Source organism: Chenopodium album, chromosome 5, assembly GCF_948465745.1.
Source record: "Chenopodium album chromosome 5, dcCheAlbu1.1, whole genome shotgun sequence".
Taxonomy (NCBI): Eukaryota; Viridiplantae; Streptophyta; class Magnoliopsida; order Caryophyllales; family Amaranthaceae; genus Chenopodium; species Chenopodium album.
In genome coordinates this window covers 64,890,536-65,034,714 of record NC_137838.1, presented here as the reverse complement: position 1 = coordinate 65,034,714, position 144,179 = coordinate 64,890,536, and the positions used below count along the sequence as shown (strand labels likewise).

Here is a 144,179-nt window from a genome sequence, read left to right as displayed (position 1 = left end):
TGGGAAGCTTCGAGAGGAAATTAGGAGGGACTTTCTCTCTCTAGGACTTTTTTGAGAAAGTTTGATATTTCATGAGAAGTTACATAAAGGAAATTGTATATTCCATAATTACATCTTGAACTACTTTCTTAATTTTGTTAGGCAATAATGTCACTTCATCCAAACAAATTTGGAAAGTTTGCTTGACTAAAGTTGGTTAGGTACCTTGGGGTAAATAATTCCCACTTTCCCAACATGTTTCATAAATATTTCAATTCCTACAAGAGTTAACCAAACCAAACAACTACCTCATAAATACATTTCCCATGAATTTGTATTTTCTCATTATTGCAACTAAATAAGGCCTTAGTTTTTGCTCACTAAGACATTAACAAATTTTTTGCACTTCTATACCTAATTCTTAACACCCCCTCCCCCTCATTTTTTCCTCTCTTCCCCTGATTTTCCCATTCCCTTTCCTAAGCATCCAATACAACACCTAATTCCAATTTGAATTTTTGATTCACCTAATCCCAGCCACCACCCATTCCCATGTTTAGTAATGTAAAGTCAGGTCAAGCTAAATATCCATTTAAACCAAAACATATTAGACTTAAACCAAAGATAACAACAATGTAAATTCTAATAGTAATAGATTATCAGCTCAAGCTAAATATCCATTTAAACTCATCAATATCCAATAGACTAACAAGCATGACATATATTTTCATTCACGCCTAGCTTCAATAAATCTACTTCTCCAGTATTACAAATTACGCGGACTATCTGAAAGAATCAACATACATCTTATTCTCGATGGACCTAGGTTTTCAAAATTGTCGAACAAAATTAAATCTCTGTAGAACTACAAATGCTGAACTCAACGGTTGGCCTTGGCAACTCTTCCAATCTCATCCTTCTTGATTGCATAACTATAAAGACAAAAAACATCATAAGTATAAGTCACTGTAATGGGATGGAATAAAATTTAAGCCAATATAAAAAGTTAAAAGATAACAGACAATATCAAAGAAGCAAATGGAAAGCTTAAATATAAAGAAAGATTTAGCTATCCTGCCAATGACAAGTCTAAAAATCACAAAGAGTACCAACAAGTTGTCTTGTTCAAACCCATAAGAACAGAGTAGTGAAGTCATTGTGCAAGCATACCTGTTTGATGATCCCTTGGCACTAGGGATGGCAACGGGTCGGATCTGGACCAGGTTCGGATGGACCCGGATCCAGATCCGTTTTTTGTATATAGGATCCAGATCCGACCCGAATCCGTCAGGTCTAGAAAATGAAAACCCGGATCCGGATCTGTCGGGTCCAATGGATCCGGGTCCAAAACGGGTCCAATATATTTTGCCTAATTTTTTACAATAAATGTAATGTTCTGGTCAATAAAAATTTATTTCAAACTTACGTTGTTGGTTATTAAGTTCAACCCCAAATTAACCAACTTATACACTCATATTTTGAATTAAAATTATAAACAACAAAAAAAAATACGATGTTACATATGAGCTAGTGAAAAAACAACGATGATGTATATAATATGAGCATCCAAAATTCATCTCTTAAAAGGGTTAGTCTTTATCATTACTAACATTATCAACATTTTTAATTTAGAAACAAACAATTTTGGTTTTTTTTAATAGGAAAAATAAAAAAACGGGTCCACGGATCTGGATCCGGGTCTAGGGCACAGACCCAGATCCAGATCCGTTTTGTCAACAGGACCCGGATCCGACCCGGATCCATCGGGTCCAAAATTTGAAGACCCAGATCCGTGAAAAACGGATCTGGATCCACGGATCCGGGTCGGATCCAGATCCATTGCCATCCCTATTTGGCAGCATTAATAAGTTCATGTGCAAGGCACTCAGCAATAGTCTTAATGTTCCTGAAAGCACTCTCACGAGCTCCAGTTGTCAGGAGATATATTTCCTGATTCACCCGCCTCAATGGAGAGATATCAACAGTCTGTCGTCTAACAACACCAACTGATCCAATCCTAGTGGCATCTTCTCTTGGTCCACTGCATCAGAATGTATGTCAAACAAGAACACAGATAGATGCATGCAGAACTCCATAATATGACATTTCAATTTAATATAAATGTAAACACTTATACATTATAACTCATAACCCAATTGGTTATGTTTAATACCTGTTGATGAAAGCATCAACAATAACTTGAATGGGGTTCAAGTCAGTCAAGAATCGCCATAGCATGCTTCACAATACGAACAGCCATCAGCTTTTTTACTATTGTTACGCCCATGCATCATGAGAGAGTTGGTAAGCCTCTCAACAATGGGGCATTGAGCCTTTCTAAATCACTTCATTTGGTATCTACCAGAGGTGTGAGGCACAAAGGTCGCATGCTTAACTACAGATGCAGCAATGTAATCGGCAAGGGCAAGATCCGTGACCTAACAGAGGAAGAAAAAATGAACATTCTCAACACAGATCATAAACATTCAAATCAAAACACAAACTTAGACTACAAAAACAACGACAGAGCTCCATATCAACAAACCGATCACAATAATTTACAAATTGGCTGGCAACGAATGCTAATGGTTAGTAATCTTCGGGTCTCCCCACCATTTTGGGGTAGAATAATTGTTTTCCTCAATAAAAATCCTTTACAATCTGCTATCTTCCCCACCCCAACCTAAGTTAGCCTCATTGTAATCTACAATATACTTTTTTAATCACCTCCTTTCCATTCGACAATTCACTATCTCAAACCCTACCCTTTCCTCTGTTATAAAGATTCATGTGATACAAAATTTCACAGTAAATTATTATAAGATGTTCATATAAATATAATACACAGAGGTCCAATATTACATCTGTTGCACAACCAAACACTAAATCACTTTTCGAATTACAACAAAAAAATTCACTAATTGCAGAAAAATTAAAGCATACTACATAAAAAAAAATCAATGAAACTGAACAAAGATTTCTCTATGAGATTATAATTAACATTCTACAAATACCCACGAAACAAGAATTAAAACAACAACAACAACCAAAAAAAACTAATTAAATTTCTCCAAATTAAATCAACAAATTCGTTCAAACGTCAGACAAAAAAAAACAAAAAAAAAGCCACATTCCCTTCAATTTCACATCATTAAAAAAACAAATATCTAAAATTCGAAAAGATGATAAAAAAAACCTGGACATCTTCAAAACCGTAATTGCCAAAGAGCTTGACAATTTCGGTCGAAGCTGAAACTGGCCCCAAGGCTTCCACTTCCGCCATCTGAAAGAAGCAAAGATGATCAACGTTGAATTCGAGGAGAGAGAATGTGATGAATTGCATAGGAGAGAGAAAGAGAGAGAGATACCTTGAACTAGGGGAAGTGTGAGAGAGGACTTAGAGGAGGCGCTTTAAAAAAAAGTAAAATTGCAGAATAAAAAAATGCATAATTTGTTGAAGCTGCTGAGGGTTTAAGAAGAGTTCTATGATTTGGGCTGAGTTAGTTGATTGATGAATTGGGTATTGGAGGCTCGTGATTTTTGGTGATAATGTTTGGGTTTAAACTTTTAAGGGTTAGTTTGTGATGGAGGAAGTGTCAAAGTGAGGTGATGATGAGCCACATCTGATCGTGAACCATAAAGGCTCGACTCGGTCAAAGCTTGATTCATGGTGGCTCAGCTCAGATTTGAATTCGACACAATAGCTGAGTTATGTCAAGCTCGACTTGAAAAGTTCGTGAATAACCTCGATTAGTCTTTCCATATATTAAAAAAAATACTTATATAAACTTAAAAATATTTATCCTAAATATTATACAGTAATAAGTTAGTATTTTGATATTTTCTTTAATTAAAAATTTAATAATTAAAAAATAAAAAAAGACGAGGTAACTAATAATAATAAGTCAAGGTTGTTCGTGAACAATTCGAGTTTAGCTCCGTCAAAGCTCAACTCATTAAGTTTCAAGATCGGCTCAAGTTCGAACAAACTGAAACAAACATGAACCGAACTGACCATAGTTCGAGCTCAGCTCACTTGATTATCACCTCTGGTTATATACACTCGGATGCATGGTGATCTATGAGTATTTTGTTCTCATTTTGATGATTATTTTACATATAATAAACAAATGGAGAAAAAAAAATTAATGTTGGGTTAGTTGGATGCACAATGCACCCCGTATGTATATAAAAAAATCAGAGGGTCGGGAGTGAATAGAGTTAACAATAGTTGATCAGATTTTAACATGATGAAAGTGGGTGAAGTAAGAAGTGTGGTTGGTAGCTCCGAGGTTAATAGAACTGACAGAAGTTAATCTAATATTTCGATATGATAATGGAAGGTGAAGTAAGAAGTGTGGTAGCTTCGGGGTGAATAGATCGACAAAACCTGATAATTTAATACAATAATAGTGGGCTAGAGTGAGGAATGACCTATAAGCTTCTCAAGTCAAAGGTATACTTTATTTCTCTCAACTTAAGTGAGCTTTAACTGACACAAATTTGATATGCTCACAGCCTTAGGGTAGCCATTACGCTATTAGACTTACTCATAGTCATTACAAGTTGGAAGTGATTATATGATTTCATGATTGGTATGGATAAGTAGTTAGTACTCCCTCCGTTCCCTAATGTTTTTTACGTTTGGAATTATGCGCGGTTATTAAGAAATTGTGTAAAGTTGAGGTATATTGAAATATTTCGATGATTGAAAGTACAATTTTATTGAAAAATACAATGTTGAGCATGTGGGGTGAAGAAGTTAGAGGAGAGAGGAGAGAGAAAGTAATAATAAGTGTTGAAAAACTATTAAAATAGTACAAAAAGTACAATAGCACATGATAAAGTAAGGACTTTTGAGTAAAAAAAATTATAAAACAAGGGTAATTTTGTCCAAAATTTATGACTAAAATAGGAAAGATACTAAATATAAAGAATAAAAAGGAACACCTTAAATGGAAACGTAAAAAACATTTAGGAACGGAGGGAGTAGTGAATAATGAAGCTTAGAATATTTCAAAAGCTAAATGTGTAGCATTTTAAAAATGTGAATTAGTTGCGCAAATTTGTTTGAGTATCAATAATTTGGGCATTAATCTCCCAACCACCTAACCTTTTTTTTTTTTTGGTTAGGAGACTTTTCAATTAATCAAAATCGCTCTACTCAATCTGAGTGAGTCTAGGCGCATAGTTGTAGACACCCATTTGTGTCTCCCCAAAATCAAACCCGATGATGAATACCTTTCATGTCATTTGATTATCAAACGAATCAAAAGTGTGAAAAGTCTAGTGATGAGGATGTTTTTATTAAAATATCTCTTCTTTATGTTTGAAAATATTTATTTTCTTACCTTATTTATGAAAAACATGAATTCCAGTTTAGTTTGGTCCATGATAAGGGTCCAATAATAATGTAGTTGGATAGGGATTGAAAAGACCTTTCCAACGACATATTATAAGCCCTATTCCAATGAATAATGAGGAAGTTATAGCCAAAATACTAAACTGGGCTCGAACCGGATCTTACCTACGGCCCAATGATCATGTGGAGGGTCCAAAGGTCTAATCCCGTTTCTAAACTAATTAGGATTAATTAGAAGCTTCTATAAGTTTCTAAAAGATCTTAATTATGCTTTTTGAAAAGATAAGATTAAAGAATTTGTGTTAAATAAAAACTTTCCTTTTTTAAAACTTTCCTTTTCTTAAATCCTAATTCTATTCGAATTTAAAGATGTTCAAAGAAAATCAGATTTTATTTTTGTGCCTCATAATATTTATCCAAATCTTATATGGTTGGATAGATCTTGAAATTATCTTTCCAATGATATATTATAATATTAATTTCGAGCTATAACGAAAAAGATAAGAATGAGATACAAAACTATATCCAAAACTAACACCGTCCTACTATTTCGGCCATATATTTTTATATACAAAATATTTTAATCTGATTTTAATTGGGTTGAAAATTAGACTTCAAGAGCTTTCCAACGACATATTATATGCCTTATTTGGACTTATGGATCAAAAGATATGATAAAAACAAAATCCGCAAAAACTATTGTCCATCGAGTTTTATTTCGATTCGAATTCGGATTCTTTTCTTATTCTTCGACTCTCTTTTTTCTCTATAAATAGAGGTCATATCTCCCTTTTTTCAATCATCAACTATCATCAACTATCATAAATTCTCATCAATCCTTCTCATCAATTCTTCTCACCAATTCTCATCAAGAATCTCTTGATTACTCTCTCTTTCTCTCTTTTCTAAACTAGCCTTTTACAAACACAATTCCTCATATATTAGCACTAGACACACCTAGCATTGTTTGAAGTTGCCTTCGCCCTAGACGTGAAAGGTTTGATATTTCTAAGGGTTTGGTCCCAAATCTAGTCTAAACTTTCTTAATTCTTTATTTCAATTATTTAATTTAATTGTTTGATTATTATTTTCCTTGAAGTTACTAACGTGTGTATTTTGTTATTAGAAAGAGATAAGAGGCATCCAAGTAAGTGCTTTAATTGATTTTATTGATATTATGATATAGAAATCATGTCTAGGCTGTTATTATGATTCCTAGTGTCATGTTAGGATGTTTTTCTTAATTTGATGTTTAGAAGGACAACAATAAGTTCATAGTATCATGTTTAGGGTAAAGAATATAATGTCAATTATGATTTCTACGATGCCTTTTATTTTCTTCCTAATATTCATGTTAGTATCATGTTAGGTTTAAAGCTTTGATTTTTATTGTTTAGTGACATGATAGGGTTTGTTATTAATCTTGTTAGTATCATGCCTAGGATCTTGCTATTATTATGCTTTAACATGATTAATTTTATTATAATTGTTATAATTTATTATGATGATTATTATGATGTTGTTTGATTATTTATTATTGGTATTGCTTGATCACGCCTTTTATGCGTGTTTAAAGGGAATTTGTACTTGTAATCACGCTTAATAAGATAATTAATAATCTTGTTTAGGGTTAATTTGATTATAATTCAAGTAATCGCCAATAATAGATTTATTTGTTCATTAATATTCAACCAACATAGATAAACAGGTTTAGGGTTAATCCTATTGATTGCATGTTAGTCAGAAAGCGCACATGAATACGAGCAGAATAAAGTAGAGGCCTATTATTAGGGCAGGTTCAATCTCTTTTAGTTTGGATTTGTACATTCATCCCCGAACTACCAGTCATGGTTTCAGACCTATTGGAGTTGATGATCTCTTGGATCGTTAAAGGGTGTAACCTTCACCTCGTGAACGGTTTACAAGTTCCTAAAACTTGTTGGCGACTCTTTTGCTCTATCTTCTTTCCCTTTGGATGCCACCGTACTTTAGTGTATGATCACAGTGGGGTTCAAGTTTGGGGTAATGCTTGGAATATTCCCTACAATAGTGATAACTTGTTATTTGGTATAATTTTAGGGTACTTTTGAACCTTGTTTTCGTGATTATTCGACATCAAAGTTCATTATTTATCCTATTTTTATGCAAATTTTGTACCATCCATGCTTCACGGGTTGTTTGTGTTTTTTATGTAATGTAACTATTTTTAGCACTATATATGGAAGTGATTAAGCATGAGTGAACAAGGAGAAGGGAAAGATTGGTTGATAGAGCGATGGAGGAAGAAGGATGAGTGCCTTAAAGAGAAATGAAAAGCTTTCGGAAAGCCTTGAAGGGTTGTTTGCACAAGGGTCAACTTCCACTGATCATAACTTCTGTTCCAATTATCATTTTGAAGTTATTCAAATAGGAGATTAAACTTCGTCTCAAGAGCTTTCCAACGACTGGTCACAAAGACCATTTCGACAAGAGATGAAGAAGTTACAGCCTCTCGAAGTCAAGATATTCGTGCAGGGATTTCTGCACGGACGTGCAACAAAATGGCACGACCGTGCAAGGCTGAACTTCCGTACCAAACTCTGCACGTCCGTGCAGACCTTGGCAGTACCTTCTGCCTCATATTTACCTCTCTTGCATGTCCATGCCAACTTTGGCACGTCCGTGCAAGCTTGTTTTTGGGCTTTTTCTCGTTTTCTCCGTCCTTTCTATTTGGGGTAATATAAATACCTTCTTAGCTCCGATTGTAGAGGGGAGATCTTTTTAGTGTATTTTTAGCTTAGGTTAGGATTTTTAGAGAGAAAAACTCTCATTTTCTGGAGAGAAAAAGTGTGAAAAACTTGTTGAAAGCTTGGAATATGAAGAATTAAAGGAAGGAGACTTGAAGATTTGATTATTTCTTGCAATATCGATGAGAATTTCTTACTCTTTCTCCTATTTTATTGCTTTAATTGCTTATATTTTTCTTTTCTTGTTTTATTACTTGTTTATGTTAAATTAGTGTTTTATTTCATGTTCTTAGTTGTTAATTATTCCTTTAGTTTTACAATTTATTATGATTTGTGTGTAGTTCTTTTACTTGGGATGGTTGAAACCATTGATGAATTCACAAATACTTGTCTGCATGTGTTGATTTAGCTAATGTTGGATGTTAAATTAATTAGTTGAGTTTAAGTGGTTTCATTGTTAGTTCTTGTAAGTGGCCATTGCTAGAACTATTTATCTAAGATTTCTCAACGGAGGATCGAGAGATGAACTTGAGTTAGCTCCCTTATACTTAATTAACTTGAAATTCCATGAGAATATTAATTTCCAGTCAAGGGAATGTTTATGTCATTGTGATTATGCTTTAACACTTGTTTTATGCTTTGTAACCACGAGAGTAGGTTATATTCATGACTCAAATAATCCCTCTAACTTGAGAGAGAGTTGGGCGCCTTAGATGAATTCCCCTAATTTATCCTCAAATTGCTATTTTTTGTATGTTAAATTGTAGTTTGTGAATGACTTAATTGGTGGATACCTTACCAAGATCCTTTTTATTATTGTTTGTAGTTTTTCTTTATAACTCAAAACCCAAAAAGACTTGACTTAGCTTATCACAAATCGATATTTGTTAGTGCTCCCCTTAATCCTTGTGGGATCGACCCTTACTTGCTCTTTCTACCCATTAGAGAGACCAATTAAGGTTTTTATTTTTGGTAGGCTCGACAACGGCTTATCACATAGCGCCTATGGGCGAGCTATGTAAATAGGTGGGTAGTAATTTCCGCTGATTCAATTTTTGCTTCTAGAAAAAGCTGGTTCTCTAGTGGTACATTATAATGTATCATTATGTACCATTATGTATGTATAATGTGCCACTAAAGTATAAGTTGTCTGAATAGTACTTTTTGTGGACTATTACGAGCGTAGTGGTACTTTTTAACATCATATAAGTTTCAACTTCTGGAAAAAGCTGACTCTCTAGTGGTACATTATAATGTACCATTATATACCATTATGCATGTATAATGTACCACTAAAGTATAAGCTATCTAAATACACTAGTAGAAAAAATGTTATTTGTAACGCTGTATTAATAACTGGCGTATGTTGTACAAGTTACTAAAGCACCAATACTAACCGATTAAAATAATGTCAGTTACTAATTTTATGACATTAGTAACTGGCGTAGTAAATGTTAGTTACTAATATGTGGTTTATCTTTATTTGAAGTTTTATTAACAACTGACTATATAGTACTTTTTAATTGCAAAATTGTCATCTTATATGCGCTGAAATCAATAGATGCTATGCGCCGAGACTTAACCACTCAATCTTACCTTTTAAAGTGGGAAATGGCCAAGGATTTCTTTTTCCTAAAGTGGCATAGTGGGTTGTGATATACGAAATTTACTATCAGACGAGTAGTTGATAACTACTTTGTTACAATCTAGCCTAATTACCATGTCATACATACGTACAAAAAAACTATTTAAGATAATTTATGCATTTTTAACATCACTACTCCTTATGAAAGGCATTGTCTATGTAGGGGTATTACAATGTACATACAGGATATTACGTTCTACCCATACATCTAATAAGTTACAATAAATTCTATAGAAATCAAATTTCATCATTAAAATAATAGATGTATATAGTAGGAAAAAACATAAGAGTATTGCCATAGTAAAATACATATTTTAAACAATAAATATTAGGATCCAACCAATAAATATGTATTAAACTATAAAAATTGCATGAGGATCTAAAGAGAGTGGATGAATTGGTAGAGTCAACTAATATGTCAAAGTTCATATGTATCAACTTAATTATCAGCCTTCCCTTCCTTCTCTTTTAGGGATTCTGATTCGTTTCATCGATTTTCTTTGTTTCTAAAAATAAATTAGTGTGTAGCCCGGGTTGTTTGGGGTAATTTTACCCTGCCACGTGGTCCAACAAGAAAGTGACACGTGTTACCTTAGGGTTATTCCAAAATAGACCAACCCCTATTTGACACGTGTCATTCCAGAGAAATGGGAAAAGGCGGCCTTCATGGCCCAATTCCCGAGAAAGCCGCAATGCGGCGCAGCCCACCAATGATTAGGGCTTGATGACCTAATCAGGGGCACAATTCCCAAGGACCCTATAAATAGGGAGATTTCCTCCATTTGGAGGCACGTTTTTTACCATTTATTACGCATTTACTCTTTGAAAGAGACATCTTGAGCTTAGAATCCGAGCAGATACCCACCTAAATTTTCGCATCTTTTTACTCCTATTCAAGTTACTAACTTGATCGTCGGAGGCGGAGCTCCAACTACCCGGAGTCTCCGTTTGTTTTGCAGGTACAGCTCACGCCGGACCAGACTTTGTGACGTAACTCTCCCGAGGGACAAAAACACCCAAAACATTTGGCGTCGTCTGTGGGGAGAGTACCTCAAAGATGGTTCAAGAGTCTGTACCACCTCCTGAGTCAAACAATCCTCAACTAATTACCCGACTGGGTAACACAAGCATTTCTCAACCGATTACCCAACCGGGTAGTTCAAGCGTTCCTCCACCGGTACGTCAGCCGGAGGTCTTCACTGACCAAGAAGATGATGATGATGATGATGATGATGTGGAGTATTATGTGGCCAAAGATGGCTCATTCATCTCCAAATACACTCGTTCCAGAGATCAGCTGGAACGTGAAGCAGACCAGGCGGGTCGAGTCAGACCCACTAGGAGGCCAGAAGGGGAAACCCAGAAGGCCAGAGGATCAGCTCCGGTCACCCGGGACGAGCTCATGACTTTCATGAACTCCTTTAAGAGTGAAATCAAGGAGATGATCAACAAAAACAAGGCTGGTCCCAGCAAGGGTCAGCCAGCAAAGATGACACCTCCATTTGGGAGGAAGAAACCGGTCAAGGACAGGCAGCCTACTCCTCATCCCAAGGAGAAGGAGAAGGCAGCCGCAAGACTTGACTGGACCAAGATCCTTATGCCTAAGGGTCCTTGGAGGCACAACCGGCAAGAGCAGCCAGGGGCCACAAAGAAAACTGTTTCTAACGCTCGACAAATCATTAAGCGGAGGAGACACCAGCAGCTATCTGAGTCAGCCTCCACCTCGAGCTTTCCCGACAGCTTCAAACAAACCTTTATGAGGAACTCACTCTCCATACATGAGAGTGGGACAAGCGACAAGTCCGTCAACACCGATCCTCAAATGATGATAGGGTCTGTCCCGTTTGCACCTCAGGCGAAATACGGGCAATATGGTTTTCCATTTATGCAGCCGCTTCCTTGCGGAGGACAGGCGGCATTCAACAGCGTCCAACCTCTGGACTTGCAGCTCTGACTGCTCAAACTTGGTGAACAACCCTTTGCGTTCACCAGGAATATAACCGAGGCGGCACAGCCGGCCAAGGTTAAGAATGTGTTGGTAGGTACTTATGATGGTACCTCCAACCTAGAAAACCACCTGATGGCATACACCAACCTCATATGTCTACAAGGGTGGGACGACGCCACCTGGTGCAGATGCTTCCCGGCTACATTGAAGAGCATTGCCTAACAATGGTTTGGCAACCTGCCAGCCAGTTCTATTGATTGCTTCAAGAAGCTAGCTTAGCCTTCTTGTTTGCCACAAACTTCTTAATGAACATCCCCACTAAGAAAACGAGCCTTGATTTGAGCACCGTTAAGCAGGGCGAGAGAGAAGGGCTACGCTCATATGTCAGACGGTTTAACCTGGTCAGAATCCAGATCCAGAGGCTGTCTGACGAGGTAGCATTCACAGACTTCTTCAATAGTCTGAGAGACGGGTCGTACTTTAAGTTTGACCTCGTCAGAAAAGGGGCATTTACGCTGCAGGCGGCCCTGAGGGAAGCGGAATGTTATATTCAGGCTACCGACCTCTGCACGCCTGGAATCCAGTCAGACTCCAAGAAGTCTAACAAACAAAAAGAAAGCCGGACTGCTCAGCCGGCAAAAAAGAAAGAAGAGAGCAAAAAGAGAAAAGAAGTCTGGGCGATTAGGGATTCTGATCAGCCGTCTCAGAAGAAAAAGAGAGAGTTGAAATCGTACGTCCCCAGGTACGAGTTTAACAAGGATTCTAACTCCATCCTCATGGAGATAAAGGACCGGATGACCATTGAAAAGCCGAATCCAATGAAAAGTTCCATCCAGTCACGGAACAAGAACAAATTTTGTCAGTACCATGAGGAAGTTGGCCATGACACCAACAACTGTTTCAGCCTTCAGCGGGCGTTGGACCGTCTGGCTAAAAGGAGATGTTAAAGTCCTACATTTCTAAGTCTAAAGGGACTAAAAAGAAGAGTAAGGGGCAGTCGTCCAAGACTCCCCAGCCTACTAGTAGCTCAGACACCGATAAGGAGCCGGTCTACACCATAGCAGGTGGGTTCTCATGTGGTGGCCCTACCATCCGGGGCACCAAGAGCCATCTTCGAAAGATGGAGAAGGATGATGATGAGCAGGCGTCTGCCAGCTCCTCCTTCCCAGACGTTCTGATCACTGAGAAGGACAGGGGCAGCTTCCGCCGTCCGCATGACGACCTGGTCGTCATTGTATGTAAGGTCGCCAACCAGCTGGTTGGCCGAATCCTTATTGACACCGGCAGCTCATCGAACATCATCACCCTCCGATGCCTGCGGAAGCTGAAATACAAAACCAGTAGCATGCATCCGGTTACCTACCCCTTGGTTGGTTTTGGGGGTGGGATGGTTTACCTAATCGGTAGGATTAACTTACCTATCCGGCTGGGAGAAAAAGGAGAAGGACGACACCTAGTCGTCAAATTCTTGGTCGTTGAGGAGCTGACCGCCTATAACATCATCCTAGGCCGTCCAACTCTCAATAAAGCCAAGGCTTTAATTATCCCTTCTCTCATGCTCATCAAGTATGAGAAGGATGATGGCTTTGTTGGTTCCCTGAACGGGGATCAGAAGACGGCCCGGTCGTGCTATCTCTCAGCCGTCAAGGACACTATGGCCCCAGACGACCAAACGCAGGAACCAATAGACCTTGAAAATGTCAAGGATGCCAGCCCAGCCCCGCCAGCAGCAGGAAAGAAAAGAAAAGCTTCTCAGCTGGTGGAGGTGAAGAAAGAGAAAAAATAGCAATCACTGACCGGTGAATGGTCAGACGAGCTCTGTCCCCAACCATCTGGAGACCACATGGACCTCGTTTTGGATGACAGTCGTCCAGAGCGCACTGTTAAGGTGGGGCTGACTGCTCTTGCTAAGATGGGTGCAGACTTGCACCTTCTAATGAAAGAATTCAAAGACATTTTTGCCTTTGAAGTGGAAGAGATGCCAGGCGTCAACCCGGATCTTGCTGTCCACTAACTCGCCGTGGATCCTAAAAAGAAGCCCATCCGGCAAAAGAAAAGAGATCACAGCGAGGAAAGAAGTCAGCGGCAGCTGCCGAAGTAAAAAAAGCTGCTGGACGCTGGGTTCATTTGGCCATGTAATTTTCCCGATTGGGTGGCCATTGTTGTGCTTGTAAAGAAGCCGAACGGTACATGGCGTATGTGTGTTGATTACACAGACCTCAACAAGGCGTGTCCCAAGGACAGTTATCCGCTTCCAAAAATCGACAGTCTGGTTGACTCTACAGCCGGCCACGCCTTGATGAGCTTTATGGATGCCTATTCTGGCTTCCATCAGATACCCCTGTGGAAGAAAGATCAAGAGAAGATGGCCTTCGTCACTGATCAGAGGTTAATCTGTTATACTGTGATGTCGTTTGGCTTGAAAAATGCGTCTGCCACTTTCCAACGGATGATTAATACGGTCTTCATTAATCAAATCAGGATGAATGTGGAGGCGTACATTGATGACATGATAGTTAAATCCAAGCTATAGACGGATAATCTTGCTGATCTCCGAGAAACATTCACCACCCTCAGGAGGCATAAGGTCATGTTGAATCCTAAGAAATGCGTCTTTGGTGTTGAGTCTGGGAAGTTTCTCGGATTCTTGATTGATCAAAGGGGGATAGAGGCTAACCCCGAGAAGATACAGGCGGTAATTGACATGAAGTCACCCCATACCTTCAAAGAAGTTCAAAGATTAACCGGTTGTCTAGCGGCGTTGGGCAGATTCCTCAGCTGGTCAGGCGACAAATGCCTTTACTTCTTCCAAGCAATCAGGAAGAAGACCAGATTTGAATGGGGGATGATGCTGAGGCGGCCTTTCAAAAGCTAAAAGAGCACTTGCACTCCTTGTCGAGGCTCGTTAGTCCTTTGCCTAGAGAGACGTTGTACATGTACTTAACCGTCTCAGATCATGCCCTCAGTGTCGTTCTCCTTGATGAAAGAGATGGCGTCCATCTCCCGGTCTATTTCATTAGCCATGTACTCAACAATGCTGAACTCTGGTACCCCATGGTTGAAAATTTTGGTCTTGCTTTGTATATGACATTCAAGAAGTTGCAGCCTTATTTTCTGGCACATCCGGTGGTGATATACACCGACCAGCCACTCAAGCGGCCTATGTCCGCCTTGGAGTCATCCAGAAGAATGCTGAAATGGGCTATTGAAATGCAAAGTCTCGAAATCACTTATGAACCAAGAAAGGCAGTGAAAGGTCAGGCGTTTGCGGACTTCATTTTTGAAATGACTCGTCCGGTGGCTCCGGATGATCTTGACCAGGTTTGGAAAGTGTATGTAGACGGAAGCTCAATAAAGAACGGCTGTGGTGCAAGAGTAATCTATGAATCTCTGGAAGGATACAAATATGAGTGTGCACTACGGTTCAAATTTCAGGCCTCAAACAATGAGGCGGAGTACGAAGCACTACTAGCCAGAATCCGCATGTGTAAGGCAGCAGGGGCAACCAAAGTTGACGCCTATTCTGATTCTCAATTGGTCGTTAGCCAGTACGAAGGTACATATGAATCTACCCATCCGGCAATGATCAAATATCTTCAGGCGGTTAAGGAGGAGGCTGGGACACTCAAAGGGTTCACTTTGAGCCAAGTGCCCAGGTCCAGCAACAACCAGGCGGATGCCTTGTCCAAATTAGCATCCTCCGCCTGTTGTGATACGCCTTGGTCAGTCTTTTGGGAAGTTCTTGAAAAAAGAAGCATATATGAAGAGCCCATTGGAATTCTGGACCGAAGCTCCACCTGGATGGATGGCATACAGGCTTTCTTAACAGACGGCACGCTCCCTGAGCGGCAAACTTCAAGATGAGAAACGGAGAATTCTTCAAGGCGGGGTTTTTGAAGCCTCTTCTGAAGTGTGTTACCCCAAAAAAGGGGAAAGAAGTTCTCGAAGAGTTGCATGCGGGGTATTGCGCCTCCCATATAGCGGTAGATCCCTAGCCGTCAGAGCCAGGCAGCACTACTTTTGGCCTACCCTTGAGGTAGACGCCAAAGAGCTGGTGAAGAAATGTAACAAGTGTCAAAAATTTGGCAAACTTATTCACCGCCCCGCTACTGATCTGACGGCCATCCACAGCCCAATCCCGTTTGCAAAATGGGGCATGGACATGTTAAGGCCTTATACGCCTGCACCAGGCGAAAAACGCTACATTCTAGTGGCTGTGGATTACTTCACCAAATGGGTGGAGGCGGAGGCGGTCAGGAACATCAAGATAAAGGATGTCATCTCTTTCATTTGGAAGAACATCATCACCCGGTTTGGGGTTCCTATGTCTATGGTGTTTGATAATGGCCCTCAATTTGAGACGCCTCAGCTCAAGACTTGGTTGAGGGATCAAGGGATCGCAAACGGTTTTGCATCAGTCGACCGACCCCAAGCAAACGGCCAAGTTGAAGCATTCAACAAACTCATCTCAGACGACATAAAAAATAAGATTGAAAGGGTCGGTGGCTTATGGGCAGAAGAATTGATTCATATCCTATGGGCCATCCGGACAACAGCCAAAGGGACAACCGGTGAAACCCCATTTCTCATGGTTTACAGTGCTGAAGCCGTCTTGCCCATTGAAGATTACGAGCCTACTCTTAGAATCATGCTTTATGATGAAGAGGCAAACTGGGAGGCCATGCGGCTGGCATTGGACTCCCGCCCGGAACGCAGGGGCAATGCTGCCCTGCGTCATGAGATATACTGTCTGAGAATGACAAGAGCCTACAACAAGAAAGTGCACAAGCGCCCTTTGAAAGTTGGTGACTTCGTGTTACGAAAAATGGAGGCAACCGGTAGGGCCAACGAGCTTGGAAATCTGACTCCTAATTGGGAAGGCCCCTACCGGATCTATGAGGAAGTTAGAGACGGCACCTACCGCCTGGAAACCCCAGATGGTAGACGCCTGCCCAGGACTTGGAATGTAGACAATTTGAAAAATTACTACTTCTGAGTTGTAAAATTTTGTAAGAAAAGAGTCTATTAATGAGAAATCGCTTTTTGCTTTCAATCATGTTATTTCCTTTTTCAAGCTTTAAGGCCATCTGAGCAATTCACAGACGGCCCAATTGTTGAACTCTCTAAGTTTGAAACTTAGTAGACAATTCAACGTTCATTTTACACGAGGCCACTGGCCAGATAACTAAACTAGGCACAAAACCGCTTAATGGCTATACAATCGATCTCCACCTAGACCAGAGGCCAATGGCCGGATGGTTGTTTGTTTTATAATATCGTCTGTCCCAACATGGACAAAGGCGCTCGGCGACACCCCTCCGGGTGCAATCGTCGCAGAGAGCAGCCTACCTATTTGCTCTACGTACCTATGCAGACGGCAAAGATTGAACGACCAAATTGGTCAACTCATAGCCGTCTGACCAGAACAGTCTAAAGAACGATTAAGTATTCGAAATACCAGATGTCCGATCCCAAGGCATCAGTCGGTGACCGACCGAAGTTCTTAAGCTTTTCATTCCAAAGTTGCACAGACTCTCCCATTGGGGCAAAAAGGGTTGTGCAACGGCTACACAACCAACTTTAAAGGACATGAGGCCGATGGCCGGATGGTTATTCGAATTTCGCCTGCTGAGTAATAAGGCGACCAGTAACACCCCTCCGGGTGCAATCATCACAAGCACTACCAAAAAGTGCATCTACACATACAGGCAGCATGGTTCAACTCATTGCCGCCTGACCTGGGTAATCTGGATTATCCTCCGAAATTATACACGTCTTCCCAATGGGGTACAGGACTGGAATGTATAATTAGATTGCAAACCCCCCAAGTGGCTCTTCGCCTTTTGTCAGTTTCTCGAACGGCCTTTTTTCCGTCTGATGGTGTCCTTCGAACAAGTGTATTATTCTGATAGCGGGTTCAGAATTATTAGAAAGCTAATATATTCAGCAAGGTCAAGTGATCGGAATGCCTGGTGGAGGCCGCTTCCGATCAGTAATATTAATATAATTAATATTACAGCTTAATCTTGACTGAACCCTTCGGGTCACACCCAAGCAAATATATGCGAACCAACTCGACGAATTAATTCGGAAGAAATTAATTCGTCGCCCGAGTGTTAAATAATTAGACATCGGTAATTCGAGCTTAGAGCGTCGAAACCGATCGTCGGAAGTCGAGTCTAAATAATAAAAGACGAGACGCGCAAAATAATAATAAATCAACAATATTCCCGAAAATACCCCTAGCATCGGAATGCCCCGAGCATCCGAATGCTAAGGGCAAGACGAGCCGGCGCACCGTGCTGTAGCCACGGCCAGCCGCGGCTAGGCACAGCAGCAGCCGCGCCGCGCCACGGCAGCAGCCGCAGCCGCACCACGCCACAGCAGCAGCTGGTGCGGGCTGGGTGCGGGCCAAGTGCGGGCTGGTGCAGGCTGGGCTCGGGCCGGGCTCGGGCTTGGCTCGTGGCTTGGATCGGGCCATAGGGCCGTGAATAAGGGGAAGGTTGGAATATGGGAGCAAGTGGGTTGCCATGTGGCACAAGGTGAGGGAGAGAGTGGGGAGCAAGTTTGGTCCCCATCTCCAAGTGGTCCTCACCTACTCTCTCATGTATGCTTGACACTTGTTGATTTATTACTAGTTTGCTTAATAATTTTATTTTAGCTTTAAAATAAAATGAGAAAATCTCATTGTCCCACATTGATGGGAGAGATTTTCATACTCCCATCATTCCCTATAAATACCCAACTTTGGGCATTGGAAATGATGCTTGAGTGGGATTTAAATAGAGCATTCCATAATATTGGAAAAACTCTTAAACTCATATAACACTCGGGTTTTGGTCGGACCTCGCTAACCCCCAGGTAGTAGACCTTAAAGTTGTGTTCGCCTTTTTGTGGGTGGATACCGTCGGAGGCGCAGCGCTTGACGTGCTCGTAGCTTTCAAGTAAGAGCCCCGGTTTTTGGGCGAAGCTCGCTTCGAGGGTAAGATTCGTTATCTTTTCTTTGTGTTTATTTATTTATGCTTTATGATTTTAATTATTGCGAGCGGTTCCTTGGGTCGGGGTTTGTTTCCGCGGTGAGTCGGACTCACCAAACCCTAACAGCGGTATCGGAGCCCTGCTCGTTTATTTTTATAATCATATTTTTCAAGGTTTATTTTGGCTTAATTTTCTGGTTTAAGTTGCTAATTAGATTAGTAGCTCGGTTTTATTTATTTTAATCCCGTTTTAATGTCGATTTTGGCCCAGAACCCAGATTTTCGCCCAAGACTAGTGAATTTTGGGTGGAAAACGTGAGTCGGACTGTGTTTTAGCCAAATTCTGACCAGAAATGCCTGTTTCGAGGGGTTTTTTCGTTTTTTACGAAAAATTTTAAGTCTTTTCTAACCTTTAAATTAATGGCATAAATTGTTGATTATATGGTTGATTATTTGCATTATTTTCTGCATTTTTATGTCCCCTTAAAGCACACTTACTTGGTAGTATTTGATGCTTAAAGGTTGATTTATTTTCACATAATTGCAAACTAATTGCTTTTTAATGTGAAAGTTTTAATTTTGAGGCTTCCTAAGTGTTAAAGATTCAATCTTTATTTGTGATAAGTGATTGAAACTTTAAAAACCACTAAATTCCATGCTATTTTGTGTTAAACTTTGATGTTTTAATCATTTTGAGTTGATTGGAAACATAAAGTTTCGATTTTTGTGATAGAAATTTGGTTATCTTCATGTTGGAAGATATAATTTTCAAGGATTCACAAAATTTAGATGTTGGAATTTTCATTTGAACATTAAAGTTCATATTTTTCCAACTTCCCTTTACTTTGTCAAATTCTCAAGTTTAATTTAAATTGATTAAATTGAAAGTGAGAAATTACCTCAATTTTATGTTGCACCAAGATAAACCAATTTAATTAAGAATGGTTCTTGGAATTATTTTGGTTATTTGCACTTTGAAAATTTTATTAAGTTAGACTTGTTTAAAATTTTATTTTGCTCTCTAATTAGTTCTAAAATTAATTTAGAATTAATTATTGTTGTCTCGCGAAAAGGGATCAAATCCCGAGGCCGTGGCAAGCAAAACGAGGCAATGCATCACCTTGGCGAGCCGGGCTGCACAACAGCCCATATGTGGCTGCCAAGGTGGCAGCACCACCTTACTTGCGGCCACACGCGCGGCAGCAGCCACGCAAGGCAGCAGCACACGCGCGGCAGCACACGCGGGCTGCAGCAGCCACGCGCGGCTGTGCCGTGGCAGCAGCTCGCGGCCGTGTGCCGTGGGCTGTGTGTTCGTGGTCTTGGCGTGTGTGTATGCTTGGTGCGGTGAGGTGTCTAGCCGTAGTAGGCTTGATGTTGCTTATTTTGCCGTTTTATCTATTTTAATTAATTTTGTTTATTTTAATTAAAATTTTGGGAGGCTAGGCCTCGGTTTTGAGCGGCATTGGCAAAATTTCATTTTGACAAGTTTGGGTGCTACCGACTTAATTAATTAGATTAATTAAGGAAATGCGGAATTTAGTGGGAGCTTCAATTATTAATGACGTAAAATATATAATCGGTTAAACAAATTTGACTAGTTTTAATTAGGTGTGTTAATCGGATTAACCACCTAGAATAGTTACTAGTGCGCGCGTTGTTTAAATGCATTTTATTTTGTTTTAATTTGTAAATTGCATGGGCCATTCACAAATAGTGAATGGATGAATGGAATACACATATTCTCTCTCACAGGTTTTATGAAATGGCAACTAGTGGGACCCGACTAGGATAGAAAATACGGACTACGTGCCGTTATGTATTTTTGTAAATCTAAATACGGTCTACGCACCGTTAAGTATTTTTGTACTTTATTATTTAGATCATTCCTAGTTGTAGACACTAGTTTTTGCATAGTTTGGTGAAGTCTTGAAAACGGCGTATCTTGGAAGACAAAGCCTTGAATTGCAAATGAAGACCTTTTGAAGATATGAAGATCTCAAGGGGTCATGCTAGTTGCCAATATGCATCTATAATTTCGCTTTATATTTTATGCTTATATATATATGTGTGAATTATTTGTTAGATGCATGTTTAGGTTTTCTTGATGTTGCGATGATTAGTTAAGTTCACTTAACCAACATAGAAATCCTAGGTCCCTAAAAATATTGAGTCAAACTTGCCTTTCCAAAACAACACTTACTAACCGAACGAGAGTGATGGTAGGCTACGCCAAAGCGAGGTGCCATCACTTCTCCAAGGGGCATAAGGCACATTGGGTGTGCACGTTGGTTTTGGTTTAACTCATCGGTATGAGTGAGGAGTCCTCACATACCGTGGCAAAAGAGATACATCGTCAAAGATGCATTAGATGCGACGATTGTCTAACCAAGAGTGGCTTAGAGCCATTAGCAAGGCAATGCTTACCCTAGAAGATTGAGTGTTTAAGACAAGCCAAAGCATGCTTAACCACTCTTTGTTTCTTCGGATCTTGGAATCGCCTTATTTTCGCCAAATAGGGACAATTATTATGTGTAAATAAGACGTTTAATAAGATTGAAGTTTGCATGAATGCTATTAAATTTCAAACTTATTATGTTCTTGATAAATGGTTATACTTAGCACTTATATTTATAGTATTCTAAATCAAATAATATTGTTTCCATGATTGGTAAAGGAAATCCTTGAGAATAGTTCTCAAAGAAAGGAAAAGCATTTCTAAAATACAATTCTCATGAATGACTTTTATAATTAATTCCGAAAGGACGGTTGGACATCATGTATTCAAAATACTAGGTAGTTTTGATAAAACATGAGGTATTGAGTTGCAAACTCAAGATTGTCAATGTTTGACAACCAACGTATCTTTTCGCATCACAATTGAGTAGGACTCATTGATGTAGTAATTCGAGTAAGAATTAATGGAAAAGATGGAACTTTGTTTTACGGCGCACTAGGTGCTTGATTATGCCTAACAAAGTATAAGAGTCAAGGTACTTAAAGAAATGATTCTTAAAGTAAGATTATGAGATATTGTATGATAAGAAATATAGGAAAGAAGGAACGAAGAAAAGGAATTATATTTCATTTCAACTCATGAGTTCATGTTATTGTATTTTACTTAGCAATTCGTTATCTTCACAAGTATAGGATACTGCTTGAGTGTTCCACTATGAGAGTGACCTCAAACTATTGAAGTTAAGCTAAGTTATCGACTTACAAGCTTAGAATGAAGCAAGAAGAGCTACATCAGTTGTAAGATCGTATGTTTTGTTTAAAGACCTTTTAAGCCAAAGGCTGGAACAAGTAATGGTTATTATGTTCCATAATCAGCAACTGATCCGTTTACACACGGAAAGACTCACATTCAAAGTAATGAGCAATAGTTGCGAGATTTATTTGAATGGGATGGTTATCCAAGTGTTGAGTTAAGAATGCTTGATTATAAACAAACATTTCTCTAACATGATAAACTCACTAAGTTCAAGTCATGGGCTTGATTTGCGTTCCAAACATCTTTAGCAATGTCACATCGACAAGAACGTACTCAAGGCTTTATTAAATAGGCTCTTGATAGTTGCTTGAATTGGAATCGTTCTAAGACAAGAAAGTCTTACTTGTTGAAACCGAAAAAGCAGAGAGCTATTGTTCTTGGTATAGACAGTTGACTCCGAAGGCTAAAGAGGATTCAATTACTTCAACGTTTCACAAAGAATTTGAAAGGATATGGCTATATTCATCAAATGTGAACAAACTTGACTTGAGTAGCTCAAGAGTTCAGTGAAGTACAGAATCGACTTGGCAAGATATCAAAATGTCTAGATTAGATCGAGCGATGTTTGCTTGAGCCAAGCGTGACTATCTCAAAGTTATGAATGGAAATTTTCATAAATAACTCCACAAAGAACATGGTGTGTCTTCACGGAGACCTCGGTGTCATTTGAAAATGACTCAAACAATGATGGTTCACAACCCTTCCTATAAAGTTCTTAAAGATTTGCACAAATGACTAATGTTACACTAAACAATGTGTCGAAGCTAAGAAAGGACGCCATATTCAGTTATGGATAGAAATAACTTCTAAAAGTCTTTTCAAGTATATGTCTAAGGCTCTTAGTCTCAGTGGGAGTTCACTAGCTCAGTGGGAGCAAAGTGGCTCAGTGGGAGCTAGGTGACTCAGTGGGAGCTGAATGGCTCAATAAAGACTAAGATAGCTTAAGTAGGAGCTAACTGTTTTTTTCACAACAAACTTTTACCCAAAGACAATATACATGTCTCTTTGTAAGCATTCAAGTGAGACTACGGGTATTACCTCCACATCCTAATTGAGAACAAAAATTGTTTGTTGCTCTAAGTAGTGTCTTTCTGGAAAGTAACACGTTTCCAAAACGACAAGTGGGAGGAAAATGAACTCGATGACCATCGATCTTAGCAACAAACTAGAACTGAGAATCTCGGAAGACCTTAAAGGACTTCGTGATAATGCTTGATCAAGAATACTCAAAAGGACTTTACAAGTGCCTTAAAAGAGAATTCATTACTCACAAAACATTAAAGATGTTGGAGTAAGATCAACATAATAAAAGGGCTTTAAAGGCGCTTTAAAACTCAGTGTTTGATGCAATTGCCCCGTATAGGTATAGAATTCACCAAAGGCTTGGATTGAATCCTATAAATTTTCTATTAAGTTAGAAACAAACCTAAGACTTACAAGCATACTATTTACTATTAGATAGTAAAGGAATAATGTCTTGTAAGATAGCTACGACAAATTCAAATTCCGAATAATGGTTAAAGACCATGAAAATCCGAAATTGACTCCATGTTTGAAAATCATGTTTGAAACTTGATTAATTTGCATGAAAGGTGAAAGACCCATCGATTGCAAATAAGTTTTCAAGGGGAAAACTAACAAATGTGGAAATGTATATGCATACATAGCTAGATTGGTTGTAAAGGATATAATTAATATCAAAGAGTTGATTTTAAAATCTCATTCACCAATCGGAATGCTCAAGTCTTTTCGTGATTGATCTAGCAAAATTGCACAAATGAAATATGGCAAAATAGATACAAAAACCGCCTAACCAAAATAGGATTTTGGAAGTGACTATGGAATAGTCGAAGGGTTTTGAAAATCTAAATAATGCTAGATTTGAAAGCAAGCACATGGAATCCGTCATGGGATTAAAGGAAGCATTGCATTAAGGAATTGGAACGTGTTTTCTCATAAAGTTAATAAGAGGATTGACTTATGGAGAAACATAAAAAATTCTGATGAACAAGAAGTTTAGTGGGAGCAAAAGTAATGGTCCAACAAGAAGTTTACGAACTCTATTGTGAAACAACCATCAAATGCTAAATGTTTAGATTTGAAAGTATTTTCGACAATGGACCGAGCTAAAGACGATACTTAGTACATGTTGGGAATTAAGTTACATGGTATAGACTTAATTAAATGTTTAAATGAGTAAAAGAAATTACCATGTTAAACATGAAAGACTTTGAAAGGCTTTCGACCCATATGTATGAAGCTAAGTAAATGTTTGAACTAAGTATAAGCTAGGCTAAGTACTAAATCAAACAAGAAAGACTCTAGTAAGAGACTTTCAATCATATCATACAGCGAACAATTTGGCAAGACTCAGTGTAACTGTATGAGCTAAATGTCACATGGATGGAATAAAATTGAGAATCATTCTAGAATTAAATCCATCATGTAAGGCTATGATATGGAATCGTCAGATGACTTACATGCTTAGAGCATGTGAAGTACGTATATAATACCAATCGACATTAATCTAAGTATTAGATCATTAGATTATAGTCAAGAACATCCAAAGAACTTAGATAAGTAGTTGGATGAGTTCTTGACGCATGGAAACAAATATAATTTGAGTTTTGATGTTGCAAGCACAAACCTTAACAAGGATTAGATCCTTAGCAAGGAAGCCATTTATAAGCATGAGGCAAGAAGTGTCGTGGCTTGAGAATGGTAACATGGATGTGCATCCATGTATAATGTGCGGGAATTTAAGGAAAATTTCCATGATCACAAGTGATTAGGGTATCCCAAATCGTTGTGAGTCGCTTGGAGTAAAACCCAAGCAAGACATCATCGGGGAGTCTACTAAAATATATGTTGAGAATATTGTTGCCTTAAAGGCAATAATAAGATAGATGTTAAATGGAAAGGTTCGTTGTTGAACATTAATGATTGTAGGTTGTCAAGTAGAAGGTCTCAAATCATGAAAATGAGTGGGAGCCATTGCTTGGACAATAAATCCTGAATCACATGTAATCCATTAACACTCTCAAAATTTTATCATCTTATTATGGAAATGGTGGATAATGAAGATGCTAAGGATTGCAAAGTAATTATAACTAAACCTATGCAATAAGTGAACGACAACATTCATAATTGCATGAAAGAAATCAAGCATATCAAATATGGGTGTGATTTCTATGAATGTTTTATGAAGAGTATTACTCTTTAAACATTAGGGAAAAACCATTTATCATAAGATGAAACATTGTGAAGTTTCATAGTGGAATAAAATATTTCTAAATATTCCACAAAACTATTTAATTGTGGTTTAGAATTAAATAATGAGTTTATTCGATTTTAATAAATATTCAAAATAGGGTATCAAGTCAATGGCTTGGATAAAGAAACACCTATTAAGTGAACATTGAATATTTTAATCGAAAATTATCCCTAATCAAGGTCATATTTTGTGGACGATTGATGACCATCAGAGATTAGTGTGTAGTATGATTTGTAGCACCGTTTCTTGTGCTATGAGGATATAAATCATTTGCACAGGTATTGGTTTAGAACCATACTGGATCGACCTATGAGGATACTTTAAGAGATTTAAAATCGTCATAAGTATTTTCTCATTATTACTATCGGAACTCTTTTCCTTTGACCATGAGTTGTGGGAGATCTCTTGTTTGAGTACTGGTCCGCTTTGGTATCCGCCAAACGTTCGCCGTAACTGGGGATTATAAAGACAGATATTGGGCGGGTGAGTCCTCTTAGTAAGAGAAGCTACATTACAAGACTGGAAATGTCCCCCTACTAACAATAGGGAACATGTCTTGTTGTTAACAAGGCCTCTTGAAGAGCGAGACTGTGAAAAATGCATGGCCGTGCTCAGATGGATTTTAGAAATCATTTGCTTATTGACAGTCAAACTCGGATTTCGAGAAACACTTCTAGACGTAACAGAGATGACTAGTAATCTTACTCTGTAGTTCATGAAGAGACATGAAGAGACATAGGATAAGGGCTATACACTAAATGCACACTTGTCCGGAAGGACAAGTGGGAGATTGAAAGGAATGGTGTCCTTCGAACAAGTGTATTATTCTGATAGCGGGTTCAGAATTATTAGAAAGCTAATATATTCAGCAAGGTGAAGTGATCGGAATACCTGGGTGGAGGCCGCTTCCGATCAGTAATATTAATATAATTAATATTACAGCTTAATCTTGACTGAACCCTTCGGGTCACACCCAAGCAAATATATGCGAACCAACTCGACGAATTAATTCAGAAGAAATTAATTCGTCGCCCGAGTGTTAAATAATTAGACATCGATAATTCGAGCATAGAGCGTCGAAACCGATCGTCGGAAGTCAAGTCTAAATAATAAAAGACGAGACGCGCAAAATAATAATAAATCAACAATATTCCCGAAAATACCCCTAGCATCGGAGTGCCCCGAGCTGGTGCGGGCTGGGCTCAGGCCAGGTGCGGGCTGGTGCAGGCTGGGCTCGGGCTTGGCTCGTGGCTTGGCTCGGGCCATAGGGCCGTGAATAAGGGGAAGGTTGGAATATGGGAGCAAGTGGGTTGCCATGTGGCACAAGGTGAGGGAGAGAGTGGGGAGCAAGTTTGGTCCCCATCTCTAAGTGGTCCTCACCTACTCTCTCATGTATGCTTGACACTTGTTGATTTATTACTAGTTTGCTTAATAATTTTATTTTAGCTTTAAAATAAAATGAGAAAATCTCATTGTCCCACATTGATGGGAGAGATTTTCATACTCCCATCATTCCCTATAAATACCCAACTTTGGGCATTGGAAATGATGCTTGAGTGGGAGTTAAATAGAGCATTCCATAATATTGGAAAAACTCTTAAACACATATAACACTCGGGTTTTGGTCGGACCTCGCTAACCCCCAGGTAGTAGACCTTAAAGTTGTGTTCGCCTTTTTGTGGGTGGATACCGTCGGAGGCGCGGCGCTTGACGTGCTCGTAGCTTTCAAGTAAGAGCCCCGGTTTTTGGGCGAAGCTCGCTTCGAGGGTAAGATTCGTTATCTTTTCTTTGTGTTTATTTATTTATGCTTTATGATTTTAATTATTGCGAGCGGTTCCTTGGGTTGGGGTTTGTTTCCGCGGTGAGTCGGACTCACCAAACCCTAATAAATTAATTGTGTGATTATAATACGTAGCGAAAGCTCTTTATAATCTGATTAATGTATGCATTGATGATTGATTACTATGTTTTACCCTGAAATATTATTTATTGGTGAACCTATGCCCTAGATCCTTTCATATATTGTTTTCTCTCTATTCTCAATCTTAGTAGTTTAGTTTCTTGTTCGAATATTAATATTGGTTACTCAGATAATTTAGACTATAATAATTAATTAGGAGTAAAAAGACTTGTTTCCCTGTGGAGATCGACCCTACTTCCCTATCTACTTTAGTTAGAGGACTTAGGAATTATTTTTTATTAGGGGATACGATTGTACCCTGTCAAGGCAGACTTCTTAGACCTGGAAGGGGTAGAGACGGAGTCATCCCTTGCCTGTTTGAGAGACTTCTCAAACGTTTTTGGGATTTCGCCTCCCTGCAAAGCGGATGCAAGTCAGTTATGCATCCGGAAATGAAACTTGTGAAATTAAAGCAAAAGGGATCAGGCGTCTTACCTTGGCTCTGATCTGAGCCGCCTGTTTCTCCGCCAGATCTTTGCGGATGGAGGCGGAGGATCGTTTGGGTGTTTTTTCGTCTGGGAGCATGGCTAAAGCTTCTTCTGCAAAAAGAGCAAAGATATCAATATTTGCACAACATCTGACATGGAAATAGCCCAGGCGGTCAAAATGTCAGGCGCATACGTTTGGTAAACATTGTGCTGAGCCCGCATGTGGACAAAAAGGCCTCGTCCCTGAACCAGGCGCTTTTTGGGATCTAGTTCTTTGGAACTTTTATTGTTTCCCCGCTTGACAGGGTAACAGTCTCAAGACCAAAAAAGTTGGTCTCAATTGTTTTGTCGTAGTCCTCATCCGAAATCCGGGGAAGACAACACTTCCGGCCCAGAAGGTCGAGCTTCTTATTATACCGGCGCAGTTCAAAATTCTCTCGCCGGCTTGGTGTAGACAGCAAATAGAAGCGATTCTTCCAGCCGTCAAATTTGGACACTTTGTCCAAAGTCATCATGTACTAAGGGTGTGCGGTCAACGTATACTACACCCTCCAGTCGCCTGGGTTGCGACTCAGGTAATGCATATGAGCAACGGCCTCCCAGCTAGGATACAACCCTTGACATTCACAGGCAGCAACATACCCCAAGATGTTAGCCCAGGAATCGGGGGTTAGTTGCCACACTTCAAGGCCAAAGCCTCTTAAAATTGCCTTCACCGCCTCGTGAAGTGGAAATCTCAGTCCGGCTAGGAACGCCGCCTTATAACAGCCAAAGTAGGCATTGACATTCCTCTTGTCATCCTTCCAGGAGACGGTGCCTTCTGCAGGCGGCACCCGGATGCTGAAACTACCGGCTAGGGGGCGCATAAGTTTGAAATTCTCCAAGTCCTTGTCCATGTTTGCCCTATCTTTGGCAAAGACGTGGATCTTGAAGGGGTCGTCCTTCTCACTTCATTTCTTCCTCTCCTCCACCTCACTATCCTCAAGCGGTGACATAGGTTCGTCACTGCTCTCGGAACTGGAGGCGGATATTTCTCCGGATGACTCCTCATCCTGCGAGCAGGGCATAGAGACGGCCTCCTCACCGTCTCCCTGATCGCATTCATCGAGGAAGGAATCTGCAGGGGTTGAAGGAGCACGCGGAGGAGACCTCTCAGCAACCGTCAGGTTTTCCCTACCTGCTGACGTCTCCCCCTCAGGCGGTTGCCCACCTGAGCCCTCCCTATAATCATGATCTATGGCCGTCTGCATTGTCCGAGCCATTGTGTCCTGCATAGACACATAGACGGTCGAATTCCAAGCATAAGGGTTGGCCCAACACCCCAAGGCGGCACTCCCAGTCCTAGATTCAGCCGTACTAGGAGACCGACTAGACTCTAACCTAGGCCGTGCCGTGTTTGTTGGTGATGCATCCATTTTTTGCAAGAAATATATACAGGCGAGAAAAAATGAAAAGAGCTGAGAGAGACAGAGACGGTACCTTTAGATTTGATATCTGAAGGTAAGACGGAACCGGCTGTGGTAGACGGGAACGAGCTTGGCTGCTTGCGCTTGACACAGACGTAAAGGCAGACTCTCTCTCTCTCTCTCTCTAAGTATCTCTCTTAAAAAAAATTTGTAAACGTACAAAAAAATGAGGGTAAACGGCTATATATAGGGGTAAATCTGGGGGCATCTCTGTAATTTTCGCTGAAGGTGAACAATCAAAATTTGGCGGTAAAATCACCCCCCAATGGAAGAGTGACACGTGTAACAGATGCCAAGTAAAATTCCACGTCACATCTGTGAGGGGTAAATGTTTGGGGTAATTTTATCCTGCCACGTGGTCCAACCAGAAAGTGACACGTGTCACCTTAGGGTTAGTCCAAAATGGACCAACCCTTGTTTGACACGTGTCATTCCAGAGAAATGCGAAAAAGGCGGCCTTCATGGCCCAATTCCCGAGAAAGCCGCAATGCGGCGCAACCCACCAATGATTAGGGCTTGATGACCTAATAAGGGGAACAATTCCCAAGGACCCTATAAATAGGGAGATTTCCTCCATTTGGAGGCACGTTTTTTTACCATTTATTACACATTTAATCTTTAAAAGAGACATCTTGAGCTAGGAATCCGAGCAGATACCCACCTAAATTTCCGCATCTTTTTACTCCTATTCAAGTTACTAACTTGATCGTCGGAGGCGGAGCTCCAACTAACCGGAGTCTCCGTTTGTTTTGCAGGTACAGCTCACGCCGGACCAGACTTTGTGACGTAACTCTCCCGAGGGACAAAAACACCCAAAACACGGGTGATGCTCCGAGTTGTGACTTTGAACACTTGTAATAAAGGCTTGAGAAAAACAAAGAATATGCGAAAGGGTGCTTTGTATTGGCATCAAGAGCTACTGACTTTGAAATAATTCATGGAATGGAGGTGTTAGTGTCAAATTTGAATGAAAAAACTTGTACTTGCAGGAGGTGGGACTTGCATGGTTTCCCCTGCTATCATGAAATTGCTGCTTACAATTGGCTTAGGGTACCTTGTGAATATTATGCTGATGATAGACTAACCAAACCAAAGTACTTCCAGACATATAATGGACCTATTAAGCCTATTAGAGTTAGAGGTGAAAGACATTGGGCACCTGTGGACATTCCTCTACATTGCATCCACCTGATGTAAAGGTTAATGCTTGGAGACCAAGAAAATCAAGGAGGAAAGCCCCTCATGAAAGTCAAGAGAATCCGGGAAAATTAAGCAGGCATGGCATGCAAATGACTTATAGTAGATGCAAAGGAAAAAATCAGACCATAAGAAAATGTCCACAAAAATCAACTGACCCTACAACCATATCTAATCAACCAACTGTAAGTACTCGACACTATCATTGTTGTGATCAATCATATTTTTAAAATAATAAAAATTAACAACCTCAATTTGCAAACTACTAAAAGAAACAGAGCTGATAAGACTGTCTCATCAACAAAAAGCTTAACTGAGAAGACCGTTTCATCAACTGCTTCTACATCTACTAATAACCACTCAACGAAATCATTTTTTGGTCCAAAAAGAGGGAGGGTTAGACCAAGGAAAGGCACAAACACCATACTAACTGGTCAGAAGATGCAATAGGAACACAAACATCTACAACTGCTGCACCTAATACATAATGTTTCAACTCTTTTTTTAAGTTAATAGTTAGGTTTTTTCTGTAAGAAACAAGATGTAATTGAGGTTTTTTTTAGATATTAGTACATCTTCATAGCATCGTTTGAAAGGAGTACTTAGTGGTTGTGGTTAAAAGTATTTTTTGCATAATATTAAATATTTTCCATGTACCTTAGGACATGTGTCTCATGGCATTGAATATAATAGTACAAATGCTATTGAGAATCTTAATTATGCTTATTTTTACCAATTGCTAAACAATAAACAAAGTTATAAATGATAATTACATCTATTTCATTCCATATAAACCATAAACTTACAAACAAGATCCAATTATTACATAGATGTCATGCCAGCTAGTTCATACTTATAGCCATTAATTTGGCTTATAATGTTAGCATACAAAGCATAAACACATTCAAAAGAACAACATTACTCCACATACACATATTTTCCCTGTAACTCATAATTTTTTTATTTTGCTTCAAAGTCCTATTTTAAGCTTTTACAGACTTTAGCTCCATTTGCAGCTACACAAGTTTTCACCTATTCGTGAAACCTTGAATTTCCTCCCCAACAATCAATTTGTTCTTCATTTGCTTCAATTGAGCTTCCAATTTTTCATTATTGTTGTTGTTTTCCTTCTTCCTACACGATGAACAATAGGTTGAGCTCGAGATTTCCAGGTTCATGAACTTTACCAGTACTAGGATGACATTTGCTCGATTTCACTTTGATTGGATCTTCTTCTTCGCTTATCAATGGTGTTCTTGTTCTTCATCCATTTGAGTTTTCTTTTTAATTGAGATGTAGGATTGAATGGCCAAAATATTAAACTGGGTCCAAACTAAACCTTACTTATGACCCAATGATCATGTGGAGGGTATGTTAACCTTAATCTCATTCCTAAACCCATTAGGATCTATTACAAGTTTCTAGAATTATCTAGAAGGTTGTTTTAAGTCCTAAATCCATTAGGATTGATTATTGGCTTCTGGAATCTTCTAGAAGGTTCTAATCTATCCTGTTTTGGAAAGATAAAGATTAAGAATTTTATATCGGATAAAACACTTGTTTTTAATAGATTTAATTCTGATAAAATAAGGATAAGTACGAAAATTCGTCTAAACCAATTTGATTGGAAGACGGATTTTGTACAAATCCTATCATCCCAAAAAGTACCGTTGGGAGATGGAAGTATCCCGCAGCGTATAAGCATCGCATAGAGATATAGCCATCATTTCTCTATGAAAGCTGTTTAACTTCGAGTCGGATTCTGAATCTTTTTCATATCTTTTCTATTGCTTTTCTCTATAAATAGAGGATGTTTTCCTCCGTTTTCATTCACCAACAATCATCATCTTAATCCCTCTCTAAGCTAAATCTTATTCTCTCTCTCTGAATTTCTTAGCCTAGCCTTGATCTAGTTTTAGCCTAAACACATCAAACACACATCTTTGATATTTCTTTGATTAGTCACCATACCTCATTCATGAGATTCAAATACTTCTAAGCAAGCTCAAATTTACCTTAGACATCGACGTGAAAGGTTGATAGTTCTGAGGGTTTGGTTCCAAATCCATATTTCAATAATTATTACTACCTCCTTTTTTTTTAAAGTTGACACGTTTTTGACTTTAGTATTATTCACACACTCCTCTTTGACCGTGTTTTGTGCTTTGTACGTAATAAAAAAAATATTCGTGTAAGATCTTATTAAATTCGTCACGATATATATTTTCAAAATATCAAATTTTCATAATTTTTGCCTATCGGTAATTAAAGATGTGAGTAGTTGAAGTTGTGCATTGGCAAACGTGTCAACTAAAAAGAAGCGGAGGAAGTATTTGTTTGATTTAATCTTTCTTGAATTTTACTAACGTGTAATGTTTGATAAAAAAGAGATACAAAGCATCAAAGTGAGTAATTCGATTACTAAATTATTGTTTTGATATAGAAATCATGCTTAGAATATTATTTTAATTCCAAGTATCTCTAGTTTCGTTCTTTCCCTTTAGATGCCACCATGCTTAAATGCATGATCACAGTGGGGCTCAAAGTTGATGTTTGTTGAAATATTCCCTACATTCACTAATTAATCTACATTTATTCATAATTACCTAAAAAAATCTACAAATTAGCCAAAAGAAATAGCACTTCTGGCCTCACACACTAGCAACACCACGTTGCTTGCACGCAACGCGCACGTAGCACTGCCGTAGTTACTTAAAATTTAACATCATAACTCAAAGATACAAAATTCTTAGACATACAATCCAAGAATAAAGATGAAAAATAATTCCATAAACTTTGGGATTTCATACATTCTTTTTAACACATGAATTGTCAAAGTTCGGGATGTTTTGAATTAGATGAATTATTTTTGCATGTCGCAATTAAATAGAAAAACATGAACCAATTACCAAATTGTATGTTTAAAATTATGGATTTTCAAATAATGTAGTGTAAATATGAAAATTAAACATTATTAAAAAAAAATAATTACCCTAAATAAATAACAATATTTAATTAAATATTTCAACGAAATAAAAACTCAATTAACTAGATGGTGATAATTGTCATTGAGTTATAAAACTGACTATTATTTAATATTATACTCTCATTTAATTTACCATTAAGCAAATAAATTAAAGTGAAATTACCATGGACATTATCAAATTGAGAATTATTACACATTAGGCATTAGGTGGTAGACAGTTAGTCACTTGTTTACTCACATAATCACATTACACATAATATCAAGTAATAAAAGTAATAATTTTAACCCAATAAAAATAAAATAAATAAATAAAATCTAAAAGATCCAACTATAAGGCAAAATAAATATGTAGTAAGACATTTTTTAAAATAGTATAGTACACCAGGGTGCACCATGTGCACAGTGCACCCGATAAATAAAAAAAGGCAGAAATAACATAATTTGGTTGAACAAAGAACATACCATGTTTGACAAAGAATATATTTATATTTGACAAAAAACATACCTATATAAGTTTGATTACATATTCTTTTATACTTATGTTCTTTAACATATATTGATTTAACATGTTTTTTGAGTTTCAATAATACAAAGTATGTTCTTTGAATTTAGCGCATATGTTCTTTGAATTTGGCTCGTATGTTCATTGAGGTAATGAGTAACGCACACATTGTGACATTGTATTTTTTTTTTTATTAACATATATATTTAAATTGTTTTTATTATCGTATATATGTTCTTTGAGTTTGATCAGTGTGTTCATTAGATATGAACTATATGTTGTTTAAATTATAACTTATGTTGTAACATATGTGATTTCGAATTTTAAATTTTGAAATTAAATTTGAAAATGAAACCTTGAAATTTTTTTAGTAGAAAATAATTTTTGAGAGTGAAAACTAAAATTAGTATGGAAAGTTGAAATTTTTAGAGAGAGGAAAACTATTTTTTGGAGAAATGATATCTTTGGTAATTTTTTTTTTCTTGATGTGTAATTTTTCATGAATTCAAATTGTTTTTAATAAAGTTTTTATCACGTTCTTTTTGTAATGTCTTTATGTTCTTTGTTAATGCATGTTCTTTGTCAAATACAAACATGTTCTTTGAATCTTTGTCAAACACTTATATATTCTTTTTCAAACACCCATATATTCTTTCCGCTTTTTTTTTATAACTAGGTGCACCATGTTCTATCTTTTCTATCTCCTCTTTATATTTCTCTTTCTCTCACTTTAAGGGCCAGCCTGGATTGCCAGTAAAAGGAGGGTAAAAGCTATGAGAAGAAAAATTCAGGTTTTTTTATTTGCCTGGATAGGGAGTAATATTTTAAGAGGGTAATATATTCCCCTAAAAATTACCCAGACCCCCCCCCCCCCCATAGGGTAATGTACTGTTTTTCCCCTCAACTACTACTCCTCTCTCCTCCATCTGTCTCATCTTTCTCTTCCATCTCCTACCACCAGGCACCAGCCCATCGTCAACCTTCCGCCGCCACCCATTGTCATGGCTTCTTACCGACTACAGCCACGATCTCCCTTCTATCGTTGTCTCATCTTTACTCCATTTTTTATGAGCAAGGTGCGCTAAATTTAATTCATTTGCGGTTGAAATTGACCAATAATTTCATCATATCGGCAACCTTCACGCTCAAATTTTACCACGAAGGAGTTGAATTATAACTTCATTGAATATTTTTGATGAATTTTTTCTTTCTTTCTCCTCTCGTTTTTTGAGATCTGCTGTTTATTTTTGATAAGCAGGGCATTAATGGTAGTTTGCAAGGTGCACTACAAGAAATTTGATTTTTGGCTACAAGTTTTGGCTACCAAAAAAAAATGTTACTAAAAAATATCTTTAGTAACAACAGACTTGAGTCGTGACGAAACATTGTAGCTAAAAGTTGGATTTCACTTTCCCGCCCCACTTTTCATTAAGCGAGATCTGTGAAATAAAACTTTCGTCTTTGGCTACAAAAAGTTTTGTTCGGAAAATCGTTTAATTTACAGCTACAAAAATAATTTGTTGTGGTAAATAAATTTTTTATAGCTACGAAAACATTTTCTTTATGTTAAAAAAAAATTGGCTACAACACATGTCATTGCCTAAACAAATTTTATTATAGTAAAAAAATCAAATTAAACAAATTATTTTTGATAGGGTTTGTTTTATTTCTCACTTCTCAACTCAAACCTCTCAGCAAATAGTGACCTCCTTCGTACCCGCCATTGCATCTCTGAGAATTTCAACCAGCTTTTACGATTTTCCGGCATATCAGAAGTAAGTTTTTCATTTTTTTTTTGTTGATTTAAATCTAGAAATAAAATTAATTACCGTAATTCCCTCACTTCGTAATCGGCTTAAGCAAAAACCCATCACTTCTTTATAATTACTTCGTTTGATACTTACCTCCTCGTCTTTGCTATGAAATTTCAGCTTGCCACTTATAATCTCCGTTCAAAGCTATATTGTAGGGAATATTTCAAGCATTTACCCCTAACTCGAACCCCATTGCGATCATACACTAAAGTACGGTGGCGTCCAAAGGGAAGGAAGATAGAGCAAAAGAGTCACCAACAAGTTTTAGGAACTTGTAAACCGTTCACGAGGTGAAGGTTACACCCCTTAACGCTCCAGGAGATCGTTAACTCCAATAGGTCTGGAACCAAGATTGGTAGTTCGGGGATGAAGGTACAAATCCAACCTAAAAGAGATTGAACCTGCCCTAATAATAGGCTTCTACTTTATTCTAATCGTATTCATGTGCGCTTTCTGACTAACATGCAATCAATAGGATTAACCCTAAACCTTTTTATCTATGTTGGTTGAATATAATGCACAAACAAATCTATTATTGGCGATCACTTGAATTATAATCATATTAACCCTAAACAAGATTATCAAATATCTTATTAAGCGTGATTACAAGTACCAAATTCCCTTTAAACATGCATAAAAGGCATGATCAAGCAATAACAATAAATAATCAAGCAACATAATAATAATAATAATCATAAACAATAATAATAATAAAAATAATCATAATAAAAATCATCATCATCATGTTAAAGCATAATAATAGCATGATCCTAGGCATGATACTAACAAGATTAATAACAAACCCTAGCATGTCACTAAACATATAAAAATCAAATATATAGCCCTAACATGATACTATTAGGAAAGACAATAAAAGGCATCATAGAAATCATAATTGACATTATATTCTTTACCCTAAACATGATACTAGGAACTTATTGTTGTCACCCTAAACATCAAATTAAGAAAAAAAAAAAACATCCTAACATGATACTAGGAATCAACATATCAACCTAAACATGATCTCTATATCATAATATCAATAAAATCAATTAAAGCACTTACTTGGATGCCTCGTATCTCTTTTTAATAACAAAATACACGCGTTAGTAACTTCAAGGAAAATAATAAACAAAACAATTAAATTAAATAATTGGAAAAGAGATTTGGGACCAAACCCTCAGAAATTAAAACCTTTCACGTCTAGGGCGAAGGCAACTTCGAACTTGGCTAGGTATTCTAGGCCTTGTGAATGCGGAATTTTGTTTGTAAAAAGGTTAGTTTAGAAAAGAGAGAGAGAAGCTTAGAGAGAAAGTTGATGAATTAGAGAATAGGTGATTGTAGATCTGGTTGTTCAAAACGAGGTTTTTAGAAGGCTATTTATAGAGAAAATCAGCCAAAAAGATAAAAAAACAAATAAGAGTTCTGACGCGAATAAAACTTGATTAGCGCCGACGCTGGCAATTAGCGTCAGACGCTAACATCAAGCGCCAATGTCTGGCATTAGGCGCTAATCCCGTTTTTGACGCGTTTTCTAAAATCAGATAGAAATTAACCGTACAGGAGATTAATGTTTATTTTCCTAAAAAACATTCTTTTATTCTGATTAAAACTCTAAAAAGTCAACAAAAGTCAATTTATCAATGCTAATTGAATTAGGAATGAAAAGAACCTTCTAGAAGAATCTAGAAGACTAAAACCATTCCTAATTGCATTAGGAATGATAAATCCATATTAGGCCCTCTCCTTGATCATTGGGCCGCATATAAGGCTCAAACCAGGCCCAGTTTAGTAATTTGGCCATAACTTCCTCAATATTCATCGGAATTGGGCTTATAATATATCGTTGGAAAGCTCTTTTCAAGCCCTATCCAACTACACTACTATTGGACCCACATCATGGACCAACTAAACTGGATTGGCTGTTTTCTTAAAATAGGTTTTCAAAAACAGAGAGAAAAGAAAAGAAATTTATCCGCAACACTAGACTTTCCACACTTTCACTTCATTCGATTACGATTCGACGTGAAAGGTACTCATCACTGGGTTTGGTTTTGGGGAGACACAAATGGGTGTCTACATATATTTTATGGGTATGTTGAGTAAAGATAAATTCTAGATTTTCCTTTTTTTTTTCAATTTCAAAATCATTTTGTAATTCACATAATTGGGTGAATAAATTCAGGTTGATGAATGCATAATTGGGTTTGAGAAGCTAGTGGAAGCTAGATTTGGCATTATTGAGCATTTTTATTTTAGGTATGTAATCAAATTCCTTTAGCTTTTCAATTGATGATGTACAGATTATAGCCATGGGTTCATGCATATCAATTGTAAACTTGGAATTATTGTAATATTAACTATAATAATCAAATTATGAAGGTTAACAATCCATTATTAATTTGGTGGGGCTTAAATCAATTTAGTTTTTGGTTGAAGCTTGTTTTATTTTTGCATCCTGTTCTCCAACATCTACTATATATGCTCAAAGGATACGAAGCTACTGGTCTTTGTTTTCTAAAAAAATCTAAATTGGGATTGACAATTGTTTCTCTTCCTGCTACACTCTTTGATAGGATTTTTTATATCTTGAGTAATAGTGTCTTGGATATAGTCATGGGTTTATGATTATTTGATGAAAGTCTACTCTATTTTTCTAAATTCACCCATTTATAAAATTTTCTATTTTTATATTTGAATAGTTCTGGGTTTTGTTTCTTTCACTGTGTTATTTCTTGATTTGGAATTGTATTGATCATGTAATTATTCTTTGCATTATAAAGTGTTGTGTATGACTTTAAGTGAATTTTTAAGAGTCTATCATGTTTATTTGATGATATGATATAACAATCAAATTGTGGATTTTTAAAGGGAAGACATATTGCTAGCTATTTTTTTTTTTTTTTTGTTTCTTATAGTATATATTTGTTGGTAGTCATTACTCTGTGAGGGTGCTTAAGGGGATGTGGTTGGGCATTAAGGAAGTGGGGGTTTGGTTAGCTCTGTCATTGTTGATCTACCTTAATGCAAATTTTGTTAATTTTGATATTAAAGTGTAGAGCATGTATTAGATGTCTACAACTTTAATAATGTTTGACTTCTCGTACTTAGTCAACTCATTTTATCAAGTCCTCTATAACTAAAACGATTTTAGGAATAATGTGTAGTAGCTTCTAGTATATTTCTTTAGAGCATGGTAATTATATAGAAATGGTTTTAGTTTGTATAAGTCATTCATTCTAACAAGGTACTATAATATCATTATGTACATGCTTGAAATTGTGTTATCTTTCTAGTAAGTCATTACCATATCCCGTATTCAAACTAAAATTATAGTACACTCTACTTTAATTCTCAATTTTGTGTGTTAGATGATTTGAAATGATTGCACTGGTTGTTTATTGGCCAACATTTTACAAGCTATGATTTCTATTAGCTATTTTAACTTAATAATATAGTGTATGGGTGTAGAGACCACTAGACTAGTATGTGTCATGTTTGCATAACACTTTTATTTTTAAATTGTATATGTTAGCTCTCTTTAAAACAATTCAAATTATTATTAGTATTAAACTTTTTTTTTTTTTGCTCTTTAAAGATAGATGAGTTTAGCAAAGTACTTGTGAATATTTTGCTAAGGTGTTGGTTAATTAACTCTGAATAAAGGCTATGTTGTTAGAACTACAACACTTATGGATGCAGGAAATTGGCCTACTGTTTTTGCTAAACATGGTTCTTCAATGTGGTTGTAGGTTAAGGTAAATTATCCTAGTTTAATGTAAATTATATAATAAATATACTTTGTTTTGAATATAGTGTGTTGTTATAACGTTTGCTATAAAATATAAAAATAACATAACAAATTCAACATTAAAGACTCCAACACACAACTACCTCGACGCAACTGATGCAATGCAGCGGCTGTATCGATTTTGGAAGGCACGCTTACATGCTTATTACAAAGACTGTGGAAGTAAACATGAGGAACGCTTAGAAAATCCTCCTTCTGATTTTCCGATAGAAAGTTGGAAAGCATGTTGTGAGACTTTTAATTCTGATCCGTTTAAGGTATATTCTTATATAATTTTAATTCTCACAGAAACTTGGAAAGCATGTTAGTTTTTATTAATTAATCTCTTTAATATTTAAATTCAGAAAAGAAGCATCCAAAATAGCAAGAACCGAAGATCTGACAAATGGATTAAACACTCTACCGGAAACTTATCATTTCCTGAAAACAGAATATATATTGGTAAGGTTGATACTTTTGACTAGTGTAGTATCAATTTTTTTTATACTATTTAATCTAATACTAAATAGTGATGATCATAGACTGAAAAGAATGATGGAGTGCTACCTACTGCAGATGTAGTATGGCTCGCTCAACACACAACAACAAACGAAGGAGGAGTATTGCAGTGGGTTGATGATAATCGCTATAAAGAAGTACATGTGATTATTTTCTTTTGCAAACTATAGGGGCATAGGCTGCCAAAAGAATGCAAAATGTTATTGTCATACATATTTTTTGAAAAATAAATTAATAACTTTATAGCGATGAAAAGAAATTTGGACACCAAACTGATCATAGTTTATGTTTTAACCTACTAATCTAACAAAATAAAAATAGATGCTTATTTGTCTTTGATATGTTTGTTTTTTTCCTAATTATTGGTGGAATACAATAGTATTTAATTTTATGATTATTGCAACTATTATGTTTGTAGGCACAACTCCATCAGCTTGTGCAAGACAAAGACAAAGAACCTGAAGGAGGCCAACCACGTCCTCAAACACAAGAAGAAACGTTGATTTATGTACTTGGCCCCAAATCTGGGTACACTCGAGGCAAAGGCAATGGATATGGATGTTCAGCCAAAGCGAGATTACAAGAAGAAGAACAACAAATTATGCGCAAACAACAAGAACAGATAACTCATCTACAAAGTGAGTTGGAGGCGAATAAGAAGGACATGGATGAATATAAAGAAGAGCAAAAACGCATTGTGGCAGACATGGAGAAGCGATTTATGCAGATGATAAATAACTTGACCAGGTACATACGATGACTTATTGTTAAACTGTTGATATAATTTTAAATAAATTGTCAATAAAAACTACTTATAACACACTTCTAGCTTTAAAAAAATATGTAAAACATGCTTTTAATTAAGTGGTAGAAAAAAATCTTATATAATTTCTTCAATCATCATTCTGTTAAATGGTTAACTATGGTGATGCATGCATAAGGAATTAGTCGCCTAAATTATGTATTTTTTTCATTAATAACTAGAATGGTTAACTATTATGGCTATTTATGTGTAATGAAGTATATTGCTTGGGTTTATTTGTTCATTTTTGTTAACTAATTCTTTTTATCCTTTTTTCAGTAATGGATGTCATGAAGATAATTATTTTGCATGAAAAGTCAAGTAAAAAGAGGAGAACTTGCAGAGCACCTTCTAACTTTTTGGTCAGAAACTCTACCCATCACTTTTGGCATCTACATATATTTTGGACATGCAGTGAGGAGAACTTGTTGAAGATAAAACACCTTCTAACTTTTTTGTCACAAACTTTCACTCATCACTTTTAGCATCTACATATATTTTGGACAATTTAGAGATGGATTATTGTAATTATTATATATTAAAGTTGATGGTATTGTAAGGACAATATTTTCAAATTTGTATATGTATGTCAATTATTTTGATACTAATTATATGTAGTTAAATATTTTGTTTTAATTTTTTACAATTTAAAAAAAAATAAAAACAAAAAAAAAAGGTTTTGTTTTACCATGCACAACTATATAAGTGCAAGCAGGAATATAGTGTAAATAAATGAATGTAAAAAAGTTCACTACTTCAAAAAGTGTTTTTGGTAACAAAAACACTCGTTGCGAAAATTTGTTTTTTGCCACAAAAGATTTTGTTGCTAAATATTTATTTTTCATAACAATTTTTATTATTGTTAATAATAAGTTTCTACATCAGCCTGACATTTAGATATGACAATAACATATATTTGGAAACAAATATGTTGTTGCCAATATTCGATTTTTCGCAACAAAAAAAAGTCGTTGCAAATACCTTTAGTAATGGCATCTGCCATAACAACCCAATGTTGTTGCCAAAAACGTATTTTTGTTGCTAAAATTATTTTTGACTACAATTTTTCTCATTGTCAAAAATGAAATTTCTTGTAGTGGTGGGATTGGATTTATAAGGTGGTTGATGTGGTGGTCCGTTCAATGGTGTAGCTCTATTTCAAGCTTGGCTTGCCATGGAGGATGAAGCGAAAGAAAGTTTTGCTTTTACCCAGTAAAGATGCCAAACTCTTGAAAAAGTAAATATCACCCCATAACAAATCCATCTGTAATTTTTGCCCCATTGTTTTTTACTCCCTTAATTAGTTTTTGGAATCCAGGCGGACCCTAAGGAATTCCACTGGTTTCCATTTTCACAATAGGCACCATATCTCCTCTTCTCCCTCCTTATGTAGCCACCAACTTTCATTTTCTTTCATTAATTTAACCTCCTTATCTCATCCTTCTCCTTATATGTATTTCTCTTTAATTTTTATTTTTACTACTACCTCCGTTTCTGAAAGTTCGACTCACTTTGCATTTGCACGGTCTCCAATGAATATATTTGACCATTAATAACTCCGGTTGTGTATAAGTAAAAATTTTAAAAGGTTGATATTTGAAAATGTTATCATTAGGAGAATCTCATAAGATCAAGCTTGTTAATTTATTTTGATTGTATAAATCATAAAATGTGGTCAAATTTATTTATTTTGATCACATGAATAGTAAGTGAGTCAAACTTTCAAGAACAGAAGTAGTATATTTTAAAAATAAAAAAAAAATCTGATTTTTATTAGAAGTGGAGGGGATAGTTGTCCCCTCTTGTACCCCTTTCCCTCCGTCTCTACTGTTACCTACTATTTAGTGTACATTTTTTTCCCCAAAGTCTTTTAGGGGCCAAGCCCCATTGAGCCCTAATTAATGTCCGCCTATGGCTATGTTGGTATGTTGGTTTAGTTTTTAAAGTTGAATTAAGGGTCTCATTTCCCTAGATTGTTCGTCCATTATTTAGCGCTCTAAAACACCACGTTTGTATTTTCTTTTATTTTAGGTATCTTTTAAATTTATCTTGAATCAAGGTCTTTCAATGGAGAATATATGATCGTGGGTGTTTGGTTTGAATCATATAAGCATAAGTAGTGAATGTAGCATTTACAGGATCATTATTTGTCCGTCAAATATGAAGTCAAGTACAAATGAAGACTGACATTAGATTGCAATGTACTAAAATCAACTTTTTTGCATTCTTTTGGGTAACAAGTTACATATTGGATTAGAATGATTCAAATTGCATTAGTAACTAGACATAAAGAATTTTCTAATCATAGGTCACATGCCTACGTACGACTTGGAAATGAATTATAGTAAAAAAGACCCATTGAATTTGCTGACGACCTATGCTCACAACAATATGCAACTCCCAATGTCATCAAGGCTTCTACCTAAGGCACAAGTATCCTCTCACCATGGCAATACTTGTCAACGAACTTACTAGTGACCAACTGGTGGACACTAGTATGTGTGTTCTCCTCTCAACGTGGCAACACTTGTTGATGACCTTACAAATGACCAGCCGCACGGTTGTTTGTGTTTGCTACCCATGTAAGTTGTTGAGCTGCATAATGCCAAGTTGTCGCCACATAACACTAGTTTTTCCCAAACGTTGCAAACGAATGCTCGGGGGTGTTAGATAACCCTTTAAAATATATTGATTTGGGAATATATGTCAAAATTACGTGTCGACCGGTGTAATTAATGTTTATTTCAAGTCAATATTTTTACTTTTAATTATCTTATCTAACAAAATCATCATATCCAATTTTGCCTATCTTGATTTCAAAATTGTCAGTTGTTAAACAGTATTGGATACCCAAAATTTTTACTCACCTCGACTTTATTGTAAATGCGTCTCATGATTGTGCCCTAACATGACGAGGGTGTATCTCATCGCATAGGTGCTATGCATTTATAAAGCATATAGGAGGGAAAAAATGTAAATTTGACAAGCTTTTAGAAAAAAGCGGACTCTACAGTGGTACATATAATGTACCATTGTACCATTATGTACCATCATGCATTTATAATGTACCATTAAAGTATAAGTTGTCTTAATTGCATTATTTGTGTACTATTATACATGTAGTACTACTTTTTACCATCCTATATGTTGAATATTTACCCCCAAAATACTTACCATTTGTCATTTACTTCGTATTATGCATGTAGTGGTATATATTTGTATTCTACTCCGTATATGTTTGCTAACAAATACTCCCTCTTTCCCTAATTGTTTGCTTTACTTTCCTATTAAAGGTGTCCCCAAAAGATTATCCCATACTACTTTTGGCATGTTTTCCCACTTGCACTCTCTCTATCTCTCTCCTCATTGATATTTGTGTCAACCCATGTGCATTATTTTTTGCCCAAAGCCTTAATAAAATAGATTTATAATTTGGGGCAAATAATTAGGGACAAAGGGAGTAACAGCTATCTGTTGAGACCCTTGAGGGTTAACCGCATGACAACCATGTTTACTTTAAGTAGCAAACTATGACGGCCATGTATAGTACGAATCCAAGGACAACAATGGTAATTGACTTATATCCCCTCCAAAATCTTTCCCCTTTTTCTCTCCCTCAACATTCCACTTGGCTCCCTAGTTGAGTACGAGAATATAATACCAACTTACAAAGCAATTATTTTTTTTTTTTTTTTGTATTCAACTTACAAAGCAATTATTACTACACTATTTCATTTTTAAAAAAAAAAAGAGAGAGAAAGAGACTAGCACACAAACCTTTTAGCGCCTCCACTTCTCTCTTTCCCCCCTCTCTCTCAAAAATTATCCCCAAAAACCCTAATTTTCCCCAGTATTTGTGAGGCGCAAACAACCCTCTCCTACCTCCAAACCTCCATCAATGGCGTCCGAGTTGACTCAGTTCCAACACGCTTCAATGGCGGCGATTCTCGGCCCCGATCCATCCCATTTCGAAACCCTAATTTCCCAACTAATGTCCACAAACAACGACCAACGTTCTCAATCCGAAACCCTCTACAATCTCTGCAAGCAGCATCAACCCGACGCTCTCTCCCTCAAGCTTGCGCACCTTCTTCAGTCTTCTCCTCACCCTGAAGCTCGAGCTATGGCGGCGATTCTCCTTCGAAAGCTCTTGACTCGGGATGACTCGTTTCTATGGCCGAAACTCAGTGGTTCGACTCAGAATACCCTAAAATCTGTTCTTCTTGCTTGTGTTCCGAGGGAAGATGCGAAGACGATTTCGAAGAAGTTGTGTGATACTATTTCTGAGCTTGCTGCTGGTATTATCCCTGATTATGGTTGGCCTGAGCTTTTGCCGTTTATGTTTCAGTGTGTTACTTCGGATAATCCGAAGCTTCGAGAATCTGCTTTGTTGATTTTTGCGCAATTGGCGCAATATATTGGGGAAACATTGGTTCCGCATTTGGATACGCTTCATAATGTGTTTTTTCAATGTTTGGGTGGAAATTCGAGTGCCGAGGTTCGGATTGCTGCGCTTGGAGCTACGATTAATTTCATACAATGCTTAACGAGTGCTTCGGATCGCGATAGGTTTCAGGATTTGTTGCCTCCGATGATGCAGACGTTGACGGAGGCTTTGAATTGTGGGCAGGAGGCGACTGCTCAGGAGGCGCTTGAGTTGTTGATTGATTTGGCCGGGACCGAGCCGAGGTTTTTGAGGAGGCAGTTGGTTGATGTTGTTGGGGCAATGTTGCAGATTGCGGAGGCAGAGACTCTTGAGGAAGGGACGAGGCATTTGGCGATTGAGTTTGTGATTACACTTGCTGAGGCGAGGGAGAGGGCGCCGGGTATGATGAGGAAGTTGCCACAGTTTATTCACAGGTTGTTTGGGATATTGATGAAGATGTTGCTTGATATTGAGGATGATCCTGTGTGGCATACGGCTGATACCGAGGACGAGGATGCCGGGGAGTCTAGTAATTATAGTGTTGCGCAGGAGTGTTTGGATAGGTTGTCGATTTCGTTGGGAGGGAATACCATTGTTCCTGTTGCTTCGGAGGTGTTGCCGGCTTACCTGGCTGCTCCAGAATGGCAAAAGCATCATGCTGCATTGATTTGTTTGGCTCAAATTGCAGAGGGTTGCTCAAAGGTACTATCTTTCGAGCTTTCGATAAGTGGGGGTTTTCCTTTATAATTTGCCATACTTAATGATTTTGGGAGTTTAGTGTTATAACTGAGTTTCTTTTGCAATTTGAGTTGACAGGTGATGATAAAGAATTTAGAGCAAGTGGTGTCAATGGTGTTAAATTCGTTTCAAGACCCACATCCTCGTGTGCGTTGGGCTGCTATTAATGCAATCGGTCAATTATCAACGGACTTGGGGCCAGATTTGCAAATGCAATATCACAATCGTGTCTTGCCTGCTTTGGCATCTTCCATGGATGATTTCCAAAATCCTCGTGTCCAGGTAGCTTTGTTGTATTGGCATTGTTTCAAGTAATTAACAATATTGCTTTTATTTTTTCGGTGTTCAGCCAATACCTTTGTTTATTATCTTGCCTTTTGGTTTACGTGGCTGATCTTTTGATGCAAGGAATTGTCTTATTGTGACAAAGCATGTGTGTCTAATTGGGTTAGAGGTTGAGCTCATCAGAGTTAATTGAAACATTGTATACTTAAGTTATATAATCTAGTTTCATTAACTTTTACAAAAATCGGATGTACATCAGTTATAAAGTTACCCTAAAATGAGCAAAAAGTTACCCTCATATGAATAAAAGTTACCTTGACATAAATAAAAGTTACGAGTATTTATGCTTTATTGATAAAAGTTATCAAAAAAATCGTAAAAGTGACCCTAAATTTGATAAGAAAGACCCTTGAAGTACAGTAAATTATTAATTATTGTACACTGGATGTATATAAAAGTTACTTGTTTCATTTTTATGGACTTGGGCACTAGACACTAGTCGGATAAAACAGAAAGAAATGATTACTTTAAAAAAATTATGTTACATTTTCTCCATATAGACAAAATATACATGTCAAACCTATTGAACTATCGATAACATGTTTATCATTTGATTTGAATATGTTTGTTTGATACTTACAAAAATAATATTACCTCCGTTTCATATTATTTTGCAACTTTGAAGACCGTACGGACTGCTTGGCAAAATTTGTTTGAGTGTAAAATGGAGAGAAACATGTGGATGTATGTGATGAGGAGAGAGATAGAGAGAAATGATGACCTAAAAATGAAAGGAAAAAAATTTGTAGCAAATAACGTGTAGCATCCATTTTTGGCAAAAGTTGCAAATAATATGAAGCGGAGGCAGTATATTACAATTCTTGATTGAGGCATCACCATAAAATCACATACACAGGTCAGTCTCTCAGAGGTGTGTCGTAGGGGTATGTTGGCTTTGCATATGTTTGAGATACTTGACATATGTCCTTAAAATGTCTGTGTTACTTATAGTCACTGAATTTTGAATACTACTTACTAGATTCACAAAAATAAAGTGATTTTTTAGCGTGCTTGAATATTGAAAATGAGCATTACATATAGAATTTGATCAGGTCTAAGTCATAATAGCTTCAATTAGAGGCTACTGCACTTGGCCCAGGTAGAATCTTGATTCTAACAGTATTGGGTTAAATGCATTAGTTAAGGGATTATTAAAGTTTATGAACTTATTTCATGTATGTACTCATGTCATTTTGCCACTCATCAATTCTTGTTTTCTCTCGTGCAATACTTCTGTTAATTGAATATTTTTTCTTTTTGATAAAATAGCCTTTGACTTGTGACTACACCTGGTGGAATTGTTGCTGCCTCTACAATATGCACGGCATTAAATTCTTGTGCTAATCAATCCCTCTCCAGATATATTTTTGATCTTTTACCTGTTTTATGTATTTGAATTGCTGTTCTTTCGCCAAACTTTGTTGACTGAGATCCTTGAGGGAAATGGAATCCAACTCCCACAGTATTCTAATGTTGTAGATCTGTTGAAAATGATCCTGTTATGAAGTGTTAATATCTGCTTATATTCAGTTTCATTGAATTGGCTGGTTCTGAATAGCAGAGAGCTAAAACAATCTGCCATCTTTCTTCCACTCTTTTTCTGTATTGTCTACTCGGTGATTCTATATGTTCATGCATAGTCATCTTACTTCTCTGTGTTTTTATAAAATTAGTGAATTCATGAAAAATTTTGCATCTTGATTTTTTTTTTGTTCATCTTCTTTTTGCTGTGTATGGTAGGCACATGCTGCTTCAGCTGTGTTGAACTTCAGTGAAAATTGCACTCCAGAGATCTTGACGCCATACTTAGATGGTATTGTGAGCAAATTGCTCGTCCTTTTGCAGGTACCTTCATCACTTGCACAGATATATTAACTCTGTTTTGTGCATGCATCTGGTTGTTTTTCAGTCAGTATTGGATCATATATTTATTGTATTTTTGCTTCTTAGTTAATGTTTTGAAGTAGTTTTTGAAGTAGTTTTTGAGTGTCTTTGTGCTATGTTATCCAGAATGGAAAGCAAATGGTTCAGGAAGGGGCTTTGACTGCATTAGCATCAGTTGCTGATTCATCACAGGTACCCTATGTTTACAAACATTTGAGGTATCATTGGGTTGATGACCTTGATGTATTTTCTGACATTACCTCTACTTGCAGGAGCTTTTCCAGAAGTATTATGATGCTGTTATGCCATACCTTAAGGCTATACTGGTCAATGCAACTGACAAGTCCAATCGTATGCTACGTGCAAAGTCGATGGAATGTATAAGCTTGGTTGGAATGGCTGTTGGGAAAGAGAAGTTTAGAGATGATGCTAAGCAGGTACTTTAAAAACATAATTGCTCTTATTATGAAACAGTTACTGTACTAGTCATAACTGGTTAGGATCTATACATCTGAATATATTACTTATGATTTGCTGTATAAGCTAATATATGGTTCTTTTCTGTGTTATAGGTCATGGACGTTCTGATGCAGTTACAAGGATCACAAATGGAAGCTGATGATCCAACAACTAGTTATATGCTTCAGGTTTAGCTATAAAATTGCATTGACATCTTTGAATAGTTTTGATATTCTGAGCTGATTCCTATAAACAAACGGCTGTTCTTGTGCACGGATAATGGATACAAATATTTTTTCAGGCATGGGCAAGACTTTGCAAATGTCTGGGGCAAGATTTCCTTCCTTATATGAGTGTTGTTATGCCTCCATTGCTTCACTCTGCTCAACTTAAGCCTGATGTGACAATCACATCAGCAGATTCAGATGCTGATATTGATGAATCTGATGACGAGAGGTAATTTTGACTTTTATGATTTGATTGTCTTCTCATCTTCTGCCTGTTCAACCTTTTCTTTAGGATTAACCTCTTACGGACTCATAATTGCTTTTACTGATTGGAACTGTTTTAGATTCAGTAGTGCTTCTTTTATGCTGATTTTGTTAATTGAGTTGAAGAGACTAAGTCTTCTATGGCTATGCTTGTTTAATTAGATTTTTTTTTACTGATATTTGGTTCATGATATGTCTCTATCACCACAAAAATGAACCATGCACATGTTCATTTTGCTTTCATATAAGAAGTACAACCTGATTTTAATGCTTTAATTATAGCATTGAGACCATCACCCTCGGGGACAAAAGGATTGGAATCAAGACCAGTGTTCTTGAGGAGAAAGCTACGGCTTGCAACATGTTGTGTTGCTATGCTGACGAGCTAAAAGAAGGCTTCTTTCCGTGGATTGACCAGGTCATATTTTATTCTTTTGTATAGTCTTTTCTCAGTTGATTGAGGCTAGCATCCTCTGTAGCAAATCATCTGGGGCTGAAGGCCTGTTGCCTTTTCTTGGTTCCTTTTAATCTATGGGTGGTTGGAGTTGATAAATTTCATAAAAATTTGCAGGTTGCTCCTACATTGGTTCCCCTTCTTAAATTTTATTTCCACGAGGAAGTTAGAAAGGCAGCAGTGTCAGGTATTTGGCTTGTTTGCTGCTTCTATGCTCTTGATTATTAGCTATAGCTTTGATGTGCTCTTTAATTTTGTGTTTTACAGCCATGCCAGAGTTGCTGCGCTCTGCTAAGTTAGCTGTGGAGAAGGGGTTGGCCCAAGGTCGGAACGAGTCTTATGTTAAGCAATTGTCTGATTATATTATACCTGCTTTGGTAGAGGCTTTACACAAGGTGATGATTTTTTTCTGTTTCCTTGATTAGTTTATAGTATTGATGATCTTGATTTTGCATGTATTCCTTCATCTCCCTGGTGAATCTGTATCTGACCCTCGTTATCCTACTAATTTTGCAGGAACCTGAAGTGGAGATCTGTTCAAACATGCTTGATGCGCTTAATGAGTGTGTTCAGGTATCTCTCATAGGCCTGTGAAATTTTGCGCTGATGTCTAGTTTTCAAGCTTTGATTAGCAAATAACTACTTTTTGGGACTGGGCGATGCCTGGAGTTATCGCATTCTTGCCATGATTCAAATACTATTATGTTTAAGTTTAAAAGAATAACATGTAATGTTGTAATACTGTGATAGTTTAGTGGTCAACATTTTCGTTTTTAAACTTGAGGTTGTGGGTTCAAATGTTTTACAATCCAACATGAAAGAAAAGCTTCAATTAAATTAGGAGAGCACCATGTGACACCTAAGCTTTTTTAGGAATGCTTTTGAGAGAATAACATGTACTTCGTATTATTGTAATATCTTTGTGGTTATACCATAGCTTTTACTTAAGGTTTTGAGTTCAAATCTTGTACAATCCTTGTTTTTAAACGCATGAAATAAAAGACTTAAAATGAGGAGAGCGACACGTGACACCTAAGCTTGTTTGAATACGCTTTCTAATATCTAGTATAGATTGTTTGATCTAAGATTCCTTGGTACTCTGGCATGTTACTGCTTATAATTTTGCCAAAAATCATCCTATTAAATATATTATGATTGCCTTAACTATTTGGTGGCAAAGCTAACTCCATTTTTCTGTTAGGTATCTGGAACACTTCTGGATGAAAGCCAAGTAAGAATTATAGTAGATGAGATAAAGCAGGTTATTACAGCGAGCGCCTCCAGAAAGGCAGAGAGAGCAGAAAGGATTAAAGCTGAGGATTTTGATGCTGAAGAAGGAGAAATTCTTACGGAAGAAAATGAGCAAGAAGAAGAACTTTTTGATCAGGTGAGTATTAAAAGCATTGTAGGCTTGGATTTTTTGAGATGTGTTTGATTTTTTTATTATTATTATTAGGTTTTAACTTAGAATTTTTTGATGCTATTAATTTTTATTTTACGTTTGAGCCAGATTGGTGATTGCTTAGGCACTTTAATCAAGACGTTCAAGGCATCTTTCTTGCCCTTCTTTGATGAGCTCTCGTCATACTTGACACCTATGTGGGTAGGTTCTCTATCTCCCTGGAACAACTTTTTGTTCAAGTAACATTAAAATTATTAGGTTTTGCTGTATTATGGTTTTGAGACATGTAATTTTATAGACAGTCATTGTTTTCATAGAGTTATGTGGCTCACTGTAGGTATTTTTTTGTGCCAAATGTGTTGATTGAGTTCCTGTGTCTGTCAAAAATTTAAGTTGCTGGATATAAGATAAACTAGTTGTTATTCTGTGTTTGCTATATTGTACTGCCAAGTGCCAACTAATCCTATGTAATATTTTTGCATATTGTATTAGCTCTAGTTTTGGAGTAGCTTTCTGTTTGCAGATAATTCCTTTAATCCTTTTTGAGGATTATCTTTTGTGGTGATTTGTTATATGATGACCTTATGCTCATTAATATTCTCAACACTTTTTATTTAATTACAATTAATATAATTTATGTAAATTGAATCATGAAAGTAATTGCCATTGTTTGGGGTATTACATCAGAACTAGAGCATTCTTAGTAATGTTTCATTCTCTCTTAATATGCAAACTATCCAAATGTGTATCTGTGCTTTGTTTCACGTTGAGGGTGAATTAATTAGGTTTATTGGCATGCAGGGCAAGGATAAAACGACAGAAGAAAGAAGAATTGCCATTTGTATCTTTGATGATGTTGTGGAGCATTGTCGTGAAGCAGCACTTAGGTGGATACTATAACTGATATTTTTCACTGTTATATCCTTTTATTTGCCTCTTTATCTTATATATTTATTGCATGTGTTGGTAATGCAGATACTATGATACCTTCCTTCCTTTCCTTTTGGAAGCTTGCAATGATGACAACTCTGATGTTCGGCAGGTGACTGCAAATTCTTTTTCTGTTGTGTAATTGTTAGAGTTGCACTTGGCATTCTAGTTATATAATTTTCTGTCTGCAGGCGGCTGTTTATGGTCTTGGTGTTTGTGCCGAGTTTGGTGGATCTGTGTTCAAGCCTCTTGTTAGAGGTGTGATTTACTTGTGTTTTCTCTTCACAATTTGGATTTCCATAATATCATCTGTTGACAAGTAGTTTGGGATTAAATCCAGAGGCTCTTTCAAGATTGGATGCTGTGATAAGGCATCCCAATGCTACACGTGCAGAGAATGTGATGGCATATGACAATGCTGTTTCAGCTCTTGGGAAGATATGCCAATTTCATCGTGATAGTATAGATGCTGCTCAGGTATTTCGAACGTGTCTATCTGTTAATGTTATGCTCATCTTTTTTATTTGAATGTATTTGACCCTCAATTTCTATAATCAATCAATCAATCGAAGCCAAAATCTCATAAGTGGGGTCGGCTCCTCAATTCTCTAATGATGGTGATTTTAATCTGACCATTGGAGCTTTTTAACTGACAGTCGGATTTTGAATGAATAAAAAATTATTTACTTGTATTTCTTATTTCAATAATTATACTACATGTATCCAAATTAGGGTCCGTTCGGCATCACTATTTCAGTTTTTTTGTTTTTAGTTTTCAAAGAAACAAAAAACAAAAAAAACTAAAAACAAAAAATGATGATGATGGAACGAGTTTGTAGTTTCTATCAATATAGTTTGCCCGTTTCTTTTATTTGGCAAGGAGTTAAGGACCCACTATTTTTTTTTTTCCCTTTTTCAAACTACTAAAAATTTAGGCTTCGTACTCATTCAATTTAAAGAATTTCCCACCATCTCTCATCACTTCTACCTTTTTAATAAAGTAACTGTCACTTGCTACACTTCCAAACTCCACCTAAAGAGGCAAACTATAGTTGACGGAGGGAGTAATTATATTTCCCTTGTTTGATTTTCACCCTTTTAACATATATATATTTATCTGACTTGACAGGTTGTTCCTATGTGGTTAAATTGCTTGCCGATTAAAGGAGATCTAATTGAAGCCAAGGTTGTACATGATCAACTTTGTTCTATGGTTGAGAGGTAAAGTGCTTTAAATGCATGTTATTATGCGAAACTTGCTCTCATTCCTTCTCACTTTAAAACTTTAAGAATTGTAATGGGATTTTTTTTTTAATCTTTTGTTGGAGTTATGGATAAAGGGATGTAGGGGTTGTTGTAAATTGATTTATGTTTAGGTTTGTATTTGAATCACTGTTTCACATGATTTCTTTGTTATAACATTTGCAATTGTGTTCTCTGCAGGTCTGATGGAGATTTGTTAGGACCGAACAATCAGTACTTGTCCAAAATAGTAGCAGTATTTGCTGAGGTACACCTTACTGTCAGATGTGAATTTTTTTTATCTCATGAATGCTACTTTAACTTGAACTACCATTTTATGGGGCAGTAAAGTCTCAATTCATGCTTCATTTATTTATTTTAATACTATATCAGCATTTTGTTAAGCTATAATTCTTACCTGTAAATAAGTGAGATTTAAACTTGGATAGCATATATGAGGTACACTGGGGTTATCTCTTGAGTACCTGCATACATCACATGTTCCTCTGTGTTTGCCTTAGAGAAAAGTGGGAACTTTGGCATGTTTTCTTAATTTGCGTACCTTTAACCCATTACACACCTTCTAATCTCTTGCTGATAGTTATTGTGTAAACTAAGTGGTTCTCTAATTTATATCTGCAAAAAACTGGTAATATCTTGCGTCTCTGATTTGTTCCACTAAACTTTTGCTCACTTATGGTGCTTCTAGGTCTTGTGTGCGGGTAAAGATCTTGCAACAGAGCAAACTGCAAGCCGAATGGTCAATTTATTAAGGCAACTTCAACAAACCCTACCGCCCTCTACTCTTGCATCGACCTGGTCATCCCTTCAACCTCAGCAGGTGTTGGCCTTGCAGTCAATTCTCTCCCAATAGTTTCATGTGTCGTTTGTTTCATCTCTATGTGGAAGCCTGCTCAAGATGTGAGCAGGTCTATTGTCTTCTATTTCATTATTCTTTTTTCATAGCATATATAATAACCTCGATCGTAATTTTTGCTGGTGGCACGTTGTTGGTCAATGTGGTTGTCTTGGTTGGGGAAGATCAGATATCAGTGTACAATGTGTATATTATGAGTTGTCTGTAATCAGTTATCTTGCTGTGATCTTAAGTTACAACAGATGAAAAGGAAATAGAAGAGTGTGAGGTCATATATATGTTGTCTAATAGCGTTCAATTTCTTGACAGTTTGAAAAAAATTTTGTGAATCAATTTTGTAGCAATTTTGGGGTCTTTGTCTCTGCAGTAACCAACTTCATTTTTGGGGTGTATCGTGTATTTATTCATTGTTTGAGGTTTGCTCGATATCTTAATTCTGTATTTTATAATGGTTCCATGCTGTTGTATGTGTTAATAAATTAAAAAACTATAACAAAAAGAATTCAATTGTGTATTTGCTCTTCTTGTTGCTCAACCCAGGAAACTAGGAAGTATAACATGTTTGTGTTATGTTATTCTCCGTCCCTTAAAAGATTAGTACTCCCTCCGTATTTAAATACTTGCTCTATATCTTCATGCTCGGAGTTTTAGGAGAAATCGGAGAAAATAATAAAATATGGACGTAGAAGGGTGGGGGAGAATAAAAAGTTGTAAAAAACAAAAGTAGTTGAGAGAATTAGAGGAGAGAATATAAAATTAATAAAATATGATTTATGTTGGGTCTACTGGATGAGAAATGAATTAAATATTGTAAAAGATTTTCAAATAAGAAATGAAGCAAAAATTTATAATCGGATGAAAAAGGAAGTGGAGCAAGTATTTAAAAACGTAGGGTATTAAATAGTTTTTTTTTTTTTAAAACTACAAATGATACAACAAACAAACAAGAAGCAAAGAAAACACAGCATTACAACAAACTACACTACAAAATAACCGATAAAATAAATGACAAATGCGGGAAACTTTATTCGAGCCAAGTTGGTTTACAAATTACAACTACACCTTGCACCCACTCGATTTACCCTTGAAATCCACAATCTGTCTACTAAATTACGTTAACAATTTTTTTTTTAAAAAAAAAGGACTACATTGTGGTTTTGTGAACTTATATTTTGTAAAGACATGGTCACATGGAGGATATTATGGTAGCCATTTAGTAATGGCAATATGCCAATACTGGTTCCTAATGACTACAGAATAGACTGAGTAGACAGTAGGATATGATATTGAAATTCATAGATTCTGTTTTTGAAACAATTGATAAATTTGTACTTGGAAATTAATTGTAAATTTTTTTTTACTAAAACTTAAAGATGAATGAGTCATATATGTCAATTTTTTACTTGGAATTATCTGAAATCGAAAAGCTTTAAATTCAAGTGAATGCTAGCTATCTGAATGAAGTTTTGCAGGTGGTATGCAAGACTTGTAATCGAATATGTTAAGGTTCTCTACAGAGAATAGTGATAAAGTATGTGAACTTTTAAATTCTTATAATGAGTTGAATTACAAATTAAATTATTGGCATTTAAGTGTGTTTTTAATATATTTTTATAACGATGATAATATATCTATAACATATCTAGATATAGAATAAGCTAATTAACATGAATACTCATGGTCCCCAAAGATGATCCCTACTAGAAGAAGATGAATACAATTAATCTACAGAAGGATGACATATTAATACAATCATTAAACCTTGTTAATGGTTGTTAGAGGGTATTTTAGTCATTTTACTTAGATTAGGACAAAGACATCTGTAGCAGTAATACATCATTTGTAACAAAAACAATTAGTCTAAACTAGAAACGATAACGATTTCAACGAAGATAGTCAGCTTAGCATATCTTTTTTTTATAAAACAATACATTCTCACGAAGAGCACAAAATATTTTAAGTACCAAATATTTGAATTGAATGAAAGACATGTTGACAACTCCCCCACTAATTCTAACTTACATGAAAATGACCATTCTTAGTTAACTTCCATTCCCTCCATTTCTTTCAACCCCCTTTAAATTCATCCCTTCATGTCTTCCTTACCTATGTTCAATTTTCGCTTAACTCGAGCCCTTTGATTAGAGAAAGAGAGCGCGTGTTTAAGAAACTCGAATATTTCTATGGAGATACAATTCCAACAAGACTTCATTGGTCAAATGGGAGGGAAAAGTGTGATACCAATAAACAAAGTCACAAAGCTCAAAGGAAAATCAAAGAAATCATCAAGTAGCGCGAATAGAAGCAATAAATTTGTAGGGGTAAGGCAAAGGCCGAGTGGGAGATGGGTGGCCGAGATCAAAGATACAACCCAAAAGATTAGAATGTGGCTAGGCACCTTTGAGACCGCGGAGGCAGCTGCTCGTGCCTACGATGAAGCAGCCTGCCTGCTTCGAGGGTCAAACACTCGAACCAATTTTGTTGTCACTCATGTTTCTCCTAACTCCCCTGTTGCATCTAGGATTAAAAACCTCCTCAAAAACAAAAAACTAGAGTCCCAAAAATCAAGCAATGTTGATGATCATCAAGTTGCTAATACTTTAGTTACACCCTTAACTACCAATTCGGTTGCATTTCCCTCAAGCACTACTAACACCGCCTTTTCAGACCCTTTTAACTTAGCTAGTACTAATAGTAGTATAGCCCAATTTCAGGGTAATTTTGGGTATAAAAATCTTGATAATTTTGTTGCACAAACACAAGGTTTACATCAAAATAGGGTGTATAATGGTGATGTATATAGGCCTCAAATGAATGGGTTTGTTGGAAACTACGAGCTAGTTGATTACTCGACGTTATTCCAATGTGGTAACCCTGGAGGTTGTGACATAAATTCTAGCTTGCTAAAGCTACCTCTAAGTCTAAGCTGCCAAAACCAAAGCCAAGAGACGTCGGAGATGCCTAAAAATGTATCACTTCCACAAGAAATGGGCGTGGAATTGTTTGAGATGGAGAAGATTAAAATGGAGAAGGATGTCTCAGCATCCTACTACAACGCGAGTAGTAATGGACTACACGAGTTCATCGATTTTGTACATGATCCTATTGAATCCCTTTGGGATCTTCCTCCACTTTATTCATCTTTTTGCTCAATTTGATAGTCCATTTTCGCCTTTTTGTTCATGCCTTCCTTGGTTGATTAGCCAAAACACCTCAACTTTGCTAGTTGAGAGGGGTGAAAGCCAAAAGAGTTAAAAGAAAACACTCTTTGGCTTTGATCTTATCAATCTTGTTTTAGTTTTTTTTTTTTTTTTTCTTACCTATTTTGGTCTTGGTTAAGTATTAGGAATGGATCAACTTTAAGCTTGTTGGAAATTTATTGACGAGGAGTTTTAAGAGAGATGGAATTTGTCCTCTCCTAATCTCTTGCGTGATTGTATTGTATCTACATATGTATACACATTTTCATACTTGTGTACTCTATAATAATTAATGTCAATGATGAAAGGGTTACATAAATGGTTTATTCATTAGTTCATTGTATTAGCAAGTCCTTTATTCTTTTTTGTAATTGTAATTCGATCCCATGCTTTGCTTTAAAAATTAAAAAGGATTTGATGTACAACAAAAGTGCATCTTAGTTTTAAGAGGCATGATGTACAAATCACACTTTATAGTTAATTAAGCGTGTTTGGTTGGTATTAGTCTTGAAACATGAACGAGTGGCCTCCTTGGTTGTTGGGTGCTACATAAACTATTGGTTTCTTATCAGGGACTTTACAAGCCTAATTGACTAAGACTGAGTTTGAACCAAATCTTCTAGGAAATAACTTTGAGTAATCAAGCTCGAGCCAAAACTCAAACTTTTTCAAACATTAATCTCAACTCTCAAGTTCACTTACCTTGAAATCTCCACTTGAGTAAAATTGATTAAAGCTTAATACGAAGTATATAACAGCAATTTCATATTTAAATTTTTGTTGTTTACTTTTATTATCATACCCATACTACTACGAAGGAAAAAAAAAAGAAAGAAGAAGACGTGTGTCAACTAACTATAAATGACTTTATAAGGAAGGTGTGACAAGACTAACAACTAAATTGAGACAAAGAGAGTATTGATTCACATTAAAGTTCATATTATGTAAGATACAATAGTAAAAAAAAATGTCGAGCCTAACACACAAACTTCTAGAGGCAAGTTAGTTCCTAACAATTATATAGTATTAAGAATTCAAGATTAAATTGTTCACAAGCCAGTTAGATTTATCAACGCCTTTATTTCTTATGTCGCTATGAATTAGATTTTCCTCAGATTGACAATGAATTATTCGTTGGACTTATAATCTTTATACACATACATGTAATGATGTTTGCTACCATGCATGAACATATATAAAAAATATCGCATAAAAAAGAAACATATATATAAAAAATACAAGTTATGTGGCAACATGGCATGTATAACTTTGTGACTAATTTTAATTGTTTGAAATTGAAACAATCATGTTCATCATATTATATGTGTAATAATGACCCAAAACAATGAATATTTTGCTATTTTAATTCCTAAGACTAACAATATAAGTAAGCTAAGACGTGAGATAGTGGCACCCTCGTAATAGAGGCAGAAATATTCATTAACGGTTGATGAGGGGAATAGGCTTCGTTGAAAATATCTATTATAATAAATGGCCTCCATAACTTTGTCAATTATTCTTTTCTAATCATTATTATTATTTAAACATTATCTGACATTCTAGATTCTGGCTCTTCCACCGAATTGAAAAGTGATACAAAATATATTTACCTTAATCCTTAATGCCTTAACTCCGTTATGCTAGAGGTGTCACTTTGGATGTTCGGATCGAATTCAGTGAGGTCAGATTTATTTTTAAATTCGAGTCATGTTAAATTTATGTCTACATGAATCGAAATAAATTTCAAATATTTTTCGATTCGATTTCGAATCAGGTCGTTTCGGGTCGGGTGTGGTACGGTTTTGGCACCTCTAATAATGATTTTATCCCTTTAAATACTTGGTACCCAAATTTTCATTACCTTATTTGACCCGAAATCGAACTAAACAATTTGTCATTTGAAGTTGGTGTGGCCCTAACTATATTATCTCGACATGACCTGAATTGAACCTGACCCAAAAACCTAAATTGACAAGTCTAGGGTAGATGATAAATACATTATTAGTCACATTTATGCCCCTTTATAATAATTCTTTTGCTCTTATGTTATACCTATTGATGCTTGTTTATCTTATTTATATGCATGGTACATGCACTGATGAACATCATTAGGAAGGATGCCAAGAAGTGAGCTACATCAACCTACTGTGTTTTGGGCCATCACTTATTCACTAGCACTTCTTCACTTGCTAGTAAAATTAACCAAAATTCTATCAAACCACTTAATCACTTATTGCTGTTAGCTAGATCAACTAATGCAATCAGCTTTCTGCTATCCGCTAATTATCAAATAATGAGGCCTTATTTGAAAAAAATGCGAAATCTTTCACAAATACAAGTTGTACTATGAAATGCAACAAATAAAGTGGATGCAATGGTCACGATATAAATCATCTTTTGCTCTACAAAGCCGCAACAAAAACCAGTAATACATTGGATCCGTATAGATATTTAGATCCCGATTCAGACAAGTTTTGGGATGTTCTAAATGTTTGAACCATCTTAGTTCAATAATACAGTAAGTACTGAGTGTATTGTGAGAAAAAAAAGAAAAAGAAGTAGAAATTGGACATCAGGCTATAATTTTAGATTTTTACACAATGTGGAAAGGATGTACATTTTTCAAAATCCCAGTCCCTAAACAACAACGTATATAGCAGATCGATGCCACTTGAATGATAAATTTACACAGGAATTTCACTCGAAAATCAATTATCCACCAGAAAAAAATTACAATAAATATACTGCAAAAAAGGGTACTAGAAACCAGAGATGAAATTGCTAACATTGACCCTGTGATTGTGATGCCACCACCTTAGTACTCTTCTTCCTCCTCTTCATTACTGCCCTCAGCCCCAACCTCCTCATAGTCTTTCTCAAGAGCTGCTAGGTCCTCTCGAGCTTCTGAAAACTCACCTTCTTCCATACCTTCGCCAACATACCAGTGCACAAATGCTCTCTTGGCATACATAAGGTCAAATTTATGGTCAATTCTGGAGAAAACTTCTGCCACTGCAGTATTGTTGCTGATCATGCAGACTGCACGCTGCACCTTGGCAAGATCACCACCCGGTACTACTGTTGGTGGTTCGTAGTTGATTCCACACTTGAAACCAGTAGGGCACCTGTAACATGTTTAAAATCAAGACTATTAATAAAAAAGAGCCTTCATTATTTGAACAATAAGCCAAAGGCTAGCCACAATATGATGCAAGTTTTGATCAAAATCTTTTTACAAAACTAGCCCTCAATTTGTTCTCTTGATCTGATTTTACAGAACATAATTAATTCTGATCCGAAACAGTATTTTACTAATTTTTTCACGTTGAAGAAATAAGAAGCCAAAATGGCTTGCAGCTGTATCCATTCCCCCATCCCTTTCCAGTGAACGGCATTACACAATCTGCTTTACTAATTGCAAAACGATATCAGTTGAGCACAATTAATATGTACACTAATGTGGTTTTGGTAACCTAAATTGATACTATTAGACATAGACTCTTTAGATGCAATACTAAACTTACCAATCAACAAATTGAACTGTTCTCTTGCTCTTGATAGTGCCAACAGCAGAATTGACGTCTTTGGGAACAACATCACCACGGTACATCAAACAGGCAGCCATGTACTTTCCGTGTCTTGGGTCACACTTAGCCATCATGCTTGAAGGCTCAAATACAGCCGTTGTGATCTCAGGTACTGAAAGCTGCTCATGGTAAGCCTTTTCAGCAGATATAACAGGGGCATAGGATGATAACATGAAGTGAATTCGAGGATATGGAACAAGGTTAGTTTGGAACTCTGTAATATCCACATTAATGGCTCCATCAAACCTTAAAGAAGTTGTTAATGAAGATACTACTTGGGATATTAAACGGTTCAAATTGGTATATGTAGGCCTCTCAATGCTTAGGGATTTCTTGCATATATCATAGATTGCTTCATTGTCTAAAAGCACGGCAACATCAGTGTGCTCCAGGAGAGAATGAGTGGCGAGGACACTGTTGTAAGGTTCGACAACTGCTGTTGATACCTAAACATTGAAAAGTAACACCATGATTTTCAAGCTTTCATTACATGAACAGGAGAAGTCAGATTATAAATCACGTACCTGAGGAGAAGGGTAAATTGAAAATGCCAGTTTTGACTTTTTCCCATACTCTACAGACAAGCGCTCTAGAAGCAATGACCCAAAACCAGAACCTGTGCCCCCACCAACAGCATTAAATACCAAGAAGCCTTGCAACCCAGTGCAACTGTCGGCCAATTTCCTTATCCGGTCAAGGCACAAATCAACCATATCCTTTCCAACTGCAAGACAGGAAAATTAACAATTCATTTAATAAATGAAGAGTGTAACATAAAGTAGCAAGTTTGACATCTTGCTTAAAAATAATCCAGCAACCTGTATAATGTCCACGAGCAAAGTTGTTGGCAGCATCTTCTTTCCCTGTGAGGAGCTGTTCTGGATGGAAAAGTTGCCTATATGGCCCTGTCCGTATTTCATCGATCACAGTTGGTTCCAAATCGATAAACACAGCTCTAGGCACATGCTTTCCAGAGCTAGTCTCGTTGAAGAAGGTATTAAACGAATCACTTTCAACACCTACAGATGTGTCACTGAAAGAAATGAATAAGGAAAAAATTAGACACAAAACAAAACTTGGAAATTACTGTGTTGATTCCAGGATTGATCATCTGCTTGAGAAAATCATACCAAATCATACAAGTTTTGCTGATGATATAAGGAACAAAATGTTTCATCACAATCAGATATCTAAGAAGTACAAATACACTACATGATCACCTTGACAAGTCATTCATTCCATGAAGATATTAACGCCATCCTTTCAATCGTAGTTCATCACTTATGTTCAACAATTAATTAACTTGGATCTAATTAAGAACACTGACTAATTTGTAGCAATGCAGACAGCATAATCTGTAATCTAGTTTTGCATGCTAGTAAAATATTTTATTCATTGAGTGCTCTACCTCCGGGTCATTAGCATCATACACTATACTATAATACTAAAGTAGATATTGTAAACAAGCTATAATTCACTCTTTAACTATATCTATGTGAAGCATATAACTACAACAATCACACAAATTACTATCCTAAATAATTCATTCAGTTCCTCATTGACACCATTTCTCTCCCTTTGATTATAATGACTTCAAATTAGCAAGAAATATTTGAGAGACATTAGGAAGAATTGAGAAAAAACAAAATGTTATATATTTGGCATATAGAGGGTGCACCGGTGCAACCTTGATTATATCCTACCATCCCTTCAAGACTAACAAAATCTACACAAATTAGCATTAAAATCAAAAGTGAGGATGCCAGCGGAGCGGTTCAAATAGCCAAATAGGAGAGCCTCCCCATCCCCCTCCCCCATTGGGGCGGGGGTGGATCTAGAGTTTAAGGGTGGTGATTGTATCCGCCATAGGTGGTGGGGCGAGATTGGATCTTAAGTTGTACACACTTACAAAAATTGAATAATTTTTTTTTTGAAAGAACAAAAAAAAAAGAACAACTAGATTTAACAATGGATTTTATCTTTATATTGAATTTGGTTTTGATTTTTTATTTTTATTTTTAACTCCAAATGAGGTAGACAAACCAAATGATTTTGATACCTGTTGGACAATTAAGTTTGTAACCATTTTTTTGGTTCGGCACACTTTGTTCTTTATTGATTTTAATTTTTTTGGTACTCCGTAAATAACATTTTACAGGATATGTACAATTTTGTGGAGTTATAAGGTTGGGACTTGGCGGGTGGTGGGATAGGATTAGGCGGTTGGTAGGGCAAAAAGGTAGGAAATAGGTGGATATGAATACCCAAGTAGGTGGTGGGACGAGATGCTTTTAGATTTATATTTGTCAGGGTGGGATGTGTTGAATTTTGGACCCACCTTTAAAGTGGGGATAGATATGAAAATATTTGGTGAAGAAGGGGATGGAAAACTAACATTTACCCCGCCTCACCTCATCTACTCAAAAGGGAAAAAAAAAAAATTTGTCAAATTTGGCGCCATTCCAGCAACATATCAGCATACTGCCATTTACTTTATGAGAACTAAATTAGTCAAACTAAATATCTCAAAAAAAAAAAAAAAAAGATCGAGAAATTTCAAACATAAATTTTTGATCATCTATTACTAGAAACTTCAGATCATAATTCCAACAATTAATCTCAAAATCCAACTCAAAAGCAATTATCTAATTATAATCAAGGAAAATATAAACAAACCCATTTCATCAAATGCAAAATAAACATCAAAAAATTGTTCAATTGATTAATAAACCAATTTATAAATAACTATAACAAGAAATTAAAAAAACAGAAACCTGGGCATCATGCCATCTTGCTGAATTCCATGTTCAAGGCAAAAAAGCTCCCAACAAGAATTTCCCACTTGAATTCCAGCTTGACCAATGTGAATGTTGATCACTTCCCTCATTTTTGCTCAACAACAGAAGCAGAAATTGGTTGATCGATCAATTTCTTGTTAAAGTCTAAGCTCACTTTTTTATTTTTAATTTTAATTTTTATTTTTAATTTTAATTTTTATTTTGTGAGAGTATTTTGATAATAGCTGTTAATGTATAAATATCTGGTTGTCTATGTTGATTGGGAGAGAGAAGAAGAAGAAGGTGCCCTGTTCAACTTTGACAGACAGGACAGCGTTTCTTTTAGATGACAGATAACACAAAGGATGCGATGTAAACTGCACTACTGCTCACCTACTGTTATTGATTTATATGATTAATATATAATCCCGACTCACGAGTTGTTGTCGAGTTTATAACGGTTAAAAATGTTTTAACCATTCATTCATATTCGGGTTTGTTTTCATTTTATAGAGGTAAATAGGTAAGTTTAGACGAGATTTAATCATGGGTTTTAAATAGTAGTCTCCAATTTTTAAAATAGATTAGAAAGGGTTAATAATATTTTTACTAGTAATTTTCAAATTGTTTGTAAACTAAATAGGTGGCCTTGAATGGGACTAACAGATAGGTAGTTAGGGTGAGTGGCAACTGGCAAGGGTCTTCCAGCTGGGTTTTGCACTGATGGTTGAACGTTCATGTGCATTACTAGGATGGGATTTCTGTCCCTTTTTTTTTTATCCTTATTTGATACTTTAACATAAGATGGTACTTTTAATTTAATTTATACTCTCTCTTTCCTTACCCTATAATATGTGTTTTGGAAATCATTGAAAGTCAAATAAAAATAGAAGATCCATAAAGGTCAATTAAGACAATTTTTAACGGACAAAGAAAGTAAAATTAAACTACAATGAAATGTAATAAAATTATTACCATAATCTTTCCATATCAGCTGCCATGTCATACTTTCAAGAATATTTTTTGTTTTGTTATTTTGTCTTTTTCCTTAACGGTTTTTTCAGGTTCATTGTATGAATGATTAGCTGTCCTAAGTTTGTTGCTAGATTCCCTGAGCACATGCTATAAGGGTGTAAGCTGGATTTTCTTTTCATTCAAGCAATCTAATCATGCTCTCTCTTTCTCTCTGAATTCTCTCTAATATCCTCTGCATTGAATAATTGCATAATGATTTGATTTAATCATCATGGTATCATAGCCAATTAATGCAGTGTTGGATTACTGATATTCCTTGATTGCTAATTTTCCTTCTGATCTTCTGAAATTTTTGATTGATCCAAGAAAATTTTATGTTTCTTCTCTATTTCTTCTATTCTCTCTTTTGCTTTCCTCTCTTCTTCTCTCTTCTTCTTCCTCTTATCTTTCTGCAATGACTGGAGGTCGAATTTCCTTCCAGGATATGTTAAATCCTCTATTTCTTATTCATCCCTCAGACAGTGCTACATCTGTTCAGGTGGACAAACTTTAAGGTTCCAGTGATTACAAATCATGGCGCAGATCTATGGAGATCAACCTCTCATCAAAACACAAGCTAGAATATAATTTGTGATGGGAACGATGCTCAAACCTACTGATGATGAACTCAAAGCTATGGAATACCTGCAATGACATGGTAATAGCCTAGATCACTAACAATGTTTCTCCTTCTATTAAGTAATTCATTATGTTTATGACTTTTGCTAGAGAAATCTAGATGAATATAGAGAAACATTTTTCTTTGACTAATGGATCTAGAAAATATAAGCTTAGCAAAGAATTATTTGAAACTAAACAAGATTCCACGCCTGTGAATGAATATTACACTTGCATGAATGCTATTTGGGAAGAACTTGATTCCATGAACATGCTGCCTATTGTTAGTGAACGCGCTCAATTTCTCGTGATATACATTACTAGATCATCTTCCACATTTGCATACTAGTCCAATCATGGGTGACAAAGCAGCATTGGAGAAACTTAGAGAGGAACTCCAAAGCCTAAAGGCCCTACGAGAAGAAGAAGCCCAAATGAAGGCTCATAAAAAAAGCAGAAAAGGCTAAAATAAAAGCAAAGGAAGAAAAAGAAAATATTCTGCAAGAAAAAAAAAAGAGCCGAAAGACTAGAGGCCTTGGAGAAACTTGTCCTTCGAGCTAGCTCAGGGACTAAGTACTTCAATTATGAGCTTGCACCACAACCTAGTGGCAAGACTCTTCCAAAAAAGTTCTTGACTACGGATTTAACAACCTTTAAGGTTATGGACAATCCTAGTTCTCACTTAATGAGCTTTATTGGAATTATAGCATTGAAAAGGGTTGAGAAAAGTCTATATGCATGTACTTTTCCTCTTTCATTGGACCCAACTGCTAGATCATGGTTTTATAACCTCGATGCATAACAAGCTTCCACTTGGAGTGATAAAAGCGTTTTTAACCCAATATGGAGATAACATCGAGCTCACAACTACCTTGCGTGATCTTGAATTGCTTAAGCAAAGGGGAGAAGAAAGCTTCATTGGCCTCTTTTCCAGGTGGCGATCAAAGGTTGCTCTTCTTTCATAAATACCTACGGATCATGAACTTGTCCTAAAGTTCATAGACAATATGTCTCCACCATACAAGTATCATTTACAATACCTTGATTTATACACATTTCGAAAGGTTTATACTGTGGGAACATTAATTGAAAGGGACTTGATGAATGAAACCATGAATCATATAGATGGACTTGATTTTTAAAGAGCATTTCACCTATGTCGGAAATGGACAAAGCTCGAAGACGCAATCTCAAGAAGTTGTCAACAATTCAAGATGTAGCACCCTAGGTCTTGTTTTGTTTCTTTCCTTTGTTTTTTTTATGATAGACTAAGAGATTCATGCTGTCGAATCTACTTATTTTGTACTCTCATTAATTAATGAATAAAAATATATTTTCAAGTACGTCTATCTTGTTCTATTTTTTAGGGGGTAAGTCGGGATGATCCCTCCCATTTAACAACTAAAATACTCGAAAATAGTATAATTTTTTCGCTCTTTGCCTCAAGTTGGGGGCTTAAAAAAGCCAGGACATCCCTATTTCTCTTTATTTACAGACTTGAACACGCTATTTATGCTGCAAAATCAATGTCATGCAAAGCTTATTGCGAACCATCTTAATAACTTTAAATGACAAAGGGAAGAATACCACTTCCTATTATTTGACCAAGATAATTAATTATGTTACTTGATCAAAAAATTTATGATAAACATATGCAATATTCAGCAGATCGAAAATACAAATCTTGGGGCCTTAAATAAACATGAGAAACGTCCCCTAGCATATGTATAAATGAATTCCAAAATCCACCTAAAGTCTACGCTTGGGGGCTTCAAATTAAAAATATAGGTCTCACCTTAACTTTCATTTTGAAATGAGACCATATTTTGGAAAGTGATTCGAATAATTTTATAAATTATTCTAACACTCCATCAAACCTAAGTTTGGTAAATATTCATTTTCAAACTACGCCATCTTTTTATTGGAAGAACTCCACTTTCAATTAGAAAAATATGACAATGATGACAAACACTAAAAAGAATAAAACATAAACAAAATCAGATATACAAAAGTTCGCTCACATTGTCATATCTTTGTTGAAATAAGTTGCAAATTACAACTTACCTTCATCAATCTTGGACAAAAAAGTCACGCTCAATTACGAGGTAGACTTTTCTTTCCATTTTGGGTCCAGTTTTGAAAATAATGTGATTATGTATTTTGGCTACTATGAAAAAAATTGTTTTTCAAAACAAATTTTCATTTAAATTATTGGGCCCTTTTCAAATTTTGAATTCTAGTTCGAAATAATATGTTTCTAACAAAAAATAGTTTTCAAAATTCTCTCTCTGAATTTTTGTTTCATTTTCTCAAATAAATAAATTTTCAGATTCTCAATAATCGCTTGGATAATACACGTATATACATAGCTATTTCCGAAAGGAAAGAACTAAGATTCGACTTCTTCATGACTCGAACTTGTTCTCATTGGCTTAGGGATGGTAAACAAACCACCTGCAAGACCAAAATCAAAGATTGATAAGAACAAAGAAAATATTTGATGTTTAAAATCAACTTTGAGAATAAAATCATCGCAATGATCTTTACAACCGTTTAGACATTAGGTAAAATTACTAAACCTTAAACACAATTGTTTTGGTTTATAAACAAGCAAAGAACTAACTTGATTTCTTGAACATGACTTTAACTAAAATGCGAAAGCCATGTCATTGTCCTAAATATCTCAAAACAAAAATAGGACATATACATAACAGAATTCATAACTGAGTTAGGATGGATAGTTTGTTCAGCGTTGTTTAGTCTTCTTAATTTTAGGTTTGTGGAGTTGGTTGGTATTGGTTGTAGAATTTGATGTTAGAGTGGTATTGTATAGTCTTCTTAATTTTAGGTCTGTGGAGTTATATGATGTGAATCCTGGTATAGACTCACCCCTCAACTCAAGCAATGTAACAGTAACACTCAATTTTGTCTTGTTGTTACTGTCATATAGCTTCTCTGTCCTATATCGCTGATTTGTGTGCTGATATGTGCCTTTGCGTTTCAAAAACATTGTGTTTTTGTCTAGGGTTTATGATAGGGGCTCAGGTGCAGCCCCTTTAGAAGGCCATGATATTTATCAATTACTGTTTCTGATATTAGAACGAAAAAGCAAAAATTATACTCTTACCTCCATTCTTATGTGTAGTAATTGTGGCTTACTCGTTTTGAAAGCATTTCCTTTAAGGTGTGACCTGTATACATTGTAAGGTCTAAAAAAATCATAAAAATCATTAGATTAAACGAAAGAAAAATAAATCTACTCACATGCATATGAATACGTAGTACTAGGAATGTTGTGTAGTAACATCTTCATTACTTTGGACAACTCTGAGTTTCGAGCGTTCGGAGGTGATTGAATAACAGAATCAAACTCATACACAACACTCATACGCAAATCAATCACAAAGAGTATCCAATGATTCCTACATTTTAATAAACTTGTTTGTATTATTCACATAATTAAAATAATAAAATTATGAAAAAGTAAAGATTTCAAGGATCAGTAGTACATACGATTCCATATATGGAGCCAAAATGAATTTGCATTGTGCATCCTTTTTCCTTAATTCAGTAAGAAAAGCATTTTTCAAATACATTTGGACTTCAAAGAAATCTTTCTTGATTTCAGCTGTAGAAATTTTTTGGGAGCACAAGAACTTGATTTTAGTCTTCTGAAATAATGAGATATGCTCTTCAATTAAGTACCTTCATTTTACAGAAAAAATAAATAATTAGTATAATAAATGGATCTAATAAAATATATTTCATAGTAAAACAAATTCAAATAACTTAAATGAATGTTAGTATTTACAATATGTAGACATGGATTAATGAAATATTAGCCCATGCTCCTCGTAGTAATTCAGAGACATTATCACTAGTAACATAAATTTGTGTGTCTTCCTTTTGATAAAACAGTGGAGCCTTCAATGGAATTGTCATAGTATCATAATATCCACTTCCTGAAGTCATGCAATAATACAACATAGAACATTGTTCACCAAGACTCTCAACAATATTTTCCGGAATAGTTATGCCTTTGCCTTTAATAGTTGAATGCTCTGAGTTGATAGGTCCGCAACTATCAACTTTCTCTTTGGTTTGCACCAATTCATTATCCGTCATTTTTTCCAAAGTCATAACCTTTAAGAAAAGATAAATATTAATATAATTTAGTTACAAATATCTTAGACCATTACATAGCATATCAATGAATTACCTCATCAGTAAAGAAGACTAAATCTGCCGGCCACCCTAAAAAATAACCTTTTGCCTCACTCAACTTGGTGATACCGTCATTAGAGTCTTCTAAGAGATTTAGGTGAGAATAATCACTGTAAACATGGTCAACACTAACTATATAGATGTCACGGTTCATTTTCTTGTTATGAATCACTCCACTAGGACAAGGTTCTGCCGTTCCATCGGCCATAATCACTGAGTTCCCACTGAACTCATCAACTAAAGCAAGACGAAATTTAGTTGGGACCTACATAATTGATCATGTCGTAAGAAACATGAAAGCATAATCTACAGTTAACAACTAATATTCAAAAGCTGAATACAGTGTTTATATTTTAAAGCACTGATGTAAAAAAAATAAGATTAATAAAATTTATGAATGATATTATCCTTTTCATAAATTAGAAACATTTTATATAAGCAATAAGACCGATTAGTTCTATATGTCTACATGTTTAATAAATATGTGTGTCAAGGGACATAATAAGGCTTCCAGATTATAATTATGCCAATAGACTAAATGTCACGTACACTATAACTATCTAAGACCCTGAGATTCCAAGGAATATAAGAACTAGAACTAATGAATACATGAAAGTAAAGACACATCCCATTAGCATCAAGCCTCAAAGAATCCTAATCTTCCATTCTATTGTCCACTGTTTGAGATTTTTCACTTTGAAACATTGATTCAGCCTTCTCCATATCATATTTTCCTAATATTTCAAAATCCCAAAGAGCGGGCAAATAATTTTATGACTAAATTAGTACGTGGAGGCTGAGCATTTTTGCTATTACAGACATGGAGAAATAAAATTTTTTTTTATGTTGAAGCAACCATTCTTTGGCTCTTTTAGTTTTCTTATTTTTAACTCCAAGAGAATTTAAAAAAAAAAATAAGCCATCAGGAATCCCGTTCCAAATTATTTGAATTACATACTCCTGTAAAAAAAACTCGAGATCTAACTATGAACCAGCTAAATTATAATGATTCAGCCATTAATTGTACAAAATACAGATTATAACATCAGAAGCAATGAATATGGAACCTCAATGAAAAAGAATGTTCACTGATCATGGTATATTCTAAAGTAGCTTACCACAGTAATTCTGGCTCAAGTACTCTTGTTAGATAAAGGTACAAGTCCAAGTGTCAAACACTAAAACTAATATTTTATTTAAACATCTATGTGTCAGGTGCAAATGAAGTATAGTAAGGATGTCAAACATCAAGCACCCATCACTATTATTTGATTAAAATGAGGAAATATGCTCAAAACAATATGAGAACTACAATGTATCTTTCTTAATAATTTTGGAGACAAAAATTGACTGTTTGAGGATAGAAAGAGCAATGCAATATTTTTGTTTCTAGGAAAAAAGGGATGATAGGTTTGGGTGATATACATATAAATATATAATGAGAATCAAAAGTAATGCAGTGCCTCAATTGAAGCTTTTTGCATAAGGGCCATTGGGCATGTGGGATTATGGTACATACATTTCCCATGGAAATAGCAATACCATCATTAGGTTAGACCCTTGATTTAAAGTGCATTGGCTAAGAACAACTTCAACGAACTTCATGGAGCATATGATTATGATTAATATCAAACGAAGTCTATACACTCATATCAGAAACAGTAATTGATAAATATCATGGCCTTCTAAAGGGGCTGCACCTGAGCCCCTTTCATAAACCCTAGACAAAAACACCATGTTTTTGAAACGCGAAGGCACAAATCAGCACACAAATCAGCGATACAGGACAGAGCAGCTATATGACAGTAACAACAAGACAAAAATAAGTGTTACTGTTTCATCGCTTGAGTTGAGGGGTGAGTCTATACCAGGATTCACAACATATAACTCCACATACCTAAAATTAAGAAGACTATACAATACCTCTCCAACAGCAAATTCTACAAGCAATACCAACCAAATCCACAAACCTAAAATTAAGAAGACTAAACAACGCTGAACAAACTATCCATCCTAACTCAGTTCTGAATTCTGTTCTGATTTTCAGTTCTGAATTCAGTTCTGAAATTCAGCTCTGAATTACGTTCTGAAATTCAGCTCTGAATTCAAATTTGATTTTCAGTGCTGAATTCAATTCTAAATTCAGGTCTGATTTTCAGCTCTGAATTCAAGTCTGTTTTTCAGCTCTGAATTCAGGTCTGATTTTCAGCTCTGAATTCAGGTCTGATTTTCAATTCTGAATTCAGTTCAGATTTTCAATTCTGAATTTAGGTCTAATTTTCAGCTCTGAATTCAGGTCTGATTTTCAGTTCTGAATTCAGGTCTGATTTTTCAGCTCTGAATTCAGTTCTGAAAGTTGGCTCTGAATTCAATTCTGATATTTAGTTCTGAATTCAGTTCTGAAATTTGGCTTTGAATTCCGTTTTGATTATCAATTCTGCATTTAGTTATGAATTTAGACTTTGAATTCATTCTGATTCTCAATTCTGCATTCATCTCATGTCATAATAATTAAGAGTTCAATCTCAGTCAAATGAAGGTTTACCTCTAACAAGCGAGGACTTAGCTCCGTTGGATTGGTTCAGTTAGATAAGGAAGGTTGAGCATCATTTACTTCCAAATCATTAACAGTCATGTGTAGTATGAAGTCAGAAAGATAAGAATTTACAGCTGCTGCAATGCCTTCCTTTAATTTTTCTTCAAATTCCCGAGTTAAGTTCTCTTTAAATTCATATAGTTCTTGTAATGAGCAACCACTTTTAGAAATGTTTTTACCTTTTACCGGGCCAAATGATTTTCTATAGCCGACACCAATCCCACATCCACCAAGTCATTTCACAAATCCACGATGGTCCTTTTTCCCAAATGCCAAAGTAAGGGCATCAACGCCTCGCTCTGATTGTTTACACTCTCCTTCCTCAGATTCCTTTGCTTGTTTTTCCAAGTTCTCTTCCTGTTTGAAAAAACATAGAAAAAGTTAATTAGATGACCAGAAATCTGTAATGCCAGTAGATTTCTGCGTTTTGATAAACTATGACATACAACTATATTGGCAATTCGAATAGTCTCCGTATCTTTTGGGTCGATGCCCCATGTTCCATCTGGAAACCGCTTTTCATGAGCTAAAACCCACTCAAGAGCTCGACGATTAAAAATAGAACCAGTTGATGTACTGCTCTGGGAAGTGTTACCAGTAGTTGAAGATTCTGACAAAGCAGGAAATCTATTTTCAAGTCTCTTTTGCTTATTCCAAATTGTCCGAGCTCTTTGAAAACTGTTTCGACCCAAGTGATGGCAACATTTGTTTAGCTTTGCATTTTCTTTCCCCTTTTCACTCTTTTCCTGTTTTTTTGTTTTAAAAAAAAAAAGAAAAGAAAAGAGAGTTAAACATTATCATATTCTTCACAATCAGTTTTTGTTTGATTAATTAACAGTGCATGTGAATATGTAGTTACCTTGAATTCTGCTGATTTACTATATATTTCGAATCTCTTCCATTTCTCCTCTGTAAAGTAACCTTCATACACTTCCCATGGCTTCATATTTGCTTCAGGAGAAGTGGCCGGGTATGGGTTTTTAAAAGTGATGAATCGTGCCCTTAAATTCGACTTGTGACAGCTGAATCGCGAAGCCACAATAGTATGAAACCTTTTTTGCCTTTCTCCACTTGGATCCTCAATGTGGAACATTCGTTGTGGATTAAAAAAAAAGTGAACTAATACTTTGAAAAGCAACATGACTAACTAGTAAGTGAATAGTTTATACCTTTGTCTCCTCCCATATATTTTCCCGATCCACTTTATCTATTTTTGCATACTCATTCACAGTGATGTCTAATCTCTTAGCACATGCACCAATTTGTTTTCGATAAACGGGTTCCCATTCACCAGTAGACAAGTCAAAATCATTAAATTCAAGCACCATAGGTTTACTTGATTGTATTGCTTTTGATGGCCCCCTACTCCTCTTCTTAGATGATGTGGCTTGCAAAGCAACATCTTGGCTTGAGGAAGTTTGCTCTTGACTTCGTTGAATGGCCATATTTATTCTTCTTGATATAGAAGTGCCTGCATAAAACAAAAGACAAAAACTGATAGAATTAAATATCACATGAACATAGCTATATTTTTACAGATTATAAAAGGTTTCTATCTACAAGTAAGTAACAAAGCAAGAAATATAAATAATAAAAGCAACCTACAGAAAAATTATTTTTCGATTCCGGAAGTTGTAATACCAATTAAAACAGTCAACTTGTGCTGCATATATAAGAACTATGTAAAATTCCATTTAATATGTCAAAGCTCAAAAGACTAAAATCCAAGTGAAACTGGAGGTTTTATAGTATTCTAACATTATTGTCTATCATTATAGTTACAAATTAATCGAAGAATTAAAAAGAACTACAGATTGATAAAAAATGAAGCCTATGTATCAACATATTCTCCCTCCTCATGGGCATACTCTTCATCAGTGACAATGTCTTCCCCCTCTCTTAGGGGTTGAACCCCAATAGATAGAGGCGGTGTATCATCAAATAGGTCATACTCTTCCTCATCGACAACATTTTCGACACCAACAATTCTTCTCTTGCCTTGAACAACAACCTACCAGTTATGATCAATGTTATCCCTTATATAGAAAATTTGTTTTGCTTGTGAAGCTAAAATAAAGGGCTCCTCTCCATCAACAAATCGACTTGAATCCACTAAAGTAAAACCAAATAGTTCATCTATCTTTTTGCCTCGCCGGTTGTCAGCCCACCTGCATCGAAAAACTGGAACTACAAAATCAACATAATTCATCTCCCATATCTCTTGAATGACCCCATAGTATGACTGTGTTGCATTAATATGCCTAGCATCCTTAGAGCTTGAGTATTCCGTAGAAGATGCGACAACCATGACACCACTATTTTGATCTACACTCTTATCATCTTGACGACTAGTATAGAAACAATATCCCGTGCAAGCGATCTGATCGTATCAGATACATATTATTCTGTTGCCCTAATTCACACTTCACTTGGTTTTGAAACCATTCCACAAAAGAATGATTATGTTTTTGCATCAAAGCATATGTACTTATTCTTGGATTCATTCTTTTCAAATAATTGAGATGAGTTTTTATATAAGGATGTACTTCTGAAAGGTTTTGAAGAACATAACGATGAGCTTTCTGGATTCTATCTGATGGAGACTTCACAAACTGAAGACTAATCGTCCCTTGCCCTTGAAGTCTTCCTTCATAACGAGTTGTTGGAACTCCAATTTCTTTAGCCCAAGTTAAGAACACAGAACAAAAGTTACTAGCCTCCTCTGCAATAATACCTCCAACAATACTACCTTCTAGATGTGCTTTGTTGGTCGCCTTTTCTTTCAAAGTTCCCATGTGTCTCTTATAAGGGTACATCCATCTTATAAAAACCGGGCCACATTCCTTGATTTCTCGTACTAGATGGACAACCAAATGAACCATTATGTCAAAAAATGAAGGAGGAAAATACATCTCAAATTCGCATAATGTTTCTACAACATCAGTTTGCATTTCATCAAGTTTTTCTGGATCAATCACCTTGTTACATATGACATTAAAAAATAGGCAAAGTTTAACAATAGTGTGCCTAACATGTTTTGGCAAAAGACCTCGAAGTGCAATAGGCAACATCACTTGCATCATGACATGGCAATCATGGGATTTCATACCAATTAATCTCTTATCGACCATTTAAACTAGAGGCTTAATGTTCGACGAATACCCTGTAGGTACTTTGATGCCGTACAAACACTCATAAAATATTTTTTTCTCCTCTCTAGACATTGTGTAGCAAGCTCGAGGCAAAAATGTCTTTTTTGTTTCGTCATTTTCCACGGGCCATAACTTTGGTCGAATATTTGCAAGCTTCATGTCTTTCCGGACATCTTTAGTATCCTTTGTCTTGTTAGGTATATTTAATAATGTCCCGATGATCGAATCACATACATTTTTTTCAATATGCATAACATCAAGACAAAGTCTAACATACAAGTGTTTCAAAGAAGGAAGAGTCCAAAATGTAGACAACTTTTTCCAAAGACCCGTAATAGAGGTAGGTTTACAACCTTTCCCGAAAATTGTCTCAACATCTTTGATTCTCTTCCACAACTCTATACCACTAAGTGGCTCACGCAACCATTGTTTCTCTGGGAACCCATTGAATTTAGCTTTTTTCTTACGATAAGGGTGATCTCGACGAAGCAGTTGTCTAGTATGCATATAAACATCCTTTCCAAAATTCTTCAGGTGTGTTGGTTCCATTTTGTCCTCAAGGATGGGGCATGGTTTTTTCCCTCTGACTTTGTACCCAGACAAGTTCCCATAAGCCGGGAAATCACTTACAGTGCAAAAAATCATGGCCCGCAAAGTAAAATTTGTACTTGTATGGGCATCGAACATTGGAACACCATTATCCCACAACAGTCTCAAATCCTCTAAGAGAGGCTCCAAGTAGACATCTATGTAATTACCGGGTTGTTTGGGACCTGATATTAGAAGCGACAACATGATGTACTTACGTTTCATGCATAGCCAAGGAGGCAAGTTATAAATCGACAAAAGCACTGGCCATGTGCTATGTTGAGAGCTAAGGGTACCGTAAGGATTCATTCCGTCGGTACTTAATGCAAGTCTCAGGTTCCTAGCCTCTTTACCAAACTCCGGAAATGTATCATCAATATGTTTCCATTGCTTCGAATCAGCGGGATGCCTAATGTACCCATCTTTCTTCCTCTCTTGTGCATGCCACACCAAGTTTTTTGCATCCTTCTTGATAGAAAAAAGTCGTTTAAACCTCGGTATCATAGGCAGATACCATAACACCTTAGCTGGTGGCCACTTCTTGCGATTGGGGTTTGAACCCTCGCGCTTGTAGCGATCAACACCGCACTTTGGACAAGCATCAAGGTTTTCATACTCATTTCGAAAAAGTACACAATCATTAGGACATGCATCGATCTTCGTGTACTCAAGACCTAAGGGACACAATAGCTTCTTTGCATAGTAGGTAGACTTAGGAATGTCATTCCCTTCAGGAAGCATGTCTGATAAAGCTTCTAACAATGAATTGAAACTTGTATCGGTCCAACCGTTCTTTTCTTTCAAGTTAAATAATGTTAAAACCCCTGAATGCTTAGAGTACTTTACACATCAAGGATATAAAGGTGTCTCGGCGGCCTTTGACACATTTTCAAACATACGAGATTCTTCATTCACATGATCACCCAAACAATCCATCATCTCAGGAATGTGATCCTCCTCGAAAAAATCATCGATATCCCTTTCATTATCATCATATTGTTCTCTATTCTACATATCAGCATCATTGATTGATGACCTACTAGTTATAGGAATTATTTTCTCACCGTGCCAATACCAAATGTTATAATTTGCCATGAACCCACGGCGAAATAAATGGTTTTCAACTACACTAATTTCCTTCCACTTCTTCACATTGTTGCAATCACGATAAGGGCAAAAGATTGTTTCTCCTTAAGTAGTCCTCTGGTGTTCAATAGCAGTTCTACAAAATTCCTCAATCCCGTTCAAGAACTCGGGTTGAGTTTGATTTTTAACATACATCCAATCACGATTCATTTCTTACTACAAATTATAGAAAAAGCAAGCATATAACTATTAGAACAAGTACATTAGAAACAAACAAAGACAATTACAATAGAACAACAACCAGATATTATCAATCAACTCCCACAAGAAAAAATACCTCAAAAAACAGTCAAAGTCACAAGTATGAACAAAATGCATGCACACTTCATATATGCCTACCAGGCTACAACTAATTCATTTTCTCTCTAGAACTATAGTTTGGTTAAATCAATACAACCAATTGGAATAACTGAATAAAATTGGTGTGTTAACTCATTTTCAGCTTTGAATTTGAATCCGAATCATTTTAGTACTGATTATCAGTTTAGAATTTCAGCTCTGAAACCAGTTCTGAATTTTAGCTCTGAAATCAGTTCTAAATTTCAGCTTTGAAATTCAGTTCCGAATTTCAGCTCTGAAATTCAGTTCTGAATTTCAGCTCTGAATAAGCTTTATTTAGTGCAAAATAGTGCATGCCAGCAGATGTTCTGCTTAACAAACAATGCTAATTGTTGACTTCAATTCCTTAAGATGAAAGAGGTATATAACAGATGCTCAGAATGGAAAACAGTGCATGCCGGCAGGGAATATTCCATAATATGTCCAAATATCCAATCACCACAACAAAGGCACACGTGTTTCGTTTACATTTCAGGTAGTGCAGGCATCTAGTGGCAACTAAGCCTAATGCATAAGTACAACACAAATGACTTCAAACCCACATAGCAAAGTGTAAAACTCTAAATACTACAAGAACCCAAATCAGTAATCTTTGTAAGAAATGCCTATCCACCTACGAATAAGTATAAATTTGATAGGTTGTGGGAAATCTCACTGATCAAACTTAACTATGGATCATAGACACAAACATTTGTGGATTCACCAAATAAAAAAAGAAGCAAAGAAATACTCATTAATGCATATTACAATTCCATTTTTGCAGCTATCCAAGTTGTGGATTTGAACTTGAATGTTGAAGTATTAGCGAATTTGTTAAGTACTATCTCGTCACTCAAAACTCAAAAGGATCCAAAACTTTAATTTTAGTTCTGATTTTCAGTCTTGAATTTCAGTTTTGATTGAGTATTGATTTTCAGTTCTTAACTTCAGATCTGAAATTCAGTTCTGAAATCAGTTTTAAATTTCAGCACTGAAATCAGTTCTGAGTTTCAGCTCTGAAATCAGTTCTGAATTTCAGCTCTGAAATCAGTTTTGAATTTTACCACTGAAATCAGTTCTGAGTTTCAGCACTGAAATCAGTTCTGAATTTCAGGTCTGAAATCAGTTCTGAGTTTCAGCTCTGAAATTAATTCTGCATTTCAGTTCTGAAATTAGTTTTGAATTTTAGCACTGAAATTAACTTTGAGTTTCAGGACTGAAATCAATTCTGAGTTTTAGGATTGAAATCAGTTATGAATTTCAGCTCTGAAATCATTTCTGATGTTAAAGTGTGATAGCCTGAACAGTGGCGGCGAAAGCAATATATCCTACTTTGCTGATAAATGTCAACACTTCTAGCTCTCAAAATCAGTTCTGATAAATTTCTGAGTTATGTCTCACTAAACTCTACCATATGCTCATTATCTTATTGGATATTTTATGTCTCACTATACTATACAAAGTAGTGTTTCAGATTTTGATTGCAATCTTTGCCTTTATATTATGTCAAGAACGAACAACAAAGAAAAAGGATGAAATTAAGCCACTTGATACACACATTAGCATGACTATTAGACCAAGATAAGTAACAAGAAACTACAATTACAACACACCAACAACCACAACAGCCAGTGCATCTTAAACTGGTCTATGCATCTTAAACTGATCGGCTTAAAGGGACTTGAAATATAATTCATATTAGGCTGGCCGCTTTCTCTATTACTTATAACCGACATAGAAATGGGGTGAAGTTGCTGTTACTTATTGTAGTAGAATAGTTGATACTAGGCTACTGGCAGCAGCCAATTTTAAAGCTTGGCAGCAACTAAATACCATGCTAGTATAAAAATGTGCTTTCAAAAGACAATTTTTAATAGACCTTTATTAAACGATTTAGACTATGATACTAGCTTTTTTGTTTGATATGAATGAACTAAAACTCAACCCCTCTAGAACTTCAACAAGTAAACTTGATACATCAATTTTGCTACACCATTGTGATTTTAACCATTGTAAAATCATACTTACCCCTCTACTCTTCAGCTCATTGATAAAACTGAGGATTCTCACATAACTTAATGGCTCAACCTGATTGTAGGATTCATACAAACAATTAAATAAAAAAAACCAACCAAAAAGCCTAAGATAATAATCTAAACGAAGCATAATGCATAATTTTCATGGAATCCATATAAACTTCTTAAGAGTTCTATAACTAAAATCGCTTATAACTTAATTTAAGTGTACTACCACATGCATATATGACTTCAAATAAGAATCAAATTTCCCATCCTAGTCCTTTCTTTCTTGCCAATAATAGCGTTCAACACAACAACAACCACAGCAGCGTTCAACATAGATGCAATAATAACAATAATAAAAACAGCAGCATTCTCAATGTAACGGTAATCTCAATTAACTTGCACACACAAATTTTACACACGCTTCAAAGAGTAAAACAGAAGCCTGACATACTCGGCTAGTGTACACCAATTAGAAGCTTTATCTATTAAACCTTTATCTATTAAACATCAGCCAGACATAATTGGCTAGTGTACCCCAATTAGACATGCATGTACCCCAATTGCACAAAGCAGTTCACAAACAATCAGCGTTTATTGATTTTTTTGTTCGAAATTATTCATCAAAACCTAATTTCCTTGGTTTTTTAATAATCTAATTTCATTAAAAATTAATCAAGTAATTGAAAACAACAACAATCAATTCGAATTTACATGTAAAAACACTAATTCAAAAGTAAAATAACCCTAATTCAAAAGGAACACATACCTCAAAACTTTGATAAAAATCCCCTAAAGCTGATCTCAAATTCGAACAAACCAAAGCAACAATTAATGGAGTGCGATGCAGCGCAAGAGAAGGAAGAGAGGTGAAGGAGAAGGAGGAGCAGTGAAGGGGGAAGGAGGAGCAGTACGTGAAGGGGGAGCAAAGAACTTTGTTAGTTTTTTTTTTTATTTTTGCGAATTCTGAGTTTTTTTTTGAAATAAAATTGATTCATAAATAAAGTCATACGACATCTACAAAGAATTTTAGATCTAATGAATACATAATAATTGAATCAAATAAAAACATTCCATAAGCAAAGCTACGATCGTTGTTGCAAATCGTGCATTCTTCATACCCTCTTTCATATCGCTGTGATTTACAGCCTTCATTGGCGAGGGGGTCTATCGATCTGTTGTAGCCCTGCAGAAAATTTCAGTCTGATTCGCTAGATTGTAATCGACATATTAACCTCTTTTTCGATCTCGCACAAATTTTTACCCATGAAACAACTCTATAGCAATCCATAAAATAAAAAAGCAAATCCTCCCTCAAAAGAGAGAAGAAAAACCTGGTCTTTCGAAGGAGCCAAATCTTCCTAAAGAAGAAGAAAAACCCTGTCTTTCGAGGGAGAAATATTCCTCCTACAAGAGGAAGAATTATTATTATAAAGCTAAAACAATAGAAAAAGCACACAAAAACAAACAATAGGGGCTTTCCACCGATAAAAATCGATGGAAGCCCCTCCAAAATTCAACAATGGAGGCTAGGGTTTTAGAGAGAAGAGAGGAAAGAGAGGCTAGGGTTTTTTAATTTGAATTGCGAATTCTGAGTAATAGCTACCTTAATTTTTTTTTTCTTTAATCAAAATTTAATTGAAAATTACTTTTCAAAAAAAAAAATTTAATGAAAAATAAATAAAATTAAGAGAAAGTATAAAACTACAAACTTTCCTTCAAAAAAAAAAAAAAAAAAAAAAAAAAAAAACTAGAAACTTAATATTTGTTGGTTTAAAAAAAAAAAAAATTCTTGTTGGACTTATTATTTATAACCAGCGTTTGTAAGCTAGTTACAAAATTTTTACTTTGACTTATTATTTGTAACTGGCGTTTGTAAGCTAGTTACAAATGTTTTGGTCAACTTTTCTTTGACTTGTTATTTGTAACTGGCATTTCTAAGCTAGTTACAAATGTTTTGTTCAACTTTTTTTGACTTAATATTTGTAACTGGCGTTTATAAGCTAGTTACAAACTCTTTGGTTAAACTTTCTTTGACTAAGTATTTGTAACCGGCGTTTGTAAGGTAGTTACAAGTTTTTTAGTCAAATTTTTTGTGACTGAACAGTTGTAACTGACATTTTTTAGTCAGTTACTAATAAAACTTCAAATAAAGATACACCACATATTAGTAACTGACATTTACTACGTTGGTTACTAATGTCATGGAATTTGTAACTGGCATTATCTTAGTCGGTTACTACTGATGCTTCTGTAACTAGCATAATATACGAAAGTTACTAATAGGGCGTTACAAATAGCATTTTTATCTACTAGTGAAGAACGAATTAAATGAAGTTCTGAGAATTCTCGAGCAAGAAATGCGACGAGCAGCAGCGAAAATGAGGAAAAGAAGGGTATTTAAGGAAAACCCGACTCTGGCGCCAAGCGCCAGACCTTGGCATCAACAGATAGGCTTGGCGCCTGGCGCTAACTCCAACGTCTGGCGCTACAGCCAGTTAATTGGCGCTGATGTTATTTCAGCGGCGCCAGAACATTCAACCACTCAGTACGGTTGTTCTAACCTTTTGCAATATATCTTGGGTCCCTTGGTATGCCAGTTAGCCCCTCTAAGCAATTTGACACGATTTTCGGTAATCGACTTGATTGCATAAAGTTATCGACCTGATGAAAGATTGTCTCACTTAGCTTAAAGCGCCTACGCATTGGCTCATCGCAAAAAGCACCGACATACTGGTTCATTTGCAAAAGGCACCAACGTATTGGTTCATTCATTCAGCAAAGGGCACCGACATACAGGTTCAAGCAGTAAAAGCGGCGACGTAGAGGCATAACGGAAGCAAAGTTCAAGAGAACTTTTAAAGATCGACAAGCGGAGATCTTCGGTAATTTCCTTTGCAAAATTATCGCAACAAATGGGGATACCTTCAAGCGAGGACATCTTCGACAGCGTTCCCTATATTGTGGAAAGTTGTCAAAAACATTTGAAGGTGATTTCAAGCGAAGTTGTCTTCGATCATGTTCCCTTAGACGTGGAAGATGGTCACAAAGCGGAAGAGGATTGTTTCAAGTGAAGCAATCTTTGATAGTGTTCCCTGGTTTATGGAATATTATCAAAGCGGAAGAAGGTCGTTTCAAGAGAAGCAATCTTCAATATTGGAAGCAGTTACATGTGTAGCAATTTTCAGGCGGGATAACAATCTCTTGGCAGTAGGTCATCAAAATAGTAAAGCGGCAGCAAATCGATTGCTTTCAGAGACGTGTGGTTGACGGTGTAAGATACGCGTTTCTTAACTCTTTTATCTGTTTAACTAACGCTAGTTTGCAGGTATCGGCGTTACAAGAGTGATTTAGGATCGCAGAACGTTTTAAATCATTCTCCGTCCCTATCGATACTTTGACTTTTGTTTTCGAAACTTGCGTCTCTCCAAACTCAATCAAAGTGGGGGTTTCTGTAGACACCCATTTGTCTCTCCCCTAAACCAAACCCAGTGATGAGTACCTTTCACGTCAAATCATAATCGAATGAAGTGAAAGTGTGGAAAGTTTAGTGTTGCGGATAGTTTTAATTTCTTTTCTCCTCCCTCTGTTTTTGAAAACCTATTTTAAGAAAATAGCCAATCCAGTTTGGTTGGTCCATGATATGGGTCCAATAGTAGTGTAGTTGGATGGAGCTTGAAAAGAGCTTTCCAACGATATATTATAAGCCCAATTCCGATGAATATTGAGGAAGTTTTGGCCAAATTATTGAACTGGGCTTAGTTTGAACCTTATATGCCGCCCAATGGTCTAGAGGAGGGCCTAATATGGATTTATCATTCCTAATGCAATTAGGAATGGTTTTAGTCTTCTAGATTCTTCTAGAAGGTTCTTTTCATTCCTAATTCAATTAGCATTGATAAATTGACTTTTGTTGACTTTTTAGAGTTTTAATCAGAATCAAAGAACGTTTTTTAGGAAAATACGATTTTATCCTCTTGTACAAAAATTTCTATCTGATTATAAGAAAACACGTCAATTTCTTAGTTAGCGCCTAACGCTACGCTTGGCGCCTGGCGCTAAGGTCAGCGTTTGGCGCTAATCTGGTTTTTTGCGTCAGAACTCTGTTTTTGATGTTTTATCTTTTGGCTGATTTTCTCTATTAGTCTCCTAAAAACTTCGTTTGGATTCACCAACTCTCATTAATATTCTCTCTTACTCTCTCTCTCTCTTTTCTAAACTAGCCTTCTCTCAAATACAAAATTCCGCATTGATTAGACTTAGATACACCTAGCATAATTCGAAATTGCCTTCGCCCTAGACGTGAAAGGTTTAAATTTCTGAGGGTTTGGTCCCAAATCTCTCTTTCAATTATTTAATTTAATTGTTTGTTTATTATTTTCCTTGAAGTTACTAACGTGTGTATTTTGTTATTAGAAAGAGGTACGAGGCATCCAAGTAAGTGCTTTAATTGATAATTGATGTTATTATATAGAAATCATGCTTAGGTTGTTATTATGATATTCGTAGTATCATGTCTAGCTAGGGTAACTTTAATATTAAGTATGAAAAAGTATGATGCTTCCTATGTTCTTCCTAATATTTATGATTGTTAGTATCATGTTAGGGTTAAAGCTTTGATTTTTATTGTTTAGTGACATGCTAGGGTTTGTTATTAATCTTATTAGTATCATGCCTAGGATCTTGCTATTATTATGCTTTAACATTATTATGATTATTTTTATGATTCATTATTATAATTATTATTTTGATGATTATTTATTATGTTTCTTGATTATTATTGTTATTGCTTGATCACACATTTTATGCATATTTAAAGGGAATTTGTACTTGCAATCACGCTTAATAAGATAATTATTAATCTTGTTTAGGGTTAATTTGATTCTAATTCAAGTGATCGCCAATAGTAGTTTTATTTGTGCATTATATTTCACCAACATAGATTAAACAGGTTTAGGGTTAAACCTATTGATTGTATGTTAGTCAGAAAGCGCACATGAATACGATCCGAATAAAGTAGAGGCCTATTATTAGGGCAGGTTCAATCTCTTTTAGGTTGGATTTGTACCTTCATCCCCGAACCCTATTTGGTTCAAGACCTTATGGAGATGACGATCTCTTGGATCGTTAAGGGGTGTAACATTCACCTCGTGAACGGTTTACAAGTTCCTAAAACTTGTTGGCGACTCTTTTGATCTATCTTCTTTCCCTTTGGACGCCAACGTACTTTAGTGTATGATCACAGTGGGTTCAAGCTAGGGATTAAAGCTTGAAATATTCCCTACAATTTGACTTCCATTCGTTCTAAAAAGCTTTATTTGAATGTTTTTGACTTTCATTTGATTCAAAAGGCTTTGTTTTATGTGTTTGACATTTATTTGATTGAATTAGATTCGTTAAATGCATTTGAATTTCATTCATTTAAAAAAGCTTTGTTTAAATGTGTTTGACTTTCTTTTGATTGAAAAAGCTTTATTTTGATGTGTTTGAATTTCATTTGATTCAAAAAGCTTTGTTTGAATGTGTTAAATTTTCATTTGATTATAAAAGATTTGTTTGAATTTTATTTGACTCAATTTGCTTCATTGAATGCATTTGACATTTGTTCAACTCAAAAAGCTTTGTTTGAAAGTGTTTGACTTTCCCTATATTCAAAAGATTTGTTTGAATGTGTTTTACTTTCACTTGATTAAAAAAGCTTTGTTTGATTGTGTGTGACTTTCATTTGATTCAATTAGCTTCTTCGAATGCATTTGACTTTCATTGATTCTGAAAGCTTTGTTCGAATGTAAATGACTTTCATTTGATTCAAAAAGATTTGTTTTAATGTGTTTCACTTTTATTTGATTGAATTAGCTACGTTGAATGCATTTTGCTTTCATTCGATTCAAAAAGCTTTGTTTGAATATGTTTGACTTTCATTTAATTCAAAAACCTTTGTTTGCTTGTGTTTGACTTTGTTTCATTTAATTAGCTTCGTTGAATACATTTGACTTTTATTCGATTTAAAAGGCTTAGTTTGAATGTGTTTGATTTTCATTTGATTTAATAAGCTTTGTTTAATGTGTTTAACTTTTATTTGATTGAATTAGCTTCTTTGAATTCATTTGAATTTCATTTGATTTAAAAACCTTTGTTTAAATGTGTTTGACTTTCATTTGATTCAAAAAGCTTTATTTGAATGTGTTGGACTTTTATTTGATTCAAAAAACTTTATTTGAATGTGTTTAACTTTCATTTGATTAAAAAAGATTTGTTTGAATGCGTTTGAATATAACTTGATTCAATTAGCATTATTGAATGCATTTGACATTAGTTCAATTAAAAAAGCTTCGTTTGAATATGTTTGACTTTCCTTAGATTAAAAAAGCTTTGGTTGAAAGTGTTTGACTTTTAGTTGATTCACAAAGCTTTGTTTGAATGTATTTGACTTTCCTTAGATTCAAATTATTTATTTGAATTTGTTTGACATTCATTTGATTCAAACAACATTGTTTGATTGTGTGTGACTTTTATTTGATTCAATTAGCTTCGTTGAATGCATTTGACTTTCATTTGATTCAAAAAGTTTTGATTGAATGTGTTTAACTTTAATTTTATTCAAAAAGCTTTATTTTATTTTTTTTCACTTTTATTTGATTGAATTGCTTTGTTGAATGCATTTGAGATTCATTCAATTCAACAAGCTTTGTTTGAATGTGTTTGACATTCATTTGTTTCAAAAAGCTTTGTTTAAATGTGTTTAACTTTCATTTGATTCAAAAACCATTCTTTGAATGTGTTTGACTTTTAGTTAATTGAAAAAGGTTTGTTTAAATGTGTTTGACTTTCATTTAATTTAGTTAGCTTCGTTGAATAAAATAGACTTTCATTCCATTCAAAAAGTTTGTTTGAATGTGTTTGACTTTCATTTGAATGAAAAACCTTTGTTTAAATGTGTTTGACTTTCATTTGATTTAATTAGCTTCTTTAAATGCATTTGACCTTCATTCGTTTTAAAGAGCTTTGTTTAAATGGTTTGACTTTCATTTGATTCAAAAAGAATTGTGTGAATTTACTTGACTTTTATTTGATTCAAAAATCTTTGTTTTAATGTGTTTGAGTTTCATTTGATTCTTTTTTTTTTTTTGGAAAGTGAGAAAAGTATTATAAACAGAACTTGTACAAATGTACAAGAAATTACAATCTGTCAAACCAGGAAACACTAAACTACACAAGCCTTACAAGTAAGGCACACCACCCCCAACAGACTCAAGGGTATCCTGTTCACCTTCTATGAAGGGTACCAGGACACACAAGAATCAGAAACCAGGTTCAAAGACCCCTGGTACCTTCTAGGAAGGGCGCAGGGGAACCAAGATCTGCACAAGATACACAATGAACAAAACCTGCCAATACAGTCCAGCATACAGAAAAAAGACTATCAAGAAACAACTAGACACTATTTCTAAGATGATGAAGCCATTTACAGTCAGCAATTGTCCAAGTATGATTGATTAGCTGCTGACACCTAGTCACCACCTCCCTTCTAATGACCTTAGCAATGAACTCTGGTCTGAGCACAGCACTATGCCAGAGAGCATTATTCCTAGCAAGCCAAATACTGTAAACAACATCAACCAAACTAGCCAAGATCAAATTCTTCTGAACATGGTTCCTACCCTCAGATTTCCATAATTTCCAGTTGTGAAGGATGTCTACCTGATTTTTATCAAAATAAATCCAATGTGAAACAGCCTTTAGTACCTTCCTGGTAAAATTGTAGGAGAAGAAAAGATGACTGCAAGTTTCCACAGCATCACCACAAAGCAAGCAGTCACTGCTATTACTCACCCCATATTGGAATAGCTTATCTCTAGTTTTAAGTCTTCCCAAAACAGCAAGTCATACAATAAAGGTGTGTTTTGGGATATTAAAGGAATTCCAAACCCGTTTACACCATTGAACCTTATCCAAATCACCTTGCAACCAGTTATACCCATCCCTGATTTTGTACTTGTTATTCAGCCATCCCTTAGAAGCAAAACCATGCCTCAAATTTTCACCTTTCTTTGGAACATAATCCCACCAATTTTCACCTTTAATGTAAACTAACTGTACGCATTTCACTCAGAGAGAGTCAGTTTTCTTGGCTATTTTCCAAACATAAATACCCAGAGCAGCTTTGTTCCACTTCCTGCAGTCTCTAATTCCAAGACCACCTGCCTTCTTAGGTCTGCAATACCAATCCCAGGCAATTGGTGGAGTTGTAGAAAGAACAGCATTACCACTTCATAAGAAAGCTCTGTAAAGCTGGTTAATCCTATCAATGACTGATTTGGGAAGTAAAACACATTGAGCCCAATAAGTATGCAGACTCATTAACACTGCATTAATAAGGGTGACCCTAGCTGCATATGAAAGATTCCTACTACTCCAGCAGTGTAATCTAACCAACATCTTATCTATCAAACTATCATAATCCATAATTTTAAAATACTTGGCATTCAAAGGAATCCCCAAGTACCTAAAAGGCATTTCACCCTTCACAAATCCAGAATGGCAAAATGGGATTTGCTTCTTTGGTTGTATCTACTGTCTAGATATAGTGTATTACTTTTTCAGCTTAGGCTTCCTAGTGATTAGTGTTGTTGGTTGATGGTTCATGGTAGCGATCCTTTGTCCTGTTTTGTATTGTATGCTTGCCGTGCTGCTGTCCTAGCAGGCTGGTTTCTGGGTTGTTATTCAGCTATCATTTTATGATTATGTCTATTGATGGTGGATAGTTGTTGGAGGTTGGTTGTCATGGTTAAGTCTGGGTCTTGGTAGCTTGCTTGGTGTGTAGTGGGTTGAGGCCCGTTTTTGTTAGTGCTGTCTCCTGGCATGAGGTGCTAGTTGATGGCTTGTGTTGTATGGTGGGTGATCTTCCTATTGCTACCTTGTTTCTTGCTTCTGTCTGGACTTCTTTTTATGCCTCTTCTTTTGTGGTAGTTTTTGATCTATCCTTTCCTCGGCATCTTATGCTTTTATGCTTTGCTTGAGCCTCCTTGTGGTTATGATGCTGGCTGATGGTTCATGGCTACGATCCTTTGTCCTGGTTTGTATTGCATGTATGCTTTTGTTCTGTCCTGGCATGCTGACTATGGGGTTATTACCAAGCTGATTTTATGGTGATGCTGGTTGAGGGTGTTTTTCTTTGTTTTATTTGGTGGAGGTTGGCTGTCATGGTGAGTCTTGGTCATTCTAGCTTGCCTTGGTATGTAGTGGGATGAGGCCCCATTTTTAGTGCTGTCTCCTAGCATGAGGTGCTAGTTGATGGCTTGGATTGTATGGTGGGTGGTATCCCTCTTTCTACCTTGGGTCTTGCTTTTGCCCGGGCTCCTTCTTTTGCCTCTTCTGTTGTGGTGGTTGGTGATCTATCTCTGTCCAGGCATCTTATGCTATTATGTGTTCTTGAGCTTCCTTGTGTTTGTGCTGCTGGCTGATGGCTCATAGCTACGATCTTTTGTTCTGGTTTGTACTGCATGTATGCTATTGTTCTGTCCTGGCAGGCTGACTATGGGGTTGTTATCAAGCTTCTTTTTTATGGTGATGCTGGTGGTGGTGTATTATCTGTTGTTGTCTTGGCATGGTGGAAGTTGGTTGTTATGGGTGAGTCTTGGTTATTCTAGCTTTCTTGGTGGGTAGTAGGTTGAGGCCTTATTTTTAGTGCTGTCTTCTAGCATGAGGTGCTAGTTGATGGCCTGGATTGTATGGTGGGTGGTATTCCTATTGCTACCTTGTTTGCTGTTTCTCCCAGGACTCCTTCTTTTCCCTCTTCCATTGTGATAGCTGTTGATCTACCTTTGTTTTGGCATCTTATTTTTTGTCTTGCTTGAGCCTCCTTATGTTTGTGCTGCTAGATGATGGTTCATGGCTGCGATCTTTTGTCCTGGTTTGTACTGCATGCATGTTGTTGTTCTGTCCTGACAGGCTGATTGTGGTGTTGTTATCAAGCTGTTTTTATGATGATGCTGGCGGATGGTGTATGCTTTCAAGCTAAGCTGATGCTTTATTATACTCACCTTATTTGTTATCTTTGGATGTATGGGTTTTTTTTACCCACTTTTGGATGTAGCTTTGGTTTCCTCTCCCTTTGGGAGTTAGAGATTCCGAAGTTGTTATCTTTGTATTGCCTTCGGGCTTTGGTTTTGTTGCTTCTTTAGCCCAGAGGGCATGTACTGCACTTTCATTTCTTGTAGTTGCTACTTTTATGGGTAGTAACTCTTTACTTTTGGTAATAAAATTCTTTATTTACCAAAAAAAAAAAAAAAAAAAAATCCAGAATGGCACAGAATGCTATCTTGGACAGGATGCTGAACATTGCCAAAGTAAATTGCAGTTTTCTCAAGATTAGCCTACAAACCAGATCTAGCTTCAAAGGTTTTAAGAGCCTTGATCAGGAGCTTGACAGAATCATTATTCTCATAAGAAAACAACATCAAATCATGTTCAAAAATCAAGTAATTTAAACCAAGCTCCTTACACCTGTGATGATATTTAAATCTCTTCTTCTTCCCAACTTTCTTCAGCAATCTGGACAGATACTCCATTACAATAACAAATAAGAGGGGAGACATAGGATCACCTTGCCTTATTCCCTTTTTCCCTTTACAAAAACTATAAGATCCACCATTAAGTAGTAAAGAAAAGGTAGGAGTAGTAACACATTGCATAACCCAAGAGATGAATTGAGTGGGAAACTTCAAAGAACACATCATTCCCTGAATAAACTCCAAGCTCACAGAATCATAATCTTTCCTGAGATCCACTTTAATGGTACACCTAGGGGGCTTCCTTTTATTTTTATAAGCCTTCAACATGTCTTGACAAATAAGGATATTATCCAGAATAGATCTTCCAGAAACAAAGGCCCCTTGACAATCATCAATTAAATCAGGCAACACCTCCTTCAATCTAGAACAGATCATTTTAGAAATGATCTTATACACCACATTACAACAAGCTATAGGCCTGAATTGAGTAACCTTATTTGCATGTTCAATCTTTGAGATCAAAGTCCAAGTAGTGGAATTGACCTGTTTAAGCAACTTACCAGAATTGAAAAAATCCAGAACAGCCTTGGTAACATCATTACTTATAATAGCCAAGCAGCTTTGAAAAACTTGCTAGAAAACCCATCAGGACCAGGAGCCTTATCATCATCAATACTTCATAAAGCAGACTTAACATCATTCTCAGAAAAGGCTCTACAAATAGCCAAACCTTGCTCATCAGATAACCTGCTACCTTCAGCTATGACTGCAGAATGAATGTTGCCCTGCATTGAAGCTTCAGTTCCAAGGAGCCCTTGGTAATACTCCAAGAAAGCCTCACACACTTCCTTAGTATCAGCAGTCACCTCCCCACATTGTTAACAATGGAATAGATGTTATTATGAAGTCTTCTCTTCCTAATAACAGCATGGAAGAAAGCAGAATTCATATCACCATCTTTAAGCCAATGAACCTTAGCTTTTTGCTTCTAAAAATTGTATCTATCCGGGTGAGTTTTAGCATATCTCACTCTAGCTTCCTTTTCCAATTCAATCAGACTCTCATTATCAGGCTCAGCTTGGAGTTTCACTTGGATTTCCATCAAAGTCTTCTCAGCTACAGCATCCTTAGTTTCAATACAGGAGAAATTCACCATTTTTAAACTTTTCAACACTTTTTTCATCTCTTTCAACTTCCTAACACACTGGAACATTAATGTACCATCAACATTAATCTCCCAGGCCTCTTTAACAGCTACAAGAAACTCACGAGATTCCACCCAAATATTAACAAACCTAAAAGGTTTCTTAACTTGAGTTCCAGAATCAAACATGTTAATAACACAAGGGTAATGATCCATTAATCCTTCAGGGAAAAAAGTAGCTTGCATGTCTGGAAATCTATCCATCCACACACAATTCACAATGATTCTGTCAATTTTAGTACATACTCTATCACAGCCAGCCTGCTTATTACACCAAGTGTAAAACATTCCCCCAGCAGCCCAATTAGAGAGGTTGTTCTGTCTTAGGCAAGCTCTAAAGGGTTCCACTTCATTCAAAGAAATAGGACTGCCAATTCTATCATTAAGATTCAAGATGTTGTTAAAATCCCCACAAAGAACCCAAGGCCTGTTCATACAAGCACCAATCTCAGTTATTTGCTCCCAAAGCTTATGCCTAGCAGCAACCTCATTCAACCCATAGACCATTGTGCAGAAAAAACTATTACCTGTTCCCTTATGAAGAACCTGTAAATGGATTAACTGTTCTTCACATTTAACAATAGACACATCAAACACCTGAGGCAGCCAAATAACCCAAATTCTACCACCCTTATGATGAGAGTAATTAGCACACACTAACCAGTCACTTTCCAATCTATTAAACACTACACCAAACTTCTCAGCCTTCACCTTAGTTTCAAGAAGTCCAAAAAGACCAACACCATGATGTCTAATGAACCATAAGACATCACAGAGCTTACTTGCCTTATTAAGACCTCTAACATTCCAGAAACCAAGTTTATCCATGTAGAGAATGGGAGCATTCCCCCTCCTCCAATACACTGAATCTATTTCCACTACTACTAATCAAAACAACACCAGGTTTCAAACTTTGAAGTTTCTGATTACCATCATCTTCCTGCTGAAAACCATTCAAATTATCAGTCCTACTGTTGAAATTCTGAGAAACAGGCTTCTGAACTGGTTTCAAGATTTTCTTCTGTCTATCCTTGTTCTGGACTTTCTCAGGCTGTATTTTTACCTTATTTATCTCCTTCACCTTGTGATTAGGACATTAAACATCAATATTCGCAATCCCACCACACACCTTACAGATCATAGGCCTCCACTCATACTACAGAGCTTGTTTTATTGTATTTCCATATTCATCAAGAAACTCAATGCTATCTGGTAGATTAACATTAAACTTCACCTCTATCATTATTCTAGCATACTCCAATCTTTCCTTGGTGGTTGTTGCCTTATCAGTCTTGATAGGATTCCCTACCATAGAAGCCAATTTCATTAGTTTCTTTTGCCCCCAATATTTCAATTTCAATCTAGGCAATCTAACCCAAATAGGCACCAAATCCACAGGCTCAGCATCAAGGTCCATTCCAGCCATCCATTGTTTCAATATCACTGGTTTATTATCAAACCAAACAGGTCCAGCCCCCAATACTCTATCCCTCGCCTCAATAGTCCGAAATCGAACCAGGATCACCCCATTTGCCATTAAAGAGACCTTATCAATCCCATATCTTCCCCACATCCTTCTAGCAAAACCATTCACAACAGATAAAGGTGGTTTAGTACCAATAATATGGCAAACAATCGCCGAGTTCCAGATTTCAATCTCAGGTTGAACATCCTCGAAGGTAATTTGGACCTTGTCACCATTACCCTTATCACAGGAACCCCTATCCAAGTTCTTACCTCCACTAGATAGGTCTACCCCCTCATCCCTAGTCACACCAAACAGGCTTTCCCTCCAATTCAATCGAGCAATATCAACAGAATTCGGAGAACGAAAAACAGGGGAACACAACTCGGGGTTCTCAGAAATTGGGGAAAACGCATTCATTGTACAATTAGAGTGTTTAAGCATCAAAATAGGAGTAGGATTGTCCTTATTAAATACACTATCAAAGCATTCATCAGTTCGAAGCTCATGATTAATGGCGAAAGCTGAGGAATGAATTACCTGGAGCTAATTGTTAAACTCATGCTAATGCTCACCACGCTCCTCCTCCGTCATCTCCTTCACCTGTGTGGTGTTCTCCATTACTTCATCAAGCCATCTTTTAACCAAAACGTCCTCAGTGGCAATGCTCTACTGTTTCCTCTTCGTATAATTCCTTGTTTTGGGTCCAGAACTCTGCTTTGCTTTTTGCTTTTTCTTCAATTTTGAGCTTGAACTCTTGCTTCCCTTACCCTTCTTCCTTTTTGCCATTGAAATCGGGCTGAAAATCGAAGATCAAATTTGTGGGTTTCAATCGGATTTTCAACTTTCTCTCTCTAGTTCTTGAGGCTTTCTCTCTCTACACTTTCAATTTCATTTGATTCAAATAGCTTCGTTGAATGCATTTGACTTTCGTTCGATTCAAAATGTTTTGTTTAAATGATTTTAACTTTCATTTGATTAAAAAAGCTTTGTTTGAATGTGTTTAACCTCATTTGATTCAAAAAGCTTTGTTTGATTGTGTTTGAGTTCATTTGATTTAATTAGCTTCGTCTAATACATTTGACTTCCATTCGTTCTAAAAAGCTTTATTTGAATGTTTTTGACTTTCATTTGATTCAAAAGGCTTTGTTTTATGTGTTTGACATTTATTGGATTGAATTAGATTCGTTAAATGCATTTGATTTTCATTCGTTTAAAAAAGCTTTGTTTAACTGTGTTTGACTTTCATTTGATTGAAAAAGCTTTATTTTGATGTGTTAGAATTTCATTTGATTCAAAAAGCTTTATTTGAATGTGTTTAATTTTCCTTTTATTAAAATAGATTTGTTTGAATATGTTTGAATTTCATTTAACTCAATTTGCTTCATTAAATGCATTTGACATTCGTTCAACTCAAAAAGCTTTGTTTGAAAGTGTTTGAATTTTCTTAGATTCAAAAGATTTGTTTGAATGTGTTTTACTTTCATTTGATTCAAAAAGCTTTGTTTGATTGTGTGTGACTTTCATCTGATTCTATTAGCTTCTTCGAATGCATTTGACTTTCATTGATTCTAAAAGCTTTGTTCGAATGTAAATGACTTTCATTTGATTTAAAAAGCTTTGTTTTAATGTGTTTCACTTTTATTTGATTGAATTAGCATCGTTGAATGCATTTAGCTTTCATTCGATTCAAAAAGCATTGTTTGAATATGTTTGACTTTCATTTGATTCCAAAACCTTTGTTTGCTTGTGTTTGACTTCGTTTCATTTAATCAGCTTCGTTGCATACATTTGACTTTTATTCAATTTAAAAAGCTTAGTTTGAATAGGTTTGACTTTCATTTGAATCAAAAAGCTTTGTTTAATGTGTTTAACTTTTATTTGATTGAATTAGCTTCGTTGAATGCATTTGAATTTCATTTGATTCAAAAAGCTTTATTTGAATGTGTTTGACTTTTATTTGATTCAAAAAACTTTATTTGAATGTGTTTAACTTTCATTTGATTAAAAAAGATTTGTTTGAATGCGTTTGAATATAACTTGATTCAATTAGCATCATTGAATGCATTTGACATTAGTTCAATTAAAAAAACTTCGTTTGAATTTGTTTGACTTTCCTTAGATTCAAAAAGCTTTGGTTGAAAGTGTTTAACTTTTAGTTGATTCACAAAGCTTTGTTTGAATGTATTTGACTTTCCTTAGATTCAAATGATTTGTTTGAATTTGTTTGACTTTCATTTAATTCAAACAACATTGTTTGATTGTGTGTGACTTTCATTTGATTCAATTAGCTTCGTTGAATGCATTTGACTTTCATTCGATTCAAAAAGCTTTTATTTAATGTGTTTACTTTAATTTGATTTAAAAAGCTTTGTTTTATTTTTTTAACATTTATTTGATTGAATTAGCTTTGTTGAATGCATTTAAGATTCATTCAATTCAACAAGCTTTGTTTGAATGTTTTGACATTCATTTGATTCAAAAAGCTTTGTTTAAATGTGTTTAACTTTCATTTGATTCAAAAACCTTTGTTTGAATGTGTTTGACTTTTAGTTGATTGAAAAAGCTTTGTTTAAATGTGTTTGACTTTCATTTAATTTAGTTAACTTCGTTGAATTAAATAGACATTCATTCCATTCAAAAAGCTTTGTTTGAATGTGTTTGACTTTCATTTCAATGAAAAACCTTTGTTTAAATGTGTTTAACTTTCACTTGATTTAATTATCTTCTTTAAATGCATTTGACCTTCATTCAATTTAAAAAGCTTTGTTTAAATGGTTTGACTTTCATTTAATTCAAATAAAATTGTGTGAATGTGTTTGACTTTTATTTGATTCAAAAAGCTTTGTTTTAGTGTGTTTGACTTTCATGTTATTCAAAAAGATTGGTTCTAATGTGTTTTACTTTCATTTGATTTAATTAGATTTGTTGAATGCATTTGAATTTCGATCGAATTAAAAAGCTTTGTTTGAATGTTTTTAACTTTCATTTGATTCAAAAAGCTTTGATTGAATGTGTTTAACTTTCATTTGATTCAAAAGCTTTGTTTGATTGTGTTTGAGTTTATTTGATTCACCTAGCTTTGTTGAATACATTTGACTTTCATTCGATTAAAAAAGCTTTTTTTTAATGTGTTTGAATTTCATTTGATTCAAAAGGCTTTGTTTTATGTGTTTGACTTTTATTTGATTGAATTAGCTTCGATGAATGCATTTGAATTTCATTCGATTCAAAAATCATTGTTTGAATGTGTTTGACATTCATTTGTTTCAAAAAAGCTTTTTTTAAATGTGTTTAACTTTCATTTGATTCAAAAACCTTTGTTTGAATGTGTTTAAATTTCATTTGATTAAAAAATATTTGTTTGAATTTCATTTGATTCAATTAGCTTCATTGTATGCATTTGACATTGGTTCAATTCAAAAAGCTTTGTTTGAATGTGTTTGACTTTCCTTAGATTAAAAAGTTTTGTTTGATTGTGTTTAAGTTCATTTGATTCACTTAGCTTCGTTGAGTACATTTGACTTTCATTGATTAAAAAAGCCTTGTTTGAATGTGTTTGACTTTAATTTGATTCAAAAGGCTTTGTTTTATGTGTTTTACTTTTATTTGATTGAATTAGCTTCGTTAAATGCATTTGAATTTCATTCAATTCAAAAAGCTTTGTTTGAATGTGTTTGACATTCATTTGATTCAAAAAGCTTTATTTTAATGTGTTTGACTTTCATTTCATTCAAAAAGCTTTGTTTGAATGTGTTTAACTTTCATTTGATTAAAAAATATTTGTTTGAATGTGGTTGAATTTCATTTGATTCAATTAGCTTCATTGAATGCATTTGACATTCGTTCAATTCAAAAACCTTTGTTTGAATGTGTTTGACTTTCATTTAATTTAAAAAGCTTTGTTTTAATTAGTTTCACTGTTATTTGATTAAATTAGCTTTGTTGAATGGATAGACTTTTATTCAATTCAAAAAGCTTTGTTTGAATGTGTTTGACTTTCATTTGATTTTAAAAGCTTTGTTTGAATGTGTTTGTCTTTCATTTGATTAAAAATCTTTGTTTAAATGTGTTTGACTTTCATTTCATTGAAAAATCGTTGTTTAATTGTGTTTGACTGTCATTTGATTCAATTAGCTTCTTTGAATTAATTTGACTTTCATTTGATTCAAAAAGCTTTGTTTAAATGTCTTAGACTTTCCTTAGGTTCAAAAGATTTGTTTGAATGTGTTTGACGTTCATTTGATTCAAAAAACTTTGTTTGAATGCGTTTGACTTTCATTTGATTCAAAAAGCTTTGCTTGAACGTGTTTAACTATCATTTGTTTCAATGAGATTCGTTGAATGCATTTAACTTTCGTTCAATTAAAAACTCTTTGTTTGAATGTGTTTAACTTTCATTTAATTCAAAAAGCTTTTTTTTTTTTATTGTGTTTGACTTCATTTGATTCAATAAGCTTCGTTGAATGCATTTGATTTTCATTCGATTAAAAAAGCTTCGTTTCAATGTGTTTGAATTTCATTTGATTCAAAAAGATTTGTTTTAATGTGTTTGACTTTTATTTGCATGAATTAGCTTCGTTGAATGTGTTTGGCTTTCATTCGATTCAAAAAGCTTTGTTTGAATGAGTTTTACTTTCATTTGATTCAAAAAGCATTGTTTGAATGTGTTTGACTTTTAATTGTTTTAATATGTTTGACTATGATTTGATTAAATTAGCTTCATTCATTGAATGCATTTGACTATCATTCGATTTAAAAAGCTTTGTTTGAAAGTGTTTGACTTTCATTTATTTCAAAAAGCTTTGTTTGATTGTGTGTGACTTTTATTTGATTCAATTAGCTTCGTTAAATGCATTTGACTTTCTTCTTCAAAAAAAAAAAAAAATGCATTTGACTTTCATTCGATTCAAAAAGCGTTGTTTGAATGTGTTTGACTTTTAGTTGATTGAAAAATCTTTGTTTAAATGTGTTTGACTTTTATTTGATTTATTAGCTTTGTTTAATAAAATAGACTTTCCTTCCATTCAAAAAGCTTTGTTTGAATGTGTTTGACTTTCATTTGAATGAAAAACCTTTGTTTAAATGTGTTTGACTTTCATTTGATTTAATTAGCTTCTTTAAATGCATTTGACCTTCATTCGATTTAAAAAGCTTTGTTTAAATGGTTTAACTTTCATTTGACACAAAAAGATTTTTGTGAATGTGCTTGACTTTTATTTGATTCAAAAAGCTTTGTTTTAGTGTGTTTGACTTTCTTGTTATTTAAAAAGATTGGTTTTAATGTGTTTTACTTTCATTTGATGCAATTAGCTTTGTTGAATGCATTTGACTTTCGTTCGAATTAAGAAGCTTTGTTTGAATGTTTTTAATTTTCATTTGATTCGAAAAGCTTTGTTTGAATGTGATTAACTTTCATTTGATTCAAAAAGCTTTGTTCAAATGTGCTTGACTTTTATTTGATTCAAAAAGCTTTGTTTGAATGTGTTTGACGTTCATTTGATAATTCAAAAAACTTTGTTTGAATGCGTTTGACTATCATTTGATTCAAAAGCTTTGCTTGAACGTTTTTGACTATCATTTGATTCAATGAGATTCGTTGAATGCATTTAACTTTTGTTCAATTAATAAAGCGTTGTTCGAATGTGTTTAACTTTCATTTAATTCAAAAAACTTTTTTTTTTATTGTGTTTGACTTCATTTGATTCAATAAGCGTTGTTGAATGCATTTCACTTTCATTCGATTAAAAAAGCTTTGATTAAATTTGTGTTTGACTTTTATTTGCATGACTTAGCTTCGTTGAATGTGTTTTACTTTCATTCGATTCAAAAAGATTTGTTTGAATGAGTTTTACTTTCATTTGATTCAAAAAGCATTGTTTAAATGTGTTTGACTTTAAATTGTTTTAATATGTTTGACTTTGATTTGATTGAATAAGCTTCATTGAATGCATTTGACTGTCATTAGATTTAAAAAGCTTTGTTTGAAAGTGTTTGACTTTCATTTTATTCAAAAAGCTTTGTTTGAATGTGTTTGACTTTCATTTGATTCAAAAAGCTTTGTTTGATTGTGTGTGACTTTTATTTGATTCAATTAGCTTCGTTGAATGCATTTGACTGTCATTCGATCCAAAAGGCTTTGTTTAAATGTGGTTAACTTTAATTTGATTCAAAAAGCTTTGTGTAGGGAATATTTCAAGCATTACCCCTAGCTTGAACCCCACTGTGATCATACACTAAAGTACGGTGGCGTTCAAAGGGAAAGAAGATAGAGCAAAAGAGTCGCCAACAAGTTTTAGGAACTTGTAAACCGTTCATAGGGTGAACGTTACACCCCTTAACCATCCAGGAGATCGTCAACTCCAATAGGTCTTGAACCATGACTGGTAGTTTGGGGATGAAAAGGTACAAATCCAACCTAAAAGAGATTGAACCTGCCCTAATAATATGCCTCTACTTTATTCTCATGTGCGCTTTCTAACTAACATGCAATCAATAGGTTTACCCTAAACCTGTTTATCTATGTTGGTTGAATATTAATGCAAAAATAAAACTATTATTGAAGATCACTTGAGTTATAATCAAATTAACCCTAACAAGATTATTAATTATCTTATTAAGCGTGATTACAAGTACCAATTCCCTTTAAGCATGCAAAAAAAGGTGTGATTAAGCAATAACAATAAATATAATCAAGCAACATTATAATAATCATCACAATAATAATTATAATCATAACAATCATAACAATCATAATAATCATGTTAAAGCATAATAATAGCAAGATCCTAGGCATGATACTAACAAGATTAATAACAAACCCTAGCATGTCACTAAACAATAAAGATCAAAGCTTTAACCCTTACATGATACTAACATGAATATTAGGAAAGAACATAAAAGACATCATACTTTTGATCATACTTGATTTTAAAGTTACCCTAAACATGATACTAGGTAGATCAAAACGCCCTAACATAACATTAGGAATTATAATAACTGTACAAATGTACAAAGAATACAAGCCTGACAGCAGGCAACTCCAAAACTACACAAGACCTAAAACAAAGGCCACCCCCACCTCAAGCTTTAAACTCCTCAGTTGCCACCTTTTAGGAAAGGTTCACCTGAAGGAGAAAAAAGCAAACCTATCCAAAAGCAGTCTTCTGCCTTCTAGGAAGGACACAAACCACAACTGAAAAGGACTAACAAAAAAAAACAAGCAAAAAACAAAAAACAACAAAGCATCAAACCAAAATGAACTAATTTGGGATGCTGCTGTACAGTTCCTGTATCCATTTGCACTGCAATCTACTCCAATTCTTGTTTATAAGCTGCTTGACTTTGTCCATGCTCACCCTACCAATAGCTTTATAAAGCTTGGAAGGGTGAATAACAACTTTCTGCCAAAAAGTTGTATTCCTAGCAAACCAGATGTGATAAACAACACAAGCCAGAACTGCCAGAACCTCCTTCTGCTGCACCTTATCTTTCACTGCTCTGAGCCAGTTCTTCCAAACCTCATCAATGAAGAAATTCTGATTTGGAATACGGAGCCAATGGGCAATTCTCATCAAACACTCTTGACTGTATCTACCATTAAAGAACAGATGCTGCCTGTCCTCAATATTAGCACCACACAGCAAACAACTATCCTCAGCACAAGCATCATATTTAAAGAGTTTCTCTCTTGTTCTGAGTCTATCATGCATAGCAAGCCATAAAAGGAAAGAATTTTTGGAGATATTGAACTTATTCCAAACCCATTTACACCAATCCACCTTTGTTCCAGCTCCCTGCAGCCATTTGTAGCACTCAGATATTCTATAAGTGCCATTCATCCAGCTATTTTTCTCAAAACCTTCTTTTAGCTGGTCCTTAACTGCATATAATCTCCTCCAAGCCCATCCTGCAGACCTTTTAGGACTATAATTCCACCATTATTGGTCTTTAATGTTGATGTATAGAGCATGAACCCATTTTACCCACAGAGAGTCCTCTTTTTTAGCTATTTTCCACACATACTTCCCCAATGCTGCCCTGTTCCACATACCACAATCTCTAATACCCAGGCCACCCTCAGCTTTGCTTTTGCAGACCCAATCCCAAGAAATTGGGGGAGCCTTAGACAAAACAACATCTCCACACCAAAGAAAAGCTCTGCACAACTGAGTAATCCTCAAGACAACTGACTTAGGTAAAAGCACACACTGAGCCCAATAAGTATGCAAACTAATCAGAACAGAGTTCACCAGCACAACTCTTGCAATATAAGACAGATTTCTGCTAGACCAGCAGGTAATTCTAGTCAGCATCTTATCAACTATAGCATCAAAGTCAGATACTCTCAAGTATTTAGCATTCAGGGGGATGCCAAGATATCTAAAAGAAGTTTCTCCTATAACAAACCCAGACTCAGACACAATTTCCTGCTGCATTTCAGATTGCACACTCCCAAAGTAGATAGCAGATTTGTCAGCATTAGCCTGTAAACCAGAACAACCCTCAAAAGCTTTCAAAGCTCTTACTAAGAGGGAGACAGACTTCTTATCAGCATAAGAAAATAACATCAAATCATCAGCAAAAATTAGGTGATTTAATCTTAAGGATTTGCATCTTTGGTGAAATCTAAAGCCTCTCTTTGCTCCCACTATTTTAAGCAGTCTTGAAAGGTACTCCATCACAATGACAAACACCAATGGTGACATAGGATCACCTTGCCTGATTCCTTTCTTACCCTTGAAAAAACCATTAAGACCACCATTTATCATAATAGAGAAAGAAGGGGAAGTAACACATTCCATAACCCAAGATATGAACTTGTTGGGGAAGTTTAAAGCCTGCAGCATATCATGGATAAAGGACCAGTGCACAAAATCATATAATTTCCTCAAATCCACCTTTATAGTACATCTAGGAGACTTTCTCTTGTTATTGTACTCTTTTAACATATCCTGACACACTAAAATGTTGTCCAGAATAGATCTCCCAGCAATAAATGCACTTTTATTCTCACTAATTAAGCCAGGCAACACCTCTTTGAGTCTTTCACATAGCATCTTAGAAATGATCTTGTACAGCACATTACAGCATGCAATTGGTCTAAACTAAGTGACTTTAGTAGCATTGTCCAATTTAGGAACCAGAGTCAAAGTAGTTGCATTCACCCGCTTCAGCAGCTGACCATGCTCAAAGAACCCTAAAACTTCCTTACATACCTCATTCTTCACCACTCCCCAAGCATTCTTGAAGAATTTTCTAGAAAAACCATCAGGGCCAGGAGCCTTGTCATCCTCAATTTTCCAAACAGCATTTCTCACATCATCCTCAATAAACACTCTGCAGATACTCAGATGTTGCTCATCATTCACAATAGGACCAGCATCTATAACAGCTTGATGGACTTATCTAGAAGGGGTCCCACCAGTGCCTAACAACTCTTTATAGAAACTAATAAAAGCTTCAGCAATTTTATCAAGGTCCTGAATGATATCACCATTCTCAAGCTGAATGCTATACACATTATTATGCACTCTTCTTTTCCTAATACAAGCATGAAAGTAAGAGGAGTTAACATCACCATCTTTCATCCAATGTAATTTGGCTTTTTGCTTCAAAAACTTCAGTTTTGCAGAGTGAGCAGCTAAGAATCTTTCCCTGGCATCACTTTCCATTTGAATCTACTCCAAATTATGAGGATACTTGTTTAATTGACACAACACCTTTGCTAAGTCAGCATCAGCTATAGCATCTGCACTCTCCACTGAGGAGAAATTGGTCAAATTTAACACCTTGAGAGCTTCTTTTACCTTTTGCAGCTTTCTTACCACAATGAACATATCAGTTCCTCTCACATCACTATTCCAAGCCTGTTGAACAGCTTCCTGGTATCCTGGAGTATCAATCCACATATTAAAAAACCTTAAAGGTTTCTTAACATTCCCATTACACCCAAACATCCTCATAATACAAGGACAATGGTCCATTAAACCCTCAGGCAAGAAATCAGCTCTAAACTCCCTGCAGTTTTCAGTCCATAGATCATTAACCAAGATCCTATCAATCTTTGTACCCACTATGTCACTCCCTTGCTGCTTGTTATTCTAAGTAAAGAACAGACCCCCAACTTTATAATCCATTAGACCATTTTGCCTAATACATTTTCTGAACTTGTCAATCTCAGCAAAAGTAACTGGGGAACTAATTCTGTCCTCAGTATTCAGAACATTATTAAAATCACCCCCTAAAATCCATGGACCCATAATGTCCTTTTTTATCTCCCCAATCTGATGCCACAACACCTCTCTTTCATCTGCAGTATTCAGCCCATAAACAACTGTATACCAGAAAACAAACTTAGAAGCCTTGTGAACAACTTTCACATGGATTAACTGAGTTTCAACTCTATCAATCTCAACCTGAAAGATATCAGGTAACCAAACAATCCAAATTCTCCCTCCAGGATGCTTACTATAATTTGCAGTCACAGACCACTTATCACCAAAACCAGTGAAGACCTTACCAAAATTACTAGCCTTCACTTTTGTCTCCAGAAGCCCAAACAAACCAATTCCTTGGTTCTTCAAAAACCAAAGAACATCACAAACTTTATTTAGTTTGTTAAGGCCCCTGACATTCCAAAAACCCCAATTATCCATGGAGAGTGTATGAGCACTCCCCTGTCTCCCAGTCACCAAACAGAACCCTCCCATCTACTGTTCTGCAAACTGATCCCATAGAACATTTATCCCCATCAGCTATTCTAGAAACAATATCTGGATCAACATCAACAACAAACTTATTCTTATCCACTCTGATGCCTTGAGGTTGTTCTACCTGCTGATTTTGCTGAGCCTTAGGCATCCAAACCTTCCTTACCACAGGCTTCTTCTACTGCTTTTGTTGCTGATTCTTAGCAGGAGGCTTCTGAGACTTAACTCTGTGATTTGGACAATCCCTATCTCCATGTCCCATACCTCTACAGACACTACAAATAATAGGCTTCCTTTAATATATCACTTTCTGCTTAACATCAACACCACATTTATCCTGAAACTCAATCTCATCAGGTAGCTCACCATTTATTTTAACCTTAACCATTATCCTAGCATACTCAAGCATTTCCTTGGTAGTTATGCTTCTATCAGTCTTAACTGGTTCCCCAATTAGCCCAGCTATTTTCATAAGGAAGATTGACCCCATAATTTTAAGTTTAAACCAGGCAATCTGACCCAAGTGGGTACTTCAAACACCTTCTCATTTCCCAGATCCAAACTTGGCTCCCACCTCTTCATCATTACTGGTCTACCATCAAACAAGATAGGTGCAGAGTTCATCACCTTTTCCCGTCCCACCACTGTCTTGAATCGAACCAGAAAAACCCCATTATTCATAGCAGAGATTCTATCTATTCCATATTTTCCCCAAATTCTTCGCATAAACCCACTCATTACAGACAATGATGGTTTACCACAAAGAACATAACAAACAATTGCTGACTTACAAAACTCAATTTCAGGTAGAATATCTTCCTCAGTTTGTTTCATTTTCACCTCTTTCCTATTATCCATTTTGCAGCATGAATTACAATCAACTCCATTACTACCAGCAAGATTTAAACCCTCATCAATCGTATTCTTAAACATGCTACTCCAGCTAATACCACCCGATTCATTAGGGATTGCAGAAACAGAGGTTTCAAAAACTGGGTTCCGAAGTTGGGGTTTCAAAAAGTTTTCCTCCAGATTCACATGAAAATCATTTCCTAACCCATCATGTTCATTAATCATCAACAATGGAGTCGGATTAAAAGACCCAGTACAAACATCAGAATCTACTGTTCCATTGAAATGCATAGGATTAGGGGTTCGAATTACCTGTAGCCATCGATTAAATTCTTCACTATGCAGAGCCTTATCCTCCTCCGTCACCATTCTCACCGGAATCACCTCAATCGCCTCCCCATCCAGCCAGCTTTCAACCGAGACATCATCCATGGCCATACTCTGTTTTTGCTCTTCGAGGTTCCTCGTTCTTGACTTCAATTTCTTCTTCTTTTTCTTTTTTGAGCCCGAGGATTTCTTCCCCTTTCCTTTCCTCCGTTTTTCCATGGAAATCGGCTTCCAAAAAGCTCAAAAATCAAGTTGAAAATGGTGGGTATCTTTCTCTCTCTAGAATTTCTTGATTGATTACTTCCCTTTCATTTACACTTTCATTTGATTCAATTAGCTTTGTTGAATGCATTTGACTTTTGTTCGAATTAAAAACTTTGTTTGAATGTTTTTAACTTTCATTTGATTCAAAAAGCTTTGTTTGAATGTGTTTGACGATCATTTGATTCACAAAACTTTGTTTGAATGCATTTGACTTTTATTTGATTCAAAAGCATTGCTTGAACGTGTTTGACTATCATTTGATTCAATGAGATTAGTTAAATTCATTTAACTTTCGTTCGATTAAAAAAGCTTTGTTTGAATGTGTTTAACTTTCATTTAATTCAAAACGTTTTTTTTTATTGTGTTTGACTTCATTTGATTCAATAAGCTTCGTTAAATGCATTTGACTTTCATTCGATTAAAAAAGCTTTGATTGAATGTGTTTGAATTTCATTTGATTCAAAAAGCTTTGTTTTAATGTGTTTGACTTTTATTTGCATGGCTTAACTTCGTTGAATGTGTTTGACTTTCATTCAATTCAAAAAGATTTGTTTAAATTAGTTTTACTTTCATTTGATTTAAAAAGTATTGTTTAAATGTGTTTGAATTTCAATTGTTTTAATATATTTGACTTTAATTTGATTGAATTAGCTTCATTGAATGCATTTCACTGTCATTCGATTTAAAAAGCTTTGTTTGAAAGTGTTTGACTTTCATTTTATTCAAAAAGCTTTGTTTGAATGTGTTTGACTTTCATTTGATTCAAAAAGCTTTGTTTGATTGTGTGTGAATTTCATTTGATTAAATTAGCTTCGTTAAATGCATTTCACTTTCATTCGATCCAACAAGCTTTGTTTGAATGTGTTTAACTTTAATTTGATTCAAAAAGCTTTGTGTAGGGAATATTTCAAGCATTACCCTTAGCTTGTACCCCACTGTGTTCATACACTAAAGTACAGTGGCGTCCAAAGGGACAGAAGATAGAGCAAAAGAGTCTCCAGCAAGTTTAAGGAACTTGTAAACCGTTCACAGGGTGAAGGTTACACCCCTTAACGATCCAGGAGATCGTCAACTCCAATAGGTCTTGAACCATGACTGGTAGTTCGGGGATGAAGTTACAAATCCAACCTAAAAGAGATTGAACCTGCCCTAATAATAGACCTCTACTTTATTTTGATCGTATTCATGTGCGCTTTCTGACTAACATGCAATCAATAGGTTTACCCTAAACCTATTCATCTATGTTGGTTGAATATTAATGCAAAAATAAAACTATTATTGAAGATCACTTGAGTTATAATCAAATTAACCCTAACAAGATTATTAATTATATTCTAAAGCGTGATAACAAGTACAAATTCCCTTTAAGCATGCAAAAAAAGGTGTGATTAAGCAATAACAATAAATATAATCAAGCAACATAATGATAATCATCACAATAATAATTATAATCATAACAATCATAATAATCGTGTTAAAGCTTAATAATACCAAGATCCTAGGCATGATACTAACAAGATTAATAACAAATCCTAGGATGTCACTAAATAATAAATATCAAAGCTTTAACCCTAACATGATACTAACATGAATATTAGGAAAGAACATAAAAGACATCATACTTTTGATCATACTTGATTTTAAAGTTACCCTAAACATGATACTAGGAAGATCAAAACGCCCTAACATAACATAAGGAATCATAATAACAACCTAGACATTATTTCTACATCATAACGTGTTTAACTTTAATTTGATTCAAAAAGCTTTGTTTTATTTTTTTTTCACTTTTATTTGATTGAATTAGCTTCGTTGAATCCATTTGAGATTCATTCAATTCAACAAGCTTTGTTTGAATATGTTTGACTTTTATTTGATTAAAAAAGCTTTGTTTCAATGTGTTTAAGTTTCATTTGATTCAAAAACCTTTGTTTGAATGTGTTTGACTTTTAGTTGGTTGAAAAAGCTTTTTTTTTTTTTTTTTTTTTTTTTGGAAAATAAGATTTTATTACAAAAGAGAGAAAGTTACAACTTACAAAAGCTAAGTTATAACTACCACCAGAACACCAAAAGACCTGAAAACAACAGGCCAACCCCACAACCAGTTCTAGATCCAAACCTAGCCACCTTCTAGGAAGGGTTCTAGGAAGGGCCTAGAGCAACTGGACCCAGATTTCCGGCCACCTTCTAGGAAGGGTTCCGGAAACCAGGACCAGACAACAAAAAAAACCAGAAAAACAACAAAGCCAAACACCCAAAAGTCACCAAAAACAACAGTCAGGAGCAGACATGCCTGCAAACCGACCAGAAAACCAATAGAACAAAAATAGGCAACAATAAGAACACCAAAGCTAGCACCAATAGCAGACAGCATGGCACAGAACAGTGCACAGCAGCACCAACAGCAGTGCACAACACCAGCAACAAGGCACAGCAAGGCAAAGATCAGTGCAGCAGCAGCAAAACAGCAGTACAGCAGCAGAAGGCAGCAGTGCAGCAACAACAAACAACATCAACAGACAACAACAACACACTGCAGCAACAACAACAGCACCAAAACAGCAGTGCAGAGGCACAACCAGCAGTGCAGCAGCAAGACAACAGTGCACAACATCACCAACAGCAGTGCACAACACCAGCAGCAAGGCACAGCACCAGCAGCAAGGCAGAACCAGCAGTGCAGCAGCAAGACAGCAATGCTCAGCAATGCACAGCAGTACACCCAGCAAAACACAGCACCAGAAGTGCAAAGACAGCAAGGCAAACAGCAGCAATCAGCATACAACAGAGAAAAACAGTCAGCAGAAAAAGAACAGCAAAAAAAAGATGCAACGGGAACCTCAGTTGAGTAAAAAAGAAACCAGAACGCAAACACTAGGAGCCCGAGACAAGCCCTAAACAATCAAATATTTGCTTCCCGCCGGGTTCTACAAACTGAATGAAAGACAATATCCCGAACAAGGGCATCAACAGATTTGCAGCAACCAGTAAAGAGAACTGCATTCCTTTGGATCCAAATACCATAAACCGTTTCAGTGAAGGCCACCTGGATCACTTTATTCTTCAATCTGGAACTTCTGCAGATTTTCTTCATCCAATCGACCTCATCACTAAACTGCTGAACAGGCTTGGAAACACGTAAGATACCCAATACCTTGCTCCAAACCTTCCTAGAGAAATCACAATCAAAAAATAAATGCTGAATACTTTCATTGCCATTCAGACATAGGAAACACTTTGGATCACAAGAGATGTGCCATTGAAGCAACCTATCCTTAGTGACAAGCCTATTCCACAAAGCTAGCCACAAGATAAAAACACTTTTGGGAGTTGCTAAGTTATGGCAAGTAACTCTCTTCCAAGGAACTTTAGGCATTTGAGGCCTAATAGCAGCATAAAGTTTCTTAATTTTCAACTTGTTGCCTTGAGTGAACCCATCCCATCCCCCTTGATCATTCACAATATCTCTACAACTCAAAATCTTCTTCAAGAACCAAGAGCATCTAGCAGGGGTAGGGGTGGTCCAACAATCTTTATGCTTGAAATAGTAGATATGGACCCACTTAACCCAAAGATTATCAGCCTTGTGAGCAATATCCCAAAGTAACTTAGTGACAGCTGCTTTATTCCACTCTGGAAGAGAAAGCAAGTTCCAGCCACCACAAAATTTAGGAAGACAGACATTATTCCAAGCAACCAAAGACTTCTTAGCAGGAGCAGAAGAACCAGTCCAAAGAAAGCACCTGAACCTAGCCTCCATCTCTTTCAGAATTTTCTTCGGAAGAATAAAAATTTGAGCCCAATAAGTCTGGATACCAAACAACACACTCTTCACCAATTGAAGCCTCCCAGCATAAGACAAGTGTTTAGCCATCCACCCTTGAATTCTAGCAGTGACTCTCTCCACCAAAGGCCTACATTGAGAAATTGTAAGCTTCTTTGAAGAGAGAGGGACCCCAAGATACCTAAAAGGAATGGAACCTTGAGAAACACCAAGAAGCTCCCTCAACTCTTTCTGGACATCAACAGAGACTCCTCCAAAGTAGACCTCACTTTTATCAAGATTAGCAGAAAGCCCAGAGGCACCCGAGAATTTCGAGAAGGCTTGGAAGAGAAGCTTAACAGAAACACTATCAGCTCGAGAAAACATCAATAAGTCATCAGCAAACATCATGTGAGTTAGGCTTAACTTTTCACATCTAGGGTGAAAGTTAAAATCAGGAGATAACCTAAGCTCATCAAGGCATCTGGAGAGGTATTCCATACCAATAGCAAAGAGAAAGGGAGACATAGGGTCACCTTGTCTTAACCCTTTCTTAGCTTCAAAGGGGGGGGGGGGCAGGAAAACCATTAATAAGAATAGAGTAAGAGACAAAAGTAAGACAATTCCAGATCCAATCAACAAATCTCTGAGGGAAACCAAGCTCCTGCATGATAGTGATCAAGAATCCCCACTCAACTGAATCATAAGCTTTCTTCAAATCCACCTTAACCATACACCTGGGAGAGATAAATTTGTGATCATAGCCTTTGATCAGTTCAGTTGCAAGAAGAATATTGTCACCAATGTGCTTGCCAGGAATGAACCCTGCCTGAGCATCATCAATCACCTCACCAATGACAGCAGCAAGCCTAGTAGTTATGACCTTAGAAATGAGCTTATAGACCACAGTACAACAGGCTATAGGTCTAAAATCCTTAACATGAGAAGCAGAACGAACTTTAGGAACCAAAGTGATAGTTGTGCAATTCCAATGCCTAGGCAAGGTCCCGTTATTAAAGAAATCAATAACACTTGCATAAATATCATCTCTCACAATATGCCAAGCTCTCTTAAAGAAAAAGGAGTTAAAGCCATCAATACCAGGAGCTTTAGTGTTATCAATTCCCTTAAGGGCTACATCAATTTCAGCATGAGAAATAGGCCTAATGAGGTAGCTCTAAGCAGCAGAGCTAAGCTGCTTACCCCTCCTCATAGTAACAAGGTCAACAGCAGGGAGCCAAGGAGCCTGAGTCCCTAAAAGAGACTTATAGAAAGAGATAATTTCATGAGAAATAGCATCTGGATCCTTGAGCAACACCTGATTAGAATCAAAGATGGAGTCAATTCGATTCCTTGCTTGCCTAGTCTTCATCACAGAGAAGAAGTAGTGAGAATTGCCATCTCCAAGATTAACCCAATTAATCCTAGATTTTTGCTTAAAGATGCTTTCCTGAATATCATTCCAGTGCTTGACAACCTTAATAGCATCAGATTCTTTAGCATATAAATCCAAATCATCAGGGTTCTGAGCCATTAAGTTTTGAATTCTAGTAAGCTCAACATTAGCCTGGTCAATCTTTTCCTCAATGTTACCAAACTGCTTGCTATTAAGAGATTTGATACTAGACTTCACAGAATTAAGCTTCTGCCAAACAGAGCTACCAGAACCCCAAAGCCTGCGAAACAGTATCAAGAAAATCAGGGTGATCAGCAATACAATTTAGAAATCGAAAAGGTCTACCTTTCCCAACAGGGCCAGAGCAAATATCCACCAGAACTGGACTATGATCAGATAATGAAGGAGGGAGATAAACAGTCTCCACATGCCCATGAGAAGCTAACCAAGCTTGATTACCAAAGACTCTATCAAGTCTAGAGAGCGTTCTAGGGCCAGTATGAGCCTTATTAGACCAAGAGTAGAAGGACCCTTTGCTTTTGATTTTAGTGAGGTCTAAATCATCAACCAAATTCTGAAAGTCTCTAGTCTCATAATCAGTAACATCAGCACCATGAAGCCTATCTGAAGTATGAAGAACAGAGTTATAGTCACAAACACAAAGCCAAGGAGAATGCTGAATAGAGATGCTTCTGAGCCCCTCCCACAAAGGAAGCCTATCATGAATGGAGTGAAGACCATAGACAACAGTGAGATAAATTTGAGTAGAGAGATCCTTAGAAGAAACAGTACAATGAATGAACTGTTCATGAATCTTCAAGACATTAACAGTTACTCTATCCACATTCCAATCAAGCTAAATCCTCCCTTTGGGAGAATGATCATAATTACACAACCAAAGCCAAGAAGAGCCAAACTTCCTCTGATAAGTGAGAACATTTTTCAATTTGATTTTTGTTTCAAGCAAACCAACAACATCAACTGAATGAGAGTGAAGCAACCTCTTTACAGAGGCAACTTTGCCAGGGTCATTCAGGCCCCTGACATTCCAAACAGAGTAAATCATGACACCAAAGGGGGATTAACCTCACCCCCGCTTGGATTTATAGTGAAACCACCTGCACCATCCATTTCATTTGCAAATAAAGCAACAAAGGCATTAGAGGTAGAAGCAGGTTGATGAACTCTAGTTTGCTGGCTTTTTGTCTTCCTCTCTACTATTCTCCACCCCTCATCTGAATTCTTAGAGGTATGAACCTGTGGAGTAATAATAGATTTCCCATGAACGGAAACACCAACATCAACAGCAGCAGTAGAAGCAGGAACATGGGTAGGCTTAGGAACCGAAACTTGCTTTTGCTTAGGAGGAACAGGAGCCGGTTGCTTAGAAGCCTGCTTAGGCATAGGAGGCTCAACAGAGCAACCATGACCAATCTTGTTACACTTAGAGCAAAAAGAAGGAGCCCACTTATACACCACCCTGATCTCCAATAAGTCCTTCGAAGGACTCTCAATCCACACAGAGGTGGGCATAGGCTTTGTAACATCAATTTCAATCAGAACCCTAGCAAAAGACACTCTAAGTTGTCTAGTAGTACACTCATCAGCACAAATTGGCACTCCAAGCAAACTACCAAGGCGGCTAAGAGTGTGAGATCCCCAACAATTAAGTGGTAGATTAGGGAATTTAACCCAAAGAGGAATAGTTCTAAGAATTTCAGCATGAAAATCAAAATTGGGACACCAAGGCTTCACTATTGCAGGCTTTCCAAAGAACATATGAGGACCAGAACAAAGTATAGTATCTCTATCATCGCTAGAACACATATTGATAATAAAGTACCCATCATCATGCCAATACACATCTGGTTTTTGCATATCATTCCATTGTTGAGCAAAAAAACGAAGAACAGCAGCAATAGTAGGATAAAAGCCAACCACATAAAAAACTAGAGCATTAGCCCATTTTCGATTACCTTCCTCAAGCTCGGCTGCCTGTAGCTCAGCAATGAGTTTCCCATCTTGCACTTTCGGAGCAATAAAGGATAATGTAGCCCCTTTTGCAGCCAATTTCCCAGTAAAAGGTGCAGCACGATTCTGCTCCAGAACAGGGGAAGAGGCAGCTCGGTTTTCATCATTGCGCGAGTTCAAATCCAAGGCAGAGGGAGAAGCAGCTCGATCTTCATTAACTTTGTGCACATTATGCTTCAGAGAGGGTGAGGAGTAATGAACAAAACGTCCTGGCTCACCACCGTGCCCAGATCCACCAGCATCTAATGGAACAGTAAACCCAGAAACCCTAGGTACTGTTCCATTGGACTGACGCGGCCTAGCAGCAGCTTTAGCAACGAAAGTAGCTTCAGCATTCAAAGGAACACTGAAAATAGCACCACAAGCTGCCTGAACTAATGCCGGCGCCGGAGTAAGCAGTTCATCCCCCTCTTGAATCGGGCTAGGAACGAAGGGGGTACTTGAAATTCCCAAATTTTGCAAAATCGAACCAACAACTTCATGAGCAGTCTTTTGTTGCGCTACTTGAGGTGTAGAAATGGCTTGCTTATTCTTCTTCGCCATTGATATCCAGATTTGATGAAGAAAACCAATCAAAAATGAAGAACCATGAAGAAGAGAGAGAAGAGAGAAAGTCAACGAAAGTCAAACCTCTAATCTTTTCATTTAATAAGTTTTGTTTTGGTTGAAAAAGCTTTGTTTAAATGTGTTTGACTTTCATTTGATTAAGTTAGCTTCGTTGAATTAAATAGACTTTCATTCCATTCAAAAAGCTTTGTTTGAATGTGTTTGGGACTTTCATTTGAATGAAAAACCTTTGTTTAAATGTGTTTGACTTTAATTTGATTTAATTAGCATATTTAAATGCATTTGACATTTATTCGATTTAAAAAGCTTTGCTTAAATGGTTTAACTTTCATTTGACACAAAGAGATTTGTGTGAATGTGCTTGACTTTTACTTGATTCAAAAAGCTTTGTTTTAGTGTGTTTGACTTTCAAGTTATTAAAAAAGATTGGTTCTAATGTGTTTTACTTTCATTTGATTCAATTAGCTTTGTTGAATGCATTTGAATTTTGTTCGAATTAAAAAGCTTTGTTTGAATGTTTTTAACTTTCATTTGATTCAAAAAGTTTTGTTTGAATGTGTTTAACTTTCATTTGATTCAAAAGCTTTTTTGATTGTGTTTTAGTTCATTTGATTCACTTAGCTTCGTTGGATACATTTGACTTTCGTTTGATTAAAAAAGCTTTGTTTGAATGTGTTAGACTTCATTTGATTCAAAAGGGTTTGTTTATGTGTTTGACTTTTATTTGATTGAATTAGCTTTGTTGAATAAATTTGAATTTCATTAGATTCAAAAAGCTTTGTTTGAAGGTATTTAACATTCATTTGATTCAAAAAGCTTAATTTGAATGTGTTTGACTTTTATTACATTCAAAATGTTTTGTTTTAATGTGTTTAACTTTCATTTGATTAAAAAATATTTGTTTAAATGTGTTTGATTTTCATTTGATTTAATTAGCTTCATTGAATGCATTTGACATTCGTTTAATTCAAAAAGCTTTGTTCTAATGTTTTTGACTTTACTTAGATTAAAAAGATTTGTTTGAATGTGTTTGACTTTCATTCAATTCAAAAAGCTTTGTTTTATTATTGTGTGTGTCTTTCTACTAATTCAATTAGCTTCGTTGAATGCATTTGACTTTTATTAGATTCAAAAAGCTTTGTTTGAATGTGTTTGACTTTCATTTAATACAAAAGCTTTATTTTAATGTGTTTTACTTTTATTTGATTGAATTAGATTCGTTGAATGCATTCGACTTTCATTCGATTCAAAAAGCTTTATTTGAATGTGTTTGACTTTCATTTCATTTAAAATGCTTTGTTTGAATGTGTTTAACTTTCATATGATTAAAAAATATTTGTTTGAATGTGTCTGAATTTCATTTGATTCAATTTGTTTCATTGAGTACATTTGACATTCGTTCAATTTAAAAAGCTTTGTTTGAATGTGTTTGAATTTCCTTAGATTCAAAAGATTTGTTTGAATGTGCTTTACTTTCATTTGATTCAAAAAGCTTTGTTAGATTGTGTGTGACTTTCTTCTGATTCAATTAGCTTTGTTGAATGCATTTTACTTTCATTCGATTAAAAAAAGCTTTGTTTTAATGTGTTTGACTTTCATTTAATTCAAAAGCTTTGTTTTAATGTGTTTTACTTTTATTTGAATGAATTAGCGTCATTAAATGCATTCGTCTTTCATTCGATTCAAAAAGCTTTGTTTGAATGTGTTTGACTTTCATTTGATTTTAAAAGCTTTGTTTGAATGTATTTGACTTTTATTTGATTAAAAAATCTTTGTTTGAACGTGTTTGACTATCATTTCATTGAAAAACCTTTGTTTAAATGTGTTTGACTTTCATTTGATTCAATTAGCTTCTTTGAATTCATATGACTTTCATTCGATTCAAAAAGCTTTGTTTTAAAGTGTTAGACTTTCGTTAGGTTCAAAAGTTTTGTTTCAATGTGCTTGACGTTCATTTGATTCAAAAAACTTTGTTTGAATGTGTTTGACTTTCATTTGATTGAAAAGCTTTGCTTAAACGTGTTTGACTATCATTTGATTCAATGAGATTCGTTGAATAATTTTAACTATCGTTCTATTAAAAAAGCTTTATTTGAATGTATTTCACTTTCATTAAATTCAAAAAGATATTTTTTTATTGTGTTTGACTTCATTTGATTCTATAAGCTTCGTTGATGCATTTGACTTTCATTCGATTAAAAAAACTTTGTTTGAATGTGTTTAAATTTCATTTGATTCCACAATTTCTGTTTTAATGTGTTTGACTTTTTTTTGCATGAATTAGTTCATTGAATGTGTCTGACTTTTATTCGATTCAAAAACCTTTGTTTGAATGAGTTTTACATTCATTTGATTCAAAAAGCATTGTTTGAATGTGTTTGACTTTCAATTGTTTTAATATATTTGACTTTGATTTGATTGAATTAGCTTCATTGAATGCATTTGACTCTCATTAAATATAAAAATCTTTGTTTTAAAGTGTTTGTTTTTCATTTTTTTGAAAAAGCTTTGTCTGATTGTGTTTGACTTTCATTTGATTCAAAAAGCTTTGTTTGATTGTGTGTGACTTTCATTTGATTCAACTAGCTTCGTTGAATGCATTTGACTTTCATTCGATTCAAAAAGCTTTGTTTGAATGTGTTTAACTTTAATTTGATTCAAAAAGCTTTGTGTATGGAGTATTACAAGCATTACCCTTAGCTTGAACCCTACTGTATACACTAAGGTACGGTGGCGTCCAAAGGGAAAGAAGATAGAGCAAAAGAGTCGCCAACAAGTTTAAGGAACTTGTAAACCGTTCACAGGGTGAAGGTTACACCCCTTAACGATCCAGAAGATTGTCAACTCCAATTGGTCTTGAACCATGACTGGTAGTTTGGGGATGAAGGTACAAATTCAACCTAAAAGATATTGAACTTGCCCTAATAATAAGCCTCTACTTTATTCTGATCGTATTCATGTGCGCTTTCTGACTAAAATGCAATCAATAGGTTTACCCTAAACCTTTTTATCTATGTTGGTTGAATATTAATGCACAAATAAAACTATTATTGGCGATCACTTAAATTATAATCAAATTAACCCTAACAAGATTATTAATTATCTTATTAAGCGTGATAGCAAGTACCAATTCCTTTTAAGCATGCAAAAAAGGTGTGATCATGCAATAACAAGCAACAAAATAATAATCATCAAAATAATAATAATAATCATAACAATCATAATAATCATGTTAAAGCATAATAATAGCAAGATCCTAAGCATGATACTAACAAGATTAAAAAAGAACCCTAGCATGTCACTAATCAATAAAGATCAAAGCTTTTACCCTAACATGATACTAACATGAATATAAGGAAAGAACATTAAAGACATCATACTTTTGATCATACTTGATTTTAAAGTTACCCATAACATGATACTAGGAAGTTCAAAATGCCCTAACATAACATTAGGAATCATAATAACAACCTAGACATGATTTCTACATCATAATGTGTTTAATTTTAATTTGATTAAAAAAGCTTTGTTTTATTTTTTTTCACTTTTATTTGATTGAATTAGCTTCGTTGAATGCATTTGAGATTCATTCAATTCAACAAGCTTTGTTTGAATGTGTTTGACTTTCATTTGATTCAAAAAGCTTTGTTTGAATGTATTTGACATTCATTTGATTAAAAAATCTTTGTTTGAACGTGTTTGACTTTCATTTCATTGAAAAAGCTTTGTTTAAATGTGTTTGACTTTCATTTGATTCAATTAGCTTCTTTGAATTCATATGACGTTCATTCGATTCAAAAAGCTTTGTTTTAATGTGTTAGACTTTCGTTAGGTTCAAAAGTTTTGTTTCAATGTGTTTGACGTTCATTTGATTCAAAAACTTTGTTTGAATGTTTTTGACTTTCATTTGATTGAAAAGCTTTGCTTAAACGTGTTTGACTATCATTTGATTCAATGAGATTCGTTGAATAATTTTAACTTTCGTTCGATTAAAAAAGCTTTATTTGAATGTGTTGCATTTTCATTAAATTCAAATTGATTTTTTTTTTATTGTGTTTGACTTCATTTGATTCAATAAGCTTCGTTGATGCATTTGACTTTCATTCGATTAAAAAAGCTTTGTTTGAATGTGTTTGAATTTCATTTGATTCCACAATTTCTGTTTTAATGTGTTTGACTTTTATTTGCATGAATTAGCTTCATTGAATGTGTCTGACTTTTATTCGATTCAAAAACCTTTGTTTGAATGAGTTTTACTTTCATTTGATTCAAAAAGCATTGTTTGAATGTGTTTGACCTTCAATTGTTTTAATATGTTTGACTTTGATTTGATTGAATTAGCTTCATTGAATGCATTTGACTGTCATTTGATGTAAAAATCTTTGTTTTAAAGTGTTTGACTTTCATTTTATTCAAAAGCTTTGTCTGAATGTGTTTGACTTTCATTTGATTCAAAAAGCTTTGTTTGATTGTGTGTGACTTTCATTTGATTCAATTAGCTTCGTTGAATGCATTTGACTTTCATTCGATTCAAAAAGCTTTGTTTGAATGTGTTTAACTTTAATTTGATTCAAAAAGCTTTGTGTATGGAGTATTTCAAGCATTACCCCTAGCTTGAACCCTACTGTGATCATACACTAAGGTACGGTGGCGTCCAAAGGGAAAGAAGATAGAGCAAAAGAGTCGCCAACAAGTTTAAGGAACTTGTAAACCGTTCACAGGATGAAGGTTACACCCCTTAACGATCCAGAAGATTGTCAACTCCAATAGGTCTTGAACCATGACTGGTAGTTCGGGGATGAAGGTACAAATTCAACCTAAAAGAGATTGAACTTGCTCTAATAATAAGCCTCTACTTTATTATGATCGTATTCATGTGCGCTTTCTGACTAAAATGCAATCAATAGGTTTATTCTAAACCTTTTTTTATCTATGTTGGTTGAATATTAATGCACAATTAAAACTATTATTGGCGATCACTTGAATTATAATCAAATTAACCCTAACAAGATTATTAATTATCTTACTAAGCGTGATTACAAGTACCAATTCCCTTTAAGCATGCAAAAAAGGTGTGATCAAGCAATAACAAGCAACAAAATAATAATCATCAAAATAATAATAATAATCATAACAATCATAATAATCATGTTAAAGCATAATAATAGCAAGATCCTAAGCATGATACTAACAAGATTAAAAAAGAACCCTAGCATGTCACTAAGCAATAAAGATCAAAGCTTTAACCCTAACATGATACTAACATGAATATAAGGAAAGAACATTAAAGACATCATACTTTTGATCATACTTGATTTTAAAGTTACCCATAACATGATACTAGGAAGTTCAAAATGCCCTAACATAACATTAGGAATCATAATAACAACCTAGACATGATTTCTACATCATAATGTGTTTAATTTTAATTTGATTAAAAAAGCTTTGTTTTATTTTTTTTTCACTTTTTTTTGATTGAATTAGCTTCGTTGAATGCATTTGAGATTCGTTCAATTCAACAAGCTAAGCTTTGTTTGAATGTGTTTGACTTTCATTTGATTCAAAAAGCTTTGTTTGAATGTATTTAACTTTCATTTGATTTAAAAACCTTTGTTTGAATGTGTTTAACTTTTAGTTGATTGAAAAAGCTTTGTTTAAATGTGTTTGACTTTCATTTGATTTAGTTAGCTTCGTTGAATTAAATAGACTTTAATTCTATTTAAAAAGCTTTGTTTAAATGTTTTTGACTTTCATTTAAATGAAAAACCTTTATTTAAATGTGTTTCACTTTCATTTGATTTAATTAGCTTCTTTAAATGCATTTGACCTTCATTCGATTTAAAAAACTTTGTTTAAATGGTTTGACTTTCATTTGATTAAAAAAAATTTGTGTGAATGTGCTTGACTTTTATTTGATTTAAAACGCTTTGTTTTAGTGTGTTTAACTTTCATGTTATTAAAAAAGATTGGTTCTAGTGTGTTTGACTTTTATTTGATTCTTTTTTTTTTTTTTTGGAAAGTAAGAAAGTATTATAAATCAAAAACTGTACAAATGTACAAATAATACACCCTGTCAAGACAGGACAACTCCAAACTACACAAGCCTAAAAAGAAAGGCAACCACCCCCCAACTAAGTCAAGGGATCCTGATCACCTTCTAGGAAGGGTACCAGGACACACAAGACCAAGAAAAACCAGATTTAGATACCCTTGGTACCTTCTAGGAAGGGCATAGGGAGACCAGAACCTGCACATACAACACACAAACCCCAAACAAACAAACCAACATACATTTCAAGACAACTAAATCCTACTTTTAAGCTGATGGAGCCATCTACAGTCAGCAGTTGTCCAAGTGTGGTTGATAAGATGCTGCCCTCTAATCACCATCTCCCTTCTAATGACCTTAGCAACAAACTCAGGCCGGAGAACAGCATTATGCCACAAAGCATGATTTCTAGCTATCCAAATAATGTAAACAACAGCAGCCAGGCTAGCAAGAATCAAGTTCTTCTGAATATGGTTCTTACCCTCAGCTTTCCAAAGTTTCCAGGTGTGCAGAATATCAACCTGATCTTTGTCAAACCCAATCCATTGAGAGACAGCCTTCAACACCTTCCTGCTGAAACTGCATGAAAAAAAGAGATGACTGTAGTTCTCCACAGCATCACCACAGAGCAAGCAATCACTGCTATTACTCACCCCATATTGAAACAATTTGTTTCTAGTTTTAAGCTTCCCCAGGACATCAAGCCACACAATAAAGGTATGCTTTGGGATATTGAAGTGATTCCAAACCCATTTATGCCATTGAACCTTATCCAGATCACCCTGCAACCAATGATAACCATCACTAATTTTGAACTTATTATTCAGCCAGCCTTTAGATTCAAACCCATGTCTCAACCCATTTTTAACTTTGCATAATAATTTCCAAGCCCACCCAGCATCTTTCTTTGGGATATAATCCCACCAGTTAGCTCCTTTAATGTACACTGAGTGAACCCATTTAACCCATAAGGAATCAGTTTTCTTGGTAATCTTCCAAACATAAGAGCCTAGAGCAGCTTTATTCCACATTCTGCAATCCCTGATACCAAGACAACCTGCCTTTTTAGGTGTGCAGCACCAATCCCAAGCAATTGGAGGGGTAATGGACAGAACAACATTACCACTCCAAAGAAAAGCTCTGCATAATTGGTTAATCCTATCAATGACTGATTTGGGAAGCAAGACACATTGAGCCCAATAAGTATGCAAACTCATCAGCACTGCATTGATGAGGGTATCCCTAGCTGCATAAGAAAGGTTTTTGCTACTCCAGCAATGAAGTCTAACCAGCATCTTATCAATCAAGCTATCATAGTCCACCATCTTCAGATACTTGGCATTTAAGGGAATCCCTAAATACCTAAAAGGCATGTCACCCTTCATAAAACCAGATTAGCCCAGAATACTGTCTTGATCAGCTTGCTGAACATTGCCAAAATAGATTGCAGTTTTCTCAATATTAGCTTGCAGACCAGATCTAGCTTCAAAGGTCTTAAGAGCTTTAATAAGGAGCTTTACTGACTCAATATTCCCATAAGAAAATAGCATCAAATCATCAGCAAAAATCAGATGGTTTAAGGCAAGCTCCTTACACCTTTGGTGATATTTGAATCTTCTCATCTTCCCAATTTTCTTCAATAATCTGGATAAGTATTCCATCACAATAACAAATAAAAGAGGAGACATAGGATCACCTTGTCTAACTCCTTTTTTCCCCTTAAAAAAACCATAAGTACCACCATTAAGCAGAAGAGAGAAAGTAGGAGTAGTAATACACTACATAACCCAAGAGATGAACTGAATGGGGAACTTTAAAGAAACCATCATACCCTGGATGAACTCCTAACTTACTGAATCATAAGCCTTCCTAAGATCCAGCTTGACAGTACATCTAGGGGGCTTCCTTTTATTATTATAAGCCTTCAGCATATCTTGACAGATAAGAATGTTATCTAGAATAGATCTTCTAGAAACAAAAGCACCTTGACAATCATCAATTAAATCTGCCAAAACTTCCTTCAATCTAGAACAGATCATTTTAGAAATGATCTTATACACCACATTACAGCAAGCAATATGCCTGAATTGAGTGACCTTATTAGCATGTTCAATCTTAGGAATCAAAGTCAGAGTAGTGGCATTTATTTGTTTAAGTAATTTACCAGCACTGAAGAAGTCCAGGACAGCATTAGTAACATCATTACCAATAATATGCCAGGCAGCTTTGAAGAACTTGCTGGAAAACCCATCAGGACCAGGAGCCTTATCATCATCAATACTCCAAAGAGCAGATTTGACATCGTTCTCAAAAAAGGTTCTACAAATAGACAACCCTTGCTCATCAGATAACCTATTGCCCTCATCTATAACTGCAGAGTGAATGGTGCCCTGTATCTCAACTTCAGTTCCAAGTAACCCTTGGTAATAATCCAGAAAAGCCTCACACACCTCTTTAGGGTCAGAATTCACCTCCCCCATATTGTTCACAATGGAATAAACATTATTTTGAAGTCTTCTCTTCCTAATCACAGCATGGAAGAAAGCAGAATTCATATCACCTTCTTTGAGCCAATGAACCTTGGCTTTTTGCTTCAAAAAATTGTACCTATCCAGGTGAGTTTTAGCATACCTCACCCTAGCTTCCCTCTGCATATCAATCAAGCTCTCATTGTCAGGCTCAGCTTGAAGCTTCATTTGAATTTCCAGTAAAGCCTTCTCAGCTACATCATCTTCAGTTTCAATGTAAGAATAATTCACCATTTCAAACTTTTGAAAACTTTTTTCAATTCTTTCAGCTTCCTAGCACACTGGAACATTAAGGTTCCATCAATATTGATCTCCCAGGCTTGCTCAACAGCATCAAAAAAATCTGGAGAATCCACCTAGATATTAACAAATCTAAAGGGCTTCTTGACTTGAACACCAGAGTCAAACAAGTTCATAACACAAGGGCAATGATCCATTAAGCCTTCAGGGAAAATAGTAGCCTGCATATCTGGGAGTCTATCCATCCACTCACAGTTAACAATGATTCTGTCAATTTTAGTACAAACTCTATCACATCCAGATTGCTTATTACACCAAGTATAGAACATTCCCCCAGCAGCCCAATCAGTATGATTGTTCTGTTTAAGGCAGGCTCTAAAAGGTTCCACTTCAGTCAGGGACACAAGACTACCAATTCTCTCAGTCAAATTCAAGATATTGTTAAAATCCCCACAAAGAACCCAAGGACTATTCACACAATTACCTATCTCAGTAATTTGCTCCCAAAGCTTAAGCCTAGCCACAGCTTCATTCAAACCATAGACCATGGTGCAGAGAAAACTAACACCAGTGCCCTTATGGCTAACCTGAAGGTGGATTAACTGTTCTTCTCATCTAATCACAGAAACATCAAAAATCTAAGACATCCAAATAACCCAAATTCTGCCCCCCTTATGATGAGAGTAATTAGCACACACAGACCACTCACTTCCCAGCCTATTAAACACCTCTCCAAACTTCACAGCCTTCACCTTTGTTTCCAGATGTCCAAAAAGGCCAATCCCATGATGTCTAATGAACCATAAAACATCACAGAGTTTACTAGCCTTGTTTAGACCTCTAACATTACAGAACCCAATCTTATCCATGAAATAAATATGAGCATTCCCCCTCCTCCAGTATGCTGAATCTATTACCACTGCTACTGATCAGGATAACACCAGATTTCAAACTTTGAGGTTGCTGATCTTCAACATCATTCTTTTGAGTAACATTAAAATTATTATTCTCATTATGAACCTTTTGAGTATCATTCTTTTGCACAGGTTTCCAAACTTTCTTCTGTCTGTCCTTGTTCTGGACTCTATCAATCTGCATTTTCATCTTATTCCTCTCTTTCACCTTATGGTTAGGATAGTGAGCATCAAAATGTTCGATCCCACCACACACCTTACATATCATAGGCCTCCATTCATACTTCAGGTCTTGTTTGATTGTATTACCATACTCATCCAAAAACTCAATGGAATCTGGTAAATCAACATTAAACTTCACCTCTACCATTATTCTAGCATACTCCAACCTTTCCCTAGTAGCTGTTGCTTTATCAGTCTTGATAGGATTCCCTATCATAGAGGCCAGTTTAATTAGAGTCTTCTACCCTCAGTAATTCAATTTCAATCCAGGCAGCCTAACCTAAATAGGTACTAAGTCCACTGGCTCAGCATCAAGGTCCATTCCAGCCACCCACTGCTTTAATATTACTGGTTTGTTGTCAAACCAAACAGGTCCAGCCCCCAACACTTTATCCCTCGCCTCAATAGTCCGAAATCGCACCTAGAATACACCATTTGCCATAAGAGAGACTTTATCAATCCCATATTTCCCCATAACCTTCTAGCAAACCCATTCACAACAGACAAGGGTGGTTTAGTACCAATTATATGACATACAATCGCTGAGTTCCAGAAATCAATCTCAGGCTGAACATCCTCAAAGGTAATTTGAACCTTGTCCCCCTTACCCTTATCACCGGAACCCCCATTCACGTTCTTACCTCCATTAGACAGGTCTACCCCCTCATCCCTAGTCCCCCCAAACAAGTTTTCCCTCCAATTCAATCGAGCAATATCAGCAGAATTAGGAGAACGAAAAACAGAGGAACTCAACTCGGGGTTCTCAGAAATTGGGGAAAACGTATTCATAGTACAATTAGAGTGTCTAGAATGTTTTAGCATCAAAATAGGAGTATAGTTATCCTTATTCAAGACACTATCACATCATTCATCAGTTCGAAGTTCACCATTAATGGCGGATTCAGAGGAATGAATTACCTGGAGCCAGTTGTTAAACTCCTGCTGATGCTCACCACGCTCCTCCTCCATCATTCCATTCACCTGCATGGAATTCTCCACAACTTCATCAAGCCAGCTCTGAATCGAAACATCATCAGTAGCAATACTCTATTCTTTCCTTTTCGTATAATTCCTAGTTTTGGGTCCAGAATTCTGCTTTGCTTTTTGCTTTTTCTTCGATTTTGAGCTTGATCCCTTGCTTCCCTTACCTTTCTTCCTCTTTTCCATTGAAATTGGATTGAAAATCGAAGCTTAAATTTGTGGGTTTCAATCGGATTCCAACTTTCTCTCTCTAGATCTTGGTACTTTCTCTCTCTACACTTTACTTGTAATTACTTTTTACTTTCATTTGATTCAATTAGCTTCGTTGAATGCATTTGACTTTCGTTCAAATTAAAAAGCTTTGTTTGAATGTTTTTAACTTTCATTTGATTCAAAAAGCTTTGTTTGAATGTGTTTAACTTTCATTTGATTTAAAAGCTTTATTTTATTATGTTTTAGTTCATTTTATTCACTTAGCTTCGTTGAATACATTTGACTTTCATTTGATTAAAAAAGCTTTGTTTCAATGTTTTTTACTTTCATTTGATTCAAAAAGGTTTGTTTATGTGTTTGACTTTTATTTGATTGAATTAGCTTCGTTGAATGCATTTGAATTTCATTCGATTCAAAAAGCTTTGTTTGAATGTGTTTGACATTCATTTCATTCAAAAAGCTTTATTTGAATGTGTTTGACTTTCATTTCATTCAAAAAGCTGTGTTTGAATGTGTTTAACTTTCATTTGATTAAAAAATATTTGTTTAAATGTGTTTGAATTTCATTTGATTCTATTAGCTTCGTTGAATGCATTTGACATACGTTCAATTCAAAAAGCTTTGTTTGAATGTGTTTTTACATTCATTTGATTCAAAAAGCTTTGTTTTAATGTGTTTCACTTTTATTTGATTAAATTAGCTTCGTTGAATGCATTCGACTTTCATTCGATCCAAAAAACTTTGTTTGAATGTGTTTGACTTTCATTTGATTTTAAAAGCTTTGTTTGAATGTGTTTAACTTTCATTTGATTAAAAAATCTTTGTTTGAATGTGTTTGACTTTCATTTCATTGAAAAACCTTTGTTTAAAAGTGTTTGACTTTCATTTGATTCAATTCGCTTCTTTTAATTTATTTGACTTTCATTCGATTTAAAAATCTTTGTTTAAATGTGTTAAACTTTCCTTAGGTTCAAAAGATTTGTTTAAATGTGTTTAACGGTCATTTGATTAAAAAAACTTTGTTTAAATGCGTTTGACTTTCATTTGATTCAAAAGCTTTGCTTAAACGTGTTTGACTATCATTTGATTCAATTAGATTCGTTGAATGCATTTAACTTTCGTTCGATTAAAAAAGCTTTGTTTTAATGTGTTTAACATTCATTTAATTAAAAAAGTTTTTTTTATTGTGTTTGACTTCATTTGATTTAATAAGCTTCGTTTAATGAATTTGACTTTCATTCGATTAAGAAAGCTTTGTTTGAATGTATTTGAATTTCATTTGATTCAAATAGCTTTGTTTTAATGTGTTTGACTTTTATTTGCATGAATTAGCTTCGTTGAATGTGTTTTACTTTCATTCGATTCAAAAAGATTTGTTTGTAGGAGTTTTACTTTCATTTGATTCAAAAAGCATTGTTTGAATGTGTTTGACTTTAAATTGTTTTAATATTTTTGACTTTGATTTGATTGAATTAGCTTCATTGAATTCATTTGACAGTCATTCGATTTAAAAAGCTTTGTTTCAAAGTGTTTGAATTTCATTTTATTCAAAAAGCTTTGTCTGAATGTGTTTGACTTTCATTTGATTCAAAAAGCTTTGTTTGATTGTTTGACTTTCATTTGATTCAATTAGCTTCTTTGAATGCATTTGACTTTCATTCAATTCAAAAAGCTTTGTTTTAACTTGTTTAACTTTAATTTGATTCAAAAAGCTTTGTGTAGGGAATATTTCAAGCATTACCCCTAGCTTGAACCCCACAGTCGCCAACAAGTTTTAGGAACTTGTAAACCGTTCACAGGGTGAAGGTTATACCCCTTAACGATCAAGGAGATCGTAAACTCTAATAGGTCTTGAACCATGACTGGTAGTTCGGGGATGAAGGTACAAATCAAACCTTAAAGAGATTGAACCTGCCTTGATAATAAACCTCTACTTTATTCTGATCGTATTCATGTGCGCTTTTTGACTAACATGCAGTCAATAGGTTTACCCTAAACTTGTTTATCTATGTTGGTTGAATATTAATGCACAAATAAAACTATTATTGGCGATCACTTGAATTATAATCAAATTAACCCTAACAAGATTATTAATTATCTTATTAAGCGTGATTACAAGTACCAATTCCCTTTAAGCATGCATAAAAAGTGTAATCAAGCAATAACAATAAATATAATCTAGCAACATAATAATAATCATCACAATAATAATTATAATCATAACAACCATAATAATCATGTTAAAGCATAAGAATAGCAAGATCCTAGGAATGATACTAACAAGATTTAAAACAAACCCTAGCATGTCACTAAACAATAAAGATCAAAGCTTTAACCACAACATGATACTAACATGAATATTAGGAAAGAACATAAAAGACATCATACTTTTGTTCATACTTGATTTTAATGTTACCCTAAACATGATACTGGGAAGATCAAAACGCCCTAACATAACATTAGGAATCATAATAATAACCTAGACATGATTTCTACATCATAATACCAATTAAACAATTAAAGCACTTACTTGGATGCTTCATACCTCTTTCTATTAACAAGATACACACATTAGTAACTTCAAGGAAAATAATAAACAAAGAATTAAATAAAATAATTGAAATAAATATTTGGGACCAAACCCTCAGAAATTAAAACCTTTCACATCTAGGGCGAAGGCAACTTTGAATAATGCTAGGTGTAATTAGGTCTTTTGAGTGCGGAATTTTGTTTGCAAAAGGGGTGGTTTAGAATAAGAGAGAGAATAAGAATTAGAAAGTTGATGATTGTAGATGAATGAAAACGGAGTTTTTAGAAGGCTATTTATAATGAAAATTAGCTAAAAAGATAGAAAATCGAACCAGAGTTCTGACGCGATAAAACAAAGTTAGCGCTAGGCGCTCACATTAGCGCTAGACGCTCACATTAGCGCCAGGCGCTAACGCTAGCGCCAGGTGCTAGGCTTAGCGTCAGGCGCTAATGTCTGGCGTTTGGCGCTAATTAATTTTTTTTACGCGTATTCTAAAATCAGATAGAAATTAACCGTACAGGAGAATAAAATCATATTTTCCTCAAAAAGTTCTTTTATTTTGATTAAAACTCTAAAAAGTCAAGAAAAGTCAATTTATCAATGCTAATTGATTTAGGAATGAAAAGAACCTTCTAGAAGAATCTAGAAGACCAAAACTGTTCCTAATTGCATTAGGAATGATAAATCCATATTAGGCCCTCCTCTAGATCATTGGGCCGCATAAAAGGTTCAAATCGGGCCCAGTTAAGTAATTTGGCCATGACTTCCTCAATATTTATCGGAATTGGGCTTATAATATATCGTTGGAAAGCTCTTTTCAAACCCCATCCAACTACACTACTAATGGACCCATATCATGGACCAACCAAACTGGATTGGCTTTTTTCTTAAAATAGGTTTTCAAAAATAGAGAGAAGAGAAAAGAAATTAAAACTACGACTATTTCACCAAGTGCCACTGAGTACTTATAAAATTCACCAAATGCCATTAAGGTTTTCAAAATTCACCAAATGTCATTGACAAACCATACAATGACACCTCGTGCCACTAATAGCATATGAACGTTAATTTTCCGTTAATGCAATTCTTATTTCACCAAATGCCATTACTTTAAAAATTATTTCACCAAATGTCGTTACTTTTTAAAATTAATACACAATAATTATTTATTTTAATGAATAAAATTAATACTTTTTTTCGATTTTCGTGACGAATATTGTTCGGGTAAGGTTTTAGGGGTCATTTTGACCCTTTATGGGTAAAAATTAAACTCGAAATTGGAAAAAAATGATGTAAATACCCCGTTTTGCTTTTTTTCCCGAAAAAAATTACGATCTCGACATACAAAACGGGAAAAATATGTGTTATTTTTTTGTTAATTCCGAGCTTAAATTGAACCCATAAAGGGTCTAAATGACCCCCTAAACCTTACCCAATCAAATTTCATGGTTAAAAAATAATGACACGCTAAGTGAAATATTTTTGAACACGTAAAACGGAGCATTTTTTTTTTTGCCAATGCTGAGCTTAATTTGTACCCATAAAAGGTCAAAATTACCCCCAAAACCTTACACGATCAATTTTGATGGTTAAAAAATAATGACACGCTAATATAAATATTTTTCAAAACACAAAATGGAGCATTTATGTTTTTTTTTGTCAATTTCGAGCTTAATTTGTATCCATAAAGGGTCAAAATGATCCGCCAAACTATACCCGAGTTATTTTTGCCACAAAAATCAAGAAGAAAAGTACTCGTATTATTTTTATTAATCTATACTTAGTATTTAAAAAAGAAAACCAAAAAACACATATGTCATCATTCTATTACACTGCCCTATCATCTTCTTCAACTCAATATGCCACATGTCGTTTAATATTTTTTATTGTTCTTAACTCTTTCATTAAACACTTTATCTTCATCTCCCCTCTTTAATTCAACCTTTTTATTTTCTCTCTTTGATTTTAGTCCCTCCATCTTCTTTCTATTAAGTCTCATTTTAAATTAAAGTCCCAAAATTTTTATCTCTTTAATTATGTTTTCAGTTACATATTACACTCATAATTATTTATCGGTATTTCCTCACTCATCTCTCAATGCAATTTTCTATGAACAATCCGTGCATTGGACGGGCCAGAAGGCTAGTTAAAATAAATAATTAAAATGAACCAATCTTATCATGACACATGTCATGATTTAATCTTAATGACAAACAGAGTTAACGACCATTAGTCATTAATGGCATTTGGTGAATTTTTTAAAAGCTCGATGGCATTTGGTGAATTTTGAAAGCCTTGATGGCATTTGGTGAATTTTTTAAGTACTCAGTGGCATTTGGTGAAATAGCCGTTAAAACTATCCGCAACACTAAACTTTCAACACTTTCACTTCATTCGATTATGATTCGATGTGAAAGGTACTCATTACCGGGTTTGGTTTTGAGGAAACACAAATAGTTGTCTACAGAAGCCCCCACTTTGACTGAGTTTGGAGAAACGCAAGTTTCAAAAACAAAAGTCAAAGTAGCGATAGGGACGGAGAATGATTCAGAACGTTTTGCAATCCTAAATCACTCTTGTAACGCCGATACCTGCAAACTAGCGTTAGTTAAACAGATAAAAGAGTTAAGAAACGCGTATCTTGCATCGTCGAGCACACGACTCTAGAGGTAACCGATTTGTTGCTGCATTATTGTATTTCTGTATTTTTCTTATATTTGACGACCTCCTACAAGCTAGAGAATGCCGCCTAAAGACTGCTACGCTTGTAACCATCTCCAATTCCGCCATGATAGATTTCTTCTACAAGCTAGAGAACCCCATCGAAGATTGCTTCGCTTGAAACGACCTTCTAGCACTTCGTGACCATCTTCCGCAAGCTAGGGAACACGATCGAAGAAAAATTCGCTTCAAATCACCTATAGTTGTTTGTGACAACTCTCCGCAAGCTAGGGAATGCTGTTGAAGATACCCTCGCTTGAAGCTATCCTCATTTTTTGCGATAATATTCCAAAGAAAATTACCGAAGACCTACACTTTTCGATCTTTAAGAAGCTCTCTTGAACTTTGCTTCCGATATGCCTGTACGTCGGCATTTTTGCTGTTTTTTGAACCTATACGTCGGTGCCTTTCGCTGAATGAACCAGTATGTAGGTGCCTTGCTGAATGAACCAGTATGTCCGTGCCTTACTGAATGAACCATAATATCGGTGCTTTAAAATGAGCCAATGCTTAGGCGCTTTAAGCTAAGTGAGACGATCATTCATCAGGTCGATCACTTTATGTAATTGTAACCAAACCGATTACTAAAATCATGTCAGATTGCTTAGAGGGGCTAACTGGCGTACTAAGGAGCCTAAAATATATTGGAAGAGATTGAAAAACCAACACTGAGTAGCTGAACAGTTGACAAGAGGAAAATGTATGTCGTTATCTACCCTTCCCCCAAGTCAAAAGAAATTTGTAAACACCTAACCAACCTTATATGAATATAGGGCAAGTTAAGGGTCGATCTCTAGGGAATGCAATGATGAAAACTAGAGTCTAAGTCAAGCTACCTCGAAGATGGAGTTGAGATTATTGTTGGCACTATGGTAAACTAAAACAAGTCTAATCAAGTAAAGCAAAGGTCTAAACACTAGGGATATGGGTTCAACATGCAAGTTCAATGATAATGCTAGTTTAGAGCTCAATCAATTAATTCAAGTATTGCAATGGACAAACAATAGTAGCAATCAAGATAGTTCAAATGCTATCTCCTATAGGCCAATCTAGGTGTCACTATGAAAGGCAAATCAAGAAGAATCACAAGCAAACCCAATCAATTAGAGCAACTTTCAATTCAATTGTTCATGTCATTAAGAGTTGCAATGCAATCTAGATTAATCTTATAGGTTGATCACTCCTAGTCTAATCAATCACATGCAAAACTATGTCAACCAATTTAATTGCAACAAATCAATCAATCAAAGAGCATCAACTAGCAATTTCATTAATCAAACATGCTTCCCCCTTTCCCTAGCAACTAATCTACTCACTAATCATGGTGAAATTAAAGAATAAATAACTAGAAATTGCATTATTCTTCATTCTATATCAAAATCTAAGAGAAATCAAAATATTCAACAATATCAAATTCAAATCCAAAGAAGAACAAGCAACAAGCAAAAATCAAATAGCAAGTAAGTAAAAGATGAAAGAAGGAAGAGATTCTCACTAATATTGATGATTGAAAATGAAGAAATCCAAACTTGATTGATCAAATGTTGAGTTACAAATCCAAAACCAAGAACTTCTCTCTAACTTCTCTCTAAATTCTCTCTCTAATACTAACTAATGAAATATTATCAAAAAGTTGGTTTCAAAAAGGAATTACAATTCTATTTATAGGTAAAGAAGAAACCGGCAAATCCCGCGGTCTCTCTCGATGAATCCGCGACCGCGGAGAAATGGGTACGGAACCCTCCGCGGGCTTTCTGGGAAGCACCCGCGCCCGCGCCCGCGGCAAGATAAACCCGCGCCCGTGGCCAAAGATGCCGCGCCCGCGGCTAATCCCCTGCTCCCAAAACTCAATCAGGGGGCCGCGGTCTCTCTGAGATGGAGCGCCCTCTCCAGATTTCCCGCGCCCGCGGGGCAACCGCGGGAAGCTCCTGCCAAAATCTTGCAATTTGCTCTTCTTGAGCCCGCGCCCGCGGTTCCACTGACCCGCACCCGCGGCCTTCTGGAAATACCTTGGAGACCTCTCCGAGGCCTCTCCAAGGCCTCTCTAAGCCCTCTCTAGCCAAGCGATTCTTCCTTACTTGATCATTAAGGCCCCAACTTGATTCCTTTGCAAAGGTGATTCTCCAAAGAGCCAAATAAAAGGAAAACACGAGGATAACACGAGAACCATAAAGAAAAGAGGAGAAAGATAAACCTAAGGAAAAAGGACCAAAAATAAGAGAAGAAAGCATGAAAAAGGGAAAGAAATAACCCTAAAAGACTACCCTATGAGTGCCATAAATGACACTCATCAAATTCCCCCAAGCTAGACTTTTGATCGTCCCGAGCAAAACAAAGGCTAGAAAGGAATAAGAAGGGCTTATTCGAAGCAAAAAGAAAAAGAGGGGCGGGAATTTACACTAAGACTCACTGTCGTAGGAATCACGGTTGTTTTTAGCTACAACAAGCCATTTAAATCCCTAGATCGCCCTAGAGGACGAGTGAGCTCTCGTAAGGGTATCCTAAGAGTTTACCCATAACTCTCCACCAAACCCCCTAGAGGCAAACCAGAAAAGGAAAAGAAAGACGAAAAAGGAAACAAAATCTTTACGAAATGGACTTTACAAAGAGACTATAATTCAAATGAATAACAACCTTTCTAAAGTGAATAATGGTATGCACGTTATAAGATACCTAAGGTTGATTGAAACATAAATATGCTAAACATAGGAACTAGTTATCACATTCCACTTTCATCCCAAACGGTCTTACCGCGTTCCCCCTACTAATCTCATGTCTCCCCTTAGTGAGCATCTCATAGATTCCGCGAAGGAACCGGAAAAAGATCAACATTTTGGGCTACTCGACATCTTGATTTTGCATCCCCTTTCCTTAGTCTACAACCTATGATTCCCTCCACCGATGAAAGACACAACTCCTAGGTCCAAAGGTCTTCCCCAAGGTTGTAACGTAAGGCAAGAAGGGTTAAGGTAGGCTAAAATTTAAAATTTGGTGGTTATCCTAATTTGTGAAGCAAAGACCGGCCAAATCTCAACACCAAACATAAGTAATCACCAAACAAAAACGTATTAACACCCCAAGATTATTCAAAGCAACAATCTACAATCATTAGAACAAAAAGCGCAAGCGCTTTCCCCCCAAGCTAAAAGAAACATTGTCCTCAATGCATAGAGAGGAGAAAGACACTTGAATTTTTATGGTTTTTCTTCTTTTTTTTTTTTTTTTTTTTTTTTTTGCATTTTCTCATTTATAAATTTGTTTGTATTTTCTTGAACTTCTTAAAATCAATAGTCCTTGCCTTTTTTCAATTCGGACGACTTTTTCAAATATGCATTTATTAACATCCTTGCCTCTTTTACTAAGGACGGCTTTTACATAAGCATTTTCCATTATTTACCAAATATAAACAACTCAATTATGTGTACCAATTCGAACCAAACTCCAACTTCATAGACCACAATCACCAAACATTGACCCTTGCTTCACAAAAACCAAAAAGAAGGAGAACGAAACAAAAGGCTCAAGATATCTAATTATGCGGCTTGAAAAGAGGGAAAAAGGTTCGAAGGGGTAACAAGTAGGCAAATGTATCCCAAACTAAAAAAAAAGTAAACAAAAAGGGACTATCAAGGATTAGGAATCATACACTAGGTAGTTCGGTCACGGTTTTAGGAATCATACACTAAGATTCTAGATTAGGTTTGCGAAAATCAAGGATCCATGCCGCTCATGCAAGAGTTTGATGAAAGCTTGAAAAAATATAAATCTCACATGGTTGTAGCAAAAACTCACTAAGGTTGTCAAATCAAAGATAGGGAGAAACTACCAATATGCCACAAACGAGTAGCATGCGGTTTCATGATCCCCCTAGTTCTAGACAACTATCTTAGCATGCTTTATCCTTGAATCAACCAAACGTAATGTCAAACAATGCATACCGTTATTACTTAGGAAGACTATTATTCAAAAGCAAAATTCCATTGCATACAAGTCCAATTTTTTTTTTTTTTTAAAAAAAGAGTGAAAATAAAGCCTCAAAAAGTTATGCACACAAACAAGAATAAAAGAAAGGGAAAGAAAATAAAAGAGAAGATGGAAAACTTAGACAAGGACAAGAAAGGGAAAGAGGAAAAGGGCAAAGATGCAATCATAACACGTTTATCCCAATCGACATACAAGCGGTCTAATGCCCACATCGCCAAAGACCCCAAACACACTAGGTGTTAAATTCATACATCCTCGAACCGTTAAACTTCCCTTAAATCTAATCCTAATCTAAGCAACCAAGAAAATATAGGAGTGAAAATAAAAAGGTAAAATAAGAAAGGCCTCACCAAGCGTCCATGCTAAACTAAAATACCCAAGGAGTAGGAACGTGCTTCTCCAAAAGGCTCCGCAATCCAAAGCATAGGCTACGAGCAAGGTGAGTTAAAGAAAAAGGCTATATATACAAAATGAAATTGTTAGTAACTTCCAAATAAAAGCAAACGATAAAACACTTAGACACAAGCTATATACAAAAACCTAGAGAAACCCATCATCATCATCATCATCAAGAAATTCCCAAAAACATCATGAAGTGAAACAAAACAACAACAAGCAACAAACCAACGAGACCATTAGCAAAAATCCACCAAAAGCCTTATCAAAGACTACCCACCGAGCCCCAGGTGCCTCCCCAAACCAACATAAAACATCCTTTTTGACCCTCCCCCCTCACAAAATGAAGGCATCGACCGCGATGCCTATAAACATGCAAAATAGGGAAAGGGGAGAACAAAAAGGGAAACAAACATGCATAAGGGGACTATTGGCCACTAGGGCCGGCACCATCATCACCCGTATCCCAACCTCCGGTGTAACCGGGAGGAAATCCATAGTGACCCTTGAATAGGTCAAGTTGGGATCGGGTCAATTGGTCATAGGGCTCACGCTGAACAAGGGGCTCAGGGTGATGGGGGTGAACATAGTAGTATGCGGGATCACCCCAATAATCACTCCCCCCCGAGACCCTATAATCATAAGGTGGGAAGTCACGCCTTGGCACATCGGGGTCCTCAACCCCGGGCCAATATGGGTACGTAGGGAGGTTGTCACCACCCCATGAAGGTACCGGCCCTTGTTGGGGCGGCACATAAGGGTAGTTGATCGGAGGTGTGACCTCCCCCCTACGCACACTAGCGTCATACAAGGCGCTAGTTTGATAAGACAAAGTTTGGTGGTCCGAGTACATACCTTGCATGCTCAATTGCATGCGCTCCATGTTGTCTCTCATGGCCTCCATCTCTCGGAGATAAGCATCTCCTTGGAAACCTTGTTGTTGTTGTTGTCGTTGTTGTCTTCTTTCTCTTCTTCTTCTTTGAGCATCATCATGAAAATGCTCATGTTGTTTTTGTAGTGGCGGTTGTTGTTGCTCTTCATCATATTCTTCTCCTCCTCCTTTCTCCTCTTCCTCATCATTCTCATCACCCTCCTCCATCTCATCTTCAATCCTCCCATTGTCCCTAAGTGATCAGTGACATTTATGTCACTCTTAGGGAGTAGTTTTAGAGTCATTTTCGTGTTTATTTTATCTTATTTTCCCTTTCTTTCTCTTGTTTTCTTTTTAATAAAGTTTCTTGTTTATTCGGTAATTTTGGAGCGTTTTAGTTTATTTTCTTTATTTTATTAGCTTTAGTTTATTTTCGTATTTTATTTTACTTTGTTTGCTTGTATAGTTTTTGTTTTATTTTTATTAGTTTAGTTTTATGTCCCTTATTTTCTATTTTATTTTATTTATCTCTATTTTATTTATTTTATTTTTATTTTGTCTTTTGATTATGCCCTCGTGTTTTTGTTGTAGGTCGAGTTTGGTGTTTCGGGTTTTAAAGTCGTGTTCGAGTTCAAAGTCCGGGATTCGAGGTGCAAATTTGTTCTAAAGCTGCTGCCCTGTTGCTGCCAGCTTAAACTACACCACCCTCCCTCTTTATCCTTCACCACACAACACCACCTCACCTCCCCTGCTGCTCCCTGCTTTCCACTCACAAATCACGCACAACCGCAACACACACCAACAGCAACTGCAACATCAACAACAACCACACACACCAATACCCAGCCACCGCACTTCACCCAACAAAACCATCACGCAACACCAGCACTCACAGCCACCAATTCACCAATAACAACAGCAGCCACGCAATCCCTGCTCCAATCCGCAGCCTGCAACCCCGCAAAAACCAGCAACAGCAGCCACCAATTAACTCCACCTCACGCAACCCACAACAGCCATTACCACCAATACCCAGCCACCGTCAGCCGCCAAAATCGCCAGCTACCATCTCCTCCACACATAGCAGCAGCCTGCGACCTGCTATCGTCCCTCGCATCACAGCCAACATCACCAAAATCAGCACAAAACAGCAGCAAATCAAAGCAAATTCGATTTCAATCGGGTTCGGGCAAACCGTTGGTGGTTCGGTCGAACTTCGAGTCAGAGACTTTGGGGGTTTCGTTAATCAAAGAGGAGTGGACGAACATACCCATGGTTCGACCGAACCAACCCCGTAGTTCGGCCGCACCAACCCACTGTTCGATCGAACCATTTCACGAGCTATGCACATGGCTTTTAATCAGGATCGAACGGCCTCGATTTGATGATGATGGTTGATGAACGGTGGTGATAAGATGAGCTTCAATGGAGATAGAGCAGCCAATGTGAAGGAGAAGAAGAAGGAAATGGTGGTGCTGATGGTTTTGGGTGGGGAATTGATTTTGATTTTTTTCTTTTTTATTTTTCTTTTCCTTTTTCTTTTATTTTTATTTCCTTTCCTTTTTCCTTTTCTTATTTTCTTTTCTCTTTTATTTTCTTTTTCTATTTTTATTTTCTTTTTATTTTCCTTTTCTTTCTTTATTTTATTTCCTTCTTTTATTTTTCTATTTTTCCTAGTTTTATTAGCTTAGTATAAATACCCAATTTTGGGGTAATTAGAAAGGAATTCAATAACTATCTATTCCTCTCTCTAGTTAGTTTTAGTTTTAGGTTAGGTTAGGATTAGTCTTCTTTGGTAGAGAGAGAAAGTGAGGTTTTCTTCATTAATGAACTTGGATTTTGAAGAAGGAGCTTGTTCAATCCTTTGTAGACCTTCATCTTGAATTAATGAGCAATTTCTTACTCTCTCTCCTCTATTTTTATTTGTTTATTTTGATTATTATTTTAGTTGTTGGTATTGCTTGTTGATCATGTTGATTCTTGATTATTTGTTGATTAATCTTGTTATTATCATGATTAGTGAGTAATTTCCCCATTAAGGGGATGGTTGTGGTGTAGTTGGACCTTGAGCATGTTCTAGGGTTTAGAATTGATTTATTTGTGATTAAAGTCTTTATATGCTTGATATTCTTTAATCTTCTTGCAAGTGCACATTGTTGGTTGATTAAAGGTGAATCTTTGCTAACAAGAAACGGAAGTTGACTTAGTTAAGGTTCATTACTATCGATTGTTATTTAATAGTACCTCCTAGTATATGGTTCTAATGTGGAAACATAGAGGCTATGTTAGGAGAAGCCAATTGACCCCGGAAGGCGGCTAGATTGGATTCTTAATTTCGATATTCGAGCATGTTTAGTTCATAATTAATTCAATTTCTATGCCTTTGTTTATGTTCAAGTGAATTCTATACCTAAACCATTTCCCTTAATGTTTTATTTCTTGTTTTAGCATTTTTAGACTTTAGTTTACTTATCCCCTATTCCGGACTAGCTTAATTGTCGATGACATTTGGTGGTGTTTACCGTTCTCTGTGGTTCGATCCCTATGCTTTCCTTGTACTCGTATTAGGTTTGTTGATCTAGGGATAGACAATTGACGACGCGTTTATTCCCTTGTCAAATTGGCGCCGTTGCCGGGGAACGGCTTCCATTACCGTCGTGTTATCTTATTGAGACTAGTCCATTGTTTATATTTTCTTTTGATTTGTTTTTGTTCTATTTGTTTTGTTTGAGAAAAAATGGCTTATATTTCTATTCCTCAATTTGATAATGAACCACTTTGGGTGTATTTCAATAGACTTGAGGATTTCCTAGATGGTGTTAAAGGTTTAACCAAGGGTGATTATTGTGAAATCATCAATTTGGGATTAAATGAGAATTTTAGAGGAGTAGTTGATAATATGTTAAATGGTAAATTTCAAGACATGTCTTCGGATGAAGCTTGGGATTTCTATTCATGGTTAGCTAGGGATAATTATGATTGGGAGAGGGCCAATCATGAGACTTATGTTCGGGATTCTCATGCTTTTAATGTTGATGCTAATTGTCATGATTTGTCTAATATGAATTCCCATGATGTGCTTGATGCTCCCCATAGTGACCATGTAATGCATGATTTCAACTCCCCTCCCTCTATAGCTCAATGTAATGAGGTACATTCTAATGATGATGAAGTGCATGTTCTTTCTCATTTTGCATCTGATTTTTGCATGAATTCTACAGGTGTGCCCCATAGTCCCCTAGATGATTCCAATGAACAAGCTTTCGACTCGTCTATCCATGATGATGTGGACTCATTTGAGATTATGGCCCAAATATTTCTTGAGTTTCAAACGGTAGCTCATAACCTTATGAGTGAGTTCATTGATAAGGCTTCATTAGAAAGAGATGAGTTTGAGAGAAATTTGCCCCCATTCACTCTTGATTTTGAGATAGTAGAAGGAAAGGATGTTTATTGTGTTGAAAAGGAGGATAAGGTTGATTACTTTGGAGTTTTTGAGCTTGAGGGAGATGTAGAACATGAGGGTTCTTCATTTGAGGATTCCATGATTGATTTTCATTCCCTCATTAGTGATGTGAGATCTTGTGATGAGGGATTAGCTACCCCTTTTTGCCTTTCTCATACACCTTTTTCCCAAAGGTTTAACCATATCTCCTACTATCCTATGTTCCTCCCTTCTTTTCTCAAAGAACCTCTTAGGGATCCTCTTCCTTTTCAAGCTTCCAAAGCCCCTAACCCTTTCATTGTTGATGAGGAAAAGAGTTATAATGCCAACCAAAAAGATTTTTGTGAGGATTTTTCTTTTTCTTCTTATTTTCTTGATTTTTCTTTTGATTCTTTTACTTTTTCTTTTCTCCCTTCTCTCAAGCATAAAGTCTCCTTGTACTTTATGTTTGCTTGTCATATGAGAATCGCGTATGCTCTATTTCTTGATATGTTTGCCGGTGCATATGACAAGCTATTGCGTTCTTTGTCGGGTTATTTACTAGATTGGTCATGCTTGGACGTTAAGCAAGCCTTTGCGGGAAGTAACCCGTGTTTTATTGCTTTCTTTTTCTTTCTTTTGTGTTTCTCATTTTTGTTTACTCTCTTGTCTATGTGTATAGGTACTCGATGCATATACTCATGTGCAAGGATTTTGGATTGAGCTCCTTGAGAAGAAGCACACCAATGATTGCTTGCATTTGGAAAAGCAACAAAGACGAGGAATTAGATGAAATTGTGGACAATGTGCTCAATTGCGGGTTTCAACACCCACCTCACATTTGGTTTACTCTTTCCTTCTTCCCTCATCTTGGATTCGCTTTCTTAATTGCATTTGGATTGTATGATTATGAATTGTTGTGTGAATTAGTTTTCTTCCTTCCCCTCCCACCCACCCTTTGTGCCTTTATTTTGAGCATTGAGGACAATGCTCCATTCTAGCTTGGGGGAGTAGCTATTCGCTAGCTTGGGGGGTTATCTATATCTCTTGGTGGTTTCTTAATCCATAGTCTCATGATTGCTTGATTTATTTCTCTCATACTTGCCAAAGTCTATTATTGAGATTGGTTTTCTATGTTTGGATGACCATGAGTGCCTTATTGAGTTGACTTTTGGTATATGTAGTTTTGATTGATCATGCTTTCATATTGCATTATTGTATATGCATTCTTGAGTATTGTTGGTTTTGTGAATATTTGTGTGTATAGTGTCTTTCCATGGCATTCAAGGCAAGTTTCAAAATGTTTTATTTTAAACTTGGACATAATTGGGCTTTAGCACCTAGAATACCCTCTTTGCTAGTTGTTAGAGGTTTTTATGCACTTGAATGTCAAGGTTGGTTCACACATATAACATTGCCAAGGTAGAAGAACTTAAGGGCTATGAGACCTTAGCTCACTTGGTTTGTGGTAAGATGGTTGTCGCTCTCTAGCTAGTTGAAGCTTTAAAGGTGATTTTTGCTACTCCACTACCGTCATTTTTGTGAGGATGTGTCTATTTTGTTCTAGCCTTCTACATTTCTTGCATGTGTGGCGTTTGGATCCTTGGCATTGCTAGCTTATATCGAGAATTTGGCTTAATCTACCCAAGATCGAGACCGAACCAACCTAGGGGAAGACGAAGGCAATTAGGATTTTTGTTTTGTTTTATTATTTTCTTTTCTTTTATTTTTCTTTTGCATTTTCTCATTTAGTAACCCAATTTGAGCCATTTTCCCTTCTTTGGCATAACCACATTACAAACCAATGGACCTTTGCTTTATTTTCACCTTTATTAGTTTTTGTGAAGCATTCTTGGGACTTGATTTGTATTTTTGGTTAATGAAAGTGAGAAAAAGAATGAAAAAGAAGTGAAAAAACTCAAATTTTGGTACTTGTGTTTATATTTGTTATGTTGAATGGGTTGAGTAAATGAGAAGCAAATAAAGGAAATGAAAGAAAAAGCCGCTCAAAGTTAAAAGAGGCGAGAGCAAAGAATAAAAAGAAATGAAAAAAAAAGAAGAGAATATTGAGAAAATACAAAAATATTTGTTGTTTGGTTGAAAAAGATTAAGCTTGGGGGAAGAGTTGCTAGAATTTTTGATTTGAAAGTTGGTAGTTTATTGAGTTTGAATTGAGGAATGATCAACCTTGCTTCACTTCTAAGTTTACCACCAATTTCCAAATTTATTTCCACACCCTTTACCCTAGCCTAAATGTTTCAACCCTTTTAAGACCTTTTGACCTTAGTGAGGTTTAGTTACTACCGATGGAGGGTAATCAAGCCAAGCCTATTGAGCGAGCTATCAATGCCAAGATGTCGGGTAGCCTAAATGTTTTTCATTGATTATTTCTTCCGATTCCTTCGAGGAATCTCGAGATATCACCTTAAAAGTGGAAGCAAAACTAGTGAGGATGCGGGAGTTTGGTTGGAGATAAGGAGGAGTGTAAGTCCCTCTAAGTTCTCTACCCTTTGCATGCTTTATGTGTGTACCAACCTTAACTATTCTTTTGCTTGGCTACCTTTAATGTCTAGAAAGGTTTGTATTCTTGTGCATTTAGCCCATTGTTTGTGTTTGGTTTGAAATATCAAAACTCGAGTTTTCTTGATTTCACCTTTGCCTTGAATGTTATGTTTTGTCGAGAGTTGTGGGTTAAACCTCTTAGGAAACCCTCACGAGAGCTTACTCGTCCTCTTTGGCGACATAGGGGTTTAAAGGGCTTGATGCATACGCTAAATGCATCCGTGATTCCTACGACAGTGAGTTAGTGTACATTCTTTTTCTTTGCTTCTATTTTGTTTCTTTTGCCTTTAATAATTCCATCTTGTTCTCTTTTGCCTTAGCTTTGCTCGAGGACGAGCAAAGGTTTAGCTTGGGGGAATTTGATGAGTGACATTTATGTCACTCTTAGGGAGTAGTTTTAGAGTCATTTTTGTGTTTATTTTATCTTATTTTCCCTTTCTTTCTCTTGTTTTCTTTTTAATAAAGTTTCTTGTTTATTCGGTAATTTTGGAGCGTTTTAGTTTATTTTCTTTATTTTATTAGCTTTAGTTTATTTTCGTATTTTATTTTACTTTGTTTGCTTGTATAGTTTTTGTTTTATTTTTATTTGTTTAGTTTTATGTCCCTTATTTTCTATTTTATTTTATTTATCTCTATTTTATTTATTTTATTTTTATTTTGTCTTTTGATTATGCCCTCGTGTTTTTGTTGTAGGTCGAGTTTGGTGTTTCGGGTTTTAAAGTCGTGTTCGAGTTCAAAGTCCGGGATTTGAGGTGCAAATTTGTTCTAAAGCTGCTGCCCTGTTTCTACCAGCTTAAACTACACCACCCTCCCTCTTTATCCTTCACCACACAACACCACCTCACCTCCCCTGCTGCTCCCTGCTTTCCACTCACAAATCACGCACAACCGCAACACACACCAACAACAACTGCAACATCAACAACAACCACACACACCAATACCCAGCCACCGCACTTCACCCAACAAAACCATCACACAACTCCACCACTCACAGCCACCAATTCACCAATAACAACAGCAGCCACGCAATCCCTGCTCCAATCCGCAGCCTGCAACCCCGCAAAAACCAGCAACAACAGCCACCAATTAACTCCACCTCACCACCGTTCCCAACCTCCAACCAATTGCAGCAGCCTGCGACCTGCTATCGTCCCTCGCATCACAGCCAACATCACCAAAATCAGCACAAAACAGCAGCAAATCAAAGCAAATTCGATTTCAATCGGGTTCGGGCAAACCGTTGGTGGTTCGGTCGAACTTCGAGTCAGAGACTTTGGGGGTTTCGTTAATCGAAGAGGAGTGGATGAACATACCCATGGTTCGACCGAACCAACCCCGTAGTTCGGCCGCACCAACCCACGGTTCGATCGAACCATTTCACGAGCTATGCACATGGCTTTTAATGAGGATCGAACGGCCTCGATTTGATGATGATGGTTGATGAACGGTGGTGATAAGATGAGCTTCAATGGAGATAGAGCAGCCAATGTGAAGGAGAAGAAGAAGGAAATGGTGGTGCTGATGGTTTTGGGTGGGGAATTGATTTTGATTTTTTTCTTTTTTATTTTTCTTTTCCTTTTTCTTTTATTTTTATTTCCTTTCCTTTTTCCTTTTCTTATTTTCTTTTCTCTTTTATTTTCTTTTTCTATTTTTATTTTCTTTTTATTTTCCTTTTCTTTCTTTATTTTATTTCCTTCTTTTATTTTTCTATTTTTCCTAGTTTTATTAGCTTAGTATAAATACCCAATTTTGGGGTAATTAGAAAGGAATTCAATAACTATCTATTCCTCTCTCTAGTTAGTTTTAGTTTTAGGTTAGGTTAGGATTAGTCTTCTTTGGTAGAGAGAGAAAGTGAGGTTTTCTTCATTAATGAACTTGGATTTTGAAGAAGGAGCTTGTTCAATCCTTTGTAGACCTTCATCTTGAATTAATGAGCAATTTCTTACTCTCTCTCCTCTATTTTTATTTGTTTATTTTGATTATTATTTTAGTTGTTGGTATTGCTTGTTGATCATGTTGATTCTTGATTATTTGTTGATTAATCTTGTTATTATCATGATTAGTGAGTAATTTCCCCATTAAGGGGATGGTTGTGGTGTAGTTGGACCTTGAGCATGTTCTAGGGTTTAGAATTGATTTATTTGTGATTAAAGTCTTTATATGCTTGATATTCTTTAATCTTCTTGCAAGTGCACATTGTTGGTTGATTAAAGGTGAATCTTTGCTAACAAGAAACGGAAGTTGACTTTGTTAAGGTTCATTACTATCGATTGTTATTTAATAGTACCTCCTAGTATATGGTTCTAATGTGGAAACATAGAGGCTATGTTAGGAGAAGCCAATTGACCCCGGAAGGCGGCTAGATTGGATTCTTAATTTCGATATTCGAGCATGTTTAGTTCATAATTAATTCAATTTCTATGCCTTTGTTTATGTTCAAGTGAATGCTATACCTAAACCATTTCCCTTAATGTTTTATTTCTTGTTTTAGCATTTTTAGACTTTAGTTTACTTATCCCCTATTCCGGACTAGCTTAATTGTCGATGACATTTGGTGGTGTTTACCGTTCTCTGTGGTTCGACCCCTACGCTTGCCTTGTACTCGTATTAGGTTTGTTTAGGTTGTATAAATTGTATTTGATCTAGGGATAGAAAATTGACGACGCGTTTATTCCCTTGTCACTAGGGACCATCCAAATGTTCCTAGCCTCACGAAGGATGGAGGTGGCGGCCGGGTAAGGGAGTAGGCAATGGTGGGTATTTCTCACTAGCCAAAAGTAGGTGCCGGTTCTCCTAGTGCTAGTTATGAAACGTAAAGTGTTAACTTGCTTCAAACTAATCCCCACGTCTTCACTCCTTCCAACCGGAGTGCAAGACTTCAAGAACCCCTCTTGCTTAAAATACAACACAAGACGTGCCACCATGCAACCACAATGAATTTCCCCCGTTTTGACCCCATGCATTATATCTTTACAACAATTCATGAAGATATAGCCAAAATTAATCCTTGACCCTAACTCCGGCTTGGTAGCCATCCATAACACAATAATCTTTTCTCGAGACAACTTCCCCAAATCTAGCTTATTAAAAACCGAATACCCAAGAATTCTATGAAGGATCCTAAGGGCCGGATGGATAATCTCACTAGCAAGAGACTTTTTCGAATCAAACTCCCTCTTGTTGGCTATGGTTCTCCACCAAGAAACCTCATTATACTCAGATTGGACTAGGGAGATAAGGGGCTCGAAGATATCACCATTGGGGTTGAAACCAAGGGCTACATTGAACCCGACTAGGGTCATGGTGTGTTTGACCTTAAAGAGTTGGAAGGAAATAATAAAATCGGTTTCCCCCACCTTATTGTACTCAAATGTGGAGAAAAACTCAATGGAAGGCTCCAAATAGGTTCTAGGGGCCGACTTTAGAAACTCACCCAAGCTTAGGTTATCTAGAAGGATGTCAAGGTCATTTTCAATTCCTAGCTTTGCCATATCCTCAAGAAAGTAATGGCGGGAGGGTCTAAACTTCCGGTCTTTCATTTTGTTATAGATGAGGGTTTGTTTAGATCGGTTCAAAAATTTGAGAGGGGGTAGAGGAGGAGGAGGAGCATCATCTTGAGTCGTGGAATGCGTTTGGGGTTGAGGGTTTGAGGATTGGCCTTGAGAAGATTGGCCGGGGGATTGGTTTGAGCGCTTCTTGCTACTTTTGACTCTTCTTATCAAATCCATTTTAACAAAATTCACACAATTCACAAGAACACAACAAACTCCCTAAAACAAAACAACTTCCACCAAAATTACTCACAAACCTCCTTACAAATCCAACCGAACCACCACAAACTACAAGGTACCTGTTCCAATCAACACAACAACCAAAATCCAACAACAAACAACAATATCAACAATCATTCATCAATTTAATCATGAATCAACTAGAAAAAGTAACAATCACCCAAATATACCAAATTTCCCATAAATCAACCATAAAACACAAAAATCATGCTCAAAATCAAGGTAAACAAACCAATGTAAAGAAATCAATTGAAATTGACAAAAATATTACAAAGGTTAGAAGTATACCAAGATTGGAGACTCAAATTAAACTCAAAGCACTTCAAAGACCCGAAATTTCCCGAAAAAGCACGAGAAAGAAGAGTAGGAGTGTGGAAAATGGAGGAATATGGAAGAATTTGTGAAAAATTTGGGCAAAAGTTAAAGAAATAAGTAAGAAGTTGATGTTTTGGGGTTAGGGTTTGAGAGGAGGTAGAGAGAGAAAGGGGAAAAATAAAGAGAAGATGAGAAAATAAGAGAG

General features: G+C 35.8%; 6 protein-coding genes and 2 pseudogenes across 10 annotated transcripts; 2 read left to right on the top strand and 6 right to left on the bottom strand.

The window, feature by feature from the left end:
• Window positions 1–641: 641 nt before the first annotated feature.
• Window positions 642–3,422, bottom strand: LOC145630866 (small ribosomal subunit protein uS7z-like; annotated as a pseudogene). Its single transcript, XR_014112290.1, has 4 exons — window positions 3,348–3,422; window positions 3,176–3,262; window positions 2,153–2,417; window positions 642–2,020 (listed from the first exon to the last, which is right to left on the bottom strand). The product of XR_014112290.1 is annotated as a small ribosomal subunit protein uS7z-like (transcript).
• Window positions 3,423–44,387: 40,965 nt separating this feature from the next.
• LOC145632170 (uncharacterized) lies at window positions 44,388–54,320 on the top strand. Its single transcript, XM_081684474.1, has 20 exons — window positions 44,388–45,774; window positions 45,889–46,092; window positions 47,896–48,000; window positions 48,166–48,231; window positions 48,312–48,476; window positions 48,612–48,686; window positions 48,800–48,954; window positions 49,272–49,407; window positions 49,561–49,630; window positions 49,711–49,838; window positions 49,960–50,016; window positions 50,645–50,830; window positions 50,954–51,046; window positions 51,647–51,732; window positions 51,821–51,887; window positions 51,967–52,033; window positions 52,116–52,252; window positions 52,905–52,996; window positions 53,219–53,285; window positions 53,727–54,320. The coding sequence occupies exons 1-20, from the start codon at window positions 44,545–44,547 to the stop codon at window positions 53,889–53,891; spliced, it is 3,351 nt and encodes a 1,116-aa protein (XP_081540600.1). The 5' UTR covers window positions 44,388–44,544; the 3' UTR covers window positions 53,892–54,320.
• Window positions 54,321–55,995: 1,675 nt separating this feature from the next.
• LOC145630865 (ethylene-responsive transcription factor ERN1 pseudogene) lies at window positions 55,996–57,393 on the top strand (annotated as a pseudogene).
• A 2,181-nt stretch (window positions 57,394–59,574) lies between these two features.
• Window positions 59,575–63,816, bottom strand: LOC145630864 (tubulin alpha-5 chain-like). Its single transcript, XM_081683000.1, has 5 exons — window positions 63,456–63,816; window positions 61,500–61,714; window positions 61,206–61,405; window positions 60,619–61,127; window positions 59,575–60,219 (listed from the first exon to the last, which is right to left on the bottom strand). The coding sequence occupies exons 1-5, from the start codon at window positions 63,566–63,568 to the stop codon at window positions 59,910–59,912; spliced, it is 1,347 nt and encodes a 448-aa protein (XP_081539126.1). The 5' UTR covers window positions 63,569–63,816; the 3' UTR covers window positions 59,575–59,909.
• A 3,255-nt stretch (window positions 63,817–67,071) lies between these two features.
• On the bottom strand, window positions 67,072–80,079 carry LOC145632169 (uncharacterized). 4 transcript variants are annotated; one of them, XM_081684471.1, is made up of 11 exons: window positions 79,905–80,079; window positions 73,080–73,381; window positions 72,770–72,980; window positions 72,357–72,656; window positions 71,860–72,267; window positions 69,310–69,579; window positions 68,902–69,233; window positions 68,604–68,795; window positions 68,355–68,512; window positions 68,218–68,299; window positions 67,072–67,544 (listed from the first exon to the last, which is right to left on the bottom strand). In XM_081684471.1, exons 6-10 carry the CDS (start codon window positions 69,520–69,522, stop codon window positions 68,226–68,228), a joined length of 969 nt encoding a protein of 322 aa, XP_081540597.1. In that variant the 5' UTR covers window positions 69,523–69,579; window positions 71,860–72,267; window positions 72,357–72,656; window positions 72,770–72,980; window positions 73,080–73,381; window positions 79,905–80,079; the 3' UTR covers window positions 67,072–67,544; window positions 68,218–68,225. The 4 variants fall into 4 exon arrangements, 3 of the variants coding, with proteins under 3 accessions (XP_081540597.1, XP_081540599.1, XP_081540598.1); XM_081684473.1 differs by having other exon boundaries at window positions 68,218–68,281; window positions 72,770–73,381; XM_081684472.1 differs by having other exon boundaries at window positions 72,090–72,267; window positions 72,770–73,381.
• A 9,432-nt stretch (window positions 80,080–89,511) lies between these two features.
• Window positions 89,512–92,738, bottom strand: LOC145633009 (uncharacterized). The gene is made up of 5 exons (XM_081685321.1): window positions 92,088–92,738; window positions 91,784–91,934; window positions 90,680–91,737; window positions 90,345–90,515; window positions 89,512–90,192 (listed from the first exon to the last, which is right to left on the bottom strand). The coding sequence occupies exons 1-5, from the start codon at window positions 92,736–92,738 to the stop codon at window positions 89,512–89,514; spliced, it is 2,712 nt and encodes a 903-aa protein (XP_081541447.1).
• A 25,795-nt stretch (window positions 92,739–118,533) lies between these two features.
• Window positions 118,534–119,664, bottom strand: LOC145633007 (uncharacterized). Its single transcript, XM_081685320.1, has one exon. It carries the CDS (start codon window positions 119,662–119,664, stop codon window positions 118,534–118,536), a length of 1,131 nt encoding a protein of 376 aa, XP_081541446.1.
• Window positions 119,665–121,163: 1,499 nt separating this feature from the next.
• LOC145633006 (uncharacterized) lies at window positions 121,164–122,400 on the bottom strand. The gene is made up of 3 exons (XM_081685319.1): window positions 121,965–122,400; window positions 121,746–121,885; window positions 121,164–121,634 (listed from the first exon to the last, which is right to left on the bottom strand). Exons 1-3 carry the CDS (start codon window positions 122,398–122,400, stop codon window positions 121,164–121,166), a joined length of 1,047 nt encoding a protein of 348 aa, XP_081541445.1.
• Window positions 122,401–144,179: the final 21,779 nt, after the last annotated feature.

Coding starts and splice junctions, on each gene's coding strand:
- LOC145632170 (XM_081684474.1), top strand. CDS start 44,545: ATGGCGTCCGAGTTGACTCAGTTCCAACACGCTTCAATGGCGGCGATT. Junction 48,001..48,165: donor AATTGCTCGTCCTTTTGCAG/GTACCTTCATCA, acceptor TATGTTATCCAG/AATGGAAAGCAAATGGTTCA. Junction 49,839..49,959: donor TGGTAGAGGCTTTACACAAG/GTGATGATTTTT, acceptor CTAATTTTGCAG/GAACCTGAAGTGGAGATCTG.
- LOC145630864 (XM_081683000.1), bottom strand. CDS start 63,568: ATGAGGGAAGTGATCAACATTCACATTGGTCAAGCTGGAATTCAAGTG. Junction 61,406..61,499: donor TGCTCGTGGACATTATACAG/GTTGCTGGATTA, acceptor CCTGTCTTGCAG/TTGGAAAGGATATGGTTGAT. Junction 60,220..60,618: donor ACAGTTCAATTTGTTGATTG/GTAAGTTTAGTA, acceptor AACATGTTACAG/GTGCCCTACTGGTTTCAAGT.
- LOC145632169 (XM_081684472.1), bottom strand. CDS start 69,522: ATGGCCGATGGAACGGCAGAACCTTGTCCTAGTGGAGTGATTCATAAC. Junction 69,234..69,309: donor TAGTCTTCTTTACTGATGAG/GTAATTCATTGA, acceptor CTTTTCTTAAAG/GTTATGACTTTGGAAAAAAT. Junction 68,513..68,603: donor TTGGCTCCATATATGGAATC/GTATGTACTACT, acceptor ATTAAAATGTAG/GAATCATTGGATACTCTTTG.
- LOC145633009 (XM_081685321.1), bottom strand. CDS start 92,738: ATGAATGCGTTTTCCCCAATTTCTGAGAACCCCGAGTTGTGTTCCCCT. Junction 91,738..91,783: donor TTTTCAGCAGGAAGATGATG/GTAATCAGAAAC, acceptor TGTTTTGATTAG/TAGTAGTGGAAATAGATTCA. Junction 90,193..90,344: donor GAGCCTTTTCTGAGAATGAT/GTTAAGTCTGCT, acceptor TTGCTTAAACAG/GTCAATTCCACTACTTGGAC.
- LOC145633007 (XM_081685320.1), bottom strand. CDS start 119,664: ATGAAGGGTGACATGCCTTTTAGGTATTTAGGGATTCCCTTAAATGCC.
- LOC145633006 (XM_081685319.1), bottom strand. CDS start 122,400: ATGATAGGGAATCCTATCAAGACTGATAAAGCAACAGCTACTAGGGAA. Junction 121,886..121,964: donor TATCCTGATCAGTAGCAGTG/GTAATAGATTCA, acceptor GTAATGTTAGAG/GTCTAAACAAGGCTAGTAAA. Junction 121,635..121,745: donor GGCTGGGAAGTGAGTGGTCT/GTGTGTGCTAAT, acceptor ATCCACCTTCAG/GTTAGCCATAAGGGCACTGG.